The 140,441-nt window shown below is 35.8% G+C and overlaps 17 protein-coding genes and 2 pseudogenes across 23 annotated transcripts; 12 read left to right on the top strand and 7 right to left on the bottom strand.

The window, feature by feature from the left end:
* The first annotated feature begins 3,115 nt into the window (after positions 1–3,115).
* Positions 3,116–3,815, top strand: LOC120124241. The gene is made up of 2 exons (XM_039142945.1): positions 3,116–3,171; positions 3,260–3,815. Exons 1-2 carry the CDS (start codon positions 3,116–3,118, stop codon positions 3,813–3,815), a joined length of 612 nt encoding a protein of 203 aa, XP_038998876.1.
* Positions 3,816–29,024: 25,209 nt separating this feature from the next.
* Positions 29,025–33,388, top strand: LOC120124122 (serine carboxypeptidase II-2-like). Its single transcript, XM_039142859.1, has 10 exons — positions 29,025–29,361; positions 29,605–29,712; positions 29,978–30,073; positions 30,171–30,263; positions 30,487–30,572; positions 30,648–30,911; positions 31,307–31,440; positions 31,720–31,815; positions 32,782–32,887; positions 33,061–33,388. The coding sequence occupies exons 1-10, from the start codon at positions 29,088–29,090 to the stop codon at positions 33,235–33,237; spliced, it is 1,434 nt and encodes a 477-aa protein (XP_038998790.1). The 5' UTR covers positions 29,025–29,087; the 3' UTR covers positions 33,238–33,388.
* LOC120124123 lies at positions 33,266–34,891 on the bottom strand. Of its 2 annotated transcripts, none has more exons than XM_039142861.1 (2): positions 34,230–34,891; positions 33,266–33,342 (listed from the first exon to the last, which is right to left on the bottom strand). In XM_039142861.1, the coding sequence occupies exons 1-2, from the start codon at positions 34,561–34,563 to the stop codon at positions 33,281–33,283; spliced, it is 396 nt and encodes a 131-aa protein (XP_038998792.1). In that variant the 5' UTR covers positions 34,564–34,891; the 3' UTR covers positions 33,266–33,280. The 2 variants fall into 2 exon arrangements, with proteins under 2 accessions (XP_038998792.1, XP_038998793.1); XM_039142862.1 differs by lacking the exon at positions 33,266–33,342 and adding an exon at positions 33,584–34,110.
* A 6,769-nt stretch (positions 34,892–41,660) lies between these two features.
* LOC120124240 lies at positions 41,661–44,718 on the top strand (annotated as a pseudogene).
* A 2,042-nt stretch (positions 44,719–46,760) lies between these two features.
* LOC120124191 (calcineurin subunit B-like) lies at positions 46,761–50,113 on the bottom strand. Its single transcript, XM_039142915.1, has 6 exons — positions 50,005–50,113; positions 49,751–49,875; positions 49,539–49,635; positions 49,343–49,452; positions 48,651–48,725; positions 46,761–46,866 (listed from the first exon to the last, which is right to left on the bottom strand). The coding sequence occupies exons 1-6, from the start codon at positions 50,072–50,074 to the stop codon at positions 46,816–46,818; spliced, it is 528 nt and encodes a 175-aa protein (XP_038998846.1). The 5' UTR covers positions 50,075–50,113; the 3' UTR covers positions 46,761–46,815.
* A 3,984-nt stretch (positions 50,114–54,097) lies between these two features.
* Positions 54,098–67,813, top strand: LOC120124161 (uncharacterized protein Cbei_0202-like). Its single transcript, XM_039142889.1, has 14 exons — positions 54,098–54,486; positions 54,574–54,636; positions 54,822–55,193; positions 60,887–60,955; positions 61,909–61,980; positions 63,606–63,731; positions 63,839–64,051; positions 65,243–65,290; positions 65,775–65,936; positions 66,597–66,758; positions 66,908–67,001; positions 67,069–67,187; positions 67,285–67,329; positions 67,442–67,813. Exons 1-14 carry the CDS (start codon positions 54,130–54,132, stop codon positions 67,673–67,675), a joined length of 2,136 nt encoding a protein of 711 aa, XP_038998820.1. The 5' UTR covers positions 54,098–54,129; the 3' UTR covers positions 67,676–67,813.
* Positions 67,814–73,422: 5,609 nt separating this feature from the next.
* On the top strand, positions 73,423–80,761 carry LOC120124299 (AUGMIN subunit 8-like). 2 transcript variants are annotated; one of them, XM_039143008.1, is made up of 9 exons: positions 73,428–73,691; positions 75,122–76,925; positions 76,971–77,523; positions 77,923–78,042; positions 78,961–79,077; positions 79,160–79,249; positions 79,740–79,847; positions 80,097–80,224; positions 80,561–80,761. In XM_039143008.1, exons 2-8 carry the CDS (start codon positions 75,265–75,267, stop codon positions 80,196–80,198), a joined length of 2,751 nt encoding a protein of 916 aa, XP_038998939.1. In that variant the 5' UTR covers positions 73,428–73,691; positions 75,122–75,264; the 3' UTR covers positions 80,199–80,224; positions 80,561–80,761. The 2 variants fall into 2 exon arrangements, with proteins under 2 accessions (XP_038998940.1, XP_038998939.1); XM_039143009.1 differs by lacking the exons at positions 77,923–78,042; positions 78,961–79,077; positions 79,160–79,249; ... (1 more) ...; positions 80,097–80,224; positions 80,561–80,761 and having other exon boundaries at positions 73,423–73,691; positions 75,122–76,807; positions 77,004–77,168.
* A 1,032-nt stretch (positions 80,762–81,793) lies between these two features.
* On the top strand, positions 81,794–87,241 carry LOC120124300 (annotated as a pseudogene).
* Positions 87,242–88,185: 944 nt separating this feature from the next.
* LOC120124301 (adenine nucleotide transporter BT1, chloroplastic/mitochondrial-like) lies at positions 88,186–89,860 on the top strand. The gene is made up of 3 exons (XM_039143010.1): positions 88,186–88,786; positions 89,004–89,165; positions 89,247–89,860. Exons 1-3 carry the CDS (start codon positions 88,244–88,246, stop codon positions 89,718–89,720), a joined length of 1,179 nt encoding a protein of 392 aa, XP_038998941.1. The 5' UTR covers positions 88,186–88,243; the 3' UTR covers positions 89,721–89,860.
* A 271-nt stretch (positions 89,861–90,131) lies between these two features.
* Positions 90,132–92,114, bottom strand: LOC120124304 (uncharacterized protein At2g34160-like). The gene is made up of 5 exons (XM_039143012.1): positions 91,891–92,114; positions 91,750–91,798; positions 91,085–91,147; positions 90,925–90,989; positions 90,132–90,371 (listed from the first exon to the last, which is right to left on the bottom strand). The coding sequence occupies exons 1-5, from the start codon at positions 92,017–92,019 to the stop codon at positions 90,282–90,284; spliced, it is 396 nt and encodes a 131-aa protein (XP_038998943.1). The 5' UTR covers positions 92,020–92,114; the 3' UTR covers positions 90,132–90,281.
* An 811-nt stretch (positions 92,115–92,925) lies between these two features.
* LOC120124297 (cellulose synthase A catalytic subunit 1 [UDP-forming]-like) lies at positions 92,926–115,761 on the bottom strand. Of its 3 annotated transcripts, none has more exons than XM_039143004.1 (15): positions 115,754–115,761; positions 99,137–99,219; positions 98,551–98,746; positions 98,263–98,444; positions 97,765–97,885; positions 97,486–97,672; positions 96,930–97,196; positions 96,448–96,793; positions 95,912–96,049; positions 95,696–95,821; positions 95,148–95,360; positions 94,786–95,050; positions 94,364–94,560; positions 93,927–94,277; positions 92,926–93,786 (listed from the first exon to the last, which is right to left on the bottom strand). In XM_039143004.1, exons 2-15 carry the CDS (start codon positions 99,215–99,217, stop codon positions 93,199–93,201), a joined length of 3,258 nt encoding a protein of 1,085 aa, XP_038998935.1. In that variant the 5' UTR covers positions 99,218–99,219; positions 115,754–115,761; the 3' UTR covers positions 92,926–93,198. The 3 variants fall into 3 exon arrangements, with proteins under 3 accessions (XP_038998935.1, XP_038998937.1, XP_038998936.1); XM_039143006.1 differs by lacking the exon at positions 115,754–115,761 and adding an exon at positions 103,947–103,950; XM_039143005.1 differs by lacking the exon at positions 115,754–115,761 and having other exon boundaries at positions 99,137–99,384.
* Positions 104,294–104,965, top strand: LOC120124239. The gene has a single exon (XM_039142944.1). The coding sequence runs from the start codon at positions 104,294–104,296 to the stop codon at positions 104,963–104,965; it is 672 nt and encodes a 223-aa protein (XP_038998875.1).
* LOC120124298 lies at positions 106,062–111,260 on the top strand. The gene is made up of 12 exons (XM_039143007.1): positions 106,062–106,217; positions 106,990–107,126; positions 107,215–107,755; positions 107,849–107,998; positions 108,157–108,773; positions 108,859–108,933; positions 109,015–109,198; positions 109,286–109,384; positions 109,484–109,550; positions 109,748–109,898; positions 109,998–110,730; positions 110,819–111,260. The coding sequence occupies exons 1-11, from the start codon at positions 106,137–106,139 to the stop codon at positions 110,707–110,709; spliced, it is 2,814 nt and encodes a 937-aa protein (XP_038998938.1). The 5' UTR covers positions 106,062–106,136; the 3' UTR covers positions 110,710–110,730; positions 110,819–111,260.
* Positions 111,607–114,150, bottom strand: LOC120124303 (acyl-protein thioesterase 2-like). Its single transcript, XM_039143011.1, has 9 exons — positions 114,021–114,150; positions 113,830–113,941; positions 113,165–113,201; positions 112,941–113,010; positions 112,692–112,796; positions 112,454–112,604; positions 112,237–112,319; positions 111,975–112,068; positions 111,607–111,878 (listed from the first exon to the last, which is right to left on the bottom strand). The coding sequence occupies exons 1-9, from the start codon at positions 114,028–114,030 to the stop codon at positions 111,791–111,793; spliced, it is 750 nt and encodes a 249-aa protein (XP_038998942.1). The 5' UTR covers positions 114,031–114,150; the 3' UTR covers positions 111,607–111,790.
* A 7,168-nt stretch (positions 115,762–122,929) lies between the features above and the next one.
* On the bottom strand, positions 122,930–126,773 carry LOC120124238 (L-type lectin-domain containing receptor kinase VII.1-like). The gene is made up of 3 exons (XM_039142943.1): positions 124,904–126,773; positions 123,326–123,438; positions 122,930–123,199 (listed from the first exon to the last, which is right to left on the bottom strand). Exons 1-3 carry the CDS (start codon positions 126,771–126,773, stop codon positions 122,930–122,932), a joined length of 2,253 nt encoding a protein of 750 aa, XP_038998874.1.
* A 2,655-nt stretch (positions 126,774–129,428) lies between these two features.
* LOC120124126 (N-alpha-acetyltransferase 50-like) lies at positions 129,429–131,354 on the top strand. The gene is made up of 3 exons (XM_039142863.1): positions 129,429–129,693; positions 130,514–130,636; positions 130,972–131,354. Exons 1-3 carry the CDS (start codon positions 129,540–129,542, stop codon positions 131,187–131,189), a joined length of 495 nt encoding a protein of 164 aa, XP_038998794.1. The 5' UTR covers positions 129,429–129,539; the 3' UTR covers positions 131,190–131,354.
* Positions 131,355–132,775: 1,421 nt separating this feature from the next.
* Positions 132,776–134,586, top strand: LOC120124154 (aurachin C monooxygenase/isomerase-like). The gene is made up of 4 exons (XM_039142886.1): positions 132,776–133,088; positions 133,187–133,491; positions 133,671–133,881; positions 134,009–134,586. Exons 1-4 carry the CDS (start codon positions 132,831–132,833, stop codon positions 134,495–134,497), a joined length of 1,263 nt encoding a protein of 420 aa, XP_038998817.1. The 5' UTR covers positions 132,776–132,830; the 3' UTR covers positions 134,498–134,586.
* A 317-nt stretch (positions 134,587–134,903) lies between these two features.
* Positions 134,904–136,370, bottom strand: LOC120124173 (V-type proton ATPase subunit c''1). The gene is made up of 4 exons (XM_039142898.1): positions 136,192–136,370; positions 136,009–136,086; positions 135,393–135,563; positions 134,904–135,294 (listed from the first exon to the last, which is right to left on the bottom strand). Exons 1-4 carry the CDS (start codon positions 136,299–136,301, stop codon positions 135,123–135,125), a joined length of 531 nt encoding a protein of 176 aa, XP_038998829.1. The 5' UTR covers positions 136,302–136,370; the 3' UTR covers positions 134,904–135,122.
* Positions 136,371–136,938: 568 nt separating this feature from the next.
* LOC120124150 (thioredoxin-like protein Clot) lies at positions 136,939–140,143 on the top strand. Of its 3 annotated transcripts, XM_039142883.1 has the most exons (4): positions 137,427–137,449; positions 138,417–138,504; positions 139,406–139,577; positions 139,694–140,142. In XM_039142883.1, the coding sequence occupies exons 1-4, from the start codon at positions 137,442–137,444 to the stop codon at positions 139,981–139,983; spliced, it is 558 nt and encodes a 185-aa protein (XP_038998814.1). In that variant the 5' UTR covers positions 137,427–137,441; the 3' UTR covers positions 139,984–140,142. The 3 variants fall into 3 exon arrangements, with proteins under 3 accessions (XP_038998815.1, XP_038998814.1, XP_038998813.1); XM_039142884.1 differs by lacking the exons at positions 137,427–137,449; positions 138,417–138,504 and adding an exon at positions 136,939–137,019 and having other exon boundaries at positions 139,694–140,131; XM_039142882.1 differs by lacking the exon at positions 137,427–137,449 and having other exon boundaries at positions 138,349–138,504; positions 139,694–140,143.
* Positions 140,144–140,441: the final 298 nt, after the last annotated feature.

Here is a 140,441-nt window from a genome sequence, read left to right as displayed (position 1 = left end):
TGGTTCGACTTTCTCAAACAAAGTCTACGTCCACTACCTTAGCTATCCACACTAAGGATTTTCCAACAAATTCACTAATTTGTTCTTTCTTTTGAGGCCAAAGAGATAACCTTACAAAATCCCTCAAGAGTATACCCCAACTCTTGAGAACACTCTTTTTCCCAAAGAGAAGATTACAAATTTGCAAACTTACAAGAAAAACCTCACAAGGTAATATGTTTGCACAATTCTAGAACAAGTAAAGAACACTCAAAGATAATTACAAATGAGCACAAATGGTGTTCTTGAAAGCAAAATGAATATTGAAAGGAAAATTGGCTTGATTTGCACAAACTTGGTGTTTGATGTTTTCTCTCTTGTTTATCTATAATTTCTTCTTGATCAAGGGCTTCAGAACTTGTTTAAATACACCTTGAATCACTTCTGAACGTTGGTGATAATTAGTGGAGTCAATAGAGCCGTTCAAGTGTGAAAACAATTAATTTTTTTGGGTGTAGCGTCTCATGCATCGATGCATGATGGAGGATGCATCGGTGAATCAGTGTAAAATTCAAATATTTTGACCGTTGGAACACTTGATGCATCGGTGCACCAAGTGTGCATCGATGCATGAAATGCATTCGATGTTTGAAAATAGCCTGAGTGCATCGATGCATGGCTTGTGCATCGATGCATCAAATGCATTCGATGTTTTGAAAATATTCAGAGTGCATCGATGCATGGAGAATGCATCGGTGCATGGAATGCATTCGATGTTTCAATTAATTCACTAATGCATCGATGCATGGTTGATGCATCGGTGCATCACCTCAAATAATTGAATTTAGGCTTTGATTTTGGTTCAAAATACTTTGTGAAAATTGTTTTAAAAATAGTTTAAGTACAAATCACAATTTTACACATTTAGTAAGGTTTAAAATTGATCTTGAAAAACTTGGAGTAATAATTTGATATTCAGTTAATTGAATCGAATATAAAATTGTAACATCATTTGTAAAATCTTAAAATTCATTTAACTTAATTTGTTATATCGAAATATCAAAAATGTTTTCAACAGCTTCCTTCCTTGTGGTAGTGGCACAAAGTCCCATGTATTATTTTTTATGAAGGGCTTCGATTTCTTCTTGCATCGCCATCATCCACAGTGAAGCATCTGAGTTATTTATTGCCTCCTGGTATGTTGATGGCTCACCGTCCCTGTTAAAAGGCAGTATGCAATATTACATTCTATAACATAATCTGAGTGCCAATTGGGACGTCTTCTTACACGATCTGATTGACGAGTTGTTGGAGCTTCAGAACTCTCTGGTTCTTGTTCATCATGTGCTGGTTCTGCTTCAGAATAATCTCCTTGTTCAAACTCCTTTTCCACATGTATCTGTGTAGTCTCTGACTTTTCAGCGCTATCATCGTCTTCTTTTCTTTGTAGTTTATCTTCTACAAAGATAACATCTCTGCTGATGATCACTTTGCGGGCAGTGGGATCCCACAAGTGATACCCCTTTACTCTATCAGCATACCCCAAGAATTTGCATTTCCTGGATTTTGGATCCAACTTTGAAATTTCTTGGGAGTTGTACATCACGTACACAATACTTCCAAATACATGGAGGTTTGAATAATCAGCTGGTTTACCAGTCCACATCTCCATTAGTGTCTTCAATACTATTGCAGTTGATGGAGCTCGATTCACCAAATAACAGGCGGTATTGACTGCTTCTGCCTAGAATGATTTTTCTAGGCTTGCATCCCTTAATATTGCTCTTGTTCTTTCTAACAAGGTTCTGTTCATCCGCTCTGCCACTCCATTTTGTTGAGGAGTGTTCGCCACCGTGAGCTGTCTTTTGATGCCTTCTTTCCTGCAAAAGTCATCAAATTCTTCGCTTGTGTATTCTCCTCCATTATCCGTTCTGAAACACTTGTTCTTCTTTCCAGAATCAAGTTCCACCCGCGCTTTGAAGTTTTTGAAATTTGAAAACACATCTGACTTCTTCTTAATAGGGTACACCTAACATCTCCTGGAGTAGTCATCAATAAATGAGACAAAGTATTTTACTCCGCCTAGGGATGTAATTGGTGCTTGCCATACGTCAGAGTGAACCAATTCTAGAACACCTTTGCCTCTAGAATTTGATGCATTGAATTTCAACCGGTGCTGCTTACTTGTTATGCAATGCTCACACAAAGGAAGTGATACCTTTGTTAAGCCTGGAAGTAGCTTTTGCTCCACAAGGAATTTCATTTCTTGTTCTGACATGTGTTCAAGTTTCTGATGCCATAACATTGCAGAATCTGAACTACATGAGGCAACAGAGGCTTCTGCTTCTATCAAAGTCTCTCCCTTCAGCATGTACAAGTTTGCAACTATCTTTTCGCCTTTCAGCACCACAAGCGCTCCACGGAACACCTTCATGATTATCCCATTTAGCAAATTTTCAACAAATTGCTGCACCTTTTTGACTATGCATCATTCGGTGCATTTGTTTATTTTTTTTCTTTCAAATTTCAACTTGCACCTTTCGGTGCATTGAATTTTCAACAGATTCATTATCGTAGTGATAGACTTACTGGAGAAAAACTTGTTGATTGCACTCCAAACTTCCACATTCGACTCCGCTCTGACGAACTGAGGAATGAATTGAGAACTAACAGTGGATAGTAACTATGACAAGAGGGCACTAACCCTTACCCTGAGCAACGAAGATTTCATAATCTTCAAACTACATTCGTTTCCACAATCTCACCGTTCTCACGAACTACAGTCTGCGACGACGGGGCAACAGACTCATAGAGAAGCTTCTTCATCCGATGCCTTCTCACAGAAAAAATAACATGTTGTTTCCAGATAAGATAATTAAACTCATTGAGGATTACGCTCACTTTCATATTTGTGAACGATTTGGAATGAGTCACAGAGATTGCGCCAATCTCCATCAGACTATCGTCAGAAGAATCACGGGGCATGACAATGAGCCTTAGTAGAAACGAAATAAAGAGAGAAACCCAAGACTTTCAGCAAATGATACCAAATTACCTTTTGTACTACATAGGATCTCAGATAAATGAGAGTTTCAGTAAAAAAAGAATTGAATATTAAAAAAGTGCACGGATTACAATGACTCTAACCTTTTCAACTCAGGTGTTTGCAGCGCTGCAAATAGATTTTCCTCAGTATGCTCCTATTCTAGATTGGACTCTTTGGTTGTCACACTTCTCCCTCAACTAATTCTCTTTTTGTTGCTATATGGGCCATTTGAAGTCATAGAAACAAGGTAATTCACGACAATGCTCAGAATAACCTTTTTGCTATTACTACATTTATCAAAGCCTATTTAAGAGAGCAAGATTCCCTGCACACCGCAAAAATCAATCCTAATGTTTCATATAATGCGGGTTGGTTCCCACCCCCTATGGATGTCATGGAAGTCAATTTTGATGCTGTATTTGATAAGAATAATTTTATGTCAGCGACTGGAATTGTTATAAGGAATCACAAAGGAATATTAATAGCTGCTGGATCTTACCTGAACCTACTAAAAATTTCCGATCCATGTGTAGCAGAGGCAACAGCATGTGAACAGGCCATCAAGCTAGCACGGGAGTTGAACTTCAGGAAGGTGATTATTGAAGGGGACTCTCTAACTGTGATACGGAAGCTCCAAACCCCTATACAGAACCGTTCTTTGATCATCATGATTATTAAGAATGTGATAACGAAGTGTAAGGACTTTACTGATTATTCTTTTAGACATGCAGCTAGAGCTTCCTCCCCCGTTGATCGAAGTAGCTATCGCGAAAGACAGATGGTGGGTTGATCCACTAGATTGATTCAAAAGCCCCGAGTCGTATCCCTTATTTCTGTTGCGAAAGACGGCTATTGGATAGAGCAAAATCACAACTGATAATTTGAGAAAATAAAAATGAAGATAAAGAAGACACATAATTTACGTCGAAAACCCCTAAATAATATAGGGTAAAAACCACGGGCAACGGTAGAAGAATTTCACTATGAGAAAATAGGAATTACAACTTCTCTCGATCTATCAAGGAGAAAACAATGATAATTCTCTCTTGATAAAAAGGAGAAAACAACTCTCAAGAATCTCTCTAAATTCTCTCTAGTATTAGAAGAAAGCTAGAATGTTTTGGGAAAATTTTTAAGCTAAATGAGCTAGGATATTTATAGTAGAAGCTTAAGGACTAATTTGAAAATACCCTAAATTACAATGACTAAATATGATTATCCCATTTAGCAATTTTTCAACAAATTGTTGCACCTTTTTGACTATACATCATTCGGTGCATTTGTTTATATTTTTTTCTTTCAAATTTCAACTTGCACCTTTCGGTGCATTAATCACCTTGTACCTTCATGTATTCACACCATTCTTTCTACCTTGTACCTTCATGTTGCTTACGTTTCTGACAGGCCACAAGAGGATCGACACCAGGTAAATTTATCAGCGTTGATCACATTCGTTATGAAATCTGCTATGTTGTCTTTGGTATGGATCTTCTACATATCTACCGTCATTTCTTCCACCATTTTACGAATGAAATGGTATTGAACTCATATGTGCTTTGTCCTTGAATGAAATGCTGGATTCCTTTCTAGATGCAAGGCACTTTGACTATCACAAAACAGAGAGACATACTCTTGATTGTGCCCAAGCTCCTCTAATAGCATCTTCAACCAAATTGCTTCTTTACTGGCTTGTGTAGCTGCTACATATTCTACTTCTGTTGTGGATGTAGCCACAACTGACTGCAATTTTGAAACCCAGCTTACATCTCCACCAGCAACTTTAAACACATATCATGTAGTAGATTTGTTTTTATCCAAATCCCCTCAATAGGTAGAATCAACATACCCATTGATAAGTAAATTTGATCCTCCGTAACATAATACAACATTTGAGGTCCCTTTGATGTATCTCAGAATCCTATTTAATGTATTCCAATGCTCTTTGCCTGGATTTTCCATGTACCGACTAACCACTCCCACTGCTTGTGCAATGTCTGGTCTTGTGCATATCATAGCGAACATTAAACTTCCCACTGCCGATGCATACGGTACTCGAGACATCTCCATCCTCTCTTCTTCGCTGCTAGGACTCATACTGGAGGATAATTTGAAGTTAATAGGAAGATGGGTAGAAATTGGCTTACAATCTTGCATGTTGAATCGTGACAAGATATTCTTTAAGTAATTCTTTTTTGAAAGCCAACTCTTCCTATTACTTCTGTCTCGGTGAATTTGCATCCCTAGAATCTTGTTTGCTGATCCCAAGTCCGTCATTTCAAATTCCCTAGCCAGTTGTGCCTTCAATTCTTCAATATGATCATTGTTGGGTCATGCAACCAACATGTCATCCACATACAACAGTAATATAACAAAATCGTTATCACCAGACCTCTTGAAATAAGCACAAGGATTTGCATTAAGTTTGTTGTATCCAAGGCACATAATGAAGGAATCAAATCTCTTATACCAACACCTCGGTGCCTGCTTTAGACCGTACAGAGATTTGTTCAACCTGCAAACCAAGTTCTTCTTTTCTTTTTCTTCAAAACCTTCAGGCTGGAACATGTAAATCTCTTCTTCAAGATTTCCATGAAGAAAAGTTGTTTTAACATCTAGCTGCTCTAGATGTAAATTCAATGTAGCATACATTGCCAAAATTACTTGAACTATTGTTAGTCGAACCACAGGAGAAAATATTTCATTGAAATCAATACCTTCTTTTTAAGTATATCCTTTGACCATATCCTTTGACCACCAGTCTTGCACGATACCTCTCAACTTGATCGTCACCATTTCACTTGATTTTGAAGACCCATTTGTTACCAATTGGCTTCCTTACTTGTGGTAGTGACACAAGGTCCCATGTATTATTTTTATGAAGGGCTTCAATTTCCTCTTGCATCGCCATCATCCATAGTGAAGTATCTGAGCTGTTTATTACCTCCTGGTATGTTGATGGCTCATAGTCCTCTGTTAAAAGGCAGTATGCAATATTACCTTTTATAACATAATCTGAGTGCCAATTGGGACGTCTTTTCACACGATTTGATTGACGAGTTGTTGGAGCTTCAGAACTCTCTGGTTCTTGTTAATTCATGTGTTGGTTCTGCTTCAAAAGAATCTCCTTGTTCAAACTCATTTTTCACATGTATCTGTGTAGTCTCTGACTTTTCAGCGCTATCATATTCTTCTTTTCTTTATAGCTTATCTTCTGCAAAGATAACATCCCTGCTAATGATCACTTTACGGGCAGTGGGATCCCACAAGCGATACCCCTTTACACCATCAGCATAACCCAAGAATTTTCATTTCCTGGATTTTGGATCCAGCTTTGAAATTTTTTGGGAGTTGTACATCACGTATACAATACTTCCAAATACATGAAGGCTTAAATAATCAGCTGGTTTACCAGTCCACATCTCCATTGGTGTCTTCAGCTCTATTGCAGTTGATGGAGCTCGATTCACCAAATAACAGGCGATATTGACTGCTTCTGCCCAGAATGATTTTTCTACGTTTGTATCCCTCAACATTGTTCTTGTTCTTTCTAACAAGGTTCTGTTCATCCGCTCTGCCACTCTATTTTGTTGAGGAGTGTTCACCATTGTGAACTGTCTTTTGATGCCTTCTTTCCTGCAAAAGTCATCAAATTCTTCGCTTGTGTATTCTCCACCATTATCTATTCTGAAACACTTGATCTTATTTCCAGAATCAAGTTCCACCCGCGCTTTGAAGCTTTTGAAAGTGGAAAACACATCTGACTTCTTCTTAATAGGGTACACCCAACATCTCCTGGAGCAGTCATCAATAAATGAGACAAAGTATTTTGCTCCGCCTAGGGATGTAACTGGTGCTTGCCATACATCAGAGTGAACCAATTCTAGAACACTTTTGGCTCTAGAATTTGACGTGTTGAATTTCAACCGGTGCTGCTTACTTGTTATGTAATGCTCACACAAAGGAAGTGATACCTTTATTAAGCCTGGAAGTAGCTTTTTCTCCACAAGGACTTTCATTCCTTGTTCTGACATGTGTCCAAGTTTCTGATGCCATAGCATTTCAGAATCTGAACTACATGAGGCAACAGAGGCTTCTGCTTCTAGCAAAGTTTCTCTCTTCAGCATGTATAAGTTTGCAACTATGTTTTCGCCTTTCAGCACCACAAGCGCTCCACGGAACACCTTCATGATTTCTTTCCGTGTTTCAATCTTACTTGCATTATTATCCAACAATTCGTAGGATAATAAATTTTTCTTTAGGCCTTTCACGTGCCGCACATGTCAAATAACTTTAATTGTTCCATCATACATCTTCAATTTGATGGTTCCCACGCTAATGATCTCTAAGGCATGATCATTGCAACTATACACAGATCCTCCTGAGACAGGTTCATAATGATGGAACCATTCTCTTCTTGAGGTCATGTGACATGTTGCTCCCGAATCAATGAGCTATATGTCTGCATATCTCTTTCTACCTTCTACGGTGGTTGACGCTTCACAACATAGAGAATCTTCATCATCTGAAGTGTTTGCAGTATTGCCTTGTGGATTGGAGTTTTTATTTAGACTCCAACAATCCTTCTTCAAGTGACCATTCTTTCCACAGTTGTAGCACTTTAAATTTTTCTTGCTTCTCGACTTCGATCTACCATGTTTGTGACTGCTGCTTTGGCCACGTTCTGTTGATCTCCCTCTCATCGTTGTCAACGCTTCTGCTTGTTGCAGATTTACTTGTTTGTCTTCCTTGTTCTTGCGCCGATTTTCTTCTTGTAGAACAACAGCTACAACGTCATCGAAGACTAGACTGGTGATATTACTGTTTGTCAAGTTAATCATATGAATCCGGTAGACTTTGAAGTAGAAGTTCAGCACGTTCTTGTTCTACTATTTTACAGCTTAAGGATGTAAGCTGAAAAAATAAAGTGTTCAATGTGTTTAAGTGCTCCGTCACTGAAGTAGATTATGACATACGGAGAGTGTATAATTTTCTCTTAAGGAAAATTTTATTATGCAACGATGTGGCCTCGTACAGTTTAGTGAGATGATCCTATATCTCCTTAGTTGTCTTCTTCTCCTCAATGATTGACAATACTTCATCTGCTAATGCTAGATGAAAGTTTGCCATAACATTTCCGTCCATTTCAATCCATTTGTTGTCATCTGTAAAATCCATCGGTCTTTCACTGATAGCTGTTAGACAACCGTCTTTCCTCAGAATGGCCTTCATTTTCAATTTTCACAATGAGAAATTTCTCCCATTGAATTTTTCAATATCAAATTTCATTGCCATAGCTTCTTTTACGGATAACTCTCATTATTTCACTATCGTGAATAGTTCTCTGGAACCTTCAAAGAATGGGTAATACCTTCTTACTTTCTTATGTTGGAGGATCCACCTTTTGGTGACAACCACAAAGACAATAATCAGATATTACACACTCAAATCTGGCTCTGATACCAATTGTTGCGAAAGACGGCTATCGGATAGAGTAAAATCGCAAATGATAATTTGAGAAAATAAAAATGAAGATAAAGAAGACGCACAATTTATGCGGAAAACCCCTAAATAATATAGGGTAAAAACAACGGGCAACTGATAGGGAAGCGGTGACGGATTGATGAACGTTACTCTTGTTGAAGAATCAAACCTAGAAAGTTCTAGACTCGATGAAGAGCAGTGGGGAATGAATAGGGGAAGGTGGTGGCAGCAAGTAGGGTTCTTTAGAGTTTCTTTTAGGTGCTGGAAACAAGGTAAGAAACAAGATTAAAACAAGATAAAGAAAAGATAAATGAATTGCAAATAAAATAAGATAACCAAGAAATCAAAAGATCTCCCTTATGAAGTTGAACGGTAAAGATGATTGATGGCGTGAATGGATATGTGGAAAATCGATGGATAATGTCCTATCGAGCCCTCCTAGTCTCAATGAAAAGGCAAACACGATAATATGGCTCTAACCAACCCTCCTAGTCGCGATGAAAAGGCAAATTGGAGTGTGAAGATTAATCTCCCTCACAAGAACTTGAAAGAACTCAAGGAGAAGAAGCTTCGAAGGCACAAGGCAATCAGCACTTGCAAAAATGAACTCTCGTTGTATTATTAATCAAAGAAATCTTCCTTTACAAAGTTAAATGAAGCCTCCTTTATATAGGGGCTGAATTCTAAAGGTCCTAAATAATTAAAGAATAAAATAATAATAATAACTAAACATGTTTTAACTCTAATTCCTAATAAAATAATAATAACTAAACTATTGTTTTAACCCAACCTTAATTCCTAATAAAATAGTAAATCTGATCCTAAAGGATAATTCATCATCCTATATTAAATTATATTACAAATAATCAATATAAATATTGAAAATTCGTAATATTTATAAAATCACGTATTAATCCCGTATAGGATTTCATGCATGTACCATCTTCAGTAAAAGGACCATATCTTGAGTTCCCGATATCGGATTGATACGATTCAAGAACCGTTGGAAAGATAAGAGACAGACGGTTGTATCTACAGAAGACATGTAGACCAAATAAGATCAGGATACCATTCAAAAATTCGTTGCAAGTATGATATTGTTCTGATATTCTTTTCCAAAGCTTGGACGAGTGGATCAATAGGAAGAGTTATTACTTCTTCCTTTGATGTGAGCCTTTTGATGCATGTATCATCCTCCCTTTCTTCAAAAATATTTGACCTCAAATCTGAAACATTAAAGGGAGCAACATTAGAATAGTTTAATGATTCATTCACATGATGCTTACCGAGTTGATATGCTTTGAATCTTCTAGACTCTGTTCTTCTAATAGGTTCGAGTAGAAACATTAGTCCAATGAAACATGTATTATGGACTTTAGTGTATGTATCATTCCCCCACTCCTCAAAAGGATTCATCCTCGAATCTGAAAATCCAAAACAAAGAGAATTAGATATGTTGAAATGAAAACTTGTGAAACATTTACCAGGATCAATGTGATGTGTCTTTATGCGTTTTAGTCGAGGTTTCTTCTTTGTAGGAACTGATTTATTGTAGTCTTGAAATCCTCTTTTGCATACAAGTCTTGTAATCTGATGTTTTGGTTGAAATTCAACATGGCGGCGACCACTGTTGGCTTTCTGTATGATTGCTTCAGATAATTTCTCCATGGTTTTATTCGTGTGTGGCGAGAATGAGTGTTTAAAAACCATGTCAACTGGTTTGTTAAAGTAATCCCTTAAGTCTCCTAAGTGTGGTTCATGAATTAAGAATTCTCGGGAGGAGATTTGTGGACTGTAGAACCTGTTTAGTTGACAAGGAAACTCATATACAAGATAAAGCTCATTAAAAGCACTTTTAAAAGTATGGGTAGAAATATCAGAAATATCCGAGTTATTGTGATATACATCTTTGATATGTTCAATTCTCAGAATAGTAGTATGCGTTTTATAGGTAAGAGTATACCTTCGTGGTAGTGCATCGTCTACTGTGTTTTGCTTACCTCGGTCTGTTATGCACTTAAAGGAGTTGTGCTTAGTGTGGATGATAACTTCACGAGCCTTACCTTGTAAAAAGGAGAAGAAGTACGTTACAATATCATTAAAATGAGTAATAAAATACTTACCTCTTGACTCTAGTAACTGGTGGCTCTTCATTGATATGGCATAGTGATTAGGGCTTTCAGGTGGTAACCCGTCAGGAGGGTCACCTAGAACTATTCGATAACTCTTAGCGATGGAAAATGGTGTGGGCCAGTCTCGTGTTGTTTTTACTTTCTCATCATTTACATGGATTCCCGGCGCACGATCTATAAAGCCTTTGGAGTTATTCAAATCCTGTTTCGTCATTAAGATGACATCACGACTAAGGTTTTCCTGGATGTAGCCTTTTCGTAACAAATCTAACTCTTTGGTTTCTTCGATATTGTATGTTTGACGAGGTATGATGGAACCTTGAATTAGATTGGTTTGGTGTTGTTTTCCTCTTTCCGGTGGTAATTCGTTAGGTGGATCACCTAGCACTTCTTGAAAATCCTGTAACAAAGATGAAAACACACTAGGCAAATCCTTGTTAATGTTAGAAATTGAAACAATTGATTCCCTAAAGTGAACAAGGATGGAAGGCTATTTGTAAATAAGGTTCTCTCTCAATTCTTTTGTGCTCACACATTGATTTTGAGTCACTATTTTCTTCTCACAATTAGGTTCACTCACCTCCCATGGGTCATTATTCTTTTGGCTTTTGAAACTAGTGACCACTTTTGCTTTTGCCTCTTTCTCAGCTTTTTCTTTTTTTGCTTTCCCTACCTCCTCACAAATTATCATTTGATCTTCAGGGACTGAAGTGTGTTATTCTTTGCTGGTCGTTCTTTCTCTTTGTCAGGTTTTTCATCTCTTGGCTTTTTTAGAGAAGATGGAGTAGAAGATGAGGAAGGATTTGAAGGATTACCTTGGTAAGAGAATGAAATACCTTGGTAATGTTCTCTGAATCGGGATCTCCTTTGTATTTGTGCTTCGATTGTCATTGCTTTCTTTAGTGTATCTTCGAGGTTTTCGTACCCTTGTAGATCAAGAAGATCAATGATATTTGAGTTTAAGCCGACGATGAATCTTGACACGGTGACCTCTTCTTTTTCGGTTATGTTAGCCCTATTAAGTAAGGACTGTATCTCCTTATAGTACTCTTCAACTGAACTTCTACCTTGTTGAAGTCGGTCTAGTCGTAGTTTAACTTCTCGTGTATAATGTGCCGGTAGGAATCGCTTCCTCATGGTTTGTTTGAGGTCGGTCCAAGAAGTGATTGTTGGAATTTGGAAGTTATGGATCTTTTTCCTTGTTTGCATCCACCAAGTTCGAGCATATCCTTCGAATTGTGTGGTGATGAGGTGAACTTGTTTAGCTTGGGGGCAGTCATGATATGCGAACATGAGATCAACTTTTCCTTCCCATTCGATGTACCTGTCTGGATCATTGTCTCCTTTGAAAGACGGGATCGTGAACTTTGGTTTTGAAAAGAGTTTGGGTGCTTGAAAACGTGGTTGTTCTCGCTCGGGTACAAAAAGTTCAACATTGTTTGGTCTTGGATTCTGGTTTGGTAGATCCAATTGTGGTTTTTGTCGTTCTCTCACGATTTCATCAAATCTTTCAACTTGAGTCGTGAGTCGGGTAAGTGTGGCTAAGATAGCCGTAAGTGTCTTGTTGTTATTGTCGCCCATCCTGAAATCATAGCACTCAAAAGAAAATTTTAAAGTAAAATAAAAATAAAAGGAAGAAAATTCAACAAAGCAAGAAACCTCACAAGTCACTCCAAGAAAGTAACACAATGAGAGGCAAGTAAGCCGATCTTGTACTCTTTAAAACTCACTTTACCAAGTAGTCTTTCACAGTTCGTATCGGAGTTTGATTACTAGCAAATGTGATAAGAAAAACCTAAAAGCTCTAAGAGGCCAAACAAAGGTTAGACTCCAAGAGAACGAGAATGCAAAGAAGGAAGAAGTATGCAAACTCTTTAGTCCTACTAACACAAGGAAGATTATGTGTTAGATAATGCAAAAGAACAATAACAGGGAAAAAACAAAAGAACCTAAAGCATTAAGAGTCAAAGAAAAAAGGACCAAACCAGAAAACCTGGAAAACGATGGATCAACTTGAGCAACGTTTTTGAGGGGGTTACCGGTATCCAAAAATTCTGTAAAAATTCTTGAATGTCTTTCGATGCGTCAAACAATCACCTGTAAAATTTCAGAACCAAATACCTTCAGTAGTATCCAGTAGACTCTGTTGAACGGTGAGTCCTCAAGCAATCTATTTTTCTTGATCGCTTTGTTCGAAGTTTTTCTTGATCTCCAAAAATTCTGATTTTTTTTGTGAATGATATCCAATATATGGAGTTTCAATTTGGAAATTTTCACCACAAAATTCCTCCTGTAGAATTTTCAAGAAATTTGACAATATTCTAGACCGAATATGCTGATAAAACTTGAATGATGTATTTGAAGGCTCTAATGAACTCTGATTGAAGTGAATTTTGGACTGGAGATTAAAATTAAGATGAATATGATATCTGGAGAAAATCATCCCTAAATACATTTGTTTGCAATTTTTTTGAAATTTTGGCTTTTTTGATTTTTTTTTTTTGCCTTTTTTAAAAAAAAATAGTATACTAACAAAAAGGATTTGAATCTAAATTAAAATTAAATAAAAATAACCTGAAATGATGAATCTTCTCTGAACTAGCTCCGTTGGGGTACCTTGACGGTGTTGTGTGCAAGAACAAACAAGATTGCTTGCTTCTTTCCAAGAATCAGCCCAAATCTGATACCAATTGATAGGGAAGCGTTGGCGGATTGATGAACGTTGCTCTTGTTGAAGAATCAAACCTAGAAAGCTCTAGACTCGATGAAGAACAATGGGGAATGAATAGGGGAAGGTGGTGGCAGCAAGTAGGGTTCTTTAGAGTTTCTTTTAGGTGCTGGAAACAATGTAAGAAACAAGATTAAAACAAGATAAAGAAAAGATAAATGAATTGCAAATAAAATAAGATAACCAAGAAATCAAAAGATCTCTCTTATGAAGGTGAACGGTAAAGATGATTGATGGCGTGAATGGATATGTGGAAAATCGATGGATAATGACCTATCGAGCTCTCATAGTCGCAATGAAAAGGCAAACACGATAATATAGCTCTAACCAACCCTCCTAGTCGCGATGAAAAGGCAAATTGGAGTGTGAAGATTAAACTCCCTCACATGAACTTGAAAGAACTCAAGGAGAAGAAGCTTCGAAGGCACAAGGCAATCAACACTTGCAAAAACGAACTCTCGTTGTATTATTAATCAAAGAAATCTTCCTTTACAAAGTTGAATGAAGCCTCCTTTATATAGGGGCTGAATTCTAAAGGTCCTAAATAACTAAAGAATAAAATAATAATAACTAAACATGTTTTAACTCTAATTCCTAATAAAATAATAATAACTAAACTATTGTTTTAACCCAACCTTAATTCCTAATAAAATAGTAAATCTGATCTTAAAGGATAATTCATCATCCTATATTAAATTATATTACAAATAATCAAAATATTAAAAATTCGTAATATTTACAAAATCACGTATTAATCCCGTATAGGATTTCCTGCATGTACCGTCTTCAGTAAAATGGACATATCTTGAGTTCCCGTTATCGGATTGATGCGATTCAAGAACCGTTGGAAAGATAAGAGACAGACGGTTGTATCTCCAGAAGACATGTCGACCAAATAAGATCAGGATACCATTCAAAAAGTCGTCGCAAGTCTGATACTGTTCTGATATTCTTTTCCAAAGCTTGGACGAGTGGATCAATAGGAAGAGTTATTACTTCTTCCTTTGATGTGAGCCTTTTAATGCATGTATCAGCAACGGTAGAAGAATTTCACTATGAGAAAATAGGAATTACAACTTCTCTCGATCTACCAAGGAGAAAATAATGATAAATCTCTCTTGATAAAAAGGAGAAAACAACTCTCAATAAATTCTCTAAATTCTCTCTAGTATTGGAAGAAAGCTAGAATGCTTTGGGATGGTTTTGAAGTTAAATGAACTGGGGTATTTATAGTAGAAGCTTTAAGGACTAATCTTGAAAATATCCTAAATTACAATGACCAAATGTGAGATTTTGCCATGTCACTTTTCAACCATTATTAGTGCCAACTATAAACCATTATTGTTGCCAACTTACAATGCATTATGAACCATTATTATGCATTATACAGCTATTATTAGTTGTATGGCAACTAATAATTTTACATGACAACTAATAATTCCTTGCCACCGGTTTTACCCACATTATCCTCGATTATCTGGAAACCATGATCCTGTTTTCTCTGCAGTTTTTAAACTCTTCTTTCTACGCTTTTGTGAACTCAAGAGAGACATGCAGAAGAACTTTCTTTGATTTCGCTGGCACTGCTGGTTTTCTTCTTCATCGGGATCAAGCGAAGTAGATGAGAAGCCTCTATTATTTTTATCAGTTCTTTTGTTGGTGTTTCTTTCTTTGTTTCTGCAAAACACTTCAAATTGTTATTTTATGTTCTGTTTTTATATTGTTTGTTGTCCCAGGACATGTGTTCGTCTCGGGTGACATTTGTTTTGTCTCGGGTGACATTTGTTTTGTCTCGGGTGAAATGTGTTTGATTCGGTTCTTTCCAATTTTTTAAATAAATAAAGTCAACACTATCTTATTAAAAAAAATTATTTTTTGTTTTATTTTAGTACCCGTAATTAAAAATTTAGATACTAAAATAAAACAAAAATTTAACAATGAGGTATTAAATGAAACAAAAAATAAACACCGGGTATTAAAATGAAACAAAAAGTAAACTTTAGATATGATTTTAAAATAATTAAAAGTGTAGATACTAAAATATAACAATAGTGATACTTTAGGTACTAAACATATAGTTTACCCAAAAAATTATTTGTTGCTGCAATGAGGAAATAAATAAATAAAATTAAAATAAATACGATGAATGTCTTATCTACACCTAATATCACGTGAATCTAAATAAGGAACGGAGTTATGTTGGGGCTTAAAGGGTTTCGGTTTTTGTAAATTTTGTATATATTTCATATACTTTAGTTCATATAAAAATAAATATTTAAATTAAAAAAATATAAAAAGTTATTAAATATTTAAATAAGTAGGGGTTAAATTAAAGAAGAATATTCTAATGTTCTCATGTCTTTTGATCTAATAACAATTTAAGTCAATATAAGTTTAGTTATTAGACAAATTAAACATTATTTTTTTAATTTTAAATTTAAATACTTAATAAGATATTATATTTTTTTTCAAAAATCTACTATTTTAACTTATACTAATATTTGATCTGGATTCCCATGATCTCAATATATATACATACATTATTTAATAATAATAATAATAATAATAATAATAATAATAATAATAATAATAATAGTTTATGTTGTACAGCAGAATGATGGACATACACTTTGTTTTTTATGTAACCTTTCTAAACCTGACATTTTCACAAATTCATTTGTTATTAAGGGTAGTTCTTACGACAGTTTAATATAGGACAGTTTAATATACAATAGTTTAATATACGACTAAATAAAGAATCTATCAAAAATATTATTAATTTTTTAATATTTTTGGTAAAACACTACTTAAAACATTATTTTTTTATCGGAAATGTTAATTTAACTACTTAATTTCTAGTAGAAAAAAATAACATTTTAGGTAGCGCCCAATATTAACATTTCCAATAAAAAAAATAATGTTTTAGGTAACGCTTTACTAGAAATGTTAAAAATCCAATAACATTTTCGGTAGTGTCTTTCCTTAGCCGTATATTAGGCTGCCGTACAGGAGACATCCACTTGTTATTAGTGTTCATTTTGCAACTATTGTCAGTTTAATTATAATTAAGGGTAAATTATGGCGATAGTCCCTTTTGTTATTGGTCTGACCGACTTTGGTCACTAAAAAAATTAAGGGGAAATGGTGCCTTACGTTATCAGTCCATCCAGTTCAAGTCATTATGCTATTAATTTTGTTTAACCCCCTTTTATTTTAAATCCATTTTGTTGAAGCCACAATACGATTGAGAGACTAAAATTGAACGGACCGATAACATTAGGGTCTGAATTAGACAGACCGATGGCGTTAGTGACCATTTCCCTTTAATTTTTTTCGGTGACCAAAGTCGGTTAGACAGAAAATATAGGGGACTATCGGCATAGTTTAATCTATAATTAATTAATTGAGTTTAATTTATTTTTTAAAATTATAAATTATAACATATTTAAGTTTAATTATTTTAAGTTAAATAAATATATATATATATATATATATATATATATTAATATCAAAATCACAAATAAATTAATAAAGGAATTATAACTAGTCATGAACTACAATTTTTTAAACTTTATCACTAACATTTACTTATCAATTCTTAAATATTTTTATTAATTCTAAACAATTTATCAAATTAGACCCTTTAAAATTATGAGTTCTATCAATTAAATCATAGAATTTGAATTATTTCTGGATCCCCACCGTCACTTATTAACAACATATCCCACCAATTTATGTTACTAAAGAAGGTGTATAATATCTATAGATATTCTGATAGCATCAGCTCATAATTTTCTTAAACTCCGATGATCGAAAAATTAATTTTTGGGAGATTATTTGATTATCCAAAGTCTTTGAATGTGTGTTCAATAAAAATGGTTTTAGCTCGATTAAATTGTAGTTTGAATCGGTTTCTAATAGAGGATTAAATTGTAATGATTAAAAGTTCAAAGACTAAAATGTGATCATTGAAAGTGTAAACGTCTAAGTGAAAATTTTGAAGTTTAGAATTCTCATCAAGTGAAATTTGGAATGAATTTTGATTAGAAATTTCAAACTTGGTTAAATTATGTAATTTGTAAATTTATTGACTTTTTGGATCTAACTCAGTCAAATTTGAGTTTCAACAATCAGAGCTAGGGATGTTCAATCGGTTAATTAGGTTAACTGACCGAACCGAGCTACTTAAAATATGTTAACCGAATTTTTTAATCATTGATTGAACCAAATCATTTTTGAAAATTTTTAATCTAATCAAACTAAGTTCAGTTAATTGACCGGTTAACCGAATTAATCGAATTAACCAAAATTATAAATAATATATAAATTATATATATTAAATATTTAATATTGTCGGTTAATTCAGCCGCTGAACTTGGTTAAAATCAAAGTTTAAACACCCCTATTAGCTAAATAATATATATAATATATTAAATAATTAATAATTTCGGCTAATTAACCGATTTCGAACTAAATTAACCGATAACCAAAGTTTAAAAAACTATCAACTGTTAACCAATCGAACCTAAAATTAACTGACCGATTAATCGAAAAAATTATTCCGGTGGATTTATTCGGCTTTAACCAAATTATGAACATCCCTAATCAGAACTAATTTTGTGTGTGAAGACTTTGGACTTTAGGGTCAAATTGATAGAATTTATAAATTTAAATAATTTAATTTATTAAATTATTTAGAATCAAAACTAAAATAATAGAATATGTATGTATCGGTAGATAACCAAAACAAAATTATTAACAAAGAGTGACATCACCATTCCTGTTAATTGTTATCAGACAGTGATTAAAATAGAATCAATCTAAAATGTTAGTGATAAAATTAAACGGTTTTATAATTTGATGACTAAAATGGATATTAATAGTTGAGTAAACTAATAATGTTATGTACCCTGAAAATTAATAAATATCCCCAAAATTTGAAAATGAAAATAAATAACATTGTTCCAAATCCAATTTCATTTAAACTATTTCCACACTCAGTTTTGGCTTAGAAAGGCCTTTATTTTAGAGAAAATCGCCTCAGTGACCAAAAAAAAGTTATAATATACGATTTTAACCAACTTTTTTTGGATTTGCCAAAATGACCAACAAAATCGCAACGCGAAATAAAAATCGCAACGCGATCCCCAGAATCGCAAATCAGTTTCCAAAATCGCAACGCGATTCTTGAAAATCGCGATGCGATAGTACAAATTCGCATTGCGATTTTCAATAATCGCAACGCGAATATGAAAATCGCAACGCGAACACATAAATCGCAACGCGTATCCGTAAATCGCAACGTGTATCCGTAAATCGCAACGCGTATGGGTAAATCGCAATGCGTATCCGTATATCGCAACGCGTATCCGTAAATCGCAACGATAATACATAAAATCGCAACGCGTATCCGTAAATCGCAACGCGATATTTAAAGCGCCATTATAATCGCTACGCGTATTTTATTTTCAAATTACAAAAAAGAATATTAAGACAAAATCCCGTAATCGCAACTCATAACCTAAAACCTAAAATCACAACTCAGTCCCATCTCCATCTCTCACTCTCTACGGCGAAGAAATCCGTCCCCATCTCCGAAGATTTCCGTCCCCATCTCCGGCGAAATCCCTCACAACCATTCACGGTCAGAAATCCCTCACAATATTCAGAAATGGAAAATCAACCTCCGAGGGTTAGTTTTTTTAATTATTTTTATTTTGAAATGTTTGCATTATTGTAGGTTTTTCATATTGAAACTGATGATAAGTTTACTGGTCATTTCAATAATAGATTAACCATTTCACTTAGATTTCATTTCGCGTTACGATTCTGTCGTTGCGATTTTCATTTCGCGTTGCTATTCTCTCGTTGCGATTTTCAAGTTAGTATTTGTCTTTGTCTTTGTTCTGTCTTTTGGTTGAAGTAATGCAATCCATTCAAGTTTCAATTTGCAGAAGAGTCGCAACGAGATAAATGAAAATCGCAACGAGAGAATGACTGTCGCAACGATAGAATCGCAACGCGAAATGAAAATCGCAACGAGAGAATCGCAACGCGAAACCAAAATCGCATTGCGATTTTCATTTCGCGTTGCGATTCTCTCGTTGCGATTTTCATTTCGCGTTGCGATTCTCTCGTTGCGATTGTCATCTCGCGTTGCGATTCTCTCGTTGCGATTTTCATTTCAACCAAAAGACAAAACAGTGTTGCAAATTTTAGTTTCAAGAATAAACTACTACTTTTTATGTTTATTGTTTTTGGTATATCTTCACAGTGTAGTTTTTGGTATATCTAACTTGGTATGTTTATTGTTTTTGTAGAAATTTTTTTCGGCTCAATTGACCTTGAGAAATAAAGTCAGCCTGGCCACTACAATTGCAAAGAAGCTTTCACCTGCTCAAAGACAATTGTTTGAGGAAACCTGCTTCGGGCCATGGCTGAGAGTACAGCATCCGGGTGGAGATGCTAATTTGACCCATTTGTGGCTTCAGACCATGACATCAAATCTACCCGACAGTATACAACGTGGTGAGGAAGAGATATGGTTTCATTTTCCACCAGCGTATACTTGCTTTGGGCGGAAGGAGTTCTGCTTAATCACTGGTCTACGATTCGGACACGATGATGTAGGCCGGTACACTCGTCATATCGCCCGCCCATCATGGTTATCCCGGGTTTTTCCGGATGAGTCAATGGAGAAGCCGAACCTACATGTCGACGACCTGAAGAAATTATTTAATAAGAAAGCTGGTTTCACTCGGATGGAAGACGTCGATGTTGTCCGAGTATGCCTTCTACTACTTGTGTATGCCGGCTTTTTAGGCAGAGAGGCCAGACAACCTATTCATCGGGAGCTAATAATATTGGTAGAGGACCTGAATGCATGGAATCTGTTTCCGTGGGGTTCGTATATATGGAAAGCTACCTGGACTAAGTTGTCGTCTGCCTTTGATGACCGCAAAAGTTTGCGGGGCGATGGGTCCAAATACACTTTGTCAGGCTTTGTTTGGGCCTTTAAGGTAAGAATTTCTATATAATGTTTCTAAAATTATAATTAATTATTTAACAATTACTAATTTTGTTATTATATTGTTTGTAGATTTGGATATTCGAGGCTTTCCCCAGCATGCGTACATATGCAATAAAAACGTCAAATGATATTCCCAGGGCTATTTCCTGGAAGAGGAAAACTCTGTTGGATTGGGAAGACTTAATACCATATGCCACAATAAATAATGTAAGTTAACACAAATACTTTCATAATATATAAACAAGTTATTAATAGTAGACGTTTAACTTTGTTTGAGTTTTTATATTTTAGGAGGCCAACATTCCATTACAAAGACTGTCACCCACGGAGGAAGAGCTTGCCACTGATTGGTGGCAAGCTAGTCAGAGTTTTTTTGATGGCACGGATGATGAGCAGCATCCACTTCCTCCAATTCGAGAGCCATCACCTCACCTAGAGCCATCACCCGATCGTGACGACTATACACCTCTAGAACGAGAGCCATCACCTATCCCGTCACATCATCGAGCCTCTTCTCCACCATCACCTCATGATAGGCGACCGGCAAAGATGCCACGACTCCTATCTCCCTGTTCTCCACCTCCACCTCAACGGGATGAGTCAAGGGAGTTACGTGATGAGGTCAATGCCTTGCGTGAGGAGATCGGTACTCTACGCGATAACGATGGTGCATGGCGTGTGGAGGTGTCAACTTTACGTGGTGAGGTTGTCGCTCTACGTGAGATGATAGTATCGTTGCAGAATGAGGTTCATACTCTACGCAACGAGGTAAGTTTAAGATTTTCCATATTTAACTTAATGATAAATTTACTCGTAATTTCACTTAGATTAGCCATTTCACTTAGATTGCTTAGTAAATTTATTCGGTTGCTGCCAATTCTGCTAAACTGTGTATTCTTTAACACTGTGAAATAGTATTTGTCTTTGTTTTGTCTTTTGGTTGAAAGTAAATTTGTTCGGTTGCTGCCAATTCTGCTAAACTGTGTATTCTTTAACACTGTGAAATATATTTGTCTTTGTTTTGTCTTTTGGTTGAAAGTAAATTTGTTCGGTTGCTGCCAATTCTGCTAAACTGTGTATTCTTTAACACTGTGAAATATATTTGTCTTTGTTTTGTCTTTTGGTTGAAAGTAAATTTGTTCGGTTGCTGCCAATTCTGCTAAACTGTGTATTCTTTAACACTGTGAAATAGTATTTGTCTTTGTTTTGTCTTTTGGTTGAAAGTAAATTTATCCATTCAAGTTTCAATTTGCAGAAGAAGAAATAGTTTACTTTCGCAACACGAAACTTAAAATCGCAACGCGAAACCAAAATCGCAACGCGAAATGAAAATCGCAACGACAGAATCGCAATGCGAAATGAAAATCGCAACGAAAGAATCGCAACGCGAAATGAAAATCGCAATGCGATTTTGGTTTCGCGTTGCGATCTTGTCGTTGCGATTTTGGTTTCGCGTTGCGATTCTGTCGTTGCGATTTTCATTTCGCGTTGCGATTTTGGTTTCGCGTTGCGATTTTAAGTTTCGTGTTGCGAAAGTAAACTATTTCTTCTTCTGCAAATTGAAACTTGAATGGATAAATTTACTTCAACCAATAGACAAAACAAATACTAACTTCAGGGTATTAGTTTGAAACATATTTTTCTTTGTTATCTGATGCATTTTGTGAACTATGATAGAATAATGACTTGGGTGAATACAATGCAAGTTTGAAACATATTTGTCTTTGTTTTCACTGTTTAAATATTATGTCTGTTTATTTACTGATTTTTGTATTTAATTATTTAGCGGCCCGATAGAGTGGATGCTTTACGTCGGGTTATGCTTGCACGACGGAGTTCACGCATCAGACAGCGTGCACGTGCTATTAAGTCTCCGTACACCCCAATAGTGCGAAGACACCGCAAGAAGAAGCCCGACTCGCCTGTCATCCCTCAAGAGTCCACTCCTATCGTTGAAGAGGCCCCCCATATCATTCCTCGAGAGTCCCCTCCCACCGTTCAAGAGGCCACTGTCATCATTGAAGAGGTCCCTCCCACCATTCAAGAGCCCGATTCACATGGCGTCATATGTAGGCTTCTTGAGAAACCCTCTGTCGTGCCGGACATGATGGATTCAAGTTGGCTCTCGTATGAGTTACCGGCCAGTACCATACCGGTATCTGAAGAGGAGAGGGAACAACTACCGGACACAATTTTGGATAACACCCTTTGGGCTAAGACCGCAGTTGATTTTTATCTACATGAGCGGAGCAAGGGGTGTTTCACTGACATATGCAAGCTCACCGATGATATCTTTTTGTTGCTTGAACGGCCTTGGTGGGGCGTATTATTAGGGGTCGAAGACAATGGCTATTTCGATGGGGGGGTAAGTCTTATATTTTTCTTATATTTCAATTTGATTAATTTTTTTTTAAATTTATGTAAGTCACTAATATATGTCTTTTTTGTAAAACAGCATATCGATGCGTGGGTGACACGTCTTCTAATAATAAGAAAACTTAAGAAAAATAAAAATATACGATATACAATAATGCCGACGTCTTTTCACGCCGTTCACTTGAAGAATGCACGAGATGAATCATTTGATTTGGGCAATGGACAAGCTAAACTTTATCCTGCATGGTGGGAGGTCGATAAGGTTAGTATTTATTTTAGATTGAGTTTAAAGGTTTTATGAAATAAGTGCGCAAATGAATGAATTATTACTTATGATTGCAGGTGTTTATCCCTGTTTTGGAACGTAAACATTGGATTCTCGTCGAGCTTCAGCTCCCATCCCTTAAGACAATAGTGTATGACAGCATGATAAATTACATATCATTGGCTGATTTAAGAGATGTTATTAAGGGATGGAGCTCTCATTTGGCTAAATTCTTGGATGCGATCAATTATTGGACTCGTTCTGGAAACAAGAAGCCAAAGAAGCTCAATATTACAGTTATTAGAGACGAGACCGCGCCACAACAAACGAGCGGAGCCAGAGGAGATTGTGGTCCTCTCGTATGCTTGGCGTTGGAGCGTTTGACGACGGGAAGCATCAAGTATCTACCTCCCACCGATAGAGATAAAGCTGCAGTAGGCTTGTGGTTTCGGCATTATATGGCTAAATCGATATATACGAGACGCTGCCTACCTGCATCCGCGTTATAAAAATGTCCATAAACAATTGGTAAGTTTATATACTTTTGGTTTGAAAATGTTTGGTTAAGTAACTAGAATTCAATAATTTGTAGAAAGTGTTGTCTGAACAAATGTTTGGTTTCTGCAGGTTAATCTCAGAAGTGAACTGCGTGAAAATGATGTCGAGCTGCAAAAGTTGATTCAATAGTTTAATTGATTGTTTTTTGATTGTTTAATTGATTTGTAAAAGTTGATTCAATAGTAGATGATCGGAAATAAGAATTATTGCTTATTTTTTGATTGTTTAATTGATTTGTAAAAGATGATTTGTAAAAGTTGATTTGTGTAATTGATGCGAACATAATTCTTATTTGTGCTTGTTTAATTGATTGAAATGTAATGGTTGATTTTGTTGATTTCAATCTGCATTATGTTGAAGGCAAAAATGACTATCGCAATGCGAAATGAAAATCGCAACGAGAGAATCGCAATGCGAAATGAAAATCGCAATGCGGAAATGAAAATCGCAATGCGTTTATAATTTCGCATTGCGATTATCTCGTTGCGATTTTCATTTCGCATTGCGATTTTCATTTCGCATTGCGATTCTTTCGTTGCGATTTTCATTTCGCATTGCGATTTTCATTTCGCATTGCGATTTCCATTTCGCATTGCGATTTTCATTTCGCATTGCGATTTTCATTTCGCATTGCGATTCTCTCGTTGCGATTTTCATTTCGCATTGCGATTTTCATTTCGCATTGCGATTCTCTCGTTGCGATTTTCATTTCCGCATTGCGATTTTCATGTTGGGATTTTCATTTCGCGTTGCGATTGTATTTTCCGTGTTGCGATAGTCAAATGCATGCCTAATAGTGATAACAACTGAATAACAAGAGTTGGTTAAGTCAAAATGGTTGGCCTGAGTCATTAATTCAACTGAAAATGTTAAAAGTTCACACATAAAATCCACATAATACAACGTTTGCATTTAAAATCACCTAAGTTAACAGTCTCAAAAGGTGAAGCCAATCGTGATTGGGATTTTAAAGATGATTGCCTTTTGCTTGACACCATATGAGCTTTGGATTTTGATGAGGATCCATATTTTGGTAGAGGAAAAGATGATTTTGATGGCACTGGTGATCCACATGTCAACCTTGTATGACCACTTTCCTTGCACCGACTACATGTCGATCTCTTCTTCTCTTCACCCTTAGACGGTATACGATCGTGACTTTTTGGTCGGCCAGGTAGCCTTCTGTCCATGGCTGGTGGCAAAACTGTTTGTAAGTCATCTGGTATGTCCCACTCAGAAGGATGTGGAATAGGGTAGACAATCTCGGCATAAGTCTGTCGATAAACTTCTGTAGTGTAGCAATCCATAGCGTATGCGCTTGAATCATCTTGGTTTAAATGAAGAGCAACTTTTATAACATGGCCACACGGATAACCAGATGTTTGCCATTTCATACAACTACACGTCTTTGCATTTAGATCGACTAGCCCATTTAAGTTATTATCCAGTACTTGAAACAAAGTGTTTGAACATGGTTCAACTCTCCATGACGTTGACTTCACAACACGTTTCGTTATCTTTTTTTCAGTCCATGGTGTAACACGATGTTCCAATGTTCCTGTAAATTTAAATAAACAATACTTAGTAAAATATATAAATATGATAAGTTACGAATTCAAAGAAATAATACCTGCATGGTTTCTTTTCTTGTAGTACCACTGTTGAATAGAGGCTCGAAAAAACTCCATTAACATAGTAATGGGTAATTTCCGGGAATGACGACTTAGAGCGTTGATTGATTCTGCACTATTAGACGTCATGAAACCATATCTTGCTCCAAGTTGATGTACTCTTGACCATCTTTCAAACCCGACATCTTCTAGTGTTTGAGCACACTGAGGCAAAACACGTCTTAAACAATTTATATGCTTATTGAAATCCACTTCCCGATAAGCTTTTACAGCCTTCCAGTATGTCCATTTGTGCTTTTTTATACCAGCAGACCTTGATTTTAGATTTCTATACAAATGAACACCACAAAGTCCATGAAAAGCATCTGGGAAACACCTTCTAACAGCGTTGTCAATTGAGTTTGCCCTATCGGATATGATTGTCAGATTGCTAATAGGACCTATGCAATCCCTAAGATGCCCCATAAACCATGTCCATGAATCAGAGGTTTCAGATTTGCCAACCCCGTAAGCTATTGGCAATATCCCATTGTTAGCATCCATGGCTACTGCTAATAAGTTTACTCCAAGGTATCGACCTTTCAAATGTGCTCCGTCAACTATAATAACTGGGCGCATGCAAGTAATAAACGAACGAATCTACAAAATAATATACACAAGAAATATAATCATTTAAATGTGAAATGCATGTAACTAACAAAAATGAGTCAACAAAATTATATTGATTTACTAACCGTAGCACCAATGGCGATAAACAGCAACTCAAAGCGTCCATCTCTATCTGTTTTGATATGAGTTACCGACCCAGGATTTTTCAGCTTTAAATTGTGACAATAAGCCGGCAGTTGGGCAAACGATGCTTCTGGCGACCCCCTCAACAATTCCAAGGCATAACATTTGGCTCTCCAAGCTTGAGAATATGATATACTAATCTTGAACCGAGCATTCATGTCAGTCATAATTTCATGTCCCCGATATACCCTGCCATTCAAAAACATTAACTCAGCCAGAAAACCACCCAACACCTTTTTGTTTGCCTGTCTATGGTGAGGAAAAACTTGGGTTCTTGAACATGTATGTTTATCAATAAAAGTCCTAACTTGAAACATTTTGCAATCTTTTATTCTCTTTGCAATCATACGCCACGTACAGTTTTTGTCAATCATACACCTTGTTTCGAAACGATCTTTGCTTGATTTGTTAACTTTTAGTTGATAGCCATCTTCCACACATTTTGTATACAAAGCTATCTTCAAGTCTTCCTTTGTATCAAAACAATCATCTTTCTTGACACGAATAACTTTTGTGTAACAATCAACTGCTTTCTTTGCCAACTCTTCTTCCGGTAACTGAAGTAATTCTGGCATATTCCAGTTATACTCCCGTGGCATTTTCTTTTCTTCGGGGACTTTTTCTTCTTCTTTTTCTTCTTCAGGATTATATGAATTACAGAATGGATGTTCAACATGTTCATTCACAGTCGTAACTTCCTCCTCATTATCATCAACAACATCTTCCTCGGCAACGGGTGTTTCATCATCAAAATTCGGGTATTGACCAATATTAAAATCATTACACACATGGTCTGTTTCTTCTTCTGAAACATCATCAAAATCCGTGTATTGACCAATATCAAAGTCCGGATATTGACCAAGACCAAATTTCGAATACTGACTAGTACTCACAATTTTTTCTGTTGGCTCATCATCGTCTAACTGGTCAATACGAAAACCGGAATTTGGTGCTGAAAGTTGATTGAGATTTGGATTAGAGAAAGGTTGTGGGTTTTGAGAAAAACTTAGTTGATTACTACCCGCTACTGACCCAACAATACTACTTCTAGGTTCAACAACATACAATGTAACATCATCTTGTGAAACACTAATGTAAGCAATGAATCGTTCAACATCTTCATTGTCGGTTAACAAATAAACTTTACCATTTCTCTGATAAGATAGCCTAAATCCACTTAGGGGCTCTAAATTCAATTTATTTGAAACACGTAGCATTAGAGTTTCATAAGTTAACTTTTGTAAAGACAATTTTAGTTGAAGATTCATGGGTAAAGGCATATATTGTAAAACACCATGAACATTATCCCATGACCCTCCAAAACACAAATCTATCCAAACATGATCAACATTAGATGATTTCATGGTTGTAAATTAATTTACTAAACAGACGAGCTGCGAAACTAAAACCTGTTGCCGGATTGGGAAGGATGTCGTTGGATATAGGAACGGATGTCGCCGGAGAGAGTGATAGATGGAGATGGAATGAGTTGCGATTTAGGGATTTAGTTTATGATTTCAGTGTTATATACCCAAAATTTCAGTGTTGTGATTTACAGATTCTCGTTGCGATTTACGGATTATCGTTGCGATTTACAGATTCTCGTTGCGATTTACGGATTATCGTTGCGATTTACGGATACGCGTTGCGATTTACGGATTATCGTTGCGATTTACGGATACGCGTTGCGATTTACGGATACGCATTGCGATTTACGGATACGCGTTGCGATTTACGGATACACGTTGCGATTTACGGATACGCGTTGCGATTTTATGTATTATCGTTGCGATTTACGGATACGCGTTGCGATATACGGATACGCATTGCGATTTACCCATACGCGTTGCGATTTACGGATACACGTTGCGATTTACGGATACGCGTTGCGATTTATGTGTTCGCGTTGCGATTTTCATATTCGCGTTGCGATTATTTAAAATCGCAATGCGAATTTGTACTATCGCATCGCGATTTTCAAGAATCGCGTTGCGATTTTGGAAACTGATTTGCGATTCTGGGGATCGCGTTGCGATTTTTATTTCGCGTTGCGATTTTGTTGGTCATTTTGGCAAATCCAAAAAAAGTTGGTTAAAATCGTATATTATAACTTTTTTTGGTCACTGAGGCGATTTTCTCTTTATTTTATACCCTATTTTATATATTTAAACTATTTCCACACTCAGTTTTGACTTAAAAAGTCTTTATTTTATACCTATTTTATATATTTGAACTATTTCTACAGTCGCATGAATTAAAGTGACTTTCGTAGTAAATGAATTGTTATTATTCTTTGAGAGTTCAGATTCAAACATTATAGATGACAGTGATGTGAACAATCAATATCAAAATATTAAGAGCTATCTTTAAACAGATAATAACATCATGTAATTACCCATATTATTAAAAAGAATATTTCTCACTCAGTTTTGACTTAGAAAAGCCTTTTACTTTATTATTTTATACCCTACTTTATATATTTAAATTATTTCCACACTCAGTTTTGACTTAGAAAAGTCTTTATTTTATACCTATTTTATATATTTAAACTATTTCCACACTCGCACAAATCAAAGTGATTTCTGTAGTAAATGAATTGTTATTATTTCTTAAAGATTCAGATTCGAACACTATAAATATTAATGAGGTGTGCGATCAATATTAAAATTTGAGAACTATCTTTAAACAGATAATAACGTCATGTACTTACCCAAATTATTAAAAAAAAAATCACACTCAGTTTTGACTTAGAAAAGCCTTTATTTTAATATTTTATATCCTATTTTATATTTGTCATCCCTGTACAACAATAGTATCTTTAAGAAACTAACCATGACCACACACTTTTGTCTATTAAAATCACTTTCTTTTGTCATTGAAACTTTTTAAGCGATGAAGATTCCGTCACATGAATGGCGTGATAGAACATAGAAGCCGACAAAGCACGTAGATGGGTCATTGATAATTGACTCTAGCTTTTCTATTTGCTTGCTTTGCCTGCTTGCCTCTATATAAACCCAGCAAGAACCAATAAAATAGTCTTGAATTTAACTCCCCTAAAACAAATACATGGCAAATCCAAGATGGGTTTTCGTGTTGATCTTTATCAGCCTTCATCTCTATCTGGGTAGTTGCTTAGTTGCAGCTTCTTTGGAAGACTCGACTGCCCAACAAAAACTTGATAAGGTTCTTGAGCTTCCAGGGCAGGCTTTCGATGTCAGCTTTGCGCACTATGCTGGTTATGTTACCGTCAATAAAAGCTTAGGGAGAGCTCTCTTTTACTGGTTCTTTGAAGCTGCTGAGGATCCTGATTCCAAGCCTCTTCTCCTCTGGCTCAATGGAGGTTCTACTTTGAAAAATTTTAAGATTCTTGTGTCGTTTTGACTTTATGCTTTTTTTGTAGCATTTTTTGACTAGTTTTAGACAGGTGGTGTTGACTCTTTTACTTGTTTATTAGCTGATTATAGTATAAATTACCAATTTTGCCTGATTGTTCCTTGTATTTTTTAATAACTGGTCGCTGCTTTTATGATTTCATTGTGTTCTTTTTTTTCCTGTATACTTACTTAGAGCTTTATGTCCACAGGACCTGGATGTTCATCCATTGCTTTTGGCCTAGCAGAGGAAATAGGTCCATTCCACATTAGGCCAGATGGGAAGACCCTTTACATGAACCCTTACTCTTGGAATCTAGGTAATCACTTCCTTAAAAGTTCATTGTGGAAGTTGGTGTAAGAGATGAAATTGTTTTACTTCATTTGTTGAACCTCTAAAATGATGTTGTAGTCTATTTATTACATAGAAGAGAATTATCTGCTTATGGTGAACCTCTAAATGATGTTTATGTTGACACAATGCTATTTGTTTAAATCTATGGCAAGACTCAGCTTGGGGATGTGAATGATAGAAATATTACTATATCAATTGCATTGTTACAAGGTTCTTCTACTGCTTTGCAGCTGCAAACATTCTATTTCTTGATTCTCCTGTTGGAGTTGGTTTTTCATATTCAAATACTTCCTCCGATTTGCTTAACAACGGTGATAAAAGTACCGGTAAGGCTCGTGCATTTCTACTTCATAGCTTCGTTTGAATCTCTTTTTTATTTTGGCTAGCTTGTGCAAGTATACCTTCTTCCCCTTTGACATACAGCCAAGGATTCGCTGAATTTTTTGCTGAAGTGGTTTAAGCGCTTTCCTCAGTATAAAGACAGGGATTTCTACATTGCTGGAGAGAGTTATGCAGGTATATAGTAATTTCTCATTTATATTTCTTTATATATGGCAAAGCACAATTTCTTTTTCTTGGAATATGAAAGCTCAGCGAGTGAAACAGATGGGAATAATGAGGTTTCCTAGCTTTGTTATACAAGCCAAATAACATGCAGTTCTTCTTTCGAGGACCATGGCTAAGTCAACATTAATCAAGATTTATTTTCTCTCTCCTCACGTTAAAGAATGTGTTGCAGGGCATTATGTTCCACAGCTAAGCCAAGCCATTGTAAGATACAACAAGGCCACCAAGGCAAAAACAATTAACCTAAAGGGCTATATGGTATGGATTCTATTCTTTAAAGAAGTTTTACATTATTTGAGCAAATTGAAACATAGATGTATATGTAATATGCAGGTCGGAAATGCTTTAACTGACGATTACCATGACCATTTGGGGCTCTTCCAATTTTTGTGGTCAGCTGGCTTGATTTCCGATGAAACATACATGCTGTCGAATGTACTGTGTGATAATGAGTCATTTATTCACTCCTCAAGTGCTTGTAATGGCATATTGGATGTTACAAGTGAAGAAATGGGAAACATTGACCCATACAGCATCTACACTCCCTCCTGCTCTGCCAATTCTAGGCAGGCGAAATGGCTGCTGAAAAGAAGGCTTGTGAGTACATACACTTCATACTTCTACATCTTCACGTTTTAAGTATCTTTTTCCTCTTCTTTAATCAGTTAAAATATATTTTTAATTGAACTTTAGGTATAATAAGCTTTGACAGCATTCCAGTTAAACAATGCCGAATGGATTCAATCATCATACCCATATTTTTTTTATAAGTTTCTCTGGGACCTAATAATTCTCTTTATGATTTTGTCTCCAAACTGTAGCTCCATTAAGCTGCCTAGGGTTCATGGGCTGGGGAACGCATTGGCCAGAACAAACCAGAATTAGCAGAAATCATAATTTATAAAAGACGTGATTGTTTGCTTTCCACTGAATTCGAGGGTATTTGATATTTATTTGTAACCATGTTAAGGAAATTTGATATTATCCAACAGATGGTTGGCCAGCTCAGTGAGAAGTATGATCCTTGCACTGAGAAGCACTCAGAAGTATATTTCAATCGACCTGAGGTTCAAAAGGCACTTCATGTTTTACCTGAAGCTGCACCATCTAAATGGGAGACATGCAGGTGCGAAGTGTTTTTTGTAGACTCGAATTTTTTTCATTTAGCAAATGTAACCATACCACCTGACAAAGAATGTTCCAGCTTTAGTCCTTTATAAAACTTATAGTTTCCAAAAGATGCATTGAATCTTGTTGATATGGCATGGTTTGCCTTTTGTAAAGTGAATTTGTGACCTTCGAAATTTTACCATGAGTAAACCTAAACCAACTCCTGTTTGACAACATACATGGAGACGTTGGCCTCTAAACGGGTTTCCTTTTCTTTATTTTTCATTTTTTACAGTGAATTCATATATACCAACTGGAAGGATTCTCCATTAACTATGCTGGATGTTTACCATGAGCTTATACAAGAAGGACTTCGGATATGGATATTCAGGTTTATCTCTAAATTTGTGATGTTGCGTTTCTATATGGCAAGCATGCTTCTGGATTGGGTAACAAAAGGTCAACAACCGTATGTGCTTTACTGTTTGAAGCAATGGATGAATAGAGGAACTAACAGTATATCATTTCAGTAACCTTTTTCCTTCTGTAATCTTTTTTCACCGTTTGTAGGTAATTTTTACTGCATTATGTCATTGATTTCTAAATTGATTGGAGTGAAAGGAGTGTACATCATATAAGTTGGTGAAACATCTTCATGAATATATTTAGAGCAAGTGGAATCCTCCTGTTAACTTGCTTAACTCATAGCTAGGAATTATAGGATTGAAGAGTGAAATTAAAAATCCTATTGATAAACTTGACGATCAAACTTGCCTTGGTACAACAATGTTCCATGTATCCTGATTCGAAGTGAGTGTAGGATTCAAGTATACATCCGACACGAATATGTTCTTTATTTTCTAGGTTCTTTCAAATATTTATAGAACCATTTTCCATACCAGTATTTGAATGTGTCAGACACAAGTAACTTAAGAAAAACGAAGACTCCGAGTAAGATAGTTAATAGTGTCAATTTGGAATTAACGAGATCGGTGTAAGATTATGAAGTGAATAATAAGGCATACCTCAGTAGTATTTCCGGATGAAAAGCTGATGGAAAGTGTTCCGACTTAGAAACCATGGTTTCTGGCGTAGTCGGATCGCAACCACCTTTAACAGGTGACATTCAATAGGTTTGAAGACCGGATCCCAGCCTTTCCCATATTTTGAAGCTACAGCTCTTTTGCAAAAGAAAAATGTTACTGCTAAAACACTTAGCAATATAAGACTGCATTTCTTTATGTAAAAATAACAACTCGTCTTTTACGTAATTTGGATCATGGATGCATTTTTTTCTTTTCTTTTTTGGAAATAAGTTCAGACACTTTTACTCGTACTCTACCTCCATTATTGACAGTGGTGACACGGACGCTGTGATCCCAATTACATCCACCCGCTACAGTATAGATGCTCTCAAGCTTCCAACTGTGAGCCCATGGCGTCCATGGTATGATGACGGCCAGGTAATTTACCTTGAAATACTTGGATTTGTTTCATTACCATAATTACACACGTAAACAAGTCATTTTCAGTTTGAAATACTTTTGACAGTAACTGGTAATAGTCGCTACAGCGGTAACTCGGTAGTGCTCGTGGCATTTTTGTTGACTAACACAAGTGGGTAATGAATGAACAGGTAGGAGGATGGACACAAGAGTATGAAGGGCTCAACTTTGTTTCGGTGAGGGGAGCCGGACACGAAGTCCCTTTGCATAGGCCGAAACAAGCTCTCACTCTCTTCAAAGCTTTCTTAGCAGGAACCGCCATGCCTGTTGCTGCCTCTGGCTCTCGACAACTCATCAGTGACTCCTGAATTCTGGGTTGGTTTCAATAAATGCCTTCTCAATAACTTATCTCTATTCATGGAGATGTGATGGCCAATCCAAAAACCTCTTTCTTTCCTTCCTCAGAACATGTCCTATTCAATCAAACAAGTTTCAATTGAAATGTGAACTTTGCTGAAATGGTTTAATTGCAGCTTCGCCGCTTTTAGCATTTAACATCTCGTGAAGTATATTAGAAAAATCATATCTTTATATCTATATCAAACATAAAAATCACCCTATTAAGAAAAAAAGCCCTTAGTATCTTAAACTTTATCATAGACAAATTACCCCTAATTATGCAGTCGTGACGATGATCATAGTATAACACTGTTATTTTTTAATAATATAAGTCTTAAGATTCTATTTTAAAGATAATGTTATAATTGTTACATTAGGAATAGCACCAACACCCACCAACCCCCTTCAGCAACCTGCTTACCCTTACTTGACACAACCATATAAACCATCATCACCAGCCTTCTTAGAACATTGCTCCCCTAAATGGCCAAAAATGTTGCAATGAGCACACCTAGGAGGAGCCCAATCCAAATCCACACTAACTTCAACCCTATTCCCTTCACTCAGCTCAACCAATACCGACCCTGGAAAATCAACCTTAGCACCAACTTCAACAGCAAAATCCAAATGTTGCTTTAAAGCAGTAGTTCGATCCGTGTAAAGCGGCCTCCCCAGTGCACTAGCAATATATCCAAGTCCCTCCTGAGAGTACAGCTCTAACGGCACATGCCAAAGCTTAAGTCACACCGGAGCACACTCCAAACTAAGCACATCAGACACCATCCCAGGCATTCATTTCCTTTCCTCAAAAACAATCACTTTCTGCTGAATATTCCATGACCCTGATTCTAGGGAAATTTAGAATGTACACAGAAGGCTTCACCAAAAGTTTCCCATCCCGTTCAACCGGGGGAAAGAAAGACAAGAGATTGATTAATGAACAAAGATTTACATTCCTTACCTGGAGCAGGAGACGCCTTAGGAGAACCCAAACCAGCTTCCAAAGACACCACTCCACCCTCACGGAGTCCCGAACCAGTACCAGAAAGAGCAGCAGCGCCTCCTTCAACAGCAGTTCCCAGCGATGGAAAATCTCCCAAACCTCCCAAATCCAACCTCCCTACCTCACTATTAGGAGCAGGAAACGCCGTAAGAGAACCCAAACCAGCCAAACCACCCTCCCGGAGCCCCGAACCAGAACCAATCGAGCCTCCATCAATAGCAGTTCCCAGCGGACCCCCAAAAACCGAACTCCCTGCCTCACGATTACAGCCTACAGGAAGCGGATCCACCATGAAACAGAGCAAGAAAAAACCACAAGAGAAGAAATAAGAAACAACAAGCAGGGCAGCAAATCCCGATCAAAAACCCAATCGGTTCCAGTCCACCGAAAATGCCCAAAGCTTTAAGATCCAAAACAGAATCGTCGCAGCAAACAAAGCAGAGCTTCCTTCAAAACGTGGGTTTTTTTAATGTTCACCAACCCACCATGAACAAAGATAAAGCAATCCACAAATCTCAGCAACAAAACCAAGCAGAAAGAAAGCAAAAAATCAAGAAAAATCACGAAGAACAGTGGTAAAAGCCAAAAAGGCTCTTGAGGCGCAAGTTAGACACGGTAACTTCTCCGACAAGTTTATTTAAGAATATGTCATTTGATATTTTAAATATATATATTATTCCATTTTTATATTTTACATTATTGTTAACCATTTCAAATAAGAGTTGATGGTAAAATGATGACAGTTCAAAGTTTATGTTTGGATCTACAATATTTATTACGCTGAACAGTTAATCTCTGTATCTGCCCATAATCTGTACCTGGCTGACTGTCCACGCCCAAAAATATATATTAAATGAAAATGAAAACGCATGTCCCTGTATAATCTATATTTTAAACCTAAGATTATCTTATGAAGATCTCCCTAAACCGACGCATCATCCACTAATTCTCCCAGTTTCTCAAGCAAACAACGTTAGCCTAAGGGTGCGATTGGTTTATTGAATGTAGCATTATTTCCGGAAATAAGATTATCGAAATGTAATATTATCTGATACATTACTGAGAATGTTACATTACTGTGTTTGATTTGTTTGCCAGGAATGTAAAATTACATTGTTTGGTTGAAGGAATAAGAGATTACTAGAATATATATTTTACCAAATTGTCCTTGTTCTATATATGTTAACAAGTAGAATTCTAAATATTTAAATGAAAATATTTATATAAAAAATCATCGAAAATATATTTCTTTATTATTTTAAATTTATATACTTTTTAATAAAATGTATATATATTTTTTTTATAAAATTTAAAAGATAAATGGGTAGAATAAAAGAGTAAATATATCATGTATTATTTTAATTATAAATAATATTAATTTTTATATTATTTATCTAAAACTATATTATCATTTTCTTAAAAAGTTGATTCACTCGTCTAATTAAATTGGTGCAATGTTCTGATCAGGAGAGATTATTCAACGAAATTAAGGGAAAGAAATTAAGTTTAAAGATATTGTTTTATTATTTTATTTATTTATTTTAATTAAGTTTGTAAAATTTGAATTTAGTTAAATTGAATAAATTTGTTGAGATGTTATTTAAACCTGAGTGTAATTAAATATAATGTTACAATATTGATTGATTTCAACTTAAAAATAATAATTTAAAAAGAATTATAGTAAGAAGATCAAATTAAATATAAAGTATAAATTTGAGGAATTAAATTAAAAAAAACCATTGTTGTGAGAAAATTTGAAGTTACACGTTATAATTATAGGGGTTGAAGACATGCTGTTGAGTTAATCGATCGATGGAATCGGCCAAGAGGGAGTGAATTGGCAATAAAAATTTTGGTGGAAGCTTTTGCAGAAAATTGAAAGTAATTGCACTGCGATTTAGAGTGGTTCGACTTTATCAACCAAAGTCTACGTCCACTACCTTAGCTATCCACACTAAGGATTTTCCAACAGATTCACTAATTTGTTATTTCTTTTAAGGCCAAAGAGATAATCTTACAACTCCCTCAAGAATATACCCCAATTCTTGAGAACACTCTTTTCTCAAAGAGAATATTACAAATTTGCAAACTTACAAGAAAAACCTCACAAGGCAATTATGTTTGCACAATTCTAGAACAAAGAAAGAACACTCAATAATAAATACAATTGAGCACAATAAGTGTTCTTGAAAGCAAGATGAATATTGAATGAAAAATAGGCTTGAAATGCTCAAATTTGAGGTTTGATACTTTCTCTTTGATTCTCTCTTGATTCTAGTTGCTTGTTGTTTCTTGTTGTTGATCAATGGCTTCTAAGCTTGTTTAAATACACCTTGAATCACTTCTGAACGTTGGGGATGATTAGTGGAGTCAATAGAGTCGTTTAAGTGCGAAAACAATTAATTAAAGCAGTTGGGAGCGTTAGTGCATCGATGCATACTCATGGTGCATCGGTGCATCAGTGTAAAATTCAAATATTTTGACCGTTGGATCCTTAGTGCATCGGTGCACTAAGAGTGCATCGGTGCACTAAGAGTGCATCGGTGCACTAAGAGTGCATCGATGCATCAAGTGCATTCGATGTTTCAAAATAGCCAGAGTGCATCGATGCATGGCTGGTGCATCGATGAATCAAATGCATTCGATGTTTTCATAAAATCCTCAGTGCATCAGTGCATGGTATGTGCATCGATGCATGAAATACATTCGATGTTCAATTTAATTCATGGTGCATCGATGCATGGATTGGTGCATCGGTGCATCACTCTGAAAAATTGATTTTAGGCTTGATTTTGGTTCAAAATACTTTGTGAAAATTGTTTCAAAAATATATTAAGTATAAAACACAATTTTACACATTTAGTAAGGTTTGAAATTGATCTTAAAAGACTTGGAGTAATAATTTGATATTCGATTAATTATATCGAATATACTTTAGAAAATCATTTGTAAAATCTTAAAATTCATTTAAACTAATTTGTTATATCAAAACAAAAATATTTTCAACACATACGTTTAGATTTAATCAGAATGCACTTAAAATTAAAGAGAATTTGAAAAAATAATGAAATAAAAGATTACATAATAATCAAATTAATTAAAGATTAAAACAATATTATTTTAATTTTCAACTCAAAATTCAAAAATTCAAGTAAAAATGTAAATTAACTCAACTAATTCACTAATTTATCTCTAATAATTCAATATTTTAAAAAATACTTTTTAAGTCGAATCAAATTTCACTTTTATATAAGCGTATTAGGTTCAAGAATCAAAGTCGATTATACATATGCACACACAAACTGCTAACAAACATTACTTTCCAGATAGTGGAGACTGAGAACAGAAGCCTTTTATGTTTTCCAAAAAGAAAAATATATATATTCTCAAGACTTCTTATGTACATGTAAAGGGGAAAATTAGCAAGAAATAACTGAATAGAAAGGAGAATTTCATTGTAGGCTCTAACCAGAAAACAAACCCAAAAAAAACATATTTACATTTAGAGCTCCTCAAACTCTTCCTCATCGCCATCTTCCTCCACCCTTTGAAGCTCTCTCCTCTAAGATTCCATCATTTCCAAAAATGCAAATACGCCATTAGTTACACGCCACTTAAACTCACACCATCAACGAAATCAACGAATGAGACGATTATTATGTACAACACAAAAGCAACCAACAAAAGGAAATGTGAGATACAATATGAGCTAAATTAGTTGTAATGACACCTTCATCTATATGTAAGTTAATGCACTCTCACGCTTCACAATTTGAACCGGAAAAAAATAATCAATTGTACATGATCATCCGAACACCGCAATTGCTCTGCAACAAATATTATGTTCTCATAATCTCCTGGTTTCACTACCTTACCTAAACATTTAGCTACTTCATCGTAGCTAATCATTTCCACCTTGAAACCGTTGCTCATGAAAAGATTTTCCATCCATTTCTGTGTACAGGACAACCAGACATGGGGGTGTTTCCTAAATAAAAACAATATAAGTAAAGAACATATACAAGCTATGGAAAACACAACAGACCTTGTTACCAAATTCGGTCTCTGCCAACCATGCTGGAAACTCTCCCAAGAAGAGTTTATTGAATATTAGGTTATTCCAATGGAACATGAAGAAGCAAACATCTTCTCGAGATCTTTGCACTGATACCTAATTTTGTTCAAGTACATTCTCTCAGAACATGAACTACTTATCCAACACAAAAACCAACCATATATGCAATAAAAATATCAGATTGTCATAATTCCCGACACACAAAGAAAACATATAAAAGTAATTGCTTGTTTCTCTAAAATATATATCATACCATAAATAAACTAAGCAGAATTAAGTTCAAGAGTCAGGCGCCCACCATTCAACTTGTTTTCTTTGTTCCTGTAATCCAACAGATTTTGGACAAAAAAAAGGTTAAAACTCAAGACCGCCAATTCAATTTGTCATTTTCAGTGTTGCTAACTTTATTTATTAGAAAAGGAAAAACTTTTTATTCATATATAAAGATTTCTTACACTATAACCAATCTATCCAGCCTAACAGAAAAACCAGGTTCATGATAATGAATGACATATCTCACCATTCACCATACATCTTCAAGCACCAAATATGATATAAATTAATGTAATTACTCTATTAACCAACAATCAAACTCAAGCAATATCATAAATAGGTTAACAGCCTAACAGTGATAAGCAGAAAAACCATTACATAGGGAGTGAAGAGAATAATTCAACTAGAAGTACAGGCCTGAAAAATTCTCACAAAAGAAAAAAATTAAACACAAACACACAAAGGGAAAGGAAACGAGAAAGCAATTAAAAAGCATTGACCTCTATATTCAATTTTGTATTTTTCGACAGCAAAATGGGTAAAGTAATAAAACTCAAGCACAGAAAGGGAAAAGAACCCATGAAGCAATTGAAAGATTTTTGTTTATGAAACAAAGTCTTAAACTTAAAACCCATGGCATGTAGGACTAAAGAAACCCTAAATAACATACAAAAAGCAACAAGCTTAGTTGGGAAAGCACGAAATTGTGTACTTGATGGACAACAAAATGAATAAAATAGGAAACAAAGTCAGAGAAAGTATGAGTTTCATGTGGTTTCTGGATCCTAACGACGAAACTTTTACTCACCACAAGCTGAAATCAAAAGCATGGAGGTCGAATTCAATTTAATTTTATGAAAATAGACTACCAGGAAAATAATCTAACGCAGAGGAAAAGAATCAATGCAAAATAGAAGGTCGAAAATAGGAATCAAATCCAACATTAGGAAAAGATTCAAGAGGTTTTCGTTAACAGAAATGAAACCACAAAATATGGAAACCAAGTAAAATTATTGGGAAAATAAAAGAAAGAGAGTGGAGGAGAAATCTTACCAGGGGAAATCTTACTGGGAAAACCACGAAGTGGGGAGAATGCTATTTTAGACAACGGGGACGGGAATGAGCAAATACCTAAGGGAGATAGGGATTAGTATTCCCGGAAAAACAGTAAAAAATCAAAACAGTAAAAAAATCATTGTTGGTATTAGTTTTTTACCGGCACTTGGTAATGACGTCCATCTAAACATGGATATATTAATTCGGAAAAAAAAAAACATTCCTCCTAGGAATAAAATTTACCGTGAACCAAATGGGGCCTAAAGGTATGTTTGGTTCACGGAATATAAGATTACCAGTGGAAATAAAAAGATTACCAGATAATAGGATTACTGAGAATGTTATATTTTGTGTTTGGTTGGTTTAGTAGGAATGTAAGATTATCGTGTTTGGTTAAATGAATAAAAGATTATTGGAATTTATATTTTACCAAATTGTCATTATTTTATATATTTTTTAACAAGTTGAATTCTACTATAATATTACTATAATTAATTTATATATTTTCTATAAAAATTTAAATTCATAAAATTTATATAATTTTTTACAAAATTGAAAAGATAAATATGTTTAATGAAAGGTTAAAATTTTATTTTAATCACTGAACTTCATATAAAATTATAATTATGAACTTTTTTAAATATAAAATAGTTTAAGGATAAATTTGTAATTTAACTTTCGTATAATTTTTATTATTCAACGACAGAAGAATGATAATTTTGAACAAAAATTTTTTAAGGGCATTTTAGTCCAAAATGTCGGTAATCCAACAATACCTAAAGGAAGAGGGTAATCACATTCCCGGTAATATACCCCAAAAACTTCACTGTTAGTAATAAAAGATTACCGGGAATAAGATTACCGTCCAACCAAATGGAGGCATGAGGATTTCATTCCATGGTAATATTGTATTCCGTGAACCAAACGACCCCTGGGTGTGTTTGGTTGGGGAAATGTGAGATTCTCATGGGAATGGAATCCACATTCCCCCGTTTGGTTGGCCGGGAATGTCATTCCCGGTAATCTTACATTACCAATAGTGGATTTTATGGGGTATATTACCGGGAATGTCATTACTTCCATTTCCTTAGGTATTGTTGGATTACCGGCGTTTTGGACTAAAATGACCTTAATTTTTTTCTTTCAAAAATATCCTTATTCTGTCATTGAATAATAAAAAATATACGAAGGTTAAATTACAAATTTATCCTTAAACTATTTTAGATTTACAAAAAAAATCTATAATTAAAATTTTATATGAAATTCAGGAATTAAAATAGAACTTTACCCTTTCATTAAACCTTTTTATATTTTCAATTTTATAAAAAAAAAATTATATAAATTTTATGAATTTAAATTTTTTAAAGAAAATATATAAATATTTTCCAACTTGTTAAAAAACAAATATATAATAAGGATAATTTGGTCAAATATACATTCCAATAATCTTTTATTTCTTTAACCAAACACGATAATCTTACATTCATGCTAAATCAACCAAATACAAAATACAACATTCCTAGTAATCATATTCCCTGGTAATCTTTTATTCCTACTGATAATCTTACATTTCGTGAACCAAACGCACCCTAAAGTATTAGGCCTGGCTACTAGTTGCTGACATGTACTCCACCTTTGCACAAGCCTTGTTAAGCTGTCAACGTGTTACACGACACGTGTTCGCGTTCGAATGGTTTATCTAAAACTTTCTCGAGATATAGAGTTCGAGTCTTTAGTTACTCGAAGAAAAAATAATCTCGTGTTATGTCGATATACTTAACGGTAGATGTACACACTTGTTGACCCTGGATTGGTCCATGTCTCAGTTTCATTGCATAGGTAAGAGATCATAGGCGCCAAACGTACGTTCCCTCCTTCAACGGTTGTTAGGCAGCTTCCTCTTGTTATGTATATATATTCATCTCAGACGCTACAGGCTCTAGTACTGGTGCAAACTGCAAAACGAATCAATACCATTTCTTTTGTACTTCTTTTGTTCCACAAAAAAACAATGGGGTTTTGCAAATTTTCCAAGTTCAGTTTCGTTTTCTTGATCGCCATTCTCTTCGTATCGGCAGCCGACGAGAATTCTCGACTCGAAAACAATCGAGTCGCCTTGCTTTCCTTCATGTCAGTTGTTGTTTCGGTCCCGGAAACACCCTGGAACTATGGAACTCCACCAATGTACATGTCTGCAACTGGTCGGGTGTCAGTTGCAACCATGAACGAGACCAAGTGGTGCAGCTTGACCTTAGTGGCAGGTCACTCAAAGGCACAATTTCTCCTAGTCTAGCCAATCTTTCTTCTCTGCTGGTCCTTGATTTGTCAAAGAACTTGTTCCATGGTCACATTCCACCGGAGCTTGGTTCGCTCTTTCTGCTCAAACAACTCAGCCTGTCATGGAACCTTCTTCAAAGAAATATCCCTTCTGAATTGGGATTTCTTCATTAGTTAGTATAACTCGAATTCGGAAGCAACCGGCTTGATGGGAACATACCAGCTTCACTTTTCTGTAATGGATCCTATTCATTACAATACATAGATCTTTCCAACAATTCTCTTAGTGGTGAAATTCCTCTGACGAGTAAATGTTCGCTTAGGGAGTTGAGGTTTCTGTTGCTCTGGTCGAATCGACTAGTCGGTCTAGTCCCTCCAGCACTTTCAAACTCGTCAAAACTTCAATGGCTTGATATGGAGTCCAACAGGCTAAGTGGGGAGTTGCCTTCTGATATCATACGTGACATGCCACAGTTGCAGTTCCTCTATTTGTCCTATAATGACTTCGTTAGCCATGATGGTAATACTAACCTAGAGCCTTTTTTTGCTGCTTTGCTCAATTCTTCTAACTTTCAAGAACTAGAATTGGCAGGAAATAACCTTGGTGGACAGATACCTCCTATTATCCGTGATCTTTCTACCAATCTTGTACAGATTCATCTTGATGATAATCTGATATGCGGTCTGATTCCGCCTTGGATTTCGAACCTTGTGAACCTCACACTCTTGAACTTGTCTAGCAACCTTTTGAATGGTTCCATCCCACATGAGCTATGCAGAATGGAGAAACTGGAGAGAGTTTATCTGTCGAATAATTCACTTCCGGCGAGATTCCGGCTGCTATAGGAAACATTACGCATTTGGGGTTGTTGGACTTGTCGATGAAAAAACTTTCGGGTTTGATTCCGGATAGTTTCGCCGACCTCCCTCAGCTAAGAAGATTACTACTCTATGGAAACCAGCTTTCAGGGACAATTCCTTTGAGTTTAGGCAAATTTGTCAACTTGGAGATTTTAGACCTCTCTCACAATAAGCTTTCCGGGATAATTCCTGGTGAGGTTGCTGGACTGAGGAGCTTGTACCTGAATTTTTATTGCAATCACCTTCATGGACCCTTACCACTAGAGCTGAGTAAAATGGACATGGTGTTAGCCATCGATCTATCATCGAATAATCTCTCGAGCACGATTCCGTCGCAACTCGGGGACTGCATTGCCCTCGAGCACCTCAACCTTTCGAGTAATGCCTTGGAAGGTGAACTTCTAGGTTCCATAGGACAGTTGCCTTACCTTAAAGAACTCGATGTCGGTTTGAACCGGTTGAGCGGAGACATACCGGCGACATTTCAGGCATCGATGACGCTCATGTCAATGAACTTCTCTTTCAACAAGTTCCATGGAAATATATCAGACAAGGGGGCATTTTCATCTCTGACTATAGTTTCTTTCGTAGGGAATGATGGTCTTTGTGGTTCGATTAAAGGCCTGCCAAAATGCGGAAAGAAACGTCCTTCTCCTTTGGTTATATTCTTGCCTATCATTGCCTCATTGCTTGTGACAACTTTGTTGCTTATGTTCGGGTACCCTCTGGTGAACAAATTGAAGTTCGGGAACCGGATGGAGAGGATTTCGAAGAAGAAGAAAACAAAAGGAAAGAGCTCAAGTACCCCAGAATCTCATATGAACAACTCATTGAAGCAACTGGTGGGTTCTGTGCATCAAGCTTAATCGGTTCGGGCAGTTTTGGTCATGTCTATGAAGGAATTCTCGGGGACAATATGAAAATAGTCGTCAAAGTTTTGGACACAAAGACAGCAGGGGAAATTTCAGGGACTTTCAAAAGAGAATGTGAAGTCCCAAAGCGCAAGGCATAGAAACTTGATCAGGATCATAACTATTTGCAGCAAGCCAGATTTCAAGGCTCTGGTGCTTCCTCTGATGCCGAAAGGGAGCCTCAAGAGACACCTATACTCGAGCCAGGGAATACGACATGGCCTAGATTTGATTCAATTGGTGAACATCTGCAGCGATGTAGCTGAAGGTGTTGCTTATCTGCACCATTACGCACCGGTTAAAGTAGTTCACTGCAATCTTAAACCGAGTAATATTCTCCTCGACGAAGACATGACTGCTTTGGTAACAGATTTCGGAATTGCAAGGCTGGTTTGAGGTGTCGATGAGACTACTTCTGCAAATGATTCAATCTCCTACAGCTCTGCAGATGGCTTGTTATGTGGATCCGTTGGCTATATAGCTCCTGGTATATGCATTTCCTATTTTCGATCGAAACATGACTCGATTTATACCACTTGTGTTATTACTTATTAGTTGATACTCTCTGTTACTGATCTTGCACTTATTTAATTGCAGAATACGGAATGGGGAAACGAGCATCGACTCAAGGCAATGTATACAGTTTCGGGATCCTTTTGTTGGTAATTGTTTCGGGGCGGCATCCAACTGACGACGAGCGGGTTCGAGCTTGCACGAATGGGTGAAAAGTCACTATCCTCTTAAGCTCGAACCGATAGTAAAGCAAGCACTGGCTAGGGGCAGCCCTGGTGCAATGCCAACAAGTTATGATAAACTATGGCGTGATATTATATTGGAACTGGTTGAACTTGGCCTCATGTGCACACAACACAGCCCTTCAACGAGACCAACCATGCTGGACGTCGCCCTCCAAATGGAGCGGCTAAAGCAGTATCTCGCCAATCCGGCCTCGATGTTCACCGGGGACCCTCTTCCAAGGATGTTGCTCATCTGATCACACATTTGACAGAAAAATGTCACTCCCCATCAAATTTTCAATGAAGTACATCATTGTAATCATTTTTTCTTTCACTTAAACATTATCTTTGTTGGTAAAGTTATTCCAAGATTAAAAAAAAGTTTAAGACGCCAGAATTTGAACTCCAAATCATATCGAAATAAACCTTAACATTTCATAGAACGTTTTTCAAGTGATCAACCAACCAAAGATGACGTTTTTCCTTCATTAATGATATCCATGATAGAAGTTGCAGTCGGTTTCTCTTTTAGCCTACCATTAACATAGCAATATTGCCTAAAACGACTTGGTGTTAGTGGATGCCTTTAACCCTATATTTTATTCCCACTTGAGTATATGATCATCACCATTCATACACACACACACACACACATATACATATATATATATATATATATATATATAAGCAAAAATCAATATTGCAGTTAATACTCAGTCTTGCACTAGCATTCAGAATAATAAATCGCAGCTTATTGCCGTAGGCAAAATTGTCTGAGGCAAAAGAAAAAGATGGAAAATAGAGAATTTCTTTTTATAATTAATGGTTGATGTGCAAATCAACATCCAATTGCAACTTGTAAAGCCACAAGGCTCTGAAAATGAAAGAAGTTTAAGGTTCTGTTTGTTTCACGTAAAACATTTTCCTCATTTTTCAATGTTTGGTTGGAGGAAAATTGGTTGGTCTACGTAAAACATTTTAATGGTCAACAGAATTTCCTTTGTGTTTTCTAAAAAATGACCTACGGTCTGATTTTCCGTAAGTCATTTTCCGAACTTTTCACTTCAAAGAATAAATAATCAAAATAATTTTATTTTATAAATTTAATATTAATAAAATATTTTAATATCATTTTAATCAAAATATTAATTATTAAAATATTTAAAATATATTTATTAATATTTCTAATAATATAATATTATATTTTTAATATTATAATAAAATAATCAATTATATTATAATAATATAATATAAGATCTTATATTTTTATTTTAATAATATATAATAAATTATTAATAAAATTTATATTATTTATTAATTTCATAGAAATAATATTATTAAATTATTAATAATGAATAATAGTTTTTATATATTTAATATTAATATAATAATATAATAATATTTTAATAAAGATATTTAAAATATACTAATTAATATTTTTAAAAATATAATATAACACTATTACTTTAATATATAATTAATATAATTTATAATATTTTTATTTCAATAAAATATACCAATATTAATATTTTTATTAATAAAATTATAAAAAAAATATTTTAATAATAAATAAATTATTTTAAAAATAATAATATTAAGTTTTATGATAAATAATAATATTATTTATTGTATTTAATATTTAATAAATAATTTTTAAACAATTCACCAACTAGTGGAAAAAGTATTTAAACATCTTTCAAACATCGTAAAACGTTTTTCAGAAAATATTTTCCAGAAAATATAATTTATTTTACAAAAAATATTTTCCGAAAAACGTTTTCAGTAACAAAACGGACCCTAAATATAAAAACAGGTTTAACAGTGGCAACATGACTTTTATCTCGTATATTGTTATACTTTCTCCCATCTCCGAAATTCCATATCTTTCGATCAATTATGATCTATTGATATGACCACCGACACATCCACGTGATCTACCAGCTAAATTTGTTGTTTGAAAATTAGATTTATTTATCTTGACAATTAGAATTCTAAAAGTTCGACTCTTAACATAAAATATTGTATCCGTCCATATTCATAACTAATATTAAGCTAAAAACTATATGTTCAAATACACGGCATTCTTGGATGGAAAGCCTTTTGAATTCTGATAAGGTTTTTCAACCAAAGGAGAAATATGTCACTGCCACTTCACCCGTTTAAACAAAAGCCCTAAGGAAATAATTTAAAGCATTTTTAACCGTATCAGGTTAGATGGCGTCTAAAAAGGATATGTTTAGAGATTCGGGTTGGTCAACTAGGCAAATTACAACAGAAGCAGTTTAGCCATCCATTTTTCGAGATGAGTTGGCAATGCTAGGAAATCACGGTAGTATAGAATGGTTACCAGCAGTTTAGTCCACCGGAACCTCAACTTCCATCTTCAAACCGGAGCTTCCGAGAATCTGCAAGAAACGCAATCAATGTTAGCGTTATCTTCTTGATTATGAGAAGGCTTGAAAGGAAGCGAAGTGAATCGCAACCAGACTAATCCTAGAAGCACTGATCATTTATGCAGAAACTCAGATTATGCCAAGTATGCCCTTCCAAAAATGGTGAGAATATAATGCTAAGAGCTAGGTGTACAGAAAATTTGCTAGAAGAGCAACAAAAACTGGATCGATGGAAGTTAGGAAAATCGAGCCGATCAAGAGTTTGAGCTCTCAGGGAATAACTCAAATGAACAAAAGCAAGTAACCATGGCATGCTATATAAAGTACACTCTTTAACATGAGCACACCTAATTAAGACGCGACTAAATTTGCTCTATTTTGCGTCATGTCATGTTGTCCTCTCCTCAAGATAACTTGTTCTCTTGCAAGGTACTCCAATTTTTGTTCATGTGCCCTTTGGATCAGACTAAAATTCAAATGCACTTTTATTCACCAATAAACACATGAAGAGTATGAATATATATATATATATATATATATATATATATATATATATATATATCTTGATCAGGATTTAGTTAAATCGGACCAAGAAATGTCTAAATCTTAGTTTTGAGATTTCGATAGAGTAGGAAAAATATAATTGCCTCATTGCTCATTATGGTGCTTTAAATCTAAGAGCATGATGGTTTTTCTCCTTTTCAGCCGTCCCCACCCCCAACCCCGTGTTCTCAAAGCTTCTCAAAAACTCCTTGTATGGCACGGAAAAACTTGCAGATCTTGAGAAACTAATATAGTTTAAAGTAATAAGACAAGTTCTGTAACTAATGCATGATACCTCTTCTCCTCTTATCATTCTATTCTTATACTTTTGCTTGCTAGAGAATCTAAAATAGTGGATGCTGCTGGCTTCTATTTCAACCGCTTTCCACAGTCTGGTCAACCAGAAACTAGATTTCAACTGGTAAACAAATTAGATCATAGTTATAAAGCAAAGTTTAAGTACTACATTCCAAAATGACCTGTAATGGTAGCTCAAATAGAGATTGGCCTGACAACTCTATTGAACATCCCTATGAGCAAAGTTTACCAAGAATCTGGTATATTCTCAATACATTACCAACAATAACTAAGCTATTCCTTACCACCATTGAATAACCCGCATGCATCATATTGTGCAACTGAACTTGAATTCAACACTATATTCTCAATAAGCTAGTAAACCTGAGATCCTCGTTTATGATACAACTACAGTATACACTGTTCCCCATCAACATTGAATAACCTACATGCATCATATTGTGCAACTGAGTTCAATTCAACACTATATTCTCAATCAGCTAGTAAAACTGAGATGCTCTTTTATAGTTTCCGCTGAGTTCCTTTGGTCTTCCTCTGCTCTTAACATCTGTATCCTCCATTAAATTGTATACTCTCAAAAGTTAACAAGAAGCTGATATTTTTCCTATTTCAGAATGGGGATACTGTTGTCTACTAGCTGAGTGTATTTATTTTGGAGCTTCAACAGAGATATGTCCATAATCATTTAATTTATGAACAGTTTTTAGGCTTTGTTCTAATATTAAAGGGTAAAATTTCAAGCAATAAATTCTTCAAGTGAACTATCTACTACGCATACAATAGATTTTGAAACAACTCTATCCTTCAACCCCTTCTTTTCTCTCTCCTTTTGCCTTGATATCACATTATTACCCTTGTTAAGTTAAAACAAAATGAAAGATGAAACTATTCAAGTGCTGAAACACCAAAAATATCACATATAAAGTCAATGTTACCTTTACAAAGTCTGACAGAACTAACAGGGACTCCTTAGCGTAACCCGCTTCCTCAAGAACTTGAGTCAAAACTTGCTGTGCCAATAGCCAAATACAAAATGCACATTGAGTGTAAAGCAACCAGATCTAGATATTCTAATTTCTAGATACAAAAAGATTTAATGCCATAACACTGCATACAGAATTTGTATCTCGGCAGAACAAAAACACTTTGCAGTTAGTAAAAGGAGGAATTTCTAATAACAAATCTAACTATGGGCTAAAGAAACACTCATATATGTCATTCCAAATTTCCCATCATTAATAATCCAAAAAAAACTTTGGCAAACCTGTAACAGACTAACAGCTTATCTCTTTACAATTAATTAAATCGCAAAGAATATTGATTTTTAAGTGATTCTGAGATTGTCATCCGTTTTCTCCATCTACATCCAGTCTTTTCTTCAACATTGATTTCTTTGGTGAGTGGTTAATGTGAGGAGCTAGTAAAAAGGCACGATACTTTAGCTGACCATTTGCTTTAATAAGTGAATTATCTCAAAACTTATTCTTAGAAACTTCAGCTTATTGATATTTTGCGACTAAAAGAGAAATAGAGTGACACACAATGACACAAAACAGAAAAAGTATTCATCCAGTTAACTAAACAAAGATGAACATTGAAAGAAAAATCAATCAAGAACTATACTAACCTTACTCTGCTTTTCAGATATGAATTGGCCAGTCAAATCATGCAAAACATCCAACATGTCATTAAAGGTAACTTTCCCATTGCCATCTGAATCATACACCTTGAATATAACTACAAAACAAATTTGCAAATTTCAGTTTTTGAAAGAATCAATTAACTAAATTTGATATTATGTAAAAAAATTATGGAATCATTACATTCGATTTTTTGTTGCAAAGTAGCACGAGGACTAAATGCAGACAAAAACGCTACAAAATCCTTGAAATTCAATCCATCTACCATCCTCAACAATCTCTGCATAATTTTCCAAAAACATAATTTCACCATAAAAGCACCCTAACAACTCGCATTATAAAGACAATAAATGAACTAATTGATTTCTTTTTAAAAAAGAAGAGAAAAAAAAAACCTGAGAGAGAGGATTAACAGCAAACTCAGGCACGGACAAGAACTCCTCGGAGGAGACGAAACCGCCGCCTTTTCGATCCAACTGGCAGAATCTCTCGTACAGAGAAACGATCTCCTGCTGCGGAACTGCAGATCAACCAGAAAAACTCACACACAAACACATAATCAAAGGCTCTGAAACGACTAAGTCATATAACAAGATCAAACTTCGAAAAGAAAATCTAAGCAAAATGGCTGCGAAAGATAGTCATTTACACGCGTTGTTACAATGTTGTTGTACTTCTTCGATATCGTACTGAGTCAGCATCGACGAGGAGTTGCCCATTGAATTTTTTCCGGTGAAAGAGAGTTTTGATTCAGTAATATTCAAATAATGATTTGTTTGTCTTCGCAGTAGAGACGTGGAAGGGGAAGTAAGCGGAGGTAAATGAGGGTAGTGGGGTGGTAAGCGCGTGGATGAAAGGCGCGTATTATTGGCGTTTGAATATTGGGTAGTTTAGTAGTAGTTTATCTGAAAGTTAATACGCTGACCGAGAACAAGAGAAATTGTAACGAGTAGGAGCTTTCACTCTCACTTTCCTTCTTAGGCCGTCGGGTTGGACACTAATTTACCGAAAGAAACCATTTATTAAAAGGGTAAAGTATACAAACGGTCCCTCAACTATAAGGTATTATTTTATTAAGTCTTTCAACTATTAAAAATTATAAAATGATCTCTTAATTATAGAATGTTGTTTTGTCGTGTCTCTCAACTATTAAAAGTTACAAAATGGTCATCCAATTATTCAATAAGTTCCAATCCCCATCTTTTTCGTTAAAAAATTAGAGGTTGTCTGAGTTAGGTGTTATCATGATGATTGAAATATGATAGTTGTTTGAGGTTTTATGATCATATTTTATCATATCACATTCATCAAGTTAACGTTCAACTTAGAATGTTGTCAAATTTTAACGGAAAGGGATGATTTTGGAACATAATGAATAGTCAGGTGAATATTTTATAACTTTAAATAGTCGAGAGACTTAATAAAATAATATCATATAGTCAATGGACCATTTATGTATTGTACCCTTATTTAAAATTAAGTGTAAATTATATTAGATATCATCAAATTTTAGGTATTGTATCATTTATATAATTAATTTTTTAATTTTATTAATTACAATATTGAATTTTTTTATTTTTGTTTTAATTACATTTTGAAAAAGGTGTGATGAATTTTAATGTTTTGTATGTTGTTAGAAATGTGTGATACCCCAAATTTTTGTTAGTGACCAAAACGTATATTTAGAAAGTTTAGTAGCAAAAGTATAAAATTGGGAAAATTTTAGAGACCAAAGTGGTAATTTTCTCAAAAATAATTTTTATTCCATAAACGGATAGTTTACTCTTGAGAGTGGGGTTTTATGTAAAACAGATTCTTGATTCGGAATTTATGTTAAAAACTAGAAAATGTTAAAATCCGTAAAAATTTAGTAAATCGGATCGAATAGAAATTTTGAAAAAATTTAAAGGATGATAAATTAAGCTTAAATTTTTTTTTACAAATTTTAAAATGATGGAAAATAATATAAACCATTGGATTTGAGGATTTATTTCCATGTTCAATTTGGACCATTGGATTAAGGTGGCAAGATTGAAAATTTTGGGAAGTTACTTGGATAAAATGGTAAAGGGTGAAATATTTTATCCATCTTTGACTCTGGAAAGATGATAAGGTTATGTGGCTTGGTATGACGGTAATTGTAAAATTTCATTAATGGTGAAATGATTTTTCCCAATTAAATGAATTTTAAATTCATTTAAGCTTAAATAAAGGTAAATTAACATGAAATTATTCAAAATTTCATGAAGCTTGTTCATCTTTTCTCTCCCTTGGTCGTGAGTTTCAACCCTAGGTAAAAGAAATTTTCTTTTCAAGTTTTGAGTAATTTTCTCTGGATTTTAGATCGAGTAGTGAAATATAAAATTGTTCTATGCGAAAAACGCTATCATTTGGTACCACTTATGCATGCTAATCTTACTTGATTTCAAAGATCCCAAATTTTAGATTTATGTTTCACGTTAGGGTTTGTGGAATTGATGCTGAATTTTGAGGTTTTTAAGGTTGTAGAATCATTTCCAAGCTTGTTTGATGATTAAATCATGATCAAACCTCCTAGAAATGCATTTGTTAATTTTAGCCAAACCCTAAAATTAGGGGAAGTTTATATCATGATGAAATTAGATTAAGGCTTTGATTTTAGAGATTTTATAAGGTTGAATAGAGGTTGATTTCATGCTCGAATCGGATCAAAATCGAGTAAAATCATGAAACTATAGTCTTGAATTTTCAAAGCATTCGACCTAGGCTAAGGAGGGTGAGAAAATTTTGGAAAAATTATGTAGGGGATGGAAATGATGTAAGAAGTATTCTATAAGCCTTATAAAAATTTGGGGATAATTTTGTAATTTCATAAAAGTAGAGGGACCTAATCAATAATTATGGAAAAGTTATAGCTAATTGTGTAATTATTCAATAATTGTTGTACTATACTGGAACTATTGTTTGAGTGTTGAAATTTATGCTAGAATGTGAAATTGGATCAATTTGGAAGTTTAACAAATTCGGTGATTTGTATGCAATATTCGAATAGTTTGGGGTTTTTAAGATGTTTATGCAATTGTAAATATACTTGGTTGGTAATTATTTCAATGCTGAAATTTTAGTATTGAAATTTAAGTGGGTAAAATGGTGAAGGACAATTTTATATAATGGAAAAAGTTGGTGCCAATATTAAAAGAATTCATAAATGTTGGAGTATTTTGATAGCGAATAAGCTTCAGATATACCTTATGGATTGTTGTTATTGAAATTTAATTATGTTTGTATGATACTAACGTAAGTTTCGATATGTAATTGTGACTTTGACCAAATCGTGATTGACTTCGTGCTCGAAGCGAATCTAATATATAAAGGATCAAGTTTGCAATTTAATGAGGCTAATATTTTGAAATATATAAAGTGTCAAGGTGAGTGCAATGTATGCATGACATTATACATGGATATTTTATACATCATTAGGAAGACTTGCGATAAGTCTACCTTATTTATGTTGACACGATATTTATGTCATTTATCATATTATTGACATGTCCATAATATGTCAATGTTAAGAATATGATGCATTGATCACTAATTTACATGATTTAATTCGAGTATAAATTGTTCAATGCCAAATTATATGAATATACATTGCCATTGATGAAATAAAATAAACTGTGTGTCCAAGTAAGTCATTAAAGGATAAGTTGTAATTGGCATGCCATAGAGTCTAGGAGCTACAAATTTAATTTAGCACTATAGTGTGCAATGACACTTAGTATAGTACTATAGTTTGCAAGGACAATTTATGCAAGTTTAATTCAGTATTATAGTGTGCAAGGACATTTGGTACAGTAGCGGACACGACCTTATGTATAAACACTTCGGTGTATATATGACTCGAATACTCAAGATCTTTATAAGTTCACGTTTGGGCTATGATTTATTAGTAAAATGATTATATTTATATTATTATCACGTTGATTATGGTAATATATTAGACATGCAGATACAATGATCTTATTGCATTTAAAAATAACATTTAATTACATGCATGTGATTATGGTAATATATACTTAGCGTGTGATAATTTACACGCGTAGGTAAAGAGTAAGCATAAGAGTAAAGAGTACTAAGCAACTTCAAGCATCGAGAGTATATTTACAGCATCAGTAAGACATATTTGATGTGATTTTGACTTTATTAATAGCATGTACCTTATAAATGTCTCAGTTACTCCGTTAAACTATTTTAGAACTGATTCGTAATGATTAAACTAAAACTACTTTACCATGGTTTGTATTATCTAATATTATTATTATAAAGAGACATTTTATATTAAAATATATTTTAAATATTATGTGTTGATTTTATGTGATTTAATATTTTATAATATTGATTACGATTTGGTAATTTAGAAGAAACAATTTTTTTATCATTTTTGAGTTGGAAAATGTTTTAAATAATTAATGTGACATCTATAACTCATATTAGTATATATATACGGGTCGTAAGTGTTACAAAATGAATTGAAAATAAAATCGTCAAGTGATCTTATTATAATTATATTTATAAAATACGTGTATTGTTAATAAATTTTAAACTAATAATTTAAAATCACATTTTTTAAAAAATAAATCCACATTTAATTAAATTTATATACAATTTTTCTATCATCTATGAGTTTTAATAATTATTGGTAATTAAATTTTCTAAAACGCATAATTCTTTTATTAATCCAAAATTCATAATTTAATAAATGTTTCTTATCCCCAAGCTGAAGGTGGCTCTTGGAATGGTCACTCTCTCCATGTCGTCTCTGCAGCTTCAATGTCCTTCCAAGCTTCTCTTCCCTCTCAACCACCCTTACTCCAACTCTCTTATCCCTTATTCCACTCCACGACCCCTCCGTCCTCGTTTCCAAACGCTCCGAATCCTCTCCGCCAAGAGAACCGGCAAGCAGAGATACCCTTCAGAGAAGAAGAAACTGAAATTGAGGAAAAAGGAAGCTCTTTCCTCCGACACCAATAAGTTCGATGGAATCTGGAGGCTCTCAAAGCTTTCTGTTCCTGTCCAAAACGACCCCGGAAAAGACTTTCTCCAAATCCATATTGGCTTGCTCCAAGAAATCGCTAAAGTCATAAAGTTTCCGGTAATTTCTCTTCTCTTTAACCTATTTTCTTATAATTTTTATTTCTTTTTTCCCTATATTTTATGTTCGAATTTTGGTTTATTTCAGGTTGCTTCCATGTTGCCGGAAGAAGCTTTCTCAGTGGTTCGGAAGTCTTTTGATGCAAGAAAGGTAAATTAATCGAGTTTAAGTAATTGTTTGAACCTTTATTCATTTCTTTAAATGTTGTATTTCCCCCCCCCCCTCCCCCCGTTTTTATTGCAATTTAGCTTTAAGTGATTGTTGGAAGAGGGGGAACATTAACAATAAGCGAGTTTAAAACATTAAGTTGTATGCCTATTTTATTGGTCTTTCAGATACTGAAGGTGGCCAAGTTTGTTTATACTGTGGATATGGATGTTTGTAAGCTGCTGAACCTAGAACCTCGCACGTGGGACTTCATTAATCGGCTGGAGCCGAAAGTTGGGCTTATAGAACATATGCCTAGTGAAAAAGTTAGTCGTGATTTGACCGGTCTAGTACGTCATATTAAAGATAGCAATGGTACATTTCCGGGAGAACAGGGGCATAACATTGACTCTGGTGAATCGCGCAAATGTCCCACGGCTAGAAAACCCAGAATTGCTGTCGTGGGTAGTGGTTCATCGGGCTTGTTTGCTTCTCTGGTTCTTGCGGAATTTGGTGCAGATGTTACTTTGTTTGAAAGAGGTCAAGCTGTTGAGAGGAGGGTGTTAGTGAACATGTGCTTGTGATTGTGGATATGTTGTGAGTTCTAGAATAATGTTGTTCTAGAATAGTTTGTTAGATTGTAGCAGTTAGTTTGTTGAGCTGTTAACCGTTCTTTATAGCAGCATATACTTTCCTTATTGACTGTATAAATACTGCTCTCTAATTCAAGAGAGATCAGCTTCTTGATAATAAAAAGATTACAAGATCTTTCAGTTTCTTTCTTGTTTTCATAGATAGTTAAACTGCTATCTTATCATGGTATCTTTCGCCAATACCTGGGTGTGTTTCTTCCGCTGTGTCTTCTCCTTTTCAGTAGCTGCACGAGATTAAGCTTTCACGTCTCGTGTGATTCTTGGCATCATGGTTGATTTGACGGTTGATCCCGAGGATGTGTCTCCGAATGCTTCTTCCCTGAGTCCGGGAACATCTCAACGTATGTTTGGCATTCAACACATACCAAAGCATGATACTGTTAAACTCACTGAATCCACATACCTTCTTTGGAAGCATCAAGTGGCGTTGATAATTGATGGCTATGGGTTGCTGAGGTTCATCTCAGTCGGATATGTTGCACCAGATGAGTTCATCACTAATGCGTCTGGACAACTTGAAGAGAATCCAGTGTTTGCAGCTCATCGTCAGCAAGATAAACTGCTTGCTTCCTGGCTTTTAACTACTGTGAGTACAGAGGTTCTGCCTCACTTGACTGGACTTACAACTGCGATGTCAATCTGGAATACTATATCTCGTCTGTTTGGTGCTCGTTCCAGTGCCAAGATTTCTTCTCTTCGACATAATCTTCATTCCCAGCGAAAGACTGGTTTGACGATTAGGGAGTATCTTGCCAAAGTCAAATCCATATGTGATTTGTTGAATGCTTCAGGTAGTGTGGTTACTGAGCAAGAACATGTTAATGTTGTGTTAGCTGGACTTACAATGGAATTTGAGTCTATTATTGCAATTGCATCACGAGAAAATTTTTCTCTTGATATTCTTACTGAGATGTTGTTAGATTGTGAGGCTCGACAGAAGATGTTCTTGAGTGAAAACTTTTCTGTAAATCTTGTTCTTCAATCTCGGGAAGGTGCTGCTGTTGAAACTGACTCTTGTGGAACTCAGGATGTTAATACTGGTTCATCACAGGATCATTCGTCTCGTGGACAGTCGAATGGATATCGTGGTCGAGGTCGAGGGCGTAATAATAATCGTCCTCAATGCCAGTTGTGTGGCCGGTTTGGACATGTGGTCCAGAAGTGTTATCATCGGTTTGATAGAGACTACACTGGTGTGTCCGGGTCTGAGTCGATGCAAGAGAATGGCTCAAAGCCCACTGGTGCTGGGAATTCTGCTAAACATCAGCAATCTGGTGGACAAACTTATGCTCACACCGTAACCTCCATGCCTCCACCTTCATCCTTTGTTCCCACACCGTTTTATTTTCCTTCGCCGTATGCTCCTGTGCACTTTCCCTTTCCTGGTACTTCTCCTGGTTTTCCTCCAGATGCTTCTCACTTCTCTCATGGTGCATCGCATTCCTCTTTGACACCTGGTTCAGCAGCCTATATTGCTACTGTCCCAACTCCCTCGGGCTCTAGCTCCTCAGTGCCTGTGGATTCTTTGTGGTACCCTGACACCGGAGCTACTCACCATGTAACGAATGATTTGTCTGTTTTTCAATCAGGTACCACCTATACTGGAGGTAGTTCCTTGCTCATGGGTAATGGTGAGGGAATTTCAATCATGCATGTAGGCCAAGGTTTTTTGAGTTCTAGTAAGAAACCTTTGATTTTGCAGAATATGTTGCATGTGCCTAACATAAAGAAAAAGTTGCTATCTGTTTCTCAGTTCACTCGTGATAATGGTGTGTTCATGGAGTTTCATCCCTCTGAATGTCTTGTGAAGGATGCTCGGACTCAAGCAACTCTACTTCGCGGGAGGCTCACGGGTGACGGGCTGTATCAGCTGCTGCCTTGTGAGGATCAGAGGTCTTCTTGTTTGGTGAATAATGTCTCGAAATCACCTGTCCTTGAAGTTGTGGCATCAGCGTCTTGGCCATCCATCTCTTGATATTGTTCAGCATGTTTTGAAGTCGTGTAGTCTTGTTTTCAATAAAACTGAAGCAGTGAATGTGTGTTCTGCTTGTATGCAAGGGAAGTCTCATAAGTTGCCCTTTTGTAAATCTTTCACTCAATATAATGAGCCTTTTCAACTTGTTGTCTCTGATGTCTGGGGACCAGCTCCTGTGTGCTCCACTGAGGGATTTCTTTATTATGTTTCTTTTGTTGATGTTTGTAGTCGTTATACCTGGATGTATCTCTTGAAGCGTAAATCTGAGGTGACTCAGTGCTTTCTTGACTTTGCGAAATTGGTTGAAGTGCAGTTTGGATACAAAATTAAAGCTCTCCAAACTGATGGTGGTGGGGAATATCAACCACTTCGAAAGTGGTTCTCTGCCAATGGGGTGCAACATCGTCTCTCGTGCCCTGGCACCTCGGAGCAGAATGGTAAGGCTGAGAGGAAGCATAGACACATTGTAGAAACAGGATTGACAATGTTAGCTCAGGCTTCTTTACCTCAGAAATTTTGGAGCTATGCTTTTGCTTCTGCCGTTTATCTTATCAATAGATTGCCCACACCTGTTTTACATGGGAAGTCTCCATTTGAAGCTCTGCATCATGTCTTGCCAGATTACTCTTTTCTCAGGGTGTTTGGCTGTGCTTGCTATCCTTGCTTGCGTTTGTTTAATCGACATAAGCTGGATTTCAGATCAAAGAAGTGCGTGTTTCTGGGATATAGCACTGCTCATAAGGGATATAAATGTTTGGATGACTCTGGCAGAGTAATAATTTCGAGGCATGTTGTTTTTGATGAAAGTGTATTTCCTTATGAAGTTTGTAATGTTTCAGGTGTTGCTCCAGATAATGGTGTCTCCACGGGTATTATTCCTCTTGTCTCTCCTGTACAGACACTGCAAGTCCCATCAACGTGCGTTCCACCAGTGCCTGCTCCATCAACGTGTGTTCCACCATGTGCTTCTCCATCAACACATGACTCATCAAATAGTCAAAGGCATAATGTGTATGGGGCCACACCTTTTGAAATGGTCGAGAACCAAGTGTTGGGTGAACGTGATTTTGGTAATGCGAATGAAGGCATTTTAGTTGGGTCAGGTGCGCATGGGGCTATAGCTTTTGAAAACGCGCATGGGACCACGCTGCTAAGTCGTGACAATGCGCATGCTCCAACGGCTCCACCAACACATGTCACGCCTACTCCACTAAGTGAAAGCAGTCCATGTGCTTCTCCATTAACTTCGATGCGTGGTCCTCCTTTGAATTCAACGCATGGCCCATTGAATTCAACATTTGCTCCTTTCCATACAATCAGCCCACGTGCTGCGCCTTTGTTTTCAACGCTTGGGACCACACCTTTTGCCGAGATGCCTAGTGTCGAGGGTCAAGGTTTAGATAATGTGCATGTGCGTGCTACTTGTGATAATACGCATGGAGCCACACCCAATTATAATATTGTTGGGACAGGTACTCATAATCCAAGAAATAATATTATTGGGGACATATCTTTTGCGCATGATGATGATAGCCATGGGACCGTTTTGTTTGATAATGCATCACTCGACCATGATGTTGCGCATGGGGTCACGTCTTTTGGAGCAATGGCCGACCGTGACAATGTGCGTGGGACTTCTTCAACGGGTGACAGTGCACATGAGCCTGTTCTGGTTCAAAATATACATCCTATGGTTACCAGGGCCAAAGATGGTATTTGGAAACCTCGTGTTCTGCATGTTGAATGTCTTGATGAAGAACCTCGATCAATTAGAGAGGCTATGAAGATTCCTCATTGGAAGAAAGCTGCACAAGAGGAATTTGATGCCTTGATTGCAAATAAGACGTGGTCTCTGGTCTCTCTTCCTAAAGATCGTGTACCCGTCAACTGCAAATGGATCTTTAAGGTGAAACGTAATGCTGATGGCTCGGTGTCTCGATACAAGGCTCGTCTTGTTGCGAAGGGGTTTCTCCAACAACCAGGAATTGATTATCATGAGGTGTTTAGTCCGGTTGTGAAACCTGTAACGGTCCGAGTGATTCTTACTCTTGCTTTGACAAGAGGTTGGTTGCTGCGTCAAGTGGATATTAATAATGCATTTTTAAACGGGGCATTGATGGAAGAGGTTTACATGACTCAACCTCCTGGATTTGTGCAAGCTGGTGGTAGTTTAGTTTGCAAGCTTCATAAAGCAATCTATGGCTTGAAGCAAGCTCCTCGGGCCTGGTTTGAGAGCCTTCGAGAGTATCTGGTCTCTGAAAGGTTCGGTTTATCTAAATCTGATTCTTCTTTGTTTGTTAGAAAGTCAGAAAATAGTGTTGTCTACATGCTTGTATATGTAGATGATATTATCTTGACAGGGAGTGATGCCAGTGAGGTTCAGTGTGTTATTGAAAAACTGAACACTCGTTTTGCGTTGAAGGACCTTGGTTCTCTTAATTTCTTTCTTGGTATAGAGGTGTGTCATGATGCTGATGGTGTTGTCCTGACTCAACAAAAATATATTCATGAGTTGTTGCATAAGCACGGTTTTAATGAGGCAAAGAGTCTCCCTACTCCGATGGTTTCTAATTGTAAGTTGTCAGCTGATGCTGGGGAACCTGTTGAAGATATGGCTCAATACAGGAGCATTGTTGGTGCTCTTCAGTATATTGTGGTTACTAGGCCAGACATTGCGTTTGCTGTAAACAAGGTCTGCCAGTTCATGCAGTCACCTCGTAATAGCCATTTTCAGGCTGTTAAGAGGATTTTACGTTATATTCAAGGGACGACTGACTATGGTCTTCGATTCACAGCATCTTCTCGCATGTCTCTGACTGGTTTTGCAGATGCAGACTGGGGGTCCGATCCTGATGATAGACGTTCCACGACTGGCTACTGCATTTTCTTTGGTGGGAATCTTATTTCCTGGAGCTCACGCAAGCAACAAGTTGTTTCTCGTTCCACGGCTGAAGCTGAATATAGGAGTGTTGCTGCTGCAGCTGCTGAGATTGTTTGGATTGAGTCATTGCTTCAGGAGTTGTGCGTGGTTCCACATGGTAAAGCTACCTTGTGGTGTGATAATTCCAGCACTGTTGCAGTCTGTTCCAATCCCGTTCAGCATTCTAAGTTCAAGCATGTTGAGCTTGACTTATTTTTTGTACGCGAAATGGTTGCTGATGGTCGTTTACAGGTTAATGAGGTTCCAGCCTATGAGCAGGTGGCAGATGTGTTGACAAAGCCACTGTCTTCTGCCTCATTTCTCAAGCATAGGCAAAAACTCTTGGTAACACAGCTAAGAGGGCTTCCTGCAGGTTTACAAAGTGGAATGGCAGGGGGAATATTGAAGTCAAGAAGTGCTGAAGAAGTTAATAAAGCAGGGTGAATGTTAGTGAACATGTGCTTGTGATTGTGGATATGTTGTGAGTTCTAGAATAATGTTGTTCTAGAATAGTTTGTTAGATTGTAGCAGTTAGTTTGTTGAGCTGTTAACCGTTCTTTATAGCAGCATATACTTTCCTTATTGACTGTATAAATACTGCTCTCTAATTCAAGAGAGATCAGCTTCTTGATAATAAAAAGATTACAAGATCTTTCAGTTTCTTTCTTGTTTTCATAGATAGTTAAACTGCTATCTTATCAGAGGGGCCGTGACATTGGCGCTTTAGTGGTTCGCCGGATTTTAGAATCAGATAGCAATTTTTGCTTTGGGGAGGTTATATCTCGTTTCACTTGGTACTTCTGCTATTGTTTTTTTAATATTAATTGCTGATATTATTCTCTCTCATTCCTTGAATTATGCTACTTTGATAAAGGTAGGCTCTTAATTTAGGTTCACTGATACAGGAGATCGTTATTTATAAGTGAATATTATGTGACTTGAATGACAAATCTTATTAATATATACATAGCTTCTTTTGATATATATGCATATATAGTTTAGTTAGATTTAGTGCCTGTTCATCCAGATTACAAATTGAAGTAACAATGAAACGGTGTGATCTGGATCATGTTCATAGTATGTTGTTAACAGGTACAAACCATATTTTGATGCTCAAGCTTTTAATCTCTGTCACTCTTTTATTTACTCTAGTTGTCCCCTGGTTTTGTTTTTGATATGCTTTAATTACATGGTTACACATTTGGAAGAAATGTTTATCCTAGATGCAAAATAAATAGATCTAATAACTTCGATGGCTATTGTAGGCTTTACAACTTGAGTGAAGTTCTTTTACATGCTTTTTTGCCTACAAAAGGACTAATTTTTAGTCAAAATGTGTTCTCATTTCTGACTCATGGTCATGCTCATATATGCATTTTTTGTCTTTGCATGTATTTTATCGAGATTCGGCATATGAATCTATAAAATTACATGGTTCATAAAGAATGTAAGAAGCAAGTGGAAAAGATAGATTTGTTTAGTTGGGAATGCAAATATTTTACCGTGGCACATGTGTGTATGGATTATAGAAGAGCATGTATCTTGAGCCACCACTTTTTTCCAAGGAACACATGTACATGCGAGAGCTTTGAGCTGAGAGATGATCATGCTGAGTTTTATATCTGTTTTTGTGGAAACAAACTTGAGTTTGTTCTCTGTTGGCTTTGAGATTTAATGTTTTTCTTTATGTTTCACTTCAAGTCATATTAAGGACTTATGTATGACAGGGTGGTGCAGGTACCTGGAGTGATGGAAAACTGATAACTAGAATTGGAAGAAACAGTGACTGTGTTTTGACGGTCAGACCTATTCCTTCTCATTTTAACTTTCCTCTCTCCATTTTTTGTTTTCTTTCCAGATTAGTATTATTAAATGCCTCTTTTTTTTTTTTGGATAATTTCATTTTTTATTACCCAAGAACAGGTTCTGTTACAATCAACTAGTTACAAGAACAAACTGCTAACAAAAAGAATCAAAATCAATACAAGTCCCAATGCTCAACTAGAGAATTATTAACACTGTCATTCCTATTTATATTTCTATCTCTCAATTGAATACCAAGTTACCAACTACTTCCTTTATTGCTTGAAAAAGATCTTTAGGATTTCTGGTTCTTGCTTGAAACAGACGTTTATTCCGTTCATCCCAAATGGTATATATAAGAGCAGTAAATGCGAGCTTCATGATGGAAGTTAGAAGAGATTTTCCCTTCCAGTTTGAGCAAGCCCAAGCAATAAGAACATCCCAAGAGCAGATTGTAAAATGAAAACCAGAGAGGGAGCAAACAGAATTCCAAGGTTGAGCAGCCACCGGGCATTGGATGAACAAATGTTCCCTGGTTTCGCATGGATCATCGCAGAATATGCATTTGCAGTCCGTGATAAGTCCCATTCGATGGAGTCTATCTCTTGTAGGAAGTTTATCAAGTAATGCCATCCAAGAAATCAAACTATATTTGGGGATATGAAGGGGAAACCAGATAATGTTCTGCCATGGAACATGGGGTCGTCGATCACGTAGAGCATCCCAAATATCTTTTATTTTCACTGCTCCAGAATTGAGAATGGGATAGGCCACAGATATGAGTTTAAAGATACGCCTTAGGCTCCAGCTATAAGAGGGTCGAATGGCAACACTCCAGAAATCATTGTCTTTTAGGACATAATATTTAATCCAAGCTACCCATAGAGAGCCTTCACCTGCTAGAATGTTTTTAATTAGGTGGATCATACAAGCTTTGTTCCATGACTTCAAGTCTTTAATACCAAGCCCACCCTCAGATTTCAGAAGACATACATTCTGCCAGCTCACTCTAGCACCCGATGCAGATTTGTCAGCTCCTTTCCAGAAGAACCGTGAACAAAGCTGCTCTATCTTGTTTAGTACTGAGTGTGGCAGAAAAATCTGTCTGCACCAGTAATGCCTCTCATTTTATTGTTCTAGTACAGTTGCTTTCCCCTGCTCCTGGGATGATATTTGGTTTTCAAGAGCATGCTTGTGTGTATTTGTTAATTGATATTCTTTTTTAACAAAACCCACCTGCTAGTGCTGTGGTGAAGATACAGTTTGACAGTGCCTTATACTTTCCTGCATGCAATCAATTGCACTTGGGCACAATTATAATCAAGTTTTGAACTGCATAAGCTTGATATAATCAAGGACTGGTTGTTAAGCTAAAAGAAGAGTCAATTCCTCTGTCAGGCATTATTGAATTGGAGTCTTTATTCCAAAGATGGAAGTAAATTTGTTTGTAGGCATATTAACCAAACTACCAAAAGGACAATTGAATAAGGGAAAAAAACTAAAAGGAACCATCTTCATTTAACCTTTGTCTTCTATGTGCAGCACTGTGATTGTAATTGTAGGTTCTATTTTAATCATGCATTAATCACTGAATAGATTAACTGAAATATTTTTGCTGCAGATCATGAACACGTTGGTTCAGTTTGGTGCTCCAAAAAGTATATTAGTAGATGGAAAGCCTCACTTGGGAACTGATAGGCTAGTTCCTTTACTCCGTAACTTCCGCCAACATCTTCAATCACTTGGTGTGAGTTTCATAATAGCTTCTTCCAAATTATATCATATATCCGATAAAGTCCATTTTCTTTATTTCATATTTGACTCTAATTTTGCTCTTTTTCTTATATATCTTAGGTGGAAATCAATTTTGGAATGAGGGTAGATGATCTGCTCATACAGGATGGGCATGTTGTGGGTGTGGAAGTCTCTGATTCAACAACTAAATTGCAGTCAGATTGCAAGAAGTTGGGTTTTGATGCAGTTATTCTGGCTGTTGGACATTCTGCACGAGATATATATCAAATGCTTCTTTCTCATAATGTGGATTTGGTTCCAAAAGATTTTGCTGTAAGTTCTTCATTAATTTTTCAACTTTGCTTTGTTAGCCTATCAATGCCTGAAAGTTCATTTCCCAGCATTTCCACTTATTGTAACTACTGCTCCCTAGCATCAACAAACATCAGTTTCAGCTAGTATAATCCTTAAGCATCAAATCTACAGCTGTGAGCATCATTTCATAGTGAAACCATGTTAAACTTGCAGTGGCTAAAAAGATGAGTATGTTATATTGTGGATTTCAGAGAATTTTGCTGACTAACAATGATGCTCCCTTGTGAATTCAAATCATCAATTAATTTAGGGAAGCTGTAATGTATTTTATCCCTGTAAATTAGTAACTGAATGTCTAGGAAGCTGCCTGTGATCAAGCTTTTAATTAGCCATCTGCCCATAATCAAGCTATCAATTGTAATCAAGCTGTTAATTGGTCAAAATATATCAAGATCTGGGAAGTTTGATTCCCAATGGTAACTTGTTTTGTCTCAAAGTAGGGCATTTGGATGGACCAATCTCTTAGCCACTACCATTTATCATCTTTTACTTATATACCAAGTTATAATATATAACTTTTTTTTCCTTTTACTTCTTTCAGTTCTCCAAATAATGTCCTACATAATTGCAGCGTGTTCAAGTAGAAACTTAAAAAATCATCTAATGATAATTAAACACAGACATTGACCACATTTTGCATGTCTAAAACACTGTGCTGTTAACGGTTTTGGAAGAGTTGTTGGATTAAACACAGACATTGAGCCACATTATGCATGTCTAAAACACTGTTCTGTTAACGGTTTTTGGAAGAGTTGTTGGCTGTTCATTTCTTTCTTTCCAATCCTCATTTGCTTGAAGACATTCTCACCTATGTAAACACAGACATCGAGATACATGATGCATGTCTAAATCGTAGTTCTTTAACAGCTTTGGAAGAGTTATTGGCTGTTTATTTCTCTTTCCAACGCTCAATTGCTTTTTTTCCTTTTTATTTTCTACTGAGTTTTGACGGTTAATATGCTATTGGCACTGATGTGTAGTGGAAACTGGATAATCTACGTTCTTATTCCACAGTGGTACCGAGAGCTGGATTCTACTCGAATAAGTTCTGGGATTTGCTTTAGTGGTCGTAGCAATATCATTTTGAAAAGTCTGAGTTTGAGTGCTTATTATTATTGATTGTCTCAGTAACTTGCTATATTGGAACAGGTTGGTTTGCGGGTAGAGCATCCTCAGGAACTAATCAACAACATACAGGTTATTTACATATTTTTGTTCCAGTTGTCCTATGTGAATTAGTCATTAAAAGCACAGATTGTTGAACTATCAATTCCTATAGCTTTAACTGAAGTACTAAAATAAACTTCAACATATGCTTAAAATGTTTTTACTATTGTAAAAGTCTGAGGCTCAAATTTAAAGTTTTTTTTTCTTCAATATTACTGCTTCAATTTTGCATCACATTGTCATGTTTTTATTTTTGCCTCTATTTTTGTAATCTTGAAATGATTTGTTGTGGAAGTTTTTCTTTAATATACGGTTTTTGTCGTGGATTGGAAAAGAAAAGAATAAAATTTAAGAGTTTTTCATTGTCAGCAAACCATTTCATAGTTTATTAATGAAGTTTATAAAAAAATGAATGCACGTATGATTAAACATTAAACAAAATCATGTATCAATGTGAAGACTTTTGCTTGTAAACTTCATATATTTCTAAAATCCTAACAATTCATGTGCACAGTATTCTGCATTGGCAAATGAAATTTGCAGAGGACGTGGGAAGGTACCTGTGGCAGATTATAAGGTTGTACATTATGTAAATGACAAGGATGAGAATTCACCACTCAAGTCGGAATCTATAAGTCGTAGTTGTTATTCTTTCTGTATGTGCCCTGGTGGGCAGGTATGTTCTTCATTTTGTTTATCCAATCTGCAATGTATATTTTATTATTTTTAATGCTCTATAAGTGATGACATTGTTGTTTATTATCTCACCTGAAAACCATTAGCCTGTATAATTATTCCGCCTTCACTAATGAATACCACTATCTAAAAAGAACATAATCGATGTCATTCTGTTAGCTTCATGCACGTACACGTACACGTACACGTACACGTACACGTACACGTACACGTACACGTACACGTACACGTACACGTACACGTACACGTACACGTACACGTACACGTACACGTACACGTACACGTACACGTACACGTACACGTACACGTACACGTACACGTACACGTACACGTACACGTACACGTACACGTACACGTACACGTACACGTACACGTACACGTACACGTACACGTACACGTACACGTACACATACACGTACACATACACCTGGGTGTGTGTGGGTGGGAAAATCTAACATTTTTTCCTACACGCCACTAGTTAAACATGTGTTAAGATGCAGTTCGAAAATGCGTTAACGGGAATAATCTAATTAGATAGGTTTCGCATATAGGCAGAAGATTTAGGATGCCATCATAAATATTAGAAACATCTCTGTAGTATCCGTTCCACCGGTGAAATTACTTACGTTTGGAGTTGCAGGTTGTTCTCACTAGTACAAGTCCATCAGAGATCTGCATCAATGGGATGTCATTTTCTCACCGTGCATCTAAGTGGGCAAATGCTGCCCTTGTTGTGACCGTTTCGATGAAAGATTTTGATGCATTGAATTTCCATGGACCTCTGGCCGGGATTGAATTTCAGGTTAGCCTTTCTATTTTACCTATGTTACTTGAAAGGAATCAAAGTACGGTAGGACTTACCATAGTGACTGTTGTGTAACAATATTTGATACAAATATTGAGGTTTTTATTGAAATTCTTTAAATCCACTTTATTATTTCCATTATTCAGAGGGAATTCGAGAGAAGAGCAGCTATAATGGGAGGGGGGAATTTTACAGTGCCTGTGCAGACCGTAACTGATTTTATGGAAAATAAAATCTCAGGTAAGATTTTTCCTTGTTGGTTTTGCTTTTACTTTTATTCTAGCTAAGACATGCCTTGTTTTAGCAGTAACATCTATGCCACCTTCGAGCTACCGCCTAGGAGTGAAGGCTGCCGGCCTCCATGAATTGTTCCCGAGTTATATGACGGATGCTTTACGCTATTCTATTTCAATGTTCGATAAAGAGGTCATTTGACACTCACCTTATATTTTCCGTTCTTTTTAGTAATATCCAAACTGTACTTAAATGGATTTTCTTCTTCTTCAACCCATGGAACTTTCAGCTGCCTGGATTCATTTCAAAGGAGGCTCTTCTTCATGGAGTTGAGGTAACCAAGTTTACTTGAAACCTATAGGTCCTTAAACAATCAATGTATCTCCTATATTGGTTGTTGGATTGCTGATCATAAACCAAGTTTACTTCGTCGTTCTTTCTTTCAGACTAGAACTAGCTCTCCTATTCAGATCCTGCGCGACGTTGACACTTACGAGAGCTTGTCACTAAGAGGACTCTACCCGGCTGGCGAAGGAGCAGGTTATGCTGGTGGGATTGTAAGTGCAGCAGTCGATGGCATGTATACCGGTTTCTCCGTGGCAAAACGATTTGATTTGTTTCACGGCAACGTAGATTCGGTTCTGGGAAAGGCCCAGAGTGCCGGAGTGGTGAAGTACTAACAAAAGATCTGTTGCACTTCTTGTCTTCACTGCTCCATTTTAACCCAACACATTGACCATGGAAGAGCAAATACAGGTCTGTAGCTGCTAAACTCACCCAAGACATTCTCTGCTTTCTAGTTTCTCTGTCTTCTCCCTAATGGGAATCCTATAATTTGTTATTATTTAATTAACTTGGTCAAAAATATATTAATTTGTTTTTTGAAATGATTAAAACCCTTATTTTATTTATTTATTTTCCATTGGTTAGAATATTAAAGTACACTTAGGTCGGCCTGATCCTATGCCAAATACATTTAATAAATCCCTTGTATCAAACAAAACTACAATCGGCGGTGTCGGTGGGTTCAATCCGGACAACTTCTTTGATCATTTCATCATTTTTTTTAATTTTATATTTACTAGTTCCTTTATGCCTTGTAATTTTATATTTATATTATTTTTTATTAGACCATTTAATTATTTAAATAATGTTAATTAAGTAGTTTTTAATAAAGATTTATCCTATAATTTATGCTATCAGTACATAATGTCATATATAAGAAAAATAAAATAACAAACAAGGTTGATTTAAGTGGCAAGCAAATTGATATTACTTAAGTAGTTCTCGAATCCGAGTTCTTTGTATGCAGCAAATATCTATTAGGAGACTCATCCATCAAAATTAAGTTTACGATCCGAGTGGATTCGAATTAATCAATATAAAACTGTCTTGGAAACCACAACCAAGAAAAGAAAAATGAAATAAGAACAAGAATAATAAAAGGGAGAAAGCAAGGGAAAGCTACGTATCAACTAATGAGACAATATTGAAAGGATCGTCACACCACGTGCAAACTCTGCTAATAATTTCATGCCTCGAAATATTTAATCATAATCGACAAAAAGAAAATACATGAAATTATTAGGGGGAAAAATAAGAAAATAGTGTTCAGCCGAATGCCGTGGTCCAAAATGTGAAAGTTCAATGGTCATGATTCACAAACGGTAAGAGCGACTAGGCCGGTAAATGAATCAAATGTTCAGCGAATCGTTTTTGAACCGCTCGACAGGAAATTCATTTATGTTCTTTTATTTATTAAATGAATGAACATGAATAATATTTTGTGTTCGTTTAATTAAATGAACGTGTCATAACCATTTTTTCGTAAAACAATTAAATATTATTTTTAAAACGATTATGACTTTAATTTTGAAAAATTAGGGAATTTGGAATTGATTTGGAATAAATTGGATAGAGTCGTCATTGACCTTTGTGTTAGGTAGGTCGAATACCTAAAAACGTCTTTTAAAACAATTTTAAGAAAAATCATTTTTAAAATAAAAAAACCGGTCTACGTTTACAAAGATTCGATTAAAATGGGTTTGGGAGTCGGTTATGCGTGGGGAAGGATTAACACCCCACAGCGCCCAAAAACTGATACTGGATCGCTTACACGTTGTCGTAAATGGCGGAACTTATAAATCGAATATGAAATTAAAATATGATTCATTTATTAGATTGTTTAGTTTGCTTCAGATTATTTAATTACAAAAAATTCTTAACTCAAAAGGAAATCTCGAAATTAGAAATCCTCCATCGAGAAAACTAACTCGACTATTTCTTATCAATAAAAGAATACCCTCATAAATATACGAATCGAATATAAAATGAATATTGACAATTGCATAAAATAAACAAATTGATGTTTTGAAACGTACATTGCATTGTTCGATTTAAAATACAATATGAATTAATGAGCACAAGTAAAATTAATTTATTTCAAGTTCACTTTTTATTAAAATGTCGCATCGGATCGCATCACTTCAACTAAGTGATACTTTTCACGCTCATTATACAAATCGGTGTTCTTGAAAAACATTCGAGTTAATATTAAAATGACAACTAGATATTTTACAAATTAAAATAAATCAAATGGAATAAAATGGAATAAACATTAGTAATATATATATATATATGAATATACAAGGGTAAAAAAATAAATTTAATAAATATTTATATGGGTATATGATATAGCATATGTATGTAATAAAATAAAATAAAAATAAATTAGTACATGTACCAATATATTTGAAACATAATATGTACATGAATATTATAACATGGGTTAAAATGTAAACATGCAAACATGGCATACCATAACTCAAATAACATAAAATAAATAAGCTTTAAAAACAAGTGACTAAACTGCATAAATTGAGAATACTATATCAACAATGTAAAATAAAGAAACAGAATCAATCAGTGACTAGAATGAAAAAGAATAAAAATCGGTGGCCAATTTTAAAATAAATCAAACAGCACGCATGATGACCAAATTGAAACAGAATGTCAACATCAAAATAAACAAAGAACATGAGCCTCCTGGTGACTATTATGTAAAAACATGGTAAAGATCTAGGTATTTAAATCATGATTAACCCATAAATCTAGTGGCCAAAATGAAAGAAACATAAATTAGTGGTCAAATTAAAATAACAATAAAAGTAACATGGCAACAACTAGGGATTAAAATGAAAGTTAATAAAAAGGCCTAACCAAATTAAAAAATAAAAATACATCAATAACCAAATGGGGACTAGAATGAACTGAAAATATATTAAATAGCTCAAATAAAAGGAATTAATTTTTATTCACAGCTGCTTACAAAGAAATTGGACCAAAAACAAAATTATCCCCAAAAGTCCAAAAGATGCGGTTTGAGAGAGACCAGAACGACGCCGTTTTGAAACCCGTTTAAATACCCCCTTAATATGTTTGAATCCTCATCTCCTTTCATTCTTCACCCCTTTCATTTCACAGAGAGAGAGAAAGAGAAAGAGAGAAGCACTCTGGAGCTTCAACCGAAGCCCAGAATCCGAGGAAGCTTCGTCGTGCCGGCCGCCGTTGGTCGGCGATCACCGCCGTACGCCGGTGACAGAGCAGAGGGAAATGGTACGACCCGAAGTGTTTCCTCGCTCTGATCACGGATCCAAGGTAGGTTTCGCCTGGAAAGGGCTCAAAGGTCGTAGATCTACAAGGAACTCTTCGTATTCTTCGACTCCGGCGACCCCTAGTGCTCGCGACGTTCGACCAAGGTAAGCCACTACCTTTCTCTCTTCCTTTCGCTTTCAATATTTTCCTTTTATTTAACCCCCAATCCCGTGTTTTTTCGCTCTGGAAAACTCCTCCCTAAAACCCGAATGCCCCCTCCATAGTTGTTTCCCCCTTGATTTATGGTTGATTTTTCCTTTCTGTATGGTAAGATGAGATGATGTCTAGAAAAATAGGGAAATGGGTCTCACTGATTTTACAGATTGAGTCCCGAATTTTTGGGATTTTGATATGGGGTTGATTGATTAGGCTACTGTTTTATCTGATTTGGTGATGTTTTCTCACTGTTGGTTACTGTTTGATAGATTAGAGAGATATTCGGTGGCTTGATGGCTCAACGGCGTCGGTTTCGGGATGGCTCGTCGGCTGGAGAGTGTGGCAGTGAAGCGGCGGCGGCTGCTGGATGATATGCTTAGGGTTGAAACCCTAATCTGGGATGCTTGTGGGCCGGTTCGGGTTAAATACTGGGTCTGGATCCTGGGTCTGAGTGGGCTGCTGAATGATTGTTGTAATTTGATTGGGCTTCAAGGCCTGCACAAAATATGTAACAATAATAAATAATAATAAAAAAAAATACCTGGACAAAAACGGGTGTCTACAGAACGAACATAAACAGAGGGTTCGTCCGTTCATTTACATTCGTGAACATTCAGTAATAATTTTGTTTATATTCATTTATGTTTGTTTATGTTCGTTTATATGCATTCATTTATGTTTAGCTCAATCTCTTTAAATCTATTTAAAATATTAAAGTCTAATAAATTTTAACCTGATATCCATAAATATTTTAAAGTTCAATTAATTTTAAATAAAAATAAAAAAGCTGAAAATAATTAAATAAAATATAATCCTAAAATTGTTAGGAAAGAAAAAAAAAGGTCTATTTTCATTTATATTCGATTACGTTTATTTATGTTCATTTATTGTGTTTGTTTACATTCGTTCATTTGTATTCGTTTACGTTCGTTTATTATGTTCGTTTACATCCATTAGTTTATGTTCGTTCACTTGTGTTTGTTTATCATTTAAATGAACGAACACAAATAAGTTGTATTCCTTAACGAACACGAACAAGAACTTTTTTGTTCGTGTATGTTCGTGTTCGTTCATTTGTTCTGTTAAAATTAAACGAATGAACATGAATATACACTCGTTCGTATTCGTTCGATTCATTTACAGGCTTAAAAGGGACTCATGTTCATGTGCCACATGATGATGCCCCTTAAGGACACATTCATCTTCTACGTGTGATATCGGTGCAATGCGGTTATAGAAGTCCCGAATTCAGGGGGAAAAAGAATTTTAGGATTAAAATTAAATTACTATAAATTTTATGAGAATTAAAATATAATTTTATTATTGTATTGACTTATAATATTATAATTTTTTAGATAAAATTCAAATTTTATCATTTGAGTGGATCAAAGCATAAAGCATAATTTTATAATGTGTTAATTTTTTTTTGGGTAAATTATAAATTTCATCAATGACTTTAAAAGTTTTTAATTTTCTCACTGAACTTAATATATTAGATTTTTTAGCACTAAATTTTATTTTCTCTTATTTTGGTCACAGTATTAAAAACGACGCCCTTTTACAAAATAAAATTTTTACCAAAACGAAGTCGTTTTACATCTACATATCAGCTCATTTTAATGCCTTTTAACTATTTAACGGTCAAGTAAACAAAAAAACATAATGTATTAAGTTCAGTAAAATAATAATAATTTTTAAAATATAGTGAATAAAACATGGAGAGAGTAAATTCAGTTATCAAATTTGTAATTTACCTTAAGAGGGCGTTTGGATGGAGGAATGTGAGATTCCAATGGGAATGGAATCCACATTCTCCGTTTGGTTAGCGCGGAAATCTCATTCCCGGTAATGTAAGATTACCAATAGTAGATTTTTTGGGTATATTACCGAGAATGTCATTACCTCAATTTCTTTAGGTATTGTTGAATTATTGACGTTTTGGACTAAAATGCCCTTAAAAGAATTTTTCTTTAAAAAATATCATTCTTCTGTCATTGAATAATAAAAATTTTACGAAGGTTAAATTACAAATTTATCCTTAAACTATTTTAGATTTACAAAAAAATCTATAATTAAAATTTTATATGAAGTTCAGGTGTTAAAATAAAATTTTACTCTTTCATTAAATCTTTTTATATTTTTAATTTTGAAAAAAAATTATATAAATTTTATGAATTTAATTTTTTTTTATAAAAAATATATAAATATTTCAACTTGTTAAAAAACAAATATATAATAAAGACAGTTTGGTCAAATATACATTCTAATAATATTTTATTCTTTTAACCAAACACGGTAATCTTTTACAGTCCTGTTAAACCAACCAAACACAAAATACAACATTCTCAATAATCTTATTCCCTGATAATCTTACATTCCGTGAATCAAACGCACCTAATATTTTTTTTATGACCAACGGTCGAATTTAATATTTCGATCTATTAATACTGTGAACATTAAAAAAAGAAAACGAAAAATAAAACCTGTCTTCATCCTGGAAGTTGTAAGAAAGGAAGCTCCAGAAACCCAATATAAGAGGTGGCGCGAAAACGACGTCATTCTTAGTCCCTCTCAACTGAAAAACCGTTTTCTTTTCCATTTAAATTTCCTCTCTTTATTTCTTCTTCCCTTCCTCGAAATTATATCTCCCAATTTCTCCCATTTTTTTTCTAATAAAAATTACTTCTCCCTTCACTCACATTTCTCTTAGAAAAAGAAAATAAAAAAGCAAATCGGCGTCCATCTCTTGCGTCTGACCAGTCTCCGGCGATCTGTCCTTCTTCTCCGGCGATCACTCTATTCATTCCAAATTTTATCTTGAATTCAAATTGTTTAAGCTTTTTTTTTGTGATTGAATTATTTGGAAGAATGTTGAGATCCATGAAGGTGAGTTTTCTTCTTCTTCTTTTAAAAATCAATGTTCTTTCTTCTTCTTTTTTTCTGTATTATGAGATGTATCATAAATGTCGAAATTAATTTTCAGCTTTCTGCTTTGTTTTGATCGTTCTCCGTAGATCACGGAATTAAGATAAATTAAAAGCAAAATGAGACATTTAAAAAAAAAACATTAGATTGGATTAGTTTAAACTAATCCTTTTTATTTATATTTTTAGCAGTTGGATTCAATGAACAGTCTCTGCAACTTTCTTGCCGAGAGATTTACATGAAGTTTTGTTATTTAATATTTTTTTCCCTTCAATTTTGGCGACATAAATCTTTCTTTGATACAGACACTGTTATGATCTGAATTATTTGAAAGTTTTCATTGAAAAAAATAATAATCGCATCTTAATTATTTCAATTTTAATCAAAATTTAAATGCTTTACATCGTTCCTCGGGTTTCCTTCTATTTAATCTGGGGGGAAATGGTCAACTCAGAACTTGTTTAATTAAAAAAAGGTCTATTCAGAATTTCTATTATGTTTTATCCTTCGTGCCCCCATGTTTTCAACGAAATTAGCACTGCAAAACTTCAATTTTTCTCGTTCTTCTTTGCAATTATTTTAAATGCATTAAACAAATATAGAAACCGACAAACTTACATAATTATGATTTAATTGTATTTTAAGTTTTTAATTGTTATATGCTAAACATCTGATCCAAAGTGAAACTCCCATGTAATTGAATTTTATTTTTAATGGAAAGAAAATATTTTTCTTTTTCTAAAATTTTTTGCTGCATTTTCTTTGTTGGGATCATTTTCTAATTCCTTTTCATAGAAAGCAAAAGAGAAGGTGTTGAAGGAAGGGAAGAACCAGAGTGGAGCTGTGTATTTGTTTTTGCCAGTGAAATTGTTTTCTTTTCTCCCCTTCCCTGCCGACCATGGCATTCCCATGAGAAGCACAACTGAGAAATCCTTCTCTCTCTCTCTCCCACTCTCACTTATCCTACACACCTTTATTCTAGCTGTCTTCTTAACTACATCTTCACCACCAGGAACAATAACCAGTACGGAATTCACAGTATAGTTTCTCATTTCCAGGGGGGGATCCCTTAGTACTTTGCATTTGCAGTATGATGTACAGATTGGATAGACCTGTATAGGAATTTTAAAGAATCTCCCATTGTACCTGATGCTGTTAGCCTCATTGTTGTTGTTTGATTTGATCTGCATGAATTTGGGCTTTTCTTGATGAATGAACATACTCATCTCAGTTAATTTCTTGCAGTTCTCTAACTATTCATCAGTAAGATGTGATAATCTGTAAAGATTTATTTCCTTTAGCCTTTTTTAACCCGCTATGGTGTTTATAATTATTCCTTTCTGCCATTATGTAAGTAAGCATCTAAGTTTTGGTCTGTGTATTTGTGGCAGATTTTTTGCAGGGAAAAGTATATTCTTTTTGAACAGATGGTGTTATTCTATATACATGTGGGATTCATATAGAAGTTAGGCTTTTAAGTGTAGGTTTTTTCTTTGGAAAATCCCATCTATGTGGTTTTGTTCAGAGAGTTCGGATGGATGTATGCAAACCAGAGCAACGATTACACAAGCTTGCTGCTGCGGATTCCACAAGACCACCCCTTGTTTCTGCTGAAAAGAACAATGGGCCACTCACTACCAGACATTCTCGAACTAGGGAAGTTAGTTCGAGGCATAAATCACCCACTCCTTCAACACCTTCTGGTCCTAGGCGTTGTCCATCTCCAACCCCAAGTAGAACAACCCCTGCACCTTCCCCAGGGTTGCAAAAGAGAGCTGTATCGGCTGAGAGGAAACGTCCCACAACACCACCTCCATTTCAAATTACCTCTACTCCAGTTCATGATTCATCAACAGCTGCGCCAATATCCTCTAGAAGGCTATCAACTGGACGTATACCAGACAGTTTATGGCCTTCTACCATGAGAAATCTTAGTGTTCCGTTTCAGTCTGATACTCTTTCTCCTGTTAGCAAAAAGGAAAAAGAAAAGCCGGTTAGTAATGTTTCCTTGGATCGCACTTTGAGACCTTCTTCAAATGTGACTCATATACAACAATCGGAGACCTCTCCTAGTCCAGAGAGAAAGGGAAGTCATCTTGAAGGGAAAAATGCATCTGATCAGTCTGAAAATGCAAAACCTGTTGATGGTTTGCCTAGTCGATTAATAGATCATCATCGATGGCCTGGTAGAATTGGTGGGAAATTATCTTCCAATTCACAGAACAAAAGTGTGGACCAGGGGGGTAAAATTGTAAAAAATTTATCCACACCGAATCTAGAATTAGTATCTTCACTGAAGAGAATGCCAGTGTCTGATAGTTCAGGTAAACCTCTGCTGAAATCTTCTAATGATGCTGGAAGGCTAATATCAATTGATGACATTGGTCGAGTAGGGTTTGAGGCAACTTCAATTGATGATAAGCCTCGACGGGCATCTTTTCCTGCCAGCATCCTTTCTGCTAGTTCAGTGGACAAAATCAAATTAACAACTTCAGGATCACAATCTCAGTCACCTCGTAAGACCTCTGTTTCTAGGGGAATCAGTCCACATCGACCAAGACCTTCCACTAAAACTGCAAGAGGAGCCAGTCTTACTTCAAGGGGAGTCAGTCCAACTCCAACTGTAAGAGAATCCAGTCCAACTCCAACTGCAAGAGGATCCAGTCATACTTCAAGGGGACTCAGTCCAACTCCAACTGCAAGAGAAGTCAGTAGTACTTCAAGGGGAGTCAGTCCAACTCCAACTGCAAGAGGAGCCGGTCATACTTCAAGGGGAGTCAGTCCAACTCCAACTGCAAGAGGAGCCAGTCCAACTCCAACTGCAAGAGGAGCCAGTCATACTTCAAGGGGAGTCAGTCCAACTCCAAGGGTAGTCAGTCCAACTACGAGTGGGACATCCACCACATCAAGTCTATCCTATAGCTCAACATCAGTTATCAATTCAACTCCAAGGGTTGTCAGTCCAACTCGGATGAGGACATCCACCTCATCCAATCAATCCCATAGCTCAACATCCACCTCTTTCAGTCAATCCCATAACTCAACTTCAATTCTCAGTTCAACTCCAATAGTAGTCAGTCCTACTCGGATGAGGGCATCCAGCTCAGAAAGTCAATCCCATAGCTCAACTACAAAGTTAGTTACTCCACCTCAAATGAGGACATCTACCTCATCTAGTCAATCCCATAGCTCAACATCCGCCTCATCATCCACCTCATCTTGTCAATCCCATCTCTCAACTTCAATTCCCAGTTCAACTCCAAAAGTAGTTAGTCCAATTCGGGTGAGGACATCCACCTCATCAAGTCAATCCCATAGCTCAACTTCAGTCCTCAGCTCAACTCCAAGAGTACTTAGTCCAACTCGGACGAGGACATCCACCTCATTAAGAAAAACCCATAGTCGATCCCATAGCTCATCTTCAGTTCTCGGTTCAAATTCAAGAGGTTTCAGTCCAACTCCAAGGGTAGTCAGTCCTACTCGGATGAGAGCATCCACCTCATCGAGTCAGTTCCATAGCTCAACTTCAGGTTTTAGTTCAACTTCAAGAGGTGTCAGTCCAACTCCAAGGGTAGTCAGTCCTACTCGGATGAGGACATCCACCTCATCGAGTCAATCCCATAGCTCAATGTCAGTTCTCAGTTTTGTCACAGATTGTAAGAAGGGAAGAAAAGGTGTCAACTCAATAGAGGATGCTCATCAACTGCGTCTTCTTTACAATCGCTATCTGCAGTGGCGTTTTGCTAATGCCCATGCAGAAGCTGTATTCGATATTCAGAAAGTAAATTCAGAGGTAAATTTCTTCTATTAGGGAACAAATATGTGTCAGCAAATATTATCCATGAATTTCATGGAGATAACCTTCAATGATTTGAGTGGGAAAGTTTTATTTCTGTGATGCGGTTCTTTAATTATTGAATAGAAAAACTGGGTTGTTTGCTTATTTGCATCATGTTCCACAACTATCTTTTTCCTACTATGGAGAACTTCATTACAGTGTCGTACGCATATGATGGGCTAGACCTTTAGATATGAGATTGGTCATGCATTTCCTACTATGTGGAATTTCATGACACTTTCATATGCATATGATGGGCTTACTTGGAGCTTAGATATGGCATAGATTGTGAATTTCATCTCAACATGACATGTTAAATCTATTATCAAATAAAGTTATGATCTGTTATATCAGGAAACTTTATACAATGTATGGAATGATACTTGGGATCTCTGCAACACTTTGATCAAGGAAAAGATCAATATCCAACGGTTGAAGTTAGAGCTCAAGCTGAACTCTGTTTTGAATCATCAAGTAATACCTCTCTCTACAATAGTGTTAATCTATAGGGAACTTTTACATTCTTGATGCTAGAACCACCGTTATATTTTGACATTATAGGAATAGTTTATGAACATCTTAGGGAACTTCCTTTTAGGGGAAAGTTGAATAACACTAAGCTACGCCTTGCTCCACTGTAGGTCTGAATTTATTATCAATAGAATATGTATCCACTAACATGGCTTTCGGAAAAATATCTTGATCAGTAGGGGGCTACTTTATTTTGGAAGCATTGGTATGGGCCTCCATGCTTTTTATATTTTATGAGATGCTCATTAAATGAATTTAGAGGTCTTGCAGGATTGTAATTAATAATCTTCTAGTTGTGCTAACCTTCTAACCGAATGAAGAAGGTCAAATATAACAGTTATGTGAAAAGCCATGACTAGGTACATTCTGCAGGATGCTTTGCCCCAAGCTTCAGCATTTTAGGACTTAGAGGGTTTAATACATCAGGATCCTATCCATAATTGATCGTATCAGAAGAAAGACCTGTTGCTTATTCCTGACAAATAATTCCAGTTTGATTGACTCAAATAATGTTTGAACTTTCCCGTCTGGGTTGGTGCTAGGAACTTCATTAGATTCAAGTATTCCACGTCCCCAAATTTACGATGATTATTCACAAAGTTCCATTACTGTAGCTATAAACTTAAAACATAAAAAGTACAGGAGAAAGCTATCAGGGACCTATCACGTGTAATCATGGAGGGTATAAAAGAACACCAGATGACTAGTCTGCATCTGGTGCCTAGACAATCAGACATGCCTGTTTACCCAAAATTATATTCAATTTTCAGCCATGCTTTTGAATACCCATTTGTAGGCATCTTTTGTCAGCCAATAGAATTTCCATTATCTAAGTATATGTTTATTAAATGATTCATGCAGATGGCATACCTCGATGACTGGGCATTACTTGAGAGAGATCATTTAAGTTCCTTAGCTGGAGCAGAAGAAGATCTAGAGGCAAGCACCCTCCGTATTCCCATAACTGGTGGGGCAAAGGTAAGTTAGTTTAGACAAGTACTATGGACTGATGTCTGAAAAGAGAGATCTTGACATCGATACTGGACTTTGTACTCACCAGGCAGATATTGAATCATTGAAATATGCTATTTGCTCTGCTGTTGACGTGATGCAGGCTATGGGATCCTCCATTTGTTCTTTACTCCCAAAGGTATTTATCTTAACAAGCCACCATTTTGCTTTTATTTTGACATAAATGCTCACGTCGTAAGCGGTTAGAAGAAATATCAAAATGTTAGTCTTTACATCCCACTACAATTTATGATTCATTATCTACCATGTCATAGTGACTCTGAATCTCGCTTCTTCTTCCTTTTGCTTAGTCCTTGAATGATTTGATGTTTTCTATCATTTGATAATGAAATTTAAGATGCTTACTACTAGTATACTTCCCTAGAAAATTCAATTTTGGTACATGTAGAAAAGGTTTATTTCTGTTTATTTCACAGGTGTTGAGCCTCTCTCAATTTCATCATGGATTATAAATATCTGATGATCATATATACCTTCTAATGACTCAAAATTTCACGTTTACGACTTGGATTCTGATACTTTTAGCTTGCAGTTTTATTGCCTGATGTCTTTTTACATTTGAAATTAATTCCGGATGCTTGACCATTTCAATGTTTTATCTGATATAGGTGGAAGGGGTAAACTATAGGGTTTCTGAGCTTGCTGCAATTGGTGCACAAGAGAAAAACATGCTCGACCAATGCGAAGCGCTGTTGTCTTCAACAGCAGCTATGCAAGTGAGTTCGCGTTAACCTGAAATAAATTCTGCACCAATCTGATCCGATGAATGCTGTCTGTAAATGCTACCATCCTTTCTTCAATTATGCACTAGTCCTTTTTCGACTCGATCGGTACAAAAGTGACCAACCCGTGCCATCGTTATCCAATGGATATTGCAAGTGCAAAGCTTTGTTTCTTTTTTCGGATATTTCACTTTTTCACTTCTATTATATCAATCTTTGACAATATCTTTGGTTATTGAACAGTTGGAAGAATGCAGCCTCATGGCTCATCTAACGCAAACAAAACAACCTTTGAAGAAGAGTAAGCAGCCAACCAGGGCAGCCAAAGCATTTCCGTGGCCGTGACCGGCCGCTAATGCCGATATTATCATGTAAGTGAATCTGCTCTTCCCTGTAATTGTAAATCATTTCCCTGTTAATTTCTTTTCTCCACTTAAAAAGATGGAGCTACTCGCTCTGTTTTCTCTTCCTGTAATTTTTTATCACGTGTAAAATGAAAATTCAAAGGAAAAAAGGGATTTGAAATTCAATGTAGAGGCAAAGCTTAGAAGCATTGTCGTCAACTGTCATATATTGATGCAAGTTGAGGATGTTTCAGGAAATATTATATGCATATGTATACATTTATGTAGTAGAAGAATTCACTTACATTATTACAAAACTACTTTTTTTTTAATTAATCGCTTGTTATTGACCGACTAATTCAGATCGGATACTACAATGGCGAGGACGACCCTCCCAACTGGAGATTATTATTGACCGACTAATTCAGATTATGTACTACAATGGCGAAGGCGACCCTTCTAACCCAGTTTGTTCAATTCACAAACGCTATGATTCGAACCCCTGACATTACTTAAGGAATCTAGTGCCTACTACTAGACCAACTGGAGGTTGGTTTATTACAAAAACTACTTTAATTCTTTGTACAATTGATATTTTGACAATCTGATATATTTACAATACATATGTACTTGCCATGAATGTAAATTTAAAATCTATTCAATGTCAGTAACAAATATAGTTGTCATCAAACTAACAAAAATTAACGGTCTAATGATCAAGATATATTAAACCGTCAAATTAACAGAAATTAACAATTTAATGACCAAAATATAATAAACCAATAAAGTAAGGGATTAATCACAACACTAATTTTCCACCATAATTTAGAAAATCAATGAATTTAGTCGTCAATATCTACAAAATGTGTAAACTGTGTTGTATTTTTTAAAATCTATGATCAAACTAACATTATTACTTGTATTAAAGACTAAATTTTTTATTATGCCAACAAAAATTAAATAATATTGATAAAAGAAAACTAAAGCCATGATTAATTATCTTTAATTACTCACTTCCAAAACTTTTAGGACTGAATTGATCTTTATTGAGAGGGACTAATCCGCATAATTCCAAAATTAAGAGAAACTGATAGTATAATTGATAGTGCATTTTCGAAATGATTTAATTATGCTTTCGGCCTCTTTTCTCTTTGAACTTTTAAGATTTGATCTTTTATTTTTATTATTAAGAATTTGATTTATATTTATTTGATTTAAAAATTAAAGTATAATTGATAATATTATCAATTGAATTCTATTAAATTTGAATACATATTTCCAATAAATTTAATTTCATCAACTGCTAATTAATTTAACCATATAAAATCTTAAGTCCATTCAACAATAGCTAAAATTTGAATATTAATGGTAAAAATATATTTTTATTAAAAAATATTTTAAATCCTTTTTTAAAATATCGAAATATAACGGAAGTTCATTAACAGCGTTATTAATTATATTCTATTTTTTTAAGGCAGACCAATGGGGAGACAAAATCAGAATTGAAAGAAGAGGGATTAGATTTTGAAATTACCAAAAGTAAAAGGACTAGTTGTAGAAAAAGGAAAACAAATACTCTCTCTCCAAAATAAGGGTTTGTTTTTGGTGTCTGCCGTCCTCACATACACTTCATTTCTCTCTTCCCCTTGCTCTCCCGCAGAAGAGAGGGAATATATCTTATTTTCATTTCATCTCTCTAAATTCCAAATCTTTTTTCCCCCAATCTCTTTATATTCATATTCAGATTCAGCGTTTTATTCTCTTTTCTTTTTGAAGTTTTCTTGTTTCTGATCGGACGCCGGAGATTGAATTTCACGTCAAAGAGGTATGCAGCAAGGTGATCAGTCGGTGTTGAGCTTAAGACCTGGTGGTGGTCGAGGAGGCAGGCTTTTTGGTGGTCCTTCTTCATCTTCATCCTCCTCTTCTTCTCTGTTAGCTTTTGGTTCTCTTTCTTCCGATCTTCCTCTCTTTCGTCCTCACGGAGGTTCTTCTATTAAGGTTCTATCTTTTATCCATTTATTTTCAAAACCCATATCTCAGTTTTTCTGGATCTAACCTCGTAATGTCTTCTTTTATTGGTTTTTGATTGATTTGGTATGGGTTGGTCTTTTTAGATGTTTTGCTATTGGATTTAAATGGGGCTTCTTTTTAAATTGTTAGTTTCGTATATGTGAGGAAACTCTGCTTGCAATATTGGATCTTAGCTAGTAGATTTGGTTTTATCCTTGCAACATTGATCTTTATTCGTCTGAAAGACTTATGTTTTCCATTGAGCTCTCAGTCGCAAATTTGGTATTTTCCCTATTGCCTTTTGAATTTACGAGCATATTATTAGGCCATAAAAAATGTGCAAATGTGATTAGTTGTAATTCTTCTTTGGGCACATATAGTACATGTGCTTGCTGTAAACAGGTGCCTAAGTCTATGAGCTATTGATTACCCATAAAGGACCTAAAACCAATTAGAATCTTATATGATAGAGGTAGAGGTGTTCCATTGATAAAAGAGTCGATGAACTTTTTCTAATTGTGTCAATCCTCTTAGTTGTCTTTTAAATATTGTGAGCATATTGTTGATATATTGTCTGTGGAAGAACAAGTAAACAATAAAATGGTTTCCAAAATATGAAGTTATCAATTGCTTTACTGTTGTAGGCTGGAGACTCGCGATTTGAGAGTCGTGAACGAGTGCGATACACTAGGGACCAGCTTCTTCAGCTTAGGGAGGTAATGTTACGAATTTGTGCATGTAATATGCTTCATCTGTGCATCAGAGAACTATTTGTAGCATTTTACTTCCGCAAATCATCTAGAAAATAACAATTATGCTATTTTGTTTGCATCTAAGGAAGTTATTCAACATTTTCAGTACCCTGTTTCACTTATATTAAGTTGATCAGGCAAATAAGTTTTCCACCGTTGTTCATAATTTGTTTCAATTATTAAATTCAATTGCACTTTGACTACTGTTTGATATAATATCTGATTGTTCTGCTTGCCTTTTTAGGTGGTAGAAGTTGCTGACGATATTCTTAACATCAAACGAGAAATTGAGGTGGAACTCTTTGGTGAAGAGCAGAACTGGAGTCGTGGAGAAAGCAATGTGAGCTCTAAGTGGTCTTTTGCTCTTACTGTTCAATTGATTTATTTTGCTATAAACTAATTACCTAGATGAAATACCATAATTTTTTAATATTGCTGTCAAGCAATAATTATTTGTTAAAGCTTGTTCTTCATCCTTTACTTCTTCCAGCCACCAAAACAAATTCAGGGTCACAACCGTTACTCTGAACCTGACAATCGTGACTGGCGTAACCGTTCAGCACCTCCTGATGGAGGGGATAGGTCCTGGGAGTCTCTTCATGATAGAGAATTGGGAAATGACTCCAGACATCTAGAAGCTAGTCAATTTAATCATCAAGATCAACTCAACTCTCAGTTCTCGAGGGCACAAATCTCTTCTAACCAAATGGTAATTGACATAACACAATATGAACTCTTTCTCTTTATGTAAGATTTCTGGTATGTTTATTGTTTTTATTGGCTTTTGCTAGAATTTTCAAGTTCTTAGGGGTGGTGCAGGTATTTAAAACAATTATTGTTGAATTTATATGTTAGGATTTAGTCCTTGAATCGGCAGATCCACTTAACGTCTTAAACCACCAGTATTTTATATCATTCTGGGAGCAATTGTTCAAGAAGTTGCATCTTATTGCTCTTAATTTTCTTTAATTTTGTTTTATTTATAATCATGACTCGTGAGATGGTTCAACACCCGCAGGAACCTTACATTTAGGATTTTATTTTTTTCATTTATTAACTCATTTGCTTCTGGTCCCTTGCATTATTCCACACGTTACAAAGCATATCAGTTGTTTGTAATTGTTCCTTACACAAATTCCATTTTTTTTTTGTTTTCCATAATGATAAAATTCAAGGAACCCTTCAACTTATAGTTTCTTCATATTAGCTTTGTACTTATTCCTGTAAGTAGCAAGTTTATCTGTGCTGCAAGATATGCCTGTCATTTGTCTTTGGCATTAACATTTGGTTGTGTGTTGAACTAGGGGGGACAAACTCCCGCTTTGGTCAAGGCTGAGGTGCCATGGTCTGCTAGAAGGGGGGATCTTTCCGAGAAGGACCGTGTGTTCTAAAGACTGTAAAAGGGTAATCATATTCAAAATATGTTTATTGCTCATATATGTCACCACTTCCTGCTGAGAAATCATAAAAGCAGGTTTTACACATTATATATGCCTCTTCTATTTCTATCAACCTACCATAAAAAAAGCCTTTTATTTATCTTATCTATTAAGCATGATGCATGCCGATAACCTTTATAGTAAATCTATGTTAGAACATTTTCTTTTGTTTCAAGTTATTGAACCAAAGGCGTTTCTGTGAACTTCCTAAGATTGGAATATCATGGTCAAGTTCTTAAATTCATAGAGAATATAGGTTTCTTTAGTATGGTTTTAGTTTTGGAAGTTGATGAATACAAGATGGCTTCCATTTTTAGGGAACTTGCTAAGTGCATTGTTGTCCAGATTGCACAAGTATGGCTTATTGGTTATTCTGAATGGTTATTTTCTCTGTGCAGGATACTGAACAAGCTGACCCCTGAAAAGTATGATCTTTTGAAGGGTCAACTTCTTGATTCTGGTATTACATCAGCTGATATCTTGAAGGTTAGCACTTTTCGCATTTCCATTATTCTTTCTGGCATCACTACATACCTCTTGTACAATTTTCTAGGTCTGTGATTGTATTAAGAAATTTACATGCTTTTATACACATTACTAATGGGATATCTTTGACATCTTTACAGGATGTTATCAGTCTAATATTTGAGAAGGCTGTTTTGGAACCCACATTTTGCCCTATGTATGCTCTTTTATGTTCTGATCTTAATGATAAGCTCCCCTCTTTCCCATCCGATGAACCTGGTGGAAAAGACATTACATTTAAGCGCGTCCTCTTGAATAACTGCCAGGAGGAATTTGAGGGAGCTGACAAGCTTAGGGAAGAGGTGTCGCAGATGACTGCCCCTGAGCAAGAGATGGAGCGGAGAGATAAAGAAAGGTTGGTTAAGCTCCGTACTTTAGGTAACATTCGTTTAATTGGTGAGCTTCTGAAGCAAAAAATGGTACCTGAGAAGATAGTTCATCACATTGTGCAGGTTATTGCCAATACTTCTTTTCTTACCCATGCAAATCAGATTTTAGTAAGTTATGCTAAATCATATTTTTTTCTGTTTTCCCTTCAGGAACTTTTGGGCCATGATACTAAAGCTTGCCCTGTGGAGGAGAATCTTGAAGCTATTTGTCAGTTCTTCAATACTATTGGTAAGCAACTTGATGAGAGCCCAAAATCACGGCGCATAAATGATGTCTACTTCAGTAGAATGAAGGACTTGGTCACAAATCCCCAGCTTGCTTCAAGACTGAAATTTATGGTTCGTGATGTTCTTGATCTGCGCACTAACAATTGGGTTCCCCGGCGTGAAGAGGTAACAATCCTAAGTGCCATCAATTTCTGGGTTAGAAAGATTAGAAAGATGTTGACATATTGATTTAAATGGGTTTTGATATTGACATCTTGTACTAAATTTGCAGGTGAAAGCCAAAACAATTACTGAAATCCATTCTGAAGCTGAAAAAACCCTTGGGCTGCGTCCAGGTGCTACTGCTAGTATTAGAAATAAACCTGTTTCTGGTGGTCCAACGAGTTCTGGTCCTGGGGGGTTTCCTATCACTCGTCCTGGTACTGGGGGTCTGATGCCTGGAATGCCTGGAACTCGGAGGATGCCTGGAATGCCGGGAATGGACAATGATAACTGGGATGGTCTTAGAACAAGGTCAATGCCAAGGGGTGACGGACCAGGTACACAACCTGGAGGGCGAGTTCCTTCATCATTAATCAATAAGTCAACTTCAGTCAATCCAAGGATGTTGCCTCAAGGTAGTGGTGGCCTAATGAGTGGTAAGACAAGTGCCCTGTTGCAGGGAAGTTCAATCCCACCGGCTAAGCCATCCAACCCGATTTTGGGTGCTGAGCCTGTGGCACAACCTTCTCTTCCTGGCAAATCTGTTCCTGTGGCTATTGCGTCTGCAGTTTTGGAGAAACCACTCACACCAGCTTCAAAACTCAATCCAGCTGACCTTAGTAGAAAAACACGGGCCCTATTGGAGGAATTTTTCAGTGTTAGGCTTCTGGATGAAGCTTTGCAGTGTGTGGAGGAACTAGGATCTCCGTCACACCATCCTGAGGTTGTGAAAGAAGCTATCTCCATTGCCTTGGAGAAAATTCCACCTTGTGTTGAGCCAGTTTCAAAGCTTATAGAATACTTGTTTATCAAGAAAGTTCTTACAGCTAGAGACATAGGGACTGGATGCCTACTCTACGGTGCTCTTTTGGATGATATTGGCATCGATTTACCAAAAGCACCGAATAATTTTGGAGAAATAACCGGAAAACTTATTTTGGCTGGGGGATTAGACTTTAATGTAGTGAAGGAAGTCCTTAAGAAGTTGGAAGACAACATGTACCAAAAATTTGTATTTGATGCAGCAATCCGGATTGTTAGCTCAGATCCTTCAGGACAAGCTCTGTTGGAAGCTCAGGCATCTGAGGTCAAGGCCTGTCAGAGTCTATTCTGATTTTTGCATGCCCCTTTTAATGTCAGTGTACGCACGATGGCTAACGCAGTTCTGCTCATCACCACTTCAATACTAGTCCACCCCACTATTTTTGAGGCAAGCAACGTGTATTATTTCAAAAAGTGGAGCTGTGAAGGACAGGTAAATTTTTTATTGAGCTGTGTATTTCTACCCGAGATAATAGTGGTTTGCCATTGAGAAAAAGGATTTTGCCATCGAGTGTGGCTAATAAATGCTGAAATTCTCGGGCAGAATGTTGTCACCCTTTAAGGGGTCGGTTGCTTTTGTATTGGATTAGTTGTTTTTTTTTCCTTTTTGACCGAGTAATTTAGCTTGTTGAACTTTGAGTCCCATAAATGGTTTTGAGTTGTTTTACATTTTGCAGCAATGCAAGTGAAAAACTCCATCACTGCCTTTACTTATTTGGGTGTGTATGGCTTTAAATGAATCCATGACTGCTTCAACACTTTCAGCTGCTGTAGAATGTGCAGTTAGATTATTTATTATGCAAAATGTAATATTTTCAATTTTAACTTAAAATATTACCTAGATATCTTTAAAGAGTAACAACAACAAAATCCTATTTTCATATGCAATGGGATAAGGAGGAAGTAGAGTAGTAATGTTGTTAAAAATTTTTACAATTATTATTAATTTTTACTGTTGCATTTAAAGTTCATTCTTAGAGTTACGCTCTAAAGGGTCACGTCAAGTTGACCAGCAGGCACAGAAAACAAATAAAGAACCAAAAGAAGAGGACCTATTATTTTTCAACAACATGAAGATATTCAGACTTGGTAGTTGATGGCTGCCTATGGAATCAAAAATCATTCTAGATTGAAAGTACATGTATATACACGTGTGGTAGCTGGAAAAGAAGTGAAATCAGCTATGAATTTGTCTGTATTTTAGAACCGGATAATCGTTTATTGTGAGTAGTATAAAATCCCTATTTATATCCACTCTGCTTGATGGATTGAAAGTAGAGCAAACACCTTCCTCCAGTACAGTAATCCCACCAACCCAAATCCAAATCCTTAAGTATATTTATATTATATCCCCTCTGTGTGCTCGTTCCATTCTCTTGTTAGAGAGAGAGAGAGAGATTCATTAACCTATTCTACTCTCTCCTGTCTCCCATTTTCTTCTCTTTTTAACGATTCTAATTTTTCCATTCGTCTCTTCTATTTAAATTGTTTAAAAATTTTGATTTTTTATTGCACCATTTTCTCAAAAATGGAGTTTTTTATGCACCCATTTGTTCAAAACCGAACCTTTGCTTCACAAACACGCTATGTTCTCTTAAAACAATGAAAACCACGGATTTGGGTGTTCTTTAAACCCTAGAAGAAGGCCTTTGTTTTATAAAAAAAAATATTTTTTCAATCATGAGCGAGAGAGGTGTTCAGGTGTTCGATGATAAGAAAAGTGGGGTTTTCTCTATACGTGGTTTGGGGTCTCAATGGAGTCTCCAACAGAATGATTTTCATCATGGTGGCTTGTTTGCGAGCGTTGGTCAAATGGGAATAGGATTTGGACCCAACCCCCCGAATCAGCATAACGATGGTGGAATCAAAGCACCGTTCATCGATTTGTTTCTCAAATACTTACCATCACAAGATGAAATCCGAGTTGTTGGGGTACCAGAAGGTGAAGCTGCTTCGAGGACGAAGAAAAAAGTTGGATTAAAACTGAAAATGAAGGTGTCTAATCCTTCCTTGAGGAGGTTAATGAGCGGGGCTGTTGCCGGTGCGATCTCGAGGACTTGCGTTGCTCCCTTGGAGACTATAAGGACGCATTTGATGGTGGGGAGTCGTGGGAGTTCTACTGCTGAAGTGTTCGGTAATATTATGCAGACCGATGGATGGAAAGGATTGTTTAGGGGTAATCTTGTTAACGTGATTCGAGTCGCTCCGAGCAAGGCGATCGAGGTATTAATTCCCCGAATTTGATAAGTTTATGAATGCTGTATGCTGCTGGTTAATCAAATGTTTATGGTTTTGATGCAGCTTTTCACTGTGTTTACTGGGTCTATGTGTATACCTTGTTTGCTCGCAAATTGACTTTCTGCAGTTAGTTTCATATGGTTATTTGTTAAAGCCAACGTAAATATTCTTACCTTAAATACTGATTCATCATGTACTGCAGCTATTTGCTTTCGATACCGTGAATAAGCAGTTATCACCGAAACCCGGGGAAGAACCAAAGATTCCGATTCCGGCTTCATTAGTTGCAGGAGCTTGTGCTGGAGTCAGCTCAACGTTGTTGACCTATCCTCTTGAGTTAGTCAAGACTCGATTAACCATTGAGGTAAACACATTCTAAATATTTGTAACTTCTGCAGGTAAAAAATATGTTTTCACTTATATCTGAGATTTGTTAATCTTGCAGAAAAACATGTACGATGGTATATTTGATGCTTTCTTAAAAATACTGCAAAAGGAGGGCCCTGCCGAACTTTATAGAGGCCTTGCTCCGAGTCTCATCGGAGTAATTCCATATGCTGCCACAAATTATTTTGCATATGACACTTTACGTAAGGCGTATCGTAAAGTTTCGTCGGAGGAGAAAATCGGCAATATTGAAACCCTTTTAATAGGATCACTAGCGGGGGCTATTTCAAGCAGTGCAACCTTCCCACTCGAGGTGGCTCGCAAGCACATGCAGGTCGGGGCTCTCAATGGAAGACATGTCTACAAGCATGTGTTGCACGCACTGTCGAGCATTCTCGAACAAGAAGGAATTCATGGTCTGTATAAAGGTTTGGGCCCTAGTTGCATGAAATTGATACCTGCTGCTGGGATTTCTTTCATGTGCTACGAAGCGTGCAAGAGGATACTGGTAAACGAAGATGAAGAATCTTAGGTTTTCCCGGTGAAGGGAAGATACTCATCTTTTGGGGAACAAGCTACCATACATTTTAGGTTTATCCTTCTGAATTTTGTTTGTTGAGGGCTCAGTTCGGGTGGCGGCAGCTGTGAGTGGAAGGTAAGAAATGATGTAGTTTGCAACGCATACATTTAAAGAATGTAAGACTTATTACCTTTAGCTGCCTCGAAATATATTAATGTCTTCTTTCTTTCATATATATGTATTCATGAATGTCAACTGACTCGATGCTCACACCCTGATCAACCAGTCTTATTAGCAATTATGATACAAATCTTTGCTTCTTTCTGGCATCATCTATTCATAAAATAAACATCTATGTATACGAAGCGAATATTCGATCATGTAAGCAAGAATGAATTAGCAAGAATGAATTAGAAACAAATCTTGAAACAAAGGGGCCATTGTATTTTACGAAAAATTCCAAATGATGAAATCTCAGTGAACAGGCTCCAATTCTGTATGGCCAAACAAGAAACTAACGGTTAAAGCGGTCCAAGATCAAGTAACACAAGCTTAAATTAAGGGAGTAATATCTCAGCTCTGCCCGTCATTATCTATAACATCCTCGGCAGCAGCTTCCATCAACTCTTCGAACTTATCTGATTTGCCCAGCACTATTTCAATCTACAAAATAATAAACTACATGCTGTCAAGCACTCAACATTACTGGCTTAAACCATTTCATGCAATATAAGACAGCTATATGATTACCTATGGACTCAATGACTGTTACTATAAACATAACTCCAAGCGTGTAAGCTAATGACTAAACAAAGCAAGTTAAATGATGAAAGCACCTTTTTCTACTAGTCTGGATGTCAACAACATGATATGCATTCATATTGATAGAATCTATTCCAACCATTAAGGACAAAACTTTTAATTTGATGAAACTGATAAACATCATGAGTTTCATTGTAGGTTACGAGAGATTTTACAATTCCGATTCCCAAGGGTGCCTTGAACAACACATTCCAACTCCTAATGTTAACGTTACACCATTTAGTCAGTCTGAAATAAGGAAACGTGACAAAATAAATCGACGGATATTATGTTTTTAAATCACTTCGGCATATCTAATAAAACTCTAGTTCATGAAAGCATTGAGGTTCATGTAACGTGAGCCATACGATGAAGTAACTTAAGTAAATTAATCTATATTGCATTTGCAACTTACTTTTGCTTTTTGAACTGGCCGTTCCCCATATTCCTCCCTCATGTCAACTGTAGAAGTCGTGATTTCTGGTAATGTTTTTATAGATAACACAATAGTAAGTTTGAATTATCAACAATAGATGGAATCTAACAGGAATATTTGTTAAGGATAGGAATCTCACTCTTCTCGACAGCAAGCCCATTGTTCTTCAATATCTCAGCAATGGTAACAACAGTAGCAATGGCTGAACAGCATTTGAAAGCAAGCGGTAATGACAATCAAGAAAAGCAGTATTACGATTTTCCAAGCAGGCAAACTTGCGAATGGTTTGTATTGAAAACACATCCATAAAATCTCATGCCACGAAAGATGAACACGCGTCTCTGTATGTCAAGGTAATCTGTTCTATTTCTACTCAAGTGCTCTTTAGGAAAAATGTTCACCTTGTTCTTTTGGTTAACATTGCAATAGTAAAGATAAACAAGAATTAAGACAGTATGTGAACACCAACGATGCGTTAGACACACAAAGTACAGAAGCTACCAATATAAACGAAAAATTTCATCCCTCAGAAGCTAACAGATAACGACTAACTAAAAATCCCAAGTGCATCAAAAGCAAATTGTCATTTAAATACACACACACAAAGATGAACAAAGATGAAGCTATTAATTTGAATATGACAAATTTCATCCCCCCAAAAGCTAATACATAACATCCAATAAAAATATCTCAAGCTCGTCAACAGCAAATTGTCATTTTAGTACCCATAGGAAAAAATACAGAAAAGAAAAGTAAAGAGGCAAGTAGTGAGAAATTAGAGCAGCATGGTGAAAGAGGGAATACCCATTCCAAGAGCAGAGAGTTCCACCTCATCGTATTGCTGCATGTACCTCTGCCAAAATTAAAATGCTTAACTAAGAAAACAGATGAAAAAGAGAGAGATTTGGGAGAACCCCAGAAATGATAAGGAAAGGAGGAGGGAACCTTGGCGAGATTAACGTAGAAGAAGAGGGGTTTTTTGGTATTGGAGACTTGGATACGGTTCTTCTTGTTGTTGGAGGCTGATGAGTCCGTGATATTCAAGTTGTTCACTCCCTCCGTTATCCCCTCCATTCTTCTCTTCTTTGCTCTGCTCTCACCAACGAAGGCGAAATGGAGGAATTTGAGTGGGCGCTCTTAGCTGCGAGCCTGCGAGATTCCAAAACCCTTGAATTCAACTCTCACTCACCTCGCACTATTGTATTACTCGTCGTTTTGCGCGCTAAACGTCACCGTTTCATTTGCTTCAGATTATAACTTCTTAGGCCTGCAGCCCTGCACTGATTACCGCCCCTTTTATCTCTCTAGAAAAAAAATAAATTTATAAAATTCATATTATATACAAGGAATATATCTATGAGGCTATATTGATAAATTGAATTTTTTATTAAATAATTTATCAATTATTTAGACTTTTATTAGAAAAATCTCATATCTTTTATAATTATCTCTATATGCTCAGAGATGGAGTTTTCTTAGAGTCCAAAGGGATCCGACCCCTATAAATTTTACTTTAGTTCTTTTAAAATAAGTATTTAAACTAAAAATATAAAAATTATTAAAATAAAAGAAGAACAAAAGAAGGATAATTCAATATTCTCAATTTTTTTTAGCCTAATAACAATTTAAATTTAAATATTAAATAAATTAGATATTTTATGAATTTTAAAGGTTTAATACCTAATAATCCTATTTTTCTTAAAAAATTAAATATTTCAATCTCTACTAATATCTCATCTTGATCCCATCCCTGTATATGCTCCTTAATGAAAATGAAATGAAACAATAACACATACGACATAACCAAAAACAGATGCAAAAATTTATGTCAAAGTACAAACTTAAAAGGTTGTATTAAAAAATTTTAGAGGTGCGAAATTATAAAATTTTAAGAGATACGAAATTAGATGGTAATAGAAAATACAAAAAAAAAATCTAAGATAAAAGAAAATTTAAAAAATCTAAGAGTGCGCCGATTCATGAACATAACAATAACATCAAAACATGTTTAGACCATCAATACCACCTTGTAGTGAACAAGATTAAGATGTCCTTGGTCTTAGGTCTCCATCTGCCATCCCGTATATGATTTTACAGATACATACATGTATATACATACATACACACACACATACAGTCATAACTAATATCATGCATATGGCTGTAACCTCTTCATCTTCTTTTGTTATATACATGGTAGCCAACTAGAAGGAGAGGAAGCATTTCCCGCTGCACAAAGATCCGAAAATGTAACTAACAGTTGACGCCGCATTGACCGTTAGCAGCAGCTTTTGTAGCATCGGTGGTAAAGGGGTCGATGCGCACCCACAGTAGGGAGAAGATGGAAGCAAGAAGAATGGACCACACAATGACGATTGTAGGCGTACGATTTTGACGACCCACCAGACCCTTCAAGAAAGGATAGAGATGGGCGATAACCCAAATGGCAAAGAAAAGCTTGCCGAAAAGAGGACCCCATGTTTGGTAACCGCTGTTTATTGCGTAAGATACACCAGCCACAATACCAACCAGGTTCACAATGAGTACTGTGGTAGGAGGGATGAGAAGTGATGTCCATTTAAAAACGTAGAGTTCTGCAAATTCGCCGTCTTCATCAGATGCCTTCGAAGTGACGGTAAAGTTGGTATCAATTCCCGCAAACACTTTCAGAAGACCCTGGAAGACAGCAAAAAGATGAGCTGATGTCCCACCAATGACCCAGAATTGTTCATTTCTCCACCAATCTTCAATACTGACACCACTCCATCTAAGCTCAAGTATCCCAGTAGCGAAAATGGAGACAAAAAGGAGAATGAACCACATACTAGCAAAGTTGCTTATCTGCATAAAATTTGGAGGAAAAGCATCAGAGCCTGTGGCATCCTTAAAATACGGGAAAACGTTTTTAGAGGATTGCAGGGTTACGGGTCTAAGACAAAGGTATGTCATAAGCAAAAAGTAAAGACATGGTAATCGTTTACCTCCGGAATGATAAACTTTCCTGTCAGGAGGCAAAAGGCCGGAAGTGTACAGTAAGCAAGCAAAGGAATAGAGGTAAGGGGGTAAACAATGGTGTTAATGTATGCTAATCTCTCCAGAGGCTTCAATCTTCCATTGTAACCATACCATATGGGGCAATGCCTGCTCAGCAAAATCTCAATTGAACCCAAGGCCCATCGAAGAACCTGGTTCAAACGGTCAGAAAGATTGATAGGGGCAGACCCCTTAAATGCCGGACGAGGAGGCATGCAATAGATTGATATCCACCCACGAGCATGCATCTTAAACCCAGTCAAAATATCTTCAGTAACAGAACCATAAATCCATCCGATCTGGTAACAGGAAAAAAAAGCATCCTATGTTAATGCATATAAAAAGGGACATTGGCTTAGATACTACTAAAGGGTATGAAACAGACCTCTTTGCCCCATTCAGTCTTGTCCTCGTAGCCACAACTTATAACATGGATTGCTTCTTTTAAAAGACTTGCAAGATTGGTTGATGGCGGAATGCCTCCTAGTTCCATGAAGGTAGCTGCAATAAATACTGGGGACTGACCAAACCGCTTCTCCAAACTCTTCTGCGACATGATAAGAGACCTTTCCTCGTCATATCCTACAGAACACAATGAATTAACACTCAAATTACTCAAAATGAAACATCCAGGGTCCTATTATTTTTATACTAATCAGTTTCTCAGTGAACATGTACAATATGGATGCTGGAAAAGATAAATTTCATGAATAAGCCAACTTGATCGGATCTAGTGCTTTACAGAGCAAAAAAGACCAATTAGAAGCAATAATAGAAAGAAAAAAAAGGATTTTTGTGCAAGCATACCTTCAACACCCTCCTCAATGTCTTCCATATTAAATATAGGGATGGTGGATTCAGTTCTCTTGGCTGCCCTTTTCTTGTCAATGTACTTTTTATTCTCATTCTTTCCCTTCTTTCTTGAACCACAACAACTCTTAATGATGATATTTGGCTCCAAATCAGCTTCAGTCAAAACTGGATCATACCCATACAGAGCCTGCCTGTTGAAACAGCAACCAGTTCCGACATAGACTGGGCCTTGGATACCATCTAAACCTTTCAAGTTAATCTGCAAAATAATAGTACAAAATGAACTACAGGTCCCCATTAACAAATTAATAAATGAAAAGAAATGTTATCCTGAAGACGACTCAATTGGGCCATACATCAAAGAACACAATATTCCTATTGGCATATCGATCGTGCAAGTCAATGCCATCAAAACGTTGAGGGAACTGCACATAGCATGTCTTCTTTCCAAGGACAGGATCCATCAAGAAACACATTGCTTCTTTAAGAGCTTTACTGTTATTGAAGTAGTGATCACAATCAACATTCAACAAAAATGCCCCATTGGTAAGCACAGCTGAAACTCGAATCTGCAATCAGAAGATAAAAAAGTTTAGAAGATGAAAATGGTTCTACCTCTACGAACTTGCATGTGTCGAAGATCTGTGCAGGTATTACTGATGAAATTGTGACCACATCTATGTGAGACATTTGCCACTCCTCAGTAAGGAATATCTAGCATAGACAATAGTAGGACCATTGCAAAGTTATGCATGCGATCATAAAGATCTGCTCTATAGCACTTCCACATGATACATTTATGATATTCACTGCTCTATAGAGTGATCCAGAAAAACCAGAGGACATATATGAAAACTAAAGGGGAACTTTGTGAAACCAAAAAAATGCTGAGAATGGGCACTACCAAAGCATTCATAGCTCCAGCTTTCTTGTGGTGTTGGAAGCCAGGTCGCTTCTCACGAGAAACATAGATAAGACGAGGTAGCTCATTTCCATCGGTATCAAGGCCCCCACTATGACCTAAAAATACCTGGTGTTCCACAAAAAAATATCATAAATAAGAAATGGGGGTTAACCTTCTTTGACCATTTTAACAAATACAACTTGATAGCAGGATTACCTGGATCATTCCTGGATGATCTCTTGGATTATTTCCGGGCCATGGTGTACCATCTTGCATTGTCCAACCTTCTTCGGGCATTTTCTGAGCTTTGGCAACAAGGGCGTTGATCCGCACCTTGAATTCTTCATATTCTCTCTGTAGAAAGAAATTTTCAGCTTCTCCATGTTAAATATGTTAATAAACGCGACACTATTTTAGCCTGTCCATGAAATCATGTTTCATAAGGTACTAAGATTCAACTAATGTATTTTCTTCCCTTTGTTATCTCCAATTAAAATATTCTTCTATTTACAAATTCAATCATTTCAAGATATAAACCACACTTGTATCGTCTAGAGGAAAATCTAATTCTAGGATAGATACCCAGATTTAACCTAAATGGTTTTTGTCAACAGCCAAACCAAAAACATCAAATAAAATTTTATAAAATCAAAAGGTGTCAACTTATTGATTTAAAGAACTTCTTTGGCATACCTTTTATATATTCAACAACATAACACACAACAAACATAATAATGCACCTTTACACCAACCTTCATCCCACGACGCTCCTTCACAAAAGAAGGCTGTATCTTGTCCTTTAGGTAATCAATCTTTTGAGCAAAATAAAACTCAGGAGCTCTTGGCTCAATGATGTGCTTCTTGCAGAAGGGCACCCACTTCCTTGCAAACTCTGCAGTTTCAGAGAGGGCTTCAAAAGTCAGCATAGCAGAACCATCATCTGAAACGTAGCAAGCTACTTTGTCCACAGGATAATCCACTGCAAGGATTGACAAGACAGTGTTTGCTGTGATAAGCGGAGGCTCTTTGAGAGGATCCACTGTACTGACAAAAACATCTACAGGGGCTAGCTGTGATGGTTCCCCTTCCCGGTCATATCTATAAAATAAAGCCAACCACTGTTACTGGTATGATAACAATCAACAGCGCCACCAACACACACAGGCATAGAGAGAGGAAGAGAGTGTTTCGTCCAGAAAAAAAACAAACATTTTAGATAAGTAATAGGACAGACCTCAAGGCTAGTCTGTCAAGGAAGGTCTCGCGGTTGATGGGATACCATTTTGGAAACTGATCCAGAAGCCAAGACAAAGCGAACCAAATCTCACAGATAACAGATGTTAGCCACAATGGATATGCATCTTTTACTGGATGAGTCGCACGATATTGCAAGAAAAAGCCCAAAATGATAAGCCGAAGAATGATCACAACACGATAAGGGGTCAAGTGAGATGAAGAAATTGGCACCACACGACTCAAAGGTAGACGAGCATCATCAGCCCTGTGGTAGGAGAACTATCAAACTCCAAAAACAAATGCACGCATGGAATGCATAGAAGAGAGCAAGAGAGCAAAAATCATGTTCTTTATGCAGAACCTATACATGCCTTTAGAGGTAGAAATATAATAAATGGTAATACTGCAAAGTCAAATTTTAACCAAAAATTAGGGGGCAATTAAGATGAAGAAATATTAACTTTATGTAATTTACACAGTCATAAAGATACAGAAAAGCACTCTGGGATCAGAGTAAATCAATTTTTGTTTTATTTCACACAAGATATACCCACATTTGCAGTTCCTCCCCATTTGAACCAGTTACTTCTATATCTCCCTTCCCTTCAGGGTATCTATTAGTTGTTTGCATCCCATTTTTATCCTGTTTGAGTTTCCAACTTTCAACCCTTTCCTTCCAGTCCACGTTTCCAAGCCCATAAGAATTCAAGTCCTTTGTTGGGTCCACAATTCTGACCGGGACTATAAAAACAGATTACATTATCAAATGAGATCATAAACCCGTTCAAAAGAATGAGAAAAGGGGTTGTAGATAAACTCAATAAATATTTCACCTGGCTGCCTTGGATCAATATAAGGCGATGAACTAACATTCTTTTCAGAAGGGCCCAAAGGACCTGATGTTGTTCGCACAGATTGATTGTCTGGTGTAGCACATGGAATTTCTCCAGAAACCTAAAAAAATGGCCCATCAGTAAGAAGAAATGAGCACTAAGTAGAAAATTACAAAATGACAGAAAAGAAATAGTGAGATTGAAAAGTATATAACTGCAGTGAAGATGTGAAAAGTTTTTCAGGAAATTTAGTGATGGCAATAAATCCTACAAAACAAGAAAGCATGAACTGGTTTCGTCAGTTGAAATCTGACTAGGAGAAACCACATTGTATGACTTGATTTTTAGAACTTGGAGAACACAGGAATCAAAACAGCAGTGTTCAACTACCCCTTAAATAGGGTAATAAAAGATGAAACAAATAAGCATCTGAGGAAGCTCCATGCAAATTTGTAACATGGCCACCCTGAAAATGGAGCTAACTATGTAAATGCCTACCACATGGCCACTGGTGAGAAGGGGTACTGGTTGTTGAGATTCAAGTCTAGAAGATGATGAAAGATACACATCTTCACCCTGCCATTGTCTTCTTGTTATACCGTGTCCTTGAGCATAATCAAACTCATTTTCCAGATCATCAATATCTTCTTCATCATCATCTCCCTCCACTCGTGGACTCCCTGGAATATTCAGATATTACTTACTTCGTCACCCAGTGATATAGAAACATAGAAGCGAAATCATAAAATGGGATTTCAAAAAAGAAACAACTAAACAAGCAGAAACCTTTCTGCCTCTTATATCTAGTCTTGCACTGGGGGCAGCACTGAGTTCCATCTTTTCGTTCATACTCGTAACAAGGCCGGCAAACTGGGAAAGCACACTCATTACAAGCAACAAAGATATCACCAGCAGCAGTGAGTCCTACGTTATCTCCACAGATTTGACATGTTTGTTCATTCAAATTCTTTAGCGGTTTAGGCTGCATTTTAAAAGGATAATGAACACTGTTTAGAAATCTTCTGAACAATTGAGCGCCCAAATTAACTCATCAGCTTAAACATAATATCAAGTGCACAATTATCGTATGTGTTTCTACTCTAAAAATCAGAATCAAATATCACTACCCAGTACCCACTTCTTCAGCAACTCAGTCAACAGAGGGTTTAAAAAAACACCAAGTCAAGACTGAAAGTAACTTCAACCTACCAAACATTTAGATCAAAACAATCACTACCCATTTTCCAAATCAATGAAATGGTCTAAAATTTTCAACTGGAAAATCACTTCGCTGATAACAAACTCGGATATTTTGGCTCCAAAATTATAATCAAATAAAGATATTAAAACTGAAAAAACTTAAAATACAAACCCCGCTATCAGAATCATGGCGAATCCGAACCAATTCGTTCCTCCGGTGAGACCCGGCCACCATTCCGGCACTTGCTTCCATGTCTTTTTTTTCGTTTCTTTCGAGGATCAACAGATTAAGAGTTTCTGATCAAAGAATGTAAGTAAGGCGAGGGTTGAGAAAAGACAAGCTTCTCCCTTTCAAGACGCCATATCCCTGCTTCTCTCTATTCAAGTATTCATTTCAGCTATGTCTTCGTACAATGCTCTCTCGATCTTTGGGCTCAATGGCTTGTCAATTTATCGCTTTTTTTTGTGTGATTATTTTATATTCTTTTATTTATTTATTATTGATGTAAGGATTTCCACCGGTTGAACCAGTTGCTCTGGCTAGCTCAGCTTTTAGCCTTTTGTCCTTTTTTATATAAAGGGTTAATTGCATAGGATGTCTCCAAACTATAATCTACATTCTAAATTGATCCTTGAACTTTAAAATATTCTATATTAATCTCTAAACTATGAACCCATTCTAAATTGTTTCCTTAATTTTAATATTTTATATATTAGTCGCCAAATTATAATTATCATTTTATTTGATCCTTTCACTAACGTGTCATTAGTTCTACTAGTTTTTTAGGTCTTAAAATTAAAATTATGTTTTTTTAACAATGGCAAGTAGATTTCATTAATAAAAAACAATGGAAGAAATCATAATTATAATACACTCAAGTATAGAGAGAAATGAGGACAATAGTCGCAAAAAAAACTCATATATAAACTAAAAATATTAAACTCAAATATAAAAAAAAAAAAGATTTTTCCCCTTGAAAATGACGTCCAATGCAAAAAAAAATAGTAGCATTTCATAAAACTCGTTGTCTTTACCGAGCGAGACGTTTTAATGTGATAAAAGAGTGGTGAGTGAACCATACTATATGGCAGGCTACTTCGCTATAGAATTCTGATTATATCGACAAATAATATTTTACCAAATAGGGGATCTGACTATACATGATCACCGATAAATCAATCAAAAAATAATATTATGAATGTCTTTTGTGAGCACCAAAACGATTGCAAAGGTGTGAGAAAAATGTACCAAAAGTCATTAAAAAAGGTGTCAGAAGCGCAATGGAAAACACGTTACAAAGATAGAAATTTTTATTCAAAATTGAAAAAAAAAACTAAAAAATAAAAGAAAGACAAAAGGTGTAATATAAAATAAACGAAATAATAATCATTGACGGTCGATAACAAACATTAAAATTGATATTATAAAAAAATACATTTTTAAAATAATCTATTTAGGTATTACGAATTAAACTTGTAATTTTAAAAAAAACATTAATTTATAAAAATTTGTTTCGGCTAACAGAATATGATAGCGACAGTCAATTGTGAATGACTGTTATTTTAATGATTTTTAAGTATATTTGATAAAAAAAGAGCCCCTCTACTCTCCAATTCTATATAATTTAATCATTGTATATTATAACTAATTATTATAATAATCATACAAATGTATTACTTTCAAATATAATTATAATTTTAAATTGAAGAATAATTAGTTTCTTATAAATTATAATTATTATTTTATTTTCAGGTAATATAATTTATATAGCTATATTTGTTACTCGATTACTAAAATATTAAGATATATTAAAATAAATTTGCCACGTTCGTGGAAGGAGTTTCGAGCGTGCTTAAGTGCTCTCGATGACATGTCAAACTTCCATTGGCTACTCAAAGAAAACAGTCTTAACTCCGTGTTGACCACTGCTCGTTATCCGGTATCTTGGATAGTTATGTTGTTAAGGAAATATTTTATCGAAAATATTATTATTTTAATATTTTCAGTAGTGTTTAATATTAATATTTTATGTAAAAAAATATTTTAAGTAATAATTTACTGAAATACTAAAATAATAAAAATATTTCGATAGTATATTATTTTAATCGTATATTAAGATTAATGCAGATGAGACCTCCTCTTTCTTTGGAAACGGAAAGGACAATTTAAAAATATATATATTAAATTAACAAGACATTCTAAACGTGTCCTCTTTTGTTGTTGGTTACAGCCTGTTCTTAAAATTACCGGCTATTGCCGGTACTTCCCATCTGCCGCACCTGTTGCAGTGGCAGTGGCAGTGGCAGTCGGTAGACTTATAATATCTCCATTTTAGATTAAATATATATTTTTAGGTATAATCACATTTTTTGTTCTTAAATTTTTAAGGTCTAATCAAACATCTTGATAAAGATGATTCTATTGTGTAACATAAAGTTAAAAAAATATCTTTTGATTATAAGTGAAAATATGATAAAAATTATAATATTTTAGGTTAAACATAATATAAAATATTATAATATTTTAATATTTTTTTTTGAATTTAATATATTACGAAAAATGTAATATTTTTTGTTATCAGTCTAAAATGTTATTAAAAAATATAATATTTTTAGTTGAATTAAAAATATTACGAATAAGATAATATTTTAGATTACATTTAACCTAAAATATTATGTTTTTTATCGTATTTTCATTTGCACATAAAATTGTTTTTTTTAATCTTATGTTAGGTTTTGTCCCTTATACTTCCCGTCGTCGAAACATTATTACTAAAATAGAAATCAAATAATAAGATTATGGGTAAATTACATGTTTAGCTCTCCAACTATCGCTTTTATTTTGTCTTGGTCGTTATGTTTTTTGATTCAAAATCATACATAATGTTACCTCCTGATTTTATTTTGATCACCCGTCGTTGAAAAATTAATAGTAATATTGATGTATCGCTGTGAGATAATAGCATGTCATTATTGAAACTTCCAAGAAAATGTTTTTCTTATTTTTAATGACAATTTATAAAAAAAAATCAAAACGTAACGTTATGTACGATTTATTTAAATGACCAAAACGGAATAAAATTAACAGTTGAGATATTAAATGTAAATAAATTTAGGGACGGATTTTAAAGGTATTTCAAAGGCACCAAATCACTCACTTAGTGATGTTAATATTAAATCACTAACTCGAAATGCTTAAGAAGTAAACATTATTGATGATTCATTGCTTCCATTCCATGAAAGCGGCGACGATGAACTTTATTCTCTCGTCGTGCAACGTGGAAGTTCAAAGTTTCGCTTAACTGTGCTCTCCACCTAATTCGAGCACGCCTTTCTCGTCTCCATTGCTCGTTCATGATCCCGCTCCGTGTACGTGTCTGATTCTGCTTTTCACTTGTTCCAACTACCACTTTGCTTTCCTAGGACATTTGTACCTTTTTTGAGTGACTTATGTGATAAAATAAAAAATTAGCCGAGTTTTATTCTCATATGTAATACGATAAGGGGAGGTAGGATAGTAGGTTACCCCCAACGCCAGGTTGAGAGTAGCTTTCGTAAGAGACCTCTGAATTATAAAATGTCCTCCGTGGGACTCGATCCCACGACCCCAAAATTAAAAACTTTGTGTTCTACCAACTGAGCTGGACGATCATTTCAACTTATGTGATAAAATAAACATTATTATCTCTTAAAGATTTAGATTCGAGTATTATAAATATTACGTGTCAAAATATTGAGAATTATTTTTAATAAGTACTATTGTATATTTATCATAGATTAATAAAAAAATGAGTAAAACTCGACTCGAATTAACTCCGAGTTGTAATTTAATAAACTTGACTCGATTAAAAAAATTCAGGTTCAAATCGAGCTATAATATACAATTCAAAAAACTCAAAATATTTAGTAATTAGTGAATTGATTTTCAAGTTTAAGTCGAGTCTATCAACTTTATATGATGTATGCACATTACACACGAAAAAAATGGATAAATATATATGTATTGTATATGGTTACAAAAAATCATTTAAATTTGAATCATATAATATTATAAACATTTACAATTAGATTTAACAGAGACTCGAAAATTCGATTCGACTTGACACGACATGAAAAAAATTAAAGTCAACTTCGAGTTCTAAAATAAAACTCATCCACTCGAATAACTTAAATTTTTTTGACTCGACTCGACTTGTCACGATCAAACGCTCTCCCCTAGTTATAATCAAACAAATGGCGAAAAAGTGATCTTTTACGTCCAATTATAGGTGTTTATAGCCGACATAGATTTAAATTACGATTGCAATTACGTTTTTTATAAGTTTTATTTATTGTGATTGTAAATATAATAAATATTATTATAGTAATTACGAATATCACAAACATACAGTTACGATCATAACTACAAATAAAACCCTAGTGCGAAGATTAATGATAGGGAAGTTAAAAAAAAAATTATAGAAAGAATAAATTAAAATAAGATAATAATTTTTCGAGTTAATTTTATAACATTGTGATTATATTAAAATAAAATGTAAAAAAATACGAGTTTTATTATTACGTCACTCCTATGAGCTGTAACAGAAAATACATCTTATAATTAGGGGATTAAAATTGTGGTTTATTTTTTATTTTATTGTTGAACAAATGTTCTCAGTTTGGTTGGTGCTTAGATTTTACTATTCTCATGTTTTACCATCTGGGTTTTCACTGTTTCAATTTTTTGCTTTTTGAGGATGATTTGTTGCTCAACTGATATTGTTTTGTTTGTACTCTTTTAGCTATACTGGTTTCTGTTTTTAGTTGTTTCTTTTTGTTTATAGCAAGAGTTGTGAAATCTATAGGGATGTAACAGTGAATGAGGAAGAAAAGCATTGAGAAGAAGCTATGGCAAGTCAGAACTAATGCTGATGTTGGTGGGTGATGTACTTGTGTTGTTTTAGTATCAGTGGTTTTGAGGTTCGGGTTTTTAGATATATCACAGTAAAGATTTCGCTAACTGATGAGGACATTTAAGGTTGTTCAGAGGGTTCTCCAAAATGCAAAGTATTGCGAAATGAAGCTAAAAGGTGCTCTGCATTTTAATGCAATGTTATATCACTGCACTGGTGATTCGAACGAAGAGGTTGTTGCCTTATGAATGGTATGAAAAAGCATTTCCGAAGTTGACAAGATTAACCCACTTGTTAGAAGATGTGGATTTAGTTGATGGACGGCTTGTGAATGTGAATGACGATTCAATCATCGGTGATGATCTCATTGAACGTAGGATGAATACTTTCAAGTCGGTTATGAGGGTCTTTAATCGGATCCCTATCAAGTTCAACTAATGCTAAAGAAACAAATCCCTGCATTTGACTGTTTCGGTAAACCTAGTGAAAGGGAGCCCATGATTGTGAATTCATTAACGACGGTGAGCAATGTTTTGAATGTTACTGCTCAACAGAGGAAGTCGGTGCGTCTAACGATATGTCCACAGGTTACACAACACAAGATATGGACGGGTGCCCTTGAGAAAATATTGAACGAATTGAAAACAGAGATTGGTTTGTTGAATTGCCAATTCCCAAGTGAAGGAACTAAGATGGGTCAGCAGATAGTTTCTAGTTGCCTTAAGTTCTTGGACGAATCAGCTGGTTCTTGTGACCCTGATTCCGCTTCATGGATTCGGCTTTCGCCTGCAAAAGTTGTCGACTCTCCACGTAAATGGGAGGATGTTTTCGAGATGTTTAACGATCTCATTAACTGTTTTAAGAGTGAAAAGGACCGGCTTTACCATTTGAAAAAGATCGAGGTAATGAAAGGAGGTGTCTCTCAGATTAGGGATGTGTTAGTTGATAATAGTATTGGATATAAGGATGCTAGGCACCAAGAAAGCCTCATACAGAAGAAGTTGACTAAGACATTGGGACACTCATCACAGTGCTTATTCACACTTTTATTGTATTACCTCTATGGCCAGGTTAGAGATCTCGAAGTGGATTTGTGTGGAGCTGTTTAAGGGAATGGTTCCGAGAATAAGCTTACCTAGTACACGGGAAGAATTCTAACTTCAAACGAGGAGAAGACAGTTTGGAGTGGGGTTAAGCAATTGGAAAGGGCTCTGGGCTTATTTAAGTTTGTGTGGGAAACAGCAGGTATGAAAGGGATTCTGGAGTTGCAAGGCCACTTGTGGTGCGTAGGGCACGAGGAGAGGTCGATTATGTATCGAGGAAACGCCTTCTTTCTACACGGGATTAGTTTCGGTCCAAAGAGCACCTCATCAAAACCTTTATGATGTTTAGGTAGCCATTTTACCAGTCATTGTTAATTTCAGAAGATTAAGGGTGTACAACAGCATTGATAATTGGCAAGTACTTCACATGATTCAAGATTTGAAACTTTCAGATACTCGCCTCCAAGCAACCTAAAACTTTTTGTTGGTGCCGAAAAGGCGACGATCTTAAAAGAGGGTCGACGAGAAGAATAAAAGTGTTGGAAGCATTAGAATTGGTAATCGAAAGAAGGTTAATTTTATCACTGAGATCGTTCAATAAGTTTTGGTCAAAAGGAAAAAATGTAATAATATAGTATTAACATAATAATAAATTTAGCCTCAAAATTTATGAAAATGTAACCTATATATTGAAGTTTTTTTGGGTAAAAATACGTTGAATATTTTGAAATCGGTATAAATTAATACAATATGTAAACGCCAAAGGTTAATTTTATTATTATTGTCAGTCAAAGTGATACAAAATTGAAGGAAAACATAAAAATCATTATCAACTTTCTTTGATTTATCATTCTCGAAATTGATAGGGATTGAATTGCTCATCTCTTTTCTGAGGATCAATTTATCAAATTTTAAAATCTAGAGGGGCCCAAGAGGAATGCCCAATGGAGCGGATTAGGAATTAATGTTAGGCCCAGAGAATTAAAAAGGGCCGAGGAGGAGATGTTTGTTTGTTGTGTTTCCCGCTCGGATTTTGAATGCCCGCCTCTGTCCCCCTTTGCCTACGTCTCGCTGACAAACCCTCGATTTTAGATGGTAAATTGTATAAAACTAAAAAAAAATCATAAAAACCAATTTTCAACGTTAAAATCATAATAAAATCTGGAGGTTAAAAAGAAAAAAAGGGGGAAAAAAGAAGAAGAAATGCAGAGACTATCTTGGAATAGGGTTTCAAAGCATGGATTCTCCTAAACCTTCTAAATCCCCAATTCCCTCTTCTTCTGCTTTAGCATCCACTTCATCTTCTTCTCCAGTTCAAGTAATTTGTCTTTGCTTTTTTTTTCTTTTTTTTTTAAATAATGGATGTTGATTATTTTACTTAACATTTCATGTATTTTGAGATCTTTCAAGTTCATCTTTTACATCTTCTTCTGGCTTTTATTTTTATGTGGTTTTTGTTTATTGGTCTAAGTTTTAGATTTGTGTTTGGGGAGGTTTGATTTGCTTACTGAATGTGGTTAAATGTGTAGTTTAAGTGTGGAACTTTAATTTTGTTGGCGGAGTTGTGATCGGTTGTGTGTGTTGACTAGGATTCCACTGATTTAATGGGTATTTGTCAGTATCCCCCCCCCCCCCAAATATATCATTTAGAGGTATTGGGAGGTTTGGTTCAATGAGTCGGGGGAAACTAAAACTTTTACAAGGACTTGATTGTTCTTTAATTTGATGATGTTTTATATTTGGAGTAGATTTATATTTGTCCTCATTGATGCTTTTCCGTCACTGGAGGTGTCTGAAAGAAGAAAGTTTCTTTGATGAGTAAATGATGCTTGAATGTTTAACATTTTGTTGTTCTAAGTTTTGCATAAGGTGACAATGTCGTGTTTTGTTTTGTTTCTAGTTCATGATTTGTTTAGTTAATGAAGCCATCTTCAGAACTGATTTTCTTTAAGATCCAGTACTTCGCAACTGCACCTTCTCTCCGAGTTCATGTTGTGATAACTGCATAACTTTTAGGAAAGGATGGATGTCATTCCCCTTTATCATGAATGATTAGATTTCTTATTTTTCAGTTTCCACTTTGATTTCAGGAGTCCCCTTTTTCGAATTACATTAGCAATCTGTCTCCTATAAAACATGACAAAGCACCTCATGTAGCACAAGGGTTTCTTGGGCTCAATTCTCCCCCTCTCGTATTTACATCTCCTCCTATAAACACACTTGGAAGGTTTGCCCACCTTTGTATTTTGGCTTTATCATTTTCCATTTAGAGTGCTTCTTTCTTGAGTTCTGATTGCTTGAAACCTTATTTCCAGGCCTCTGCCATCCAGGGTGGAAGTATCTCAAAATGGTGAAAGGGACAAGAAAAGAACTGACCAGTCTTGTATTTTAGAAAGATCTGTTACTGAATTGCAAGAAAGGTTGGCCATTGATATTAAGAAGGAGGATGATAACAAGGATAATGTGTCAGTCCAACCCAGTAGCTCCTCTGGATGTGTTGATGAATACTTGGCTGACCCCGTGGAAGCAGACTGTGTGAACTCTGCATATGCGATCAATTCAAATGTGAAACAATCTAGTAATGTGCTTCAATCATCAGTTGATGGTTTAGCGGACTCAAAGAATATTAAAATTGGCAACAAAAATAATGCGGTGAGGGAGGTTGAGGCAGCTCTATTATTGTCTGGGCAGAGTAAAGAAAGCATTGAAAGAAAGTCAACTTGTGATGACAAATCATTGAAGATTGAAAACGAGCAAGGTGCTGTTCAAGGGATATCCGATGAATTCCAAAAGTTTGAGTCTGATTCATTTGATCTTTCCTATGAGGAAAAAGAGTTTAAAAACTTGTGTCCTCAGGTAATAGTTGTTTCTATCTTCCCCCATCCAATTGGGAAATAGTACAATGTATATTAGGAGATAGAATAATGTCTCAATATTTTTTTTTGCCAGAAAGTAGTAGAGGACTGTGGCGATGGATGCAATGGTTTCCTTCAACAGCTGCCTGGATCACTACAGGGGGTTCAGTCATATGAAGATTTTGCTGAAAATGTTGGTGAGGATATAGATGTTGCAGTGCATAGCATGACACATGATCTCGAGGTATAAAAGGATTTGAAGTGGCCGTGATATAGAGATATCAAAAATAGATTACTGGATTCATATTTCTCTTGAAACTTTTTTTCCCTTTTACTTTTTTTGGTTATTAAATGCTGCAAGATTTTCCTTTTGCTATAGAATAATTTCAACGGTTAATGTAGGCTAGTGAACTCCAACGCAGCATGAGTAGGCGCTGCCTTCAATTTGGAGAAGCTCAACCAGAAGCTAGAGCAAACTGCTGCATTTCTACAAATCTAGCAAATAATATTAGCTCTTCAACATCATTTCCTACAACTTCAGAAACTGAGGGTTTGGGTTCATCTCATCTTGATTTAAGTGTTGCATCTAGAACACAGCAACTGGTTAACTTGTCCCAGTTAGCAATAAGCATGATTCCCCAGTGTTATGGTGAAAAGTCTTCCTTAACTGTTCCCAAGCCATCAGGTATTGGCTTACACCTAAACAGCATTGTTAATGCTATACCAATGGCTCAAGGTGGAAGTGCAAGCATGAAACTGGCACCGGCTGTAAGATCAACATGTCAGTCAACTGAAAACATGAACAACTGCTCCGATGCATTTGAGAAAGTATCAGCTCCTCCTCGAGATGGAACACTTGAAGTGAAAGTTTGTACAATTGCAGATTCGGCTGTTTCAGAATCACTCAGTGCCATGGAATCAATCGAATGTAACATGACTCTAAATACAAAGAGGAAGTTTAGCTCAGAGGATAGAGATAGTGATGAAGTGTTTGACCAACAAAGCCCCAAAGTGAAAAGGCAAATTGTTCTGATACTTCTTGTTCATTAACAATTATGACTTTCTCTTAATAATTAGGATCATTAATAGTTTATGCTTCCATAGGAAGAAACTATCAAACAACACAGAGGGTGAGGGTTGCAAGCATTGCAATTGCAAAAAGACCAAATGTTTGAAACTGTAAGTGAATTCTGTTTTACTTGGTTGAAGTCCAGTTATATGTGTTTGACCAACAATATGTGCTAATTTTCTCCTCCTCAGCTATTGTGATTGTTTTGCCGCTGGAATCTATTGTGCTGAACCTTGTTGCTGCCAAGGTTGCTTCAACAGACCTGAATATGAAGATACAGTTCTTGAAACACGTAAACAAATTGAATCACGTAATCCGCTAGCGTTTGCTCCCAAGATTGTGCAACCTTTCACTGAGTTTCCTTTAAGCAACATGGTATAATACAATTTGTGAAGCCCAAATCCTTTTGCTTTACTTTTCTTTTCCCTATTAGTAATTTCACGATCATATTTCCCTTAATAGGAAGATGGAAATCGGAAAACACCATCCTCAGCAAGACACAAACAAGGGTGCAATTGCAAAAGGTCAATGTGTCTGAAAAAATATTGTGAATGCTACCAGGTGAAATACATGGCTGCCTGAATCATCTTCATGCTTTCTATGTATTCTCTTTTAGTATATTGTTGTTGGACTCATGAATCTTCTTTTTATATCAAAAAGGCTAATGTTGGTTGCTCTATTGGATGTCGATGTGAGGGGTGTAGAAATGTTTATGGCAAGAAGGAAGGTGAGTTTCAAGAAATATCACCATGAATTTTGTCTTCCTGTGCATTCTAGTCATCATTTGCAATACTAGAAATTAAAGAAATATGCTCTCTCCTCCCAACATCATTTTGGGGTTTACTTTTGGCTGAAATTAGCATCTTTTGGTAATTAAGAATTGAGAATCAATATGCTCCTTAATCCTTATTGCTGAATTTCTAGATTGTCGTGTGACTGAAGAAATGATCAACAGAAGTGGTGGAGAGAGATTGGAAAGTAGAGTGACTGTTAAACCAAAAAAGGATTTCTTGCATTCTGAATTGTGTGATCCACACCATCTTACACCTTTGACACCTGCTTTCCAGTGCTCAGAGTAAGATTTACAATTATGGCCTCCTAATTTCTTCAAGAAAAAGCTAAATAATACCAATTCAACTTCTTTATTGCTGATTACTTCCATTTTTTTTTTCAGCCATGGAAAGAAAGCATCCATATCCAGACATCTTTCTAGGAGATGCCTTCCTTCCCCTGACTCTGATCTTACCATCTTATCTTATGCAAAGTCTCCAAGATCTCCTAGAACTTCTGATAGCAATGACATGCTTCTGGAAACAAATAAAGAAAATTTGGATACTGAATCTTATTGTGAGGGAATCAGCTACAACAAGGCAGTTGTGCTTGCTGAAGAATTCCATCACACTCCATTGCCCAATCATCCTTCAATCGTTATTGGCTCATCATCATCCAAAGTAAAGGAATTGACAAACCTTTCACGGTTACAATTGGACCGTAGAAGTGGTTCTCTCACTTCAAGGGGTTCCCTTTGTTGGCATAGTTCACCTATTACACCAGTCTCTCCATCAGATGAGAATAAAAACCTTCAGGGGCTTGACTCTGCTGATGACGGGCTTTATGACATTTTGGAGGATGGTATGCCGGATATATTGAAAGAAACTTCTATGGCCATTAAGCCTGTGAAAGCAGGTTCCCCAAATGGCAAGCGAGTTTCACCTCCTCACAATTTGCACCATCTTGGATCAAGCTCTTCAGGACCATTAAGAAGTGGCCGCAAATTCATACTAAAAGCTGTGCCTTCTTTCCCACCTCTTACTCCTTGCATTGATTCAAAAGGTGGCAATACTCACAGTGGAAACAATTTGCAAGAAAATAGTAGCAATGATTGATTATCGAACCTGCATTTTTAAGTAAGTTGTTCCCCATTTTGTTGTCCTTTTATCATGTGAATGTTGTAACCAAATACTGACTCATTCTACTTTTTGCAATATTATGCAGTATGTTGCATCAGGTATTTTCATGATGGATGTATTCGGGCTCCAGAGAGTGGTGATTACCTTGCTCTTAAAAACTTAGACCTTTAAGGTTTTGCCTATGGTCTATATTAACTTACATAGCATTCTGCCATTCATATGCATGATTTGATGCTATTCCTTTCCCCCCACTTTTCTGAAATGCGGGTGTTAAAGTGGCCACATAATAATAGTGGACAAATTCGCAGAAATGCTTCTGCCTCCCGATCCGTATTCTCTGTTTCTTTCTCTATTTGTTTCATTTCCTTGTCAATGTTATGATTTTTCATTTAAGATGTATTTTCTAATGCAAGCAAAGCAGTTGTCATTCCTCTTTGATTAGAGGAGGGACTCATCAAACATACTGCTGCTCAACCATGCTAAATAAAATTTTAGTTTATCCGAAGTCCAAACCTCTTTTCTTGCTTCTTTTTTGAGATATTAAATCTAATGTTGAATAATGCTTCATTTTCATTATGATTTTTTTCCATTGGTAGATTACTTGCCATAATTGGCACTGATTTGAGCATCACAATTTTGCTTTGAGTCTCTCCTCCAAGGGGTATATACCGTGTTATTAAAAGTTTAGTTCAGATGGTTCATGTTGCTATTTATAGGAGATAACATTCGGAGTTTGAATCTTAATCTTCGTAGTATTTTATAAGTAAATTGAGTTTACATAAGTCAACCAACCCAGAATTTCTTAGACCCGAAGAATGGCAGTTGAAATCCCTTCCGTTCCATCATTAATCTATTCAACAAACCCCTAGCAGACTGTAAACCAAAATGAATTCATTGCAAGAAAGTTTATTCTGTAAATAAAATGACTGATAGGCAACATATACCCCATGTCCAACATCTTCTCTCTCTATCATCCGTCTCTAGTCCACACATATAAGTCTGATTAAGTTCATTCTTCTCTATCTCGTTATCAAATCAGTGAATTTAATGATCGGTATTATGACTGTGATCCTTGAAGACCTAACCTAGCAGTTAGCCATTGGCAGACTTCATCTGTTTCTTCAGGTACTGTATAGTGACCGAGCCTGCATTGCAATATGGTTTTAGTTAAAACTCTTTAGTAAAGAAGTTGTTCGAGAGTGTTTCTACGGTTTGTGATGAAGGTGAAAATGATTAAATACCCATTATAGGTTCTGAATGTAAGATCCCGGAATCCAACTGAATTCAGGGCCTGAGCTGATCTCTCTCCATGTGTATATGCAACCACATCATCACCTGCAGCAGGAAGAAAATAAACGTGAACTACTCTGGAGGAAGCAAATTAAGGTAAAAGAATGAACTTATTATAGCAGAAGAATGAATCATTATATGGACTCCTACATCTTTCTCCATGCTATTAACAGATATGTTATTGAAGCATTCATTTCAGAGAGTTTTGAGTACCTAAGCCATGACATAGTAGAACAGGCAAGGATGCTGCACGCCTCACTGCCTGGATCGATCTTTCCATCCTGTTCCTCAAGGTCCTGAAGTTAGCAGTTATAAAGACGAATAAATTGCATGAATGCAAGCTACCAAAGTTCCATTTTGTAACACGGTATAAATGAGTGTAAATGAGGTTCTATAGGGTATAGGTATATCTGGGTAGACAGTTTCAAACCTTGAACATGGAAGCCAACCACTTAAACCAACCACTGCACTTAAGTTAACCGGGTACAAATTTCCATTGCTGTATTTCCCTAATACATGGCACGTGGCTGAGTAGAGAGCAGTTGCGGCACCCATACTAAACCCGCCGATTCCGAGTTTAACTGCACATCATAAATATTTTCAGGCCCTCTTGAAATATGGGATTATAGGTTTAAGATTTTAGAAGGTTGCTACGGATAGAAACATACTATTCGCAGGCTCTCCGGACAACAGGTTGGCAACATGGGCTGCTGAAGCATCTAAACCCTCCAAATCATCAGGACCATCTCCCGAAAGATCTCCGACATCAAACCCTGTACACATTACATAAGGCTGCATTTATCATCCTCGCGGTAATGTTCGAAAACACTTGAGTTTCTTTCAGACACAGTGCACTTGTCAGCTTAATTTTAGAAAAAAACAAAGACCTTAGTTGTTGAAAGGAATAGAAATCTTACATGCAGTGCAAGGGTATCCACCAAACATTGCCACTGGCCTAGTAGGAGCAGTTGGACAAATCCACTTAATCTGCAACAATGAATTTCAGCTGAGACATATCTAAGTTGTCTACCAAGTAAAAACGGTCTAGCCACTCGGCGGTTAGGGTAGCCGATAAGCAAGTTCCATCTGCATATATATATATAAAAGCTGTCGGGCGATGCAAAAAGATGGTTTAACTTACATTCGGAAGGGGAAGGCTTTCCAAAAGCTGAGACCAGCTGCAGAACCAAAAGAAAAAGGGGAGATATCCATCTTAGTCACCGATCGATACCCTCAAAAAGAAAGAATTCTTTAACAGTATGGAACAACATACCCAAACCCGAGTTCAGAACTGAGCAAAAAACCTTATGAATAGTGGGAGGCTTCATGATAAGTGACAACAAATACATATTAGAATAAGTAGTCTAACAATCGGTCCCCTATTCTCAGACCTAAGCTTTGCATATGCATGAACTTTTAAATTAAAGGTTGTCCAAACCAACAATGGTGTCTCCCATCAAACAGAGAACTTGACAACATGTTGACATTCTGTGTCTCCTTTTCTTTTTCTTTCCGAGACAAAATTAAGTTCGTTATTCTCGAACAACGCATATGCCTAGGAAAGAATATGAAGTAAACACAACAATGCAGATGATAACTGTTGGTTCACACTCTTAGTCATGGAAATTGTTGATCCATGCATGTCCCAGGAACTGCTGATTACCAGAACCAAATAGTTCCAGAGGGACCTAGCTTTTCTTTTCCAGCTCGGAACGAAACCTTTAGTTAATGTTCGATCTTAAAACCACAATCGAAGAAAAACTACTGCAGGAAATGGCAAACATCATCAGAGTCTAGCATCTATACCTTGAGCCCTTGTCACCAAGACCATGAAGCCAAACTATTGTAGCTTGGTGATTTCCTCTAGGCCTGACCACATGAGTCCTCCCGAACTCGAATGTTCGGTTAGTTCTGCTGCCTGGAAATATTGCAACCAAAATGTTAAACAACAAAAGATTTCAGAATGCAATATATCAAATACATGAAAAGTTTCTGACCCGAGCTCATGGTAGAATTGCAGATCCTTGCTAATTTTCTAGGTACAATGGTTTAGACTGAATGCCTGCAATGAAAACAAGAAGGAAGTGACCATCTGTATTTATAACCATAGTGTTGGGTGGACATGTGAAAGCATACCACCAATCAACATCAGCCACTTCTACTGTTCGTGTTTAGCATCGAACCTAAAACCGATTAAACGGAGAGACACGACTCAAACGAAAAGATCACGGGCCGTACGGAATCGAATCGATGTGGGGCAAATGCAACTACACTAGGCTTCTACTGTGATAAACTCGAAAGGGACATGAGTAAAAGAACGGTTAAACACTGCCTACAGAAACATATCATCAATAAAAATTATAAAAAATATCAAAATTATACGAGAATTTAAAATTTTCACGCAATGCCAGAAAGTGAAGGCACCGAGAGAATCCATCAACAGACGAAAGAGAATGAGTTTAACAGAGAACCTTTGACATTGCAAAATTTCAATGCAAAAACAGAAACAAAGAATCCAATACCTAAGAGCAGTGGGAATCAAAGTGAAAAGAAGCACTCGATAACATAACATCATCATGACACATATATGTACCAATAAAGATGTCAACTTTGTCGAATATAGTGAGAAAAGATGTAATGAAAATGGAAACACTGAGTTGAAAAAGTAGAAAAAAGATGGGTTTAAGCTTTTCAGCTTTCTTACATACGTCTATATGGAATCAACCTGGTGTGGAACAAACAAAACTGATTTCCCTTTCTTTCCTTCTTTTCTTTCTACTTTGCCTTTTCTTTGTTCATACTACAATCTTTATTTTTTTGGGTAAAATACACGTTTAGTATTTAAATTATCAATTTTAGTCTGTTTTAGTACCTACACTTTCGATTTTTCAAAATCATACCTAAAGTTTAGTTTTTATTTCATTTTAGTGTCCCGCTGTTAAAAACTTAATGCTTTTAGTACCTAAACTATCAATTTTAGTCCGTTTTAATACCTAAACTTTTATTTATTTATTTATTTTTCAAAACTTAACGTTAATTTTGAAGGGAATACTAAAATGAAAAAATCCCAAAAGTTTTTAACGATGTATACTAAAATGAAATAAAAACAAAACTTTTTAAGTTAAAAAAATTGAAAGCTTAAATATTAAAACATATTATAACTGAATAATTTAGATACTAAACGCATAGTTTAGCCTTCGCTCTAAAATTAAATAATACGTTGCTATATATGCTTAACGTTGATTGGTGAAGTAGAGAATATAATTTTTAAAAGCTTAATTCCTTTCCTATGGTATCAAATCTGGTTTAAGTTCATGCATAGATCACGTGGCTAAAGCTTTTTATATCTTTTATCCCAAAGCTTTATTTTCATGGCATTTCAGCCCACGTGCGGCAGCCTTAATATATTGTTAAGGAAAGATGTTATCGGTTTTGTTATTATTTTTTTAACAAACCGATAAAAAATTAGCGAAAACATTATTACTTCCACCAGTTTTGTTATTATTGGGTGTTTTATCGATTTTGTTAACATATCTGGTAAAGCGCTACCAGTTTTGTTATTTTTTCTATAAGTTTTATTATTATTAGGCATTTTACCGGAAATGTTAAAAAACACTTATGTTTTAGGTAGAAATAGTAAATTTTTGGTAACTTTTTTATCGATTTTGTTAAAAAAATAATAACAAAGCCAATAACGTATTTCTTTAATCGTATATTAAGACTGTCATACAGTAAAATTTCTAGTCAAGTTACAATTAGTTTATTTTGCTATTTTCTTATTGGGGCTTTTCTTTTCTTTCTCTGCTTCGTAATTTCTCATAATATAAGTGACCCATAATAATTAAAAACAATATCACGTGACAAAGGTCAGAGCTTAACTTTGGTAGCAATAGCAAAAAAAAAAAAAATTATATCTCTGATCTCTGTCAAATTGTTTTTTATTGAAAGAAATTACAATTAAAAACAATAATAATAATAAAAATTATTAATATAATTTAATTTGAATAGAAAAAACAAAAATATTCTACTTGAAATTTTAAAGAGGTCTTATTTTTTTTCAAAAATTATTAATAATTTTTAATTTCAATTTTTATTAAATTATTTTAATAATTATGTGATATCTAATTATTTTAATAATTATGTGATATCTAATTATTATTATTTTTGGGCGATTTTCCCCAAAAATCACCGGTGATCGGTATATATACCAATCTAACACCGGTCAGATTATATTTCTCGATCTAACACCCGTAGCAGTAAAGCGCGCCTCCTGAACCGCGCTATATGCTGATTTGGCATCACGTGGAGTATAGCGCGCCCTCTGTACCGCGCTATACGCTGACTGGATTACTCGTGGATCAGGGGCCGCGCTATACGTCGTATCAAAATTATATTTAACGTGGTCCCTGATCTGCGCTATGTAATAATTACATATAACGCGGTGCAGGTACCGCGCCTTATATGTTTATAAATACCTCCGGTTCTCGCATCTCTCCTCACATCTCCTCGCATCTCTCTTCTCTTATAAATTAATACAACAATTCCGTCAACGAGTAATAATTCTGGCAATCTTCTTATATTTGATTTAGAAGTTCGTGCGATTTTTCGTTGTAAGGTAATTTTGTTATAATTATTTAATTATACTTATTGTTTATTATCATTATTTGAAAAAAAATTATACTAATTATTTTTAATTAACTTTTATGTTTGTAAAATTGAAAAGCGGAAGCATACGTCGAAATAGTTTTGCGGTACAGGTGATAATATAAAATTATATTATTTAAATTATTTACGTTGATGTGTAAAAAAATTTTTGTGTTATATTTTCGTTCATATATAATTTATTTAATCATGTTTGTTTAAGTTATTTTTTTGCAGATATAATATTGTCGCACTTTTAAACTCAAAGAATGGCGCGACTTTCAGCTATTGTTTATTATGATGGTGAAATTCGAGAAGATGAAACCGGCGTTGTTTTCGTATCAAATGAGCATGTTAAAATATCAGTCAAGAGAAACATAACTCTTGAGGAGTTGATAACGAAGATTTCGAGGAAGATTCATGTTGGAAGTAACAGAATAATGTCGTCGTTGCAGTACAGATTTCCAACATCATTGTTGACATTAACTTATACAACGTTCGAACTTTCGAACAATGATGATGTTCAAATGATGGTTGAAGCTCAAAGTAATTATTCAGACGCCGCTATTGAGATGTATGCATATTTTGTTCAAGTGCGTGCTGTTTGGGGTCAATCTTTAAGCTCACACTAAGGGCTGGCTGAACAAGTTGACAGCCCGACTACAGTAATGTGTAATGATTTTAATGCCATAATGGGGAGACATTCATCCGCAACTCCTTACGATATGTACTAAGGTGGGTCCACGAACAATCCGTATGACAACACCGCGTCCAGTTCAAGGGGAAGACATTCATCTGCAAATTTCTTTGACCATATGGAGATGCCATCGACGCAACCATCTGTGTAGTTTCCATTTGAAACGATGACTTCAAGCTCCAGGGGGAGGCATTCGACTGCGAGCTTTTTCGATCTCAATGTCGATATGCCTTCCAGTTCAAGGGGAAGGCGTGCAAGTAGTAGGTTCTTCGACCTAAATATGGAGAGCGTGGAGGAACCATCATCTCCACCAGAAGAACCGCTTCGTTAGCCTGGTGCGGATGGTACTGAGACTGGACTATTCATTCACTCAGAATCACCACAATTCAACTCCGATGATGATGAAATTCCAGGAAATGTGGCACAAACTGACCCTCCTACACACATGTATGAAGCTGATTATGGTGCAATGTATGGGCCAGAATTTGCGAATATTCCTCATCTCGGTGACTATGGATATTACTCATCAATAAATAATGGTGAGTTATCTTTAGGCATGGAGTTTTCAAGCAAAGAAGAAGCGATGATGGCTATCAAAAATTACAATATCCGTAATTCTGTTCAGTCCAGAGTCAACCGATCGACGACCGAAAAATATGTATGCTGCTGTGCCCGACTCAAAAACGGATGCAATTGGATGGTTCGCGTATCGAAAATGAAGAGGAAAATCAACATATGGGAACTAACAGTATACAACGGTCCTCACACATGTTGTGCAGGAGGAGTCAACCAAGATCATCCCAACTTGGACTCTGAAGTGATATGTCAAGCCATCATGCCCATGGTAAAAGCAAGCTCTCATATAGCTGTTGCAGTGTTGATTTCAGCTATACAATCGCAGTATGGGTACACCGTCTACTATAAAAAAGCTTGGTTGGCAAAACAAAATGCCATTGTCAAACTTCATGGCGAATGGGATGCATCTTACAATGAACTTCCAGGTTGGTTTAGGCTGGTGCAGACGTTGAATCCTGAGACAATTGTGGACTTCGAAACCTCCTATGCATACCATAATGATCGAGTTCTTTGCGATCGATGCCAATTCTACCGGGTTTTTTGGAGTTACCCACAGTGCGTTAATGCTGCCAAATACTGTAAGCCTGTGGTCCAGATCGACGAGACTTTCTTGTATGGAAAATACAAACAAGTTTTATTATTGGCAGTTGTCCAAGATGGCAATCGCAACATTATTCCAGTTGCTTTTTCTCTTGTCGAATGAGAGGATACAGATTCTTGGGCTTTTTTCCTTCGAAATTTACGTGAACATGTTATCACGAGGGAAAAAACCTGTGTCATTTCAGATCGCGGAGCTGGGATCAAAGCAGCAATAGAGTCTTTGGGTCCAATGTGGCAACCACCCTTTGTCCAACATAGGTATTGTCTCCGACACATTGCTGCGAACTATAATGGAAGGTACAAGAAGAATGATAAGCGTCAATTAATTGTGCGCATGGGTAAGTGAAAGCAAGTTAGTAAGTTATACATTTTTTGATCATTTTAATTTTGCAAAGAAAGCAAGTTAGTAAGTTATACATTTTTTGATAAGGTCACGAACTACTTCCTCGAACGTTTGAATCAATGCTTCAAGATTTGTGGGCGAAGAACGAGAAAGGATACGATTACATCAGCCTCATCGATAAAGAAATATGGACGAACGCATATGATGGTGGATATCGATATGGACACATGACGACCAACTTGGCTGAGGCAATCAATTCAACCTTAAAGGGTGCACGTCACTTACCTGTAGCGGCTTTGGTAAAAACTACATATTTTCGTTTGGCTGAAGCTCGGGGGACAAGATCAAACCTGGATGCAAGACGGTCATGTCTATCACCCTAGATTAGTTGCAGATCTACAGAAAAAAATTGATGCATCAAATGAAATGTCTGTAACAAGCTTCTCTAGAAGGCATGAAATGTTTCGTGTCACAGAGTTGTCGCAACCTCTTCAAGGGATTGAAGCTGTGTCGTTAAGAGTAAATCTAAGGGACAGAACGTGCGACTGCGGGTTTTTTCAAGCTCTGAAGTATCCATGCTCTCATGTGATAACAGCTTGCTCGCATACACGTCAAGACTATAATCATTTTGTGGATCCCGTATACCTACTATATGAAGTTTTTAAGGTATACAAATTTGAGTTTCCCCCCATAGGTAATGACAAAGACTCTGATGAGGTTCAAGATTGGCTTCCGATTGTACCAAATCCGAATTTATTGAGGGAGCGTGGTCGTCCAAAATCCAATCGAATTTATTGCGATATGGATATTCGAGAAAGATCTAGACAAGACAGAAGATGTGGCCATTGTAGAAACCCAGGACACACTAGAAAAACATGTCCAATTATGTTGTCATCAAGTAACAATTGATGAGGAAATGATGTATTTGTTTATCAAATAATAATTCTTGTATTTTAATTTTCATTTACTTCAAGTTAATGTCATTCGATAATAGCTGATGAAGATTAAAAAAACGAACACAATCATTAAATTTTATCAAACTAATAACAATTTGGTATTTAAATACAACAAACTTACAATAAGAATTAAATGGTAAATGATAACCAAATTACAATAACTGATATTAAATGGTAATAAACAAAATTAACTGAAATATATTTTAAAAAAGTCCAAAAAATTTAACAAAATAAAATAAGTATTAAATGAGAAATAATAAAAAATTACAATTAAACAAAATAAAGTAAATACAAATATAATAAAAAATATATATCGATGCCTGCGTCGCGAATGTGTTCCGCAGGGCGGTGGCTGTCGGTCTCGAGGAGGATTTCTTCTTATCACTGGTTTTGACTCATCGCCGTCATCATCATCGTCGTCGTCACCATCGTCATCGTCGTCGTCGTCCTGAGCATGTACATTAGGTTGATGAGGAGCTGATGACGATGAAGCACCTCCATAGAATAAGGACCCTGGAGGTGTATGACTAACTATCCCACCGGCCTGCGAAAACTGGGAAAACCCAGACATCGCTGAGTGTGAAAACTGTACATGAGGTGTCTGTGCTGCGGCCATGGGTGATAAGGCTAAACCCGCCAAATATCCAGCATATGAACCCTAAGTCAAATCTGCAAACATAGACCCATAATAGCCTCTAGGAGGGGTCATCTGTGACGGTGCAGGTGGCGGGGTCATAAAACCAGGTAAAGGCGGCGGCGGCGGCATCTGGTAATGCAAAGGCGATGACGGCATCATATATGGCTGCGACATCATATATGGTTGCGGTGGCTGCTGGGAAGGTCCTACTGGTGCAGTTGAGGATGAACCAGAAGCACCTGCTCTCCATCCACGAGTCGGGGGACGATGGTGCTGTGTCGGTGAACGTCTCTGTCGACGTCGTGGAAAGGTCTGCCCTCGTACATCCTCGGAAGTAGAAACAGTTTCCCGTTACTGTTGAACCACTCATAATAATCCTCAGCATACATCAAGAGGTCATCGAAAATGGGCTCTCTACGGGGAAGGCGCCGATGTCGATCCTCCCATAACACGACCCACCCATGATGCCTCACCAGCCAATCTGTATATGTCTTGCCGCGTCTATCTAAGCTATGCAACTCGTCCATATTGAGAGGTGCTTCCGGAATTGGTTGAAAACAACCAAACTGTCGGAGCACGCGATTAGTGGAGTGCCACTCGACGGTCGCATAACATATCAGAGGGATCATCGTGATCCAAACATCTGATGGACCCCTCAACTCATGTGGGATCACCGCCCTCACATCATCAGTAGAATATGGCACCCATTCAAACTAAAAAACATAATATATAATTTTTATCAAAATAATAATCTAATTATATAACTATAATCTAAAATCGATTTTTAAACATTAAAATTCATACCTGTGTGCCAGCCTTCTGATCGATTAGCACCCTAATTTTTTCTAAATCATCAGGTAGCTCCTGATGATTTTTCCTATCAGTATACCACCTATTCAAGGAAAAAAAATTGTTATACGCTGTATAAAATTATTAATATACAAAATCAGTTTTATAATTACCTCAGAAGTAGTGGAAATACGAATGGGTTCTTCACAACGGGACATAAAATGGGCAATCGATACCATGCCCAATACTGCAGCAGCAAGAGACATCCGCCGATAGCATTACGTCTGTAGTCAATGGCTCCACACATCTCCCTGTACAACAAAGTCAAAACTGCCAAGCCCCAACTGAATGATCCGACGAGACAAAAGTCGCTAAGATGTCGCAACCACATGCAGTGAACTAGGTTGCGCGATTTGTCCGGCATCAGCAACCCTCCTATCAGCTGCAGTATGTATGCTTGTGCATACATCTTAACCTTATCCTCAAAGACATTTGCGCTCAACTCCCGAAAATTGGCATCTAACCAATTTAACGGTATCTTACATCCGATAAATTTTTCCGGGACACATCCTAGACTATCTCGACACAAAGTAGTCCAAGAACCAGAAGCTATCCCCGATATCACATCTCCATCCACCGGAAGCCCCAGGTGCATAAAAACATCCTCAAGCGTGATCGTGCACTCTCCGCACGGAAGATGGAATGTGTGGGTCTCCGGCCTCCGTCGCTCTACTAAGGCAGAAATCAAGTCTGGCTCTATCTTACAGTGACCCTGATATCTACATATATAACCGAATCCAGCCTCTACTAAATACGACAAGACACGGCTGGGTATCACTAATTAAGATTCCTAATAAAAGGATCTAATACACAGTCCTTCTCCTAAAAATAAATAATTACAAAAATTAATTCTTAATCTAATAATCATGCATTAAATAAATCAACTAATTATTACTAATAATTTAAATTAAATAAAAATGTTAAAATGTTACCGTATCAGCAAAGTGTCGAGATATTTAATTCTTAATCTAATAATCATGCATTAAATAAATCAACTAAATATTACTAATAATTTAAATTAAATTAAAACGTTAAAATGTTATCGTATTAGTAAAGTGTAGAGATATATGATTTCTATCCGAGCGAAGTAGATTGTCTTCCATTATATATTTGCAAAAGAATTATATTAGTAAAATATTAAATAAAGTAAATACATAATAGTAAAAATATTATAAAATATACCTTAAAAAGATAGAGTATTTGAAAGAAATTTAGAGAATTTGAGAGAATTTAGTGTGATAAAAGTGATTGAGGATGGAGGTATTTATAGGGAGGATGGGTCGTGAAGGGTCGGGTATTTAGGGGTATAGCGCGTCCCCTATACCGCGCTATACCCCACGTATCAGATACCCAGATATAGCACGGATCAAGGGGCGCGCTATACTCACGTGGTGCCAGATCATCGTATATCGCGGGGCATGGGGCGCACTACCCACGTGGTGCCAAATCAGCGTATAGCGCGGTTCAGGGGGCGCGCTTTACTGCTACGGGTGTTAGATCGAAAAATATAATCTGACCGGTGTTATATCGATAAATATACCGATCACCGGTGATTTATTAGAAAAGTTACCTTATTTTTTAATGGAAAATGAAACTAAAGCATTAAGCTAAACTGGGTTTCCATAATCCAAAGTAGTTGGGGTGATATCTCGAGTAAGGAGGGGCCTGGCCACCGGAGGGGGAAAGGCATGCTGAACAAGATCAAAGTGATCCTTCAAGGCTAGTTTGGCTACTGATCCGCAACCCTGTTTTGGTGACGAGAAACCCATTGAAAACGAACCACCCAAGAAGGTGAGCAAAGCCTGATGATCGCTCGGACCAGCGGGATATGGTGATGGCCAGCAGCGACGGTATTCAACATTTTCACCACCTGGGAGCTGTCGGACTGAACAATGAGGTTACAGAGACCCTGAGTTCGAGCGAGCAGGAGGCCTTCATAGATCCCCCACAGTTCAGCTTGGAGAACCGAGCTAACGCCAATATTTTTTGCTAAAGCCGGTTACCCAATCTCCAGACGAGACACGGATAGCTCCCCCGATCGAGCTTGAACCAGTAACAGAGGAAACGGCACCATCGGTGTTTAAACAAAACCATCCCGTGGGAGGCTTGACCCAACCTGCAATGTTCAGAGAAAAATTCTGGTTGCCGGTATCTCTATAAGCAATATTATCGAAGCATTTGGTCCAGCTAAGACTGCGCTAGAAAGTCGTCATGGTTGTTTGGGTAACACGAGAGAACACCAGCTCATTTCATTGAAATAAAACTAACTTAAGACATATAAGTATCATACATGAAAAGATTAAATCTAATCAATAAACTCAAACAAAGATAGATACAAACAAATATGATTATATCGGTAAACGAACTACAAAACGAAATCAAACTATTGAAAGACTACCGACAAATCATAAATTAGACTCGAACGACGTCAAAAGCTACCCACGAATGCAAATCAAGTATCCAAATCTAATCCGATGGTCAAGATCACAAGATATCAGATAAGTCTCATCTTAATTAGTCGTGACAATGTCAAATCAATCCTTAGAAAAAAGATAAATAAAAAACGACCAAATAATCGAAAAACATGCCAAAAAGCATAAGAAAACGTGTCATAAACGTAGATGAAAACATGTAATACATGCAGACTTATTGAAAATCAAAATACAAAAGAAAATAAAGAATACAGACAGTCGACAATCAACATTAAAGTTGATACCACCGCGATCAATAAAGATGAAAAAAAAATACGAGCGTATGATCAACAAAGACGAAAAAGAAAGATACGAGCGTATGATCAACAAAGACGAAAAAAAGATACGAGCGTATGCTAAAGAGAGAAAACTTAGTTTTTACGGTTTTTATATAAATAATATGTTATTAAATGTTAAAGAAGTTTAAAAAAATAATTTAATTTTATAATATTAGTGTAAGCGAATTCTCCATGTTTATAGCTAATACGCATACCATGTAGTATAAACTTATTTTGTGCGTCACTTCGTTAAAAATTTAGTTCATATAATTTAAAAAACTATTAGTAAGATGATGCCATCTTATTACATTATTGTAACATTAATTATAATATTTTTAATGGTAGAATTATCTTATGGAATGTAGCAAGCAAAGCAAGATCATCAACGGGTTGGTTCAAGTGGTAAGTAGTTAGATATCGTTTAAGTAATGTCTTAAGTTCGAGTTCTTGTGTATGCAGAAAATTCCGTTGGGAGATTCACTCACCAAAACCAGATGTGCGACCCGGATCAATCCAGATTAGTAACAGTGTATTTGCCCTACTGTACCGATACTGTTGTAATACTTAAAGAAGAAAATGAGTTCACTGCCTCTTCTCGGGCACTTCCCTTTCTCTTATATAGCTTGTGTGCTTGGGAACAATGGGGTAATGCTGGAAGCCTTGATTTTTGCAAGGGGTTAGACCATGCTTATTGAAATCCTACACTAAAGGCTTTCATGTCTTACACTCTTATTGCTAAGATGATAAAAGAAAATAACAGCAAAATTTAGTTTCGGCAAAGCAAACCGCGAAAGGTGGCTATCATTTTGGCCATGATGCATGATTTACCTACCTTCCACACTGCTGTTAGCCCAGGAGAATGACATGGAACACAAATGTAACTGTTGAATACTGTCGATTGTGGGGCGAGTCTCTAGTTCGTAATGCTCATTCTTCCCTTCCAAGACCTTAACTACTTGTCTCATTGTTGGTCTGGAATCAGGACTAGGACATGAGCACCACAAACCTAAATGCAGAACATTCTCCACCTCTTCCTCGTCGAATCCTCTGTTACTTGTCAACCGTGCATCGACTGCAGCGAGTAGTTCATGTTTCTTCTTCAGCTGCCATACCCATTCCACCAAAGCTGGTTTCCCTTCTTCTACTGGTCTTCTCCCACACATGACCTCCAAGATTAAGATCCCAAAACTGAATACATCGGTTCGGGTCGATGTTCGTCTCCCTATAAGCACCTCAGGGGCCAAGTAACCTACGGTTCCAACCATATGCGTCGTGTTAGCAACTTGGCCTTGCCCGTCCATCCGGGCTAACCCGAAATCCCCTAACCTTCCGTTCATATACTTATCAAGCAATACATTGCTTGCCTTGATGTCCCTATGTAAGACCTTAGCTTCCCATCCTTCATGCAAATACAATATAGCAGAGGCAACATCCTTCAAGATTCTAATTCTATCATCACAACTCAACATCTTGCTCTCATCAAAGTCATAATAGACCCTTTTGTCCAAACTCCCATTTTCCATATAATCATAGATCAACATGAATGCTCCTTGTTTCTTGCACCAGCCTTTCAAACCGACGAGATGCCGGTGTTTTAACCGACCGAGGCTCGAAATCTCGGCCAAGAACTCTCTCCTTCCGTTGCTTTCATGTGAAATGCGTTTCACAGCAATCTCTGTTCCTCCTCGTAAAACACCCTTGTAGACCTTACCATTTCCTCCAAATCCGATCACGTTTTCATCCGAAAGTCCGTTGGTGGCCGCATCGATTTCTTGATATGTCATCTTATGTGGCCAATACTCGAATTCCCAGTCTTCCATTGCCGCTTTCTCCCTAGCTTTTCTCCTTTCTCTCTTAATCAAACACATGTAAAACATAGCAGCCAAAACAAGAACAAATAAAATTGCTACTGTTGCTCCTGCAGGAAACGATCTATGCCTATAAAACGGAACCTCATGGATATTAAATGACGGTAGTCCGACGGTGATCAAGCTTTCACTTAATCCGAAATTCGAGTTACTAAAACTCCAGGCCAAAATCCTTGGACTTCGACCCCCAGTTGGTGGTGAAATGAATCCAACATACATTTCATCCTCAAAAACATCAGATAAATTGAAGGAAACGTTCAACAATGGACGTTTAGGCCTCCTGATTCCTATAGGAGCCATAGTAACATTAAGAACGGAATCTGCATAGTCAATCCAAAGTTGATAGTTCTCACCATTATTAAGATTCAATTCCTCAAAATTCCGATCACCAAAATCACCGGTTAACCAATAACCTGCAGTGTGGGAGTAGCTTCCTGATACGAGGTTGTTAGAGTATATTACGACACGGTAGGAGAAATGGATATGAAGGTCAGAGTTTGTTCCACGGGTGTCTGTATTTGGTGTAAAGAAAAAAGCTACGTTGGATGAATACTTGGAAGGGGGCGCGGAGAAGATAAAAGATGTTGAAAAAGGAAGTACACGAGATGAATCTGGAATCTTTGTCGGTATTTTCGATCTGTAAAATGCTCGACTAGCGACGGAAGATGTTTCATCTGCGAGTGTAAGAATTCTGGAATTTATGCTGGCATGACCACAGAGTAAAACATCAGTTGAGTTGAAGCCATTGAACACAAAATCAACCGATGAAACAGGCTGAGAAAACATGGCTATGAGCGTAAGAACAAACGAGAGAGGCTTTGGGTGTTTTTCCATTGCTGCAAAATAAAAAACAGAAGAGACACTCTATCATGGCAGAACTCAAGTTTGATAGTTTCTATGGAGCAAAGTGGGTTTAGGTTTCAAAAGTCCATGATCACACCTTTTAAAAGTCCATAGTCGAACAACTTGTTTGACATTCATGTGCAATCTGACTATGGGGTCTTCTCGGAAAACTCTCCTCCCGGGGAAGAAAATTGCTAAAAGTCTACAGTTAAAGCTGTTTGAAGTGTCGGAAATTCAAAGCTTGCTTGCTCAGTTGCTTGTACAAATCATAGAATCAAACCTCCAAGCGATAATGGTCACTATTGAAACAAGGGAAAGAGGAAAGACAAACAATTTCAGAGAAAAAAGTTGACAGAAAATTTGAAAAATACCCTACCTACCGGATTCGAACCAGCAAATTAGGATTATTCACTTAATATAATATATCCATGTGTATTGTATTAAGTAAAATACAAAAGACGTTAATTAGAATAGGAAAAAATGCAGGGGATGATGAAGTTATGTTGTGCGACGGTTAAAAAACGACGTGATCGGTTAAATAAGTGATCAGTTAAAATTTTGACCGGTAATATTATATCATTACTCTTCGATTTTAAAAACTCGTCCGTTCTATCTATTTTTAGAGGATATTTAGCTATGGCCTTTATATTTTCATCGGATATGTTATTTATATTTAATCGATACAACTACCAAAGTGTTGATACTTTTATGTCAGATGTTGATACTTTCGAAAGGATAATTACATATTTCTTTGAAAGTATCGATAATTTATTACAAGTACTTATTAAAGTATTGACACTTTCAATATATTCAATAGCGCTTTATCGGTTTTATCATTTTGATACCGATTTTATCATATTTTTACCGTTATATCGTTGTGGATCGATACATTTTTATAAAGTATCGACACTTTATAGGTTCTAAAACTGTTTCTCTTTTAAATTCACAAAGTGTCGATACTTATATTAAAGTACCGACACTTTAAATATATCCGGTAGCGCTTTACCGGTTTTGTCATATTTTTACTTGTTATATCGTTGTGGATCGATACATTTTTATAAAGTATTGACACTTTATAGGCGTTAAAATTGCTTCTCTTTTAAATTCACAAACTGTCGATCATTATATTAAAGTATCGACATATTCAATATATCCGATAGGGCTTTACCAGTATTGTCTTTTCGTGACCGGTTTTATCATATTTTTACATGTTATATTGATATGGATCGATACATTTTTAATTTGGATCGACACAAACCGACAAGTTAAGTTTGCTGGTTGCCAAATTTTTTAATATTTCTTCATGACTTAGATCTACTATATTATTATTACTCAACATTTCCGATAACGCTAAACTAAATTTATTAAATATCTTTTAATATATTCGGTAACACCGTATATTAATCTGCTTTCATGAGACAATCCATGGGATGATGAGTAGGAGGAACATATCACGTGAGGGGACACTGATTTGTAGGTACTTTAGTAGGTACTTGTGGAGAAAGTATTGAATAAATTCGATTCATTTGTAGTTTTAGTGAATGAAAATCATTAATTTTAAAATAATTATTTACTTTTTATTTACGTATAAAAAGAGATGAAAATTAATCTTTAAAAAAATAAAATAAATAAATATTATTAGTTGAGGACGTGATAGAGCGACTCAATTATAACTTTTAATAATTTATGGATTTAATAAAATAATATTTTATAATTAGGGCCATCTATATATTTTACCCTAGAAATTATTTTTCTTCTTATAAAAATAAAATTGTAGCTTTGAAAGCGTATCATATAAGTGTATCTATCTACGAGACAATAATAAAAAATATATATATATTATATAAAAATTTTGTTTAAAAAGAATAAATGTTTATGATTTAAATTAAAGATACATATTTGTACAAGTTGAAAAATAACCACAATAAACAAATATTAAATTTATCAATAATTATTTAGTGGTGTATATTTATAAGATTATATTTAAATATTTGAAAAAAATTGTATTTAAATAATATAGGATTTGAGAAGTTTATAGACAAACATGTCAATTTCGAACTATTATAGACATTTATTAAATTTGACCAGTAAATATTAAATGTTGTAACCCATAAATTCTCAGGCAAAATTGGTCCAATAGGCCATTCAGATTAAAAACTTAACCCATTAGGATATCTTGAAAATTAATTTGAGATCTATGATAAATGTTACGATGTATGAAAATTCGTTATTTTGATGTGATGAGTTTGAATAAAATATATTTTTTAATTAAATTTTTATTATATAAAAATATAAAATTTAAATAAAAAATATTTTATATTAAAACTCATCATGTCGATGTGAAAAGAGATCAGAGTAATGTAAGAATAAAATTCAGTAATCAATATATCCCATTGGACTAAATAATAAAACTATTTTCCCGATTAGGGCAAAAAAATCCAAATTCTCATTCTATGATCGTGTGTTTGGAATCAAATTTCAAATCTATGCGCAATGATAAAGAAAACAAAACCATGTAAAGTCGTGGGAAACAAACAAACAAACAAGAATTATAGAGCATGAAGAAAACCCAAAATTTCTTCGAAGGAAAGCAATCCCCCTCCCGTTTTTGTCTTGCTATAAAAGCCCACCATCGTCGTACATACAAGAGGATTCCAGTTTTGACCATACCATTCCCTCTATTGTCGCAGCAAAAAAAAAAACTTCTATTTTCTTCCACCGGTGAAGTTCTTTTTGTTTTAATTTGTGAAGAAGAAAATGGGTGGTGGCCGGGAAGTTTCAATATCATTAGATGGAGTGAGGGACAAGAACGTGATGCAGCTGAAGAAGCTCAACACTGTTCTCTTCCCCGTTCGTTATAACGACAAGTACTACGCGGATGCTCTCGCTTCTGGCGATTTCACCAAGCTTGGTCTGCTCCCTTTTTTTCTCCATTCTTTTCTGGGTTTTCCTTATTTTGGTTAAAAAATCAATGCTCAGTTCTCTTTGTTTATGACATGTTGTTTAGGTCTTTCTTTACAATCTGGGTTTCTCTTTAATGTTTATTATTGTATTCCATCTATTGGGTGATTTATGGTCGCTGTTTCCCCGCTTCATATGTGTTTTTTGTCATATTATGGGGATCTTTTGTTGATCTGTTGGTTTTCTCTTTGCATTGGAAAAATGTCAGATTTACTCGGTCAGTTTGTTTTGTATACGATAGATATGCGATATACGTATGATTGAAAAGTGGTTATTAAGTGACGAAATTGGCAGTCTTGGTTTGTGGAATGTTATGGAATGTTAACTTCTCTTAATCCTGTAATCCTGCTTTGCCTGTTTCTAGTACTAGGTAGCTGGTTTGTGGCAGTGTTAACCTGTTCCTTTTTGAAGAAGAATTACCATATCATTTCCATCTGTTGTGATAACTATATTCTTTTTAAGTTTTCTTTAATACTTAAGTCGTGCTCGGTCTTGTCTTTATCATCTTATAAATGTGCAGAGAACATCTGCGATATGTTGTATGGATCATGTTGATCTGTTGGTTTTATCACGGTGCATCGATAATGACCTTGTATTGCTATTTGATGGTTTCTGAAAACCAATTTTGTAGGGATAACGTACACATAGCATTATATATATATATATATATATGTCATGGCTGAAATTTGATGAATGCTTAAACCATGAGCAATACTATCCAATGTTGTCATGTTTATTTTAACAATGACTCTTTTTTCTTTCTAATTCAGCATATTACAGTGACATATGTGTTGGATCGATTGCTTGCCGGCTGGAGAAGAAGGAAAGTAGGGCCGTCCGTGTGTACATCATGACATTGGGTGTTTTAGCTCCATATCGTGGGGTAGGCATTGGTAAGTAGACAGTATTATTGTTCCTGGCATAGGTCTTGCAAGGAATTAATAACCTTGATTCATGATTATTGGTTATCAATTCTTGATTCATGATTATTGGTTATTAATTCGGTCCAAGTATTACCCAACTATCACGAAAGAATATTCGAACCTGATGGCTGAGAGCATTCTCTGATGAGGTTAACATTGAAGAATCAAAGAGTGAAATGCAAGTAACCTGTCACTGAAATTTTGTTCCCCCCGAGTCCGAATAGAAAAGCGTAGTTATTTAAGAACCTTGCACCTTCATGTTTCTCGTTTGTATGAAAGTTTGCTTAAAATCTGCATTTATGCAGGCACAAGGCTATTGAACCATGTTATCGATCTCTGTTCGAAGCAAAACATACAAGAAATTTACTTGCATGTTCAGACAAACAACGATGATGCCGTCAACTTCTACAAGAAATTCGGGTTCGAAATCACCGAGACGGTCAATAACTATTACAAAAACATTGACCCTCCTGACTGCTTTGTTCTCTCCAAGTTCATCACTCAATCTCCAGTGAAAAAATAACAGTTCAAAGCTAGAACAGGTTCTCGGTAGTTGCCGGTCATTGTGTTATCGAGTTTTATAAATTCTTGTACTTTGGGGTTCCTTTTGATGACAAAAGATGTTGCCATGCATTCATGAGATAAACTATGATTTGTTTTTTTCAGCCCTACTTTACCTTTATGAAATTTTCTCTAAAACAAGATAGATCCCACTGCTCAAATGAAATTTTCTCTGGATAAGAACTGTTGAGCACAGTGTGTCTGTATGAAGAAAACCTCATCCATATATTTGAGAAAGAACTGTTAACAATTCAAGGATGTTGATATGGTTTTTTATTCTTATATATTTGAAGAGAGTACTTGAAGGCATTGCATGCATCATTTGTGGAATCTGTGCTTTCAAGGCCATTTCGAAGTTTACAATTCTAATTTGTGTATCTTCTGATATCTTTTGGAGTGACATCGCTCAGATTTAAATTGCCGTTCCGGTTGCGTTTATCGCGACTGTGATAATAACAGGTGTATTGCGGTCATTGTAGGTATTGCAATTTTGAAATAATAGTTGTGAAGGACACGTTTACCGTTGTATAATGGTTGCTATTCCGATAATGGACCTCTATTTGAATCCCATACATGGATACGTAAAGCTGGAATCTTGTTTCCATTAACGCTCTTCCTCCTCATTAGCACCAGACGACACACCATTTCGATGTTTTTCTTTCCTTCTTCTTCACCTTTCCCACCGTTAAAATTTAGAAGAGGGTCCTTCGTCATTAAGAAATCGAATGGAATTCAAAATTAAGGATTCTTTCACAAGAAAATAAAGTTGAGGTCGTTTCATAATTTTTAAGAGAAAAATTTGTAATCATAACTTAAGGTCAGAAAGACCAAAATAAGAGTAAATATAAATTTTATAAACTTTAGTGATTAAAATAAGAGTGAGATAAAAATTGAATGATAACATTTTTTATTTTATCCTAAATTACAAAAAGTTCAAAAATAATAATTATTCGTTCTCTATATATAAAGGCTTATTTCACAAATAAGTACGTAAAATATACTCTATTTTTCACTTAAGTAAATAAAATATTTTTTGTCAAAATAAATACCTAAAGTTATCTTTTTAGTCAAAATAAGTACCTAAAATATTTTATGTCAAAATGGGTACTTAAATTATTCGAACTTTTTCATCTAAGTTCTAAAAAAATTAACATGTGACATTATTTAAAGATACTTTAAGTACTTAGATGAAAATTTTTTAATACTTCAGGTATCTGTTTTAATCAAAAAAATATTATATGTATCTACTTTGACAAAAAAAAATAACTTTCTGTATTTATTTTGAGCAAAAAATACTTTAAATACTTAAATAAAAATAATATATTTTAAATACTTATTTGTTAAATAATACTTAACGTATTTAAATGAAAAAGATAGTACATTTTATATACAGTATACTTATTTGTATATATATATATATATATATTTGTGAGCATGATGATTGGAGGCCCATCTCACCTCTCAGGATGCTCCAAGCGGACTAGCGGAGTACTACATATTTTTGTCACGTGTCCGCATCTGCAATGAGAAGATTCTATTGTCATCAGCATCTACCTTTCCTTCTCCACAGAATTCGTTGGTCGAAAGCTCTGGAAAATTGGAAATGGTTGAGGATCAGCATCAGAAGAAGAAAGCTAAAGCAATCATAGTAGGAGGGAGTATAGCCGGGGTCTCATGCGCCCATGCCCTCTCTTCAATAGGATGGGAAGTCGTTGTGCTCGAGAAAACCGGCGCTCCCCCAACCGGCAGCCCAACCGGTGCCGGACTGGGGCTCGACCCTTTGTCTCAAACGCTCATTACTTCATGGCTCGGCAACCCCCAGCTCCTCCAGCAGGCCACCTTGCCCCTCACTATCGATCAGGTACCATGTGAAATTTACACTTTTGGTGTGCTTTTTTTTATGATTGGGGATGTCAATAATTGACATTTCATTTGTTCTGGAAATGGGTTCTTAAACAGAACCAAGCAACAGATGGTGTTACAAAGGAGAGCTGGACACTGACAAGAGATGAGGAATTCAATTTTAGAGCAGCGCATTGGGCTGATCTCCATGGCCTTCTATACAATGCATTGTCACCTGATGTATTCTTATGGGGTCATCAATTTATCTCTTTCACCATCTCTGATGACAAATCCCAGGTCAAAGTTAAGGCTAAACTTATTCGAAACGATAATATCGTCGAGATAGATGGCGATTTACTCATTGCAGCAGATGGGTGTCTCTCTTTAATCCGCCAGCATTTTCTCCCTGACCTTAAATTGAGGTATTTCAATGTATACAGGTGTTACTCAGTTCTAAGTCCATAGTGAATGCTAGTTAGATTCGGGTGTAAGAGTCGAATATGGGTCTGTGTGTGACAACAGTGGAGATTCTATGATCGTATTCATGTGTAGAGCAACCTTCTTCGTTGAAAAGGCGAACAATGAATCATGTTCATTGCAGGTATTCAGGTTACTGTGCATGGAGAGGGGTTCTTGATTTCTCAGGAAAGGAAGATTCAGACACCATTAAAGGCATCTGGAAAGCATACCCTGACCTTGGAAAATGCTTGTATTTCGACCTTGGCTCTGGAACACATGCTGTGCTTTATGAACTGCTCAACAAAAGGCTCAATTGGATCATTTATGTCAACCAACCCGAGCCTGAGATAAAGGTTCTTGCTGCTCTAAATCTCTTACATTCTACTTCTTACACAGCAATTACATGTTATCAATGATGTTTCGGGGATATCTGAAGTCGGATACTTTTTTGCATCTTTTTTTTCTTTCCTGTGTGTACAGAGAAATTCAGTTACCATGAAAGTGAGTGAAGGAATGATCGATGAGATGATCAAAGAAGCCGAGAAAACTTGGGTTCCGGAGCTCGTAAAAGTCATGAAGGAGACAAAAGACCCTTTCTTAAATGCCATATATGATTGTGATCCTCTAAGGAAGATTTATTGGGACAATGTAGTGTTGATCGGAGATGCTGCTCACCCAACAACTCCTCATGGTCTAAGAAGCACGAACATGACGATAGTAGATGCAGCAGTTCTTGGCAAATGCCTCGAGAACTGGGGAGTGGAAAATTTACGATCAGCTCTGGAAGAATATCAGTCCACTACGTTCCCTGTTACCTCTAAACAAGTGTTGCACTCACGGTGGCTGGGTCAGATTAAGCAAGGCTTGCCTCTCCCCGATCAAGAGCTGTTTGATCCAAAGAAAGCAAGTCCGGAGGATCTCAGAGATCTTCAACAGAAGAACATGCCATTCTTCACGATTAATCATTAATTATTTGATCCAATCTTGCAGGCTTACACTGTTTGTTTCTACGAATATGAAAAATAAAAATCGATATATAAAGTTAACTTGTTTGGCAAGTCAAACTTCCCAATCCTTACCTGCTTGTTGCTTTGTTCACCATGGTCATCAAATTACACAAACGGAACATTTTCCGTATGCACTGACAAATTATGTCTCATTTATTATGCATCTGTCTTCAAAATGTGAATGGCAATGAAAGAAATCAACAGAGCATACAACAAGGTGGAACCAGAAAAATGATGACGGAACAAACTTCATTAGCACATGTGCAGTATTACAGAATCAAAGAAAGACAAATCTCCAAGCAAGTTTTCATATAAATGCATACAAATTATGAATAAAAGAACTGACAAAATTCCAGTGCCACTACTTAACCATAATAAACCATGGCTTTCACAGAAAATTTTATTTCTCATTCGACAAATGTGTTCAAACAAAAAATAGGGGGAGACACTTCCGGGCAAGTTTCTACATACATTACTACTGATAACAAAAAAAAAAAAAAAGGTGAAGCTCATTTTGGATAACTGACATATGAAACAGGTTGCATTCTCACATAATCGAATCGCTATTTTCTTCTAAGATCATGAAATTACACTGATTTTGCAGGCCATGTTGCTTGAGCCGACATGATTATACCCACAATCACTCCGAACAGTCCAAGTGCACTGCCAAAAATCTCAATCACAAGAATCTTCACAAAAAGTGAGGAGTTTTGAGCATCAGACAATGCACAGCTGCTTCCAATTATTCCAACACACAATCTGTCCCCAAAACAAGGTACACAGAAATAAGCAAAATATTTATTTAGATACCATTTTTTAAAAATATTTAAGAGGTAGAAAAGGATAAGGAGGCTAACCCGCAAACAAGGTTCGCAAAGCCAACAATAATTCCAGAAGCAAAGATTGCATATCCAGCTCTAAGAGCTTCTGGTGCATATATTTGTGATGATGGAACACTCTCTAACTTCGTTTGTAAAATAATTGCCACAATAACACCATAGATAGCAACAGCTTCACAGAAGATTACGCTGCAGTGAGAACAGTATTGAGTAAAAAAAGTTTAATTAACCCAATAAAAACATATTTAAGAAATCATCCAATTGAAAACGTCGAGCTGAAAAGTGTGGACATTTTTAGTATCTTCGATTCAATTCGTGTCTCATGAAGCCATCCACTCTAATTTATAACTCATCCAACGGACACAGACAGTAAATGCCCGCCCTTCTTTTTGCCTTATAACCCAATTTGATTTTCCAACCAATCCACGTCCTATAGATCCAGGGCCTAGAATATATGCAAGCTCAGTGGTTTCAATCAAACATCTGATTTTCAAATGCCAGTAACAAAATTTAATGTATTTGTGAACTGTAGAACAAACTAAATTAATAATTAGTGTTTATGGATAATAAGAAATCGATGCATTTCCAGATCAAATGACGCAATAAATGAAAAAACCAAAAGATAAAAAATTACCTAATGAGATTCTTGGAAGTGATACGAGGAGCTTTAATAGCGGCACCGATCAAGCTACTTCCAGTTATGTAAATTCCCCTACAAATATATACAAAAAAAAATTAATACGTATTTCATAAAATTAAACCTAAGAGTTATAGAAAAAGGGAAAGGACAAATAAAGAAGAAGAAGAAGAAGGGTACCAGGCGGCGCCGAGGACAGATACGCCGATGGCAATGGCGATGCCGATGGCGGAGAAAGTATAAGGCGAAATCTTGATGAGAGCAGTGGACCAGGAACTTGAATCAGCCATTTTTTTCTGTTAATTTGCTTTACAGCTTGATCTGATTATCTGATATCTTTGAGTGGATCTTATGAGATCAGGGAAGAGAAATGAGCTCTGGAAAATGAAAAAGGCACGAAATTTCCTGCTTCAGTTAACAGACGCCGTCGTTTTGTGGATTTTCAGTTTGTTTTTATATTAGCCCATTTTATCTTTAGAACCGTTGGGCTTTTGTTTTATTTTCATGTCATCTTTTTAGGGTAAAATCGGTCTGAAAAATTAACTCATTACACTGTCTCTAAAATTAATTTGAAATTTATGATAAATATTATAGTATAAGATAAATTCTTCATACCTGGTGAATTTATTTAAATAATATTTTTTTATTTAAACTCGTCAGGTTGAAGTGACAAGTTTTAATAATATATAATTTTTCCTATATTTTATCGCGTCGGAGTGATAAATTTCAATAAAAAATATTTGTTTTGAAACTCATCATATCTATACGATGAACTCTAAGTCACTGTAACAAATATTGTATTTTTTTAAATAATAAAATCCGGTGTCATACTAGACTAAATAATTAGTATTGGGCCATAATGGCTTTTTTAGTCCAATAAATATTCAAATTCAGGCCCACATTTTACCAAGAAAGAAGGAACAAGGGCAAAAACCGTAATACGCCCATATTGGATAACGGAGAAAGAGAGAGGAAAGGAGAGGAAGAAGAAAGCTATTGATTGGTATTGTAAGTTTGCTTCTTCTTCTTCTTCTTCTTTTAAACTTTGTTTGTATGTTACTCAATGGATTCTTTGACATCAAGATGATACAGTTAATGGCGTGAAAGCTTGTGTGATTTCGTTTCTGTTTTATATTCATGATTTAATCTTGTATGGCTTGTTCATGTCGTGATTAAACTAAATTTCTACTGGAAATAGGGTATGCTTCTGGGTAATTTCTATTCTGTTCATATTGTTTTAGATCTAATCTGCATAAGCTCTTTGGGTTAATTGCTTTCTAGCCCTTGCTATTCTTTGTCATTTTTTTCAACGTTATATTATATTCTTTATACCGTAGAATTGTTGAACTCGACCTCCATTTCCCCTGCATCCTGGGTAGTTCAATAGCAGGTTTGGCGTTCGAGGCCGATCAAAGTGAGAAAGGAATTGAATGAGAAGGTGAGAACTAGGCTTAGCCGGGTCAGATTCGTTTCCAACCCGTTTAACCAACCAAATTAGGATCCGAGTCGGGTAAGCACTTCTTGGATGAAGTACACCATAGGTCCTAAACTATGCTGAAATGAAACTTTTGGGTCATTAATCTTTTAATAGCTATAAAATGATTTTATCGAATTGTTAGAGAATAGTATCATGATGTTTCTATGATCATAAAGTTATATAATTTAATGATTATTTTGTAACTATTTAGATAAATTTAATGATCATTTCGTAATTTGATAAAAAATAATTAACTATTTATATCGGTTCATTAAATTTAATGATAATTTTATAAAGTTAAAATGATTATTTTATAGGGTTTAGTATACAAATGGTCTCTCATTATAGAATGTTACTTTGTTGAGTTCCTTGACTATTAAAAGTTACAATATGACCCTCAAGCATATGGTGTTACTTTTTTTAGTCCTAGATTATTAAACATTATAAATTGTCACCCGACTGTTCATATGTTCTAAATTCGTCATTTTTTGTTAAAAAAATTGACGATCGCCTGTGCTGGATATTGATCTAATAAATAGGATATTATAAAATATTATCGACAAATTACAACTCAAATGGTTCTAGGATCATATTTTATCATTTCCTAATCAGTAGGTTAACATTCAGTTTAGAGGCCTGTCATTCTTTTAACGAAAAAAAGACGAATTTAGAACATATGAATTGATCATTTTATAACTTTTAATAGTTGGGGGACTCAATAAAATAATATCTTATAGTTGGAAGACTATTATATAACTTTTAATAATCAGATGACTCAACAAAGTAACACTCTACAGTTGGGCGATTATTTATATACTTTACCCTATTTTATAACATTTCAACAAATAAATGACGATTTTTATTTTTAGAAAGACATGGTATTGAAAACCTTAAGGCCTAAACAACTAAAACATGATTACTCTTTCAGATTGTCGCCGCCGCTACTGGTTGCTTCCCTTTCAGCCTCCCTTTTCCTTATCGTGTATTACTCATCTTCCTTTTCACATCCCCTCCAGGTTTGTTTGAAATTTCAATCTTTTACCTTGTAATAAAGAGGGCGTTTTTTTAATTCTATGTTGCAAAAGTGTACGCTTGTTTCCAAAGACTCTACATTTCAATTGCTTCCTTTGAAGGGCTTACTTTACAATATTGAAATAGTTTATCTTTTGAATAAAGTCTGATAGATAATCTGTTTTAGGGTAAAGGTAAGTCAATTGTTTAAATGAAACTTCGATTATTACTGGATCAGTCAGCTCCATTCTCTCTCGATTGATGGCCTCCGATGCTTAGAACATTGATTCCTAGATCTTCCGCAAATGTTTAACTAATTCAATCTTCAAGCTTGATTAAGACCCAAAAGGTAAACCATGGGGTTCGGTTAGGTCGGTTAAAACCTAGATAGGTCGGTAGGTTAAGTCGGTTATGTGTGAAAAACCGGCCGAACCGGATGTAAAAACCGATTGTTCGCTCCTACTTAAACATCTAGCAAAGAAACAGAGTTACATTAGTAGAGTAGAAAAGAGAAGTAAAATATAAACCATGGAGTACTTGATCTAGGTCATTGCAGATGCACTATTTGTAATCTATCATCATTCGAGTTTTTGGAAAGTTCAAATAGAGTCAACAAAGACGACAATTGAAATTACAGTTTGAGGTTTGTATTCCGTACTACAGTTTAATGCTTTAAAGATAAATTACAGTTAGCCTATCGTTGGTCTATTGCTGTTCGAATAGATTAAAACGGCATACTATCGGAGGTTGGAGAGCAAAATGTGTTATCTTTATAGTCAACAATTGTTGTGGTTGTGGTTGTATGTTTTCTGCTTGGATTTGTTCTTACTGAATGCTTGTTAATGAGACGACACTAATGGTGAGTGTTGAGAAAGATTTCCGGTTATTGAATTACACAATCTTTAGGAGAAAGAAACACTGGTAGTAAAAAGAATGCCGATGAAAGTGGTGGACTCGACGGTTTCAACCTTTGACAGCATCTTTGAGAAATTCAAATTGGATTCGCCCAACAACAGAGCCAATTTCATCCTTTTCTTGGCCGATAAAGACCCGTCTACCTCTCTTAGTTGGTGTCCCGGTACACTTCTCCTTGCTGTTTATTAATCTTTCGCAATACGGCTATGGCAGCCTATGGTTATGCAATGGGGATTGGTGAAGTATTCTAATTTTGAGATTGTTTATTTTTGTTTTTAGACTGTGTAAGAGCTGAACCTGATATATACAAGAAGCTCGAAGCAACGGACGGGGATGTTGCGCTGCTGAGAGCTTACGTCGGTGACAGGCCAACATGGAGGAACCCTCAGCATCCATGGCGGGTCGACTCGATATTCAAGCTAACCGGAGTCCCGACTTTGATTCTCTGGGATTCGAAGAATCAAGCCGTCGCAGCTCGTCTGGAGGACCATGAAGCGCACATCGAACACAAAATCGATGCTCTCTCTCCTCCAAATAAAACCCTACTACTCTCGACAACCAGAATTTAATAAATTTTAGGCTGCTGCGGATTCTGAATAAGATCATCCTGTCGGCTTCCTGTATGGAATGAACAGCCTTCAAGTCTTAGTATGCGTAAAAGCCTCGTATAAACTGAAGGTCAAACAAAATTTAGTTCATACTGAAGACTGAAATACATATCCTTGGCGTTTTTGAAAAGTGCAACTGAATTTAGTGTTTAGCATCAATGTAAGAAGTGCTTTCGAGATAAAGTGTTGATTTTATATCTGATGCAGTAAAGATTTTGAGGTTTTATATACAAATTAAGTATAGCTTATTCTTAATTTGACTTTCTATACGTAAGCCGATTAATTTGTTCAGAATGACTTTGAATACAGTTCAAGAGTAAATTTATTTATTTATTTATCGAATAGTCTACGATAATTATAAGATAAATTATATGCCCAAATTGACTAATACTCTATTTAATCATCGAGAAGCCTTGATA

This window comes from Hibiscus syriacus, unplaced genomic scaffold (assembly GCF_006381635.1).
Source record: "Hibiscus syriacus cultivar Baekdansim isolate YM2019G1 unplaced genomic scaffold, ASM638163v2 tig00110415_pilon, whole genome shotgun sequence".
NCBI lineage: Eukaryota > Viridiplantae > Streptophyta > Magnoliopsida > Malvales > Malvaceae > Hibiscus > Hibiscus syriacus.
The sequence above is the reverse complement of the archived record's forward strand: the minus strand, read 5'-3'. Positions and strand labels throughout refer to the sequence as shown.

Bases quoted from the DNA above. Each gene is read 5' to 3' on its own strand.
- LOC120124241 (XM_039142945.1), top strand. From the start codon at position 3,116: ATGACTCTAACCTTTTCAACTCAGGTGTTTGCAGCGCTGCAAATAGAT. The intron at 3,172-3,259 runs GTATGCTCCTAT...GGCCATTTGAAG, and splicing joins CTGCAAATAGATTTTCCTCA to TCATAGAAACAAGGTAATTC.
- LOC120124122 (XM_039142859.1), top strand. From the start codon at position 29,088: ATGGCAAATCCAAGATGGGTTTTCGTGTTGATCTTTATCAGCCTTCAT. The intron at 30,264-30,486 runs GTATATAGTAAT...AATGTGTTGCAG, and splicing joins TGCTGGAGAGAGTTATGCAG to GGCATTATGTTCCACAGCTA. The intron at 31,816-32,781 runs GTTTATCTCTAA...CATTATTGACAG, and splicing joins CTTCGGATATGGATATTCAG to TGGTGACACGGACGCTGTGA.
- LOC120124123 (XM_039142861.1), bottom strand. From the start codon at position 34,563: ATGGTGGATCCGCTTCCTGTAGGCTGTAATCGTGAGGCAGGGAGTTCG. The intron at 33,343-34,229 runs GTAAGGAATGTA...TTGATTGAATAG, and splicing joins TAAGGCGTCTCCTGCTCCAG to GACATGTTCTGAGGAAGGAA.
- LOC120124191 (XM_039142915.1), bottom strand. From the start codon at position 50,074: ATGGGCAACTCCTCGTCGATGCTGACTCAGTACGATATCGAAGAAGTA. The intron at 49,876-50,004 runs GTAAATGACTAT...GTTGATCTGCAG, and splicing joins ACAACATTGTAACAACGCGT to TTCCGCAGCAGGAGATCGTT. The intron at 49,636-49,750 runs GTTTTTTTTTTC...AAAATTATGCAG, and splicing joins CTGTTAATCCTCTCTCTCAG to AGATTGTTGAGGATGGTAGA.
- LOC120124161 (XM_039142889.1), top strand. From the start codon at position 54,130: ATGGTCACTCTCTCCATGTCGTCTCTGCAGCTTCAATGTCCTTCCAAG. The intron at 55,194-60,886 runs GTGTTAGTGAAC...TCTTATCAGAGG, and splicing joins GTCAAGCTGTTGAGAGGAGG to GGCCGTGACATTGGCGCTTT. The intron at 67,002-67,068 runs GTAAGATTTTTC...TTGTTTTAGCAG, and splicing joins TATGGAAAATAAAATCTCAG to TAACATCTATGCCACCTTCG.
- LOC120124299 (XM_039143008.1), top strand. From the start codon at position 75,265: ATGGATGTATGCAAACCAGAGCAACGATTACACAAGCTTGCTGCTGCG. The intron at 78,043-78,960 runs GTAATACCTCTC...TGATTCATGCAG, and splicing joins ACTCTGTTTTGAATCATCAA to ATGGCATACCTCGATGACTG. The intron at 79,078-79,159 runs GTAAGTTAGTTT...TGTACTCACCAG, and splicing joins CCATAACTGGTGGGGCAAAG to GCAGATATTGAATCATTGAA.
- LOC120124301 (XM_039143010.1), top strand. From the start codon at position 88,244: ATGAGCGAGAGAGGTGTTCAGGTGTTCGATGATAAGAAAAGTGGGGTT. The intron at 88,787-89,003 runs GTATTAATTCCC...CATGTACTGCAG, and splicing joins CTCCGAGCAAGGCGATCGAG to CTATTTGCTTTCGATACCGT. The intron at 89,166-89,246 runs GTAAACACATTC...TTAATCTTGCAG, and splicing joins AGACTCGATTAACCATTGAG to AAAAACATGTACGATGGTAT.
- LOC120124304 (XM_039143012.1), bottom strand. From the start codon at position 92,019: ATGGAGGGGATAACGGAGGGAGTGAACAACTTGAATATCACGGACTCA. The intron at 91,148-91,749 runs GTATTCCCTCTT...AATGCTGTTCAG, and splicing joins ACTCTCTGCTCTTGGAATGG to CCATTGCTACTGTTGTTACC. The intron at 90,990-91,084 runs GTGAGATTCCTA...AAACATTACCAG, and splicing joins TGGGCTTGCTGTCGAGAAGA to AAATCACGACTTCTACAGTT.
- LOC120124297 (XM_039143004.1), bottom strand. From the start codon at position 99,217: ATGGAAGCAAGTGCCGGAATGGTGGCCGGGTCTCACCGGAGGAACGAA. The intron at 96,794-96,929 runs GTCTGTCCTATT...TTTATTTTATAG, and splicing joins CTTGACAGACTAGCCTTGAG to ATATGACCGGGAAGGGGAAC. The intron at 95,822-95,911 runs GTAATCCTGCTA...GTGGAACACCAG, and splicing joins ATCATCCAGGAATGATCCAG to GTATTTTTAGGTCATAGTGG.
- LOC120124239 (XM_039142944.1), top strand. From the start codon at position 104,294: ATGCTAAAGAAACAAATCCCTGCATTTGACTGTTTCGGTAAACCTAGT.
- LOC120124298 (XM_039143007.1), top strand. From the start codon at position 106,137: ATGGATTCTCCTAAACCTTCTAAATCCCCAATTCCCTCTTCTTCTGCT. The intron at 107,127-107,214 runs GTTTGCCCACCT...CCTTATTTCCAG, and splicing joins CCTATAAACACACTTGGAAG to GCCTCTGCCATCCAGGGTGG. The intron at 107,999-108,156 runs GTATAAAAGGAT...CGGTTAATGTAG, and splicing joins GCATGACACATGATCTCGAG to GCTAGTGAACTCCAACGCAG.
- LOC120124303 (XM_039143011.1), bottom strand. The intron at 113,011-113,164 runs GTAAGTTAAACC...TCATTGTTGCAG, and splicing joins AAAGCCTTCCCCTTCCGAAT to ATTAAGTGGATTTGTCCAAC. The intron at 112,320-112,453 runs GTTTGAAACTGT...TGCTAACTTCAG, and splicing joins GGTTGGCTTCCATGTTCAAG to GACCTTGAGGAACAGGATGG.
- LOC120124238 (XM_039142943.1), bottom strand. From the start codon at position 126,773: ATGGAAAAACACCCAAAGCCTCTCTCGTTTGTTCTTACGCTCATAGCC. The intron at 123,439-124,903 runs GTAGGTAAATCA...TGAACATTGCAG, and splicing joins GGCTAACAGCAGTGTGGAAG to GTTGGGTCAAGCCTCCCACG. The intron at 123,200-123,325 runs GTAACCGGCTTT...TCAGTCCGACAG, and splicing joins GTGTCTCGTCTGGAGATTGG to CTCCCAGGTGGTGAAAATGT.
- LOC120124126 (XM_039142863.1), top strand. From the start codon at position 129,540: ATGGGTGGTGGCCGGGAAGTTTCAATATCATTAGATGGAGTGAGGGAC. The intron at 129,694-130,513 runs GTCTGCTCCCTT...TTTCTAATTCAG, and splicing joins TGGCGATTTCACCAAGCTTG to CATATTACAGTGACATATGT. The intron at 130,637-130,971 runs GTAAGTAGACAG...GCATTTATGCAG, and splicing joins ATATCGTGGGGTAGGCATTG to GCACAAGGCTATTGAACCAT.
- LOC120124154 (XM_039142886.1), top strand. From the start codon at position 132,831: ATGGTTGAGGATCAGCATCAGAAGAAGAAAGCTAAAGCAATCATAGTA. The intron at 133,492-133,670 runs GTATTTCAATGT...TGTTCATTGCAG, and splicing joins CTCCCTGACCTTAAATTGAG to GTATTCAGGTTACTGTGCAT. The intron at 133,882-134,008 runs GTTCTTGCTGCT...CTGTGTGTACAG, and splicing joins AACCCGAGCCTGAGATAAAG to AGAAATTCAGTTACCATGAA.
- LOC120124173 (XM_039142898.1), bottom strand. From the start codon at position 136,301: ATGGCTGATTCAAGTTCCTGGTCCACTGCTCTCATCAAGATTTCGCCT. The intron at 136,087-136,191 runs GTACCCTTCTTC...ATATATTTGTAG, and splicing joins TCTGTCCTCGGCGCCGCCTG to GGGAATTTACATAACTGGAA. The intron at 135,564-136,008 runs GTAATTTTTTAT...TTCTCACTGCAG, and splicing joins ACTTCCAAGAATCTCATTAG to CGTAATCTTCTGTGAAGCTG.
- LOC120124150 (XM_039142882.1), top strand. From the start codon at position 138,364: ATGGTATTGAAAACCTTAAGGCCTAAACAACTAAAACATGATTACTCT. The intron at 138,505-139,405 runs GTTTGTTTGAAA...CACAATCTTTAG, and splicing joins CCTTTTCACATCCCCTCCAG to GAGAAAGAAACACTGGTAGT. The intron at 139,578-139,693 runs GTACACTTCTCC...TTTTGTTTTTAG, and splicing joins CTCTCTTAGTTGGTGTCCCG to ACTGTGTAAGAGCTGAACCT.